General features: G+C 43.5%; 6 protein-coding genes across 15 annotated transcripts; 3 read left to right on the top strand and 3 right to left on the bottom strand.

Annotated features, from left to right (window-relative positions):
* Positions 1–4,788: 4,788 nt before the first annotated feature.
* On the bottom strand, positions 4,789–7,748 carry cbr1 (carbonyl reductase 1). The gene is made up of 5 exons (XM_020482670.2): positions 7,653–7,748; positions 6,753–6,867; positions 6,142–6,423; positions 5,931–6,038; positions 4,789–5,626 (listed from the first exon to the last, which is right to left on the bottom strand). Exons 3-5 carry the CDS (start codon positions 6,419–6,421, stop codon positions 5,190–5,192), a joined length of 825 nt encoding a protein of 274 aa, XP_020338259.1. The 5' UTR covers positions 6,422–6,423; positions 6,753–6,867; positions 7,653–7,748; the 3' UTR covers positions 4,789–5,189.
* On the top strand, positions 6,886–14,065 carry setd4 (SET domain containing 4). The gene is made up of 10 exons (XM_020482669.2): positions 6,886–7,591; positions 7,678–7,773; positions 7,890–7,927; positions 8,011–8,099; positions 8,452–8,881; positions 9,739–9,913; positions 10,186–10,270; positions 10,369–10,449; positions 11,737–11,860; positions 12,556–14,065. Exons 1-10 carry the CDS (start codon positions 7,429–7,431, stop codon positions 12,733–12,735), a joined length of 1,461 nt encoding a protein of 486 aa, XP_020338258.1. The 5' UTR covers positions 6,886–7,428; the 3' UTR covers positions 12,736–14,065.
* Positions 14,066–14,169: 104 nt separating this feature from the next.
* Positions 14,170–19,952, bottom strand: cryzl1 (crystallin, zeta (quinone reductase)-like 1). Of its 3 annotated transcripts, XM_020482672.2 has the most exons (13): positions 19,724–19,944; positions 19,577–19,635; positions 19,375–19,452; positions 19,085–19,157; positions 18,925–18,969; positions 18,657–18,725; positions 18,368–18,501; positions 18,085–18,196; positions 17,499–17,597; positions 17,188–17,300; positions 15,826–15,931; positions 15,596–15,641; positions 14,170–15,006 (listed from the first exon to the last, which is right to left on the bottom strand). In XM_020482672.2, exons 1-13 carry the CDS (start codon positions 19,809–19,811, stop codon positions 14,907–14,909), a joined length of 1,122 nt encoding a protein of 373 aa, XP_020338261.1. In that variant the 5' UTR covers positions 19,812–19,944; the 3' UTR covers positions 14,170–14,906. The 3 variants fall into 3 exon arrangements, 2 of the variants coding, with proteins under 2 accessions (XP_020338261.1, XP_020338262.1); XR_004209955.1 differs by having other exon boundaries at positions 18,364–18,501; positions 19,577–19,938; XM_020482673.2 differs by having other exon boundaries at positions 19,577–19,952.
* Positions 19,953–20,151: 199 nt separating this feature from the next.
* Positions 20,152–85,621, top strand: itsn1 (intersectin 1 (SH3 domain protein)). Of its 6 annotated transcripts, XM_031824533.1 has the most exons (41): positions 20,152–20,316; positions 35,973–36,168; positions 39,750–39,817; positions 40,424–40,519; positions 41,210–41,273; positions 41,577–41,743; positions 43,914–44,075; positions 44,260–44,335; positions 45,771–45,883; positions 45,980–46,043; positions 46,402–46,539; positions 46,890–47,002; positions 47,444–47,706; positions 48,077–48,226; positions 48,329–48,469; positions 50,938–51,025; positions 51,661–51,800; positions 54,356–54,442; positions 57,228–57,349; positions 57,506–57,708; positions 58,122–58,243; positions 59,862–59,876; positions 60,877–61,205; positions 61,527–61,701; positions 62,117–62,322; positions 70,717–70,799; positions 71,307–71,473; positions 71,847–72,014; positions 72,339–72,537; positions 73,201–73,395; positions 77,032–77,153; positions 77,392–77,498; positions 77,766–77,949; positions 78,362–78,460; positions 79,055–79,222; positions 79,468–79,680; positions 80,107–80,228; positions 80,331–80,413; positions 80,973–81,056; positions 82,610–82,783; positions 82,935–85,621. In XM_031824533.1, exons 3-41 carry the CDS (start codon positions 39,790–39,792, stop codon positions 83,081–83,083), a joined length of 5,379 nt encoding a protein of 1,792 aa, XP_031680393.1. In that variant the 5' UTR covers positions 20,152–20,316; positions 35,973–36,168; positions 39,750–39,789; the 3' UTR covers positions 83,084–85,621. The 6 variants fall into 6 exon arrangements, with proteins under 6 accessions (XP_031680393.1, XP_031680394.1, XP_031680395.1 ...); XM_031824534.1 differs by lacking the exon at positions 35,973–36,168; XM_031824535.1 differs by lacking the exon at positions 59,862–59,876 and having other exon boundaries at positions 20,153–20,316.
* Positions 85,622–92,823: 7,202 nt separating this feature from the next.
* On the top strand, positions 92,824–100,121 carry LOC109890691 (homeobox protein PKNOX1). 3 transcript variants are annotated; one of them, XM_020482676.2, is made up of 11 exons: positions 92,824–92,942; positions 93,877–93,996; positions 95,829–95,965; positions 96,183–96,354; positions 96,874–97,047; positions 97,231–97,378; positions 97,672–97,769; positions 97,861–97,995; positions 98,950–99,026; positions 99,125–99,297; positions 99,603–100,121. In XM_020482676.2, exons 2-11 carry the CDS (start codon positions 93,946–93,948, stop codon positions 99,782–99,784), a joined length of 1,347 nt encoding a protein of 448 aa, XP_020338265.1. In that variant the 5' UTR covers positions 92,824–92,942; positions 93,877–93,945; the 3' UTR covers positions 99,785–100,121. The 3 variants fall into 3 exon arrangements, with proteins under 3 accessions (XP_020338265.1, XP_020338267.1, XP_020338266.1); XM_020482678.2 differs by having other exon boundaries at positions 97,231–97,348; XM_020482677.2 differs by lacking the exon at positions 92,824–92,942 and adding an exon at positions 92,996–93,156.
* A 736-nt stretch (positions 100,122–100,857) lies between these two features.
* Positions 100,858–108,967, bottom strand: LOC109890446 (transmembrane protease serine 3-like). Its single transcript, XM_031823861.1, has 13 exons — positions 108,911–108,967; positions 108,389–108,662; positions 108,045–108,164; positions 107,349–107,465; positions 106,998–107,121; positions 105,291–105,419; positions 103,867–103,913; positions 103,596–103,761; positions 103,259–103,431; positions 101,978–102,073; positions 101,720–101,862; positions 101,246–101,398; positions 100,858–100,881 (listed from the first exon to the last, which is right to left on the bottom strand). Exons 1-13 carry the CDS (start codon positions 108,965–108,967, stop codon positions 100,858–100,860), a joined length of 1,623 nt encoding a protein of 540 aa, XP_031679721.1.
* Between the last annotated feature and the right edge of the window lie 8,524 nt (positions 108,968–117,491).

A 117,491-nucleotide genomic window follows, 5' to 3' on the forward strand; every position in this document is an offset into this window, starting at 1 on the left:
CGTCTTTCCAAAGATTGTCTGGACTTTTGGCTGGGCCACTCCAGGACTTTCACATTCTTGTTCTGAAGTCATTCCAGCGTTGCTTTGGCTGTTAGCTTGTCCTTTTGGAACATACATCTTCCCCAGTCTAAGGTTCATTGCACTATTTGGCTCCATTCATTGTTCCCTCTATCCTTACCAGTATCTCAGTCCCTGACTCTGAAAAGCATCTCCATATCACGATGTTACCACCACTGTGCTTCATGGTAGGGATGGTGATAGATGGGTGATGAGCTGTGCCAAGTTTTTCTCTAGACATGGCTCTTTTCATTCAGGACAAAGAATAACATTTTTGTATCATCAGACCACAATCTTTTGTATTATGCTCAGACTTTCTCGTGCCTTTTTGCAAACTCCAGGTCATGTGCCTTTTTCTCAGGAGTGGTTTCTGTCTGGCCACTCTCCCATAAAGCCCAGATTGTTGAAATGCTGTCGGGAACGGTTGTCCTTCTGGCAGGTTCTCTCATCCAAGCCAAGGAACTCTGTAGTTTTGTCAGAGTGGTCATTGGGTTGTTGATCACCTCCCTGACCAAGGTCCTTCTTGCCCGGTTGCTCAGCTTGGTCAGACGGCCAGCTCTAGGCAGAGTCTGGGTAGCTCCATATTTTTCTCAATTTCCAAATGATGGAGACCACTGCGCTCCACTGTGCAGTTGATAACCAAAGTAATAAATGCCACAAAGTCCACCTTCTTCACACGCAACATGTCAGGATCCCTCTGTTGACAAGGAACATCTGGTGTCTCATCTACTCCTACTACCATTACTTCTTCAACTTCACTCCTTTTCCTCCACTCTCACCGCCTCTGGATAGCAGTCCTTATTCTTGACACCTCTGTCTCCTTCAGATATTCGGGTCCATGTTCACCACAATTGCAGCTTTTAGATTCAGCCTGCTTATACTGTAATACTCCCCCTTTTGGGCATGAAGGCTCTCACAGGGAATCTCATATTACCCAAATACATGCCAGCTGATTCAAACAGAACATCTGCCATTTCCCCCACGGTGCCATGTCTTCCTGCTCTCACCCTGACATGCACTATCAACTGTGGGACCTTATATAGACAGGTGTCTTTCTTTCTAAATCATGTCCAAACAATTGAATTGGCCACATATCAAGGATGATCATAGGAAATTGGATGCATCTGAGCTCAATTTGGAGTGTCATAGCAAAGGGGTGTGAATACTTACAGTTGAAGTCGGAAGTTTACATACACCTTAGCCAAATACATTTAAACTCAGTTTTTCACAATTCCGACATTTAATCCTAGTAAAAAACAACCCCTGTCTTAGGCCGGTTAGGATCACCACTTTATTTTAAGAATGTGAAATGTCTGAATAACTGTTAATAAATAATAAATATAATTTATTTATTTCAGCTTTTATTTTTCTTTCATCACATTCCCAGTGGGTCAGAAGTTTACATACACTCAATTAGTATTTGGTAGCATTGCTTTAAATGGTTTAACTTGGGTCAAACGGTTTAGGGGAGCCTTCCACAAGCTTCCCACAATAAGTTGGGTGAATTTTGGCGCATTCCTCATGACAGAGCTGGTGTAACTGAGTCAGGTTTGTAGGCCTCCTTGCTCGCAAATGCTTTTTCAGTTCTGCCCACACATATTTTATAGGATTGAGGTCCTTTGTGATGGCCACTCCAATACCTTGACTTTGTTGTCCTTAAGCCATTTTGCCACAACTTTGGAAGTATGCTTGGGGTCATTGTCCATTTGGAAGACCCATTTGCGACCAAGCTTTAACTTCCTGGCTGATGTCTTGATGTTGCTTCAATATATCCACATCCTTTCCCTCCCTCATGATGCCATATATTTTGTGAGGTGCACCAGTCCCTCCTGCAGCAAAGCGCTGCCACCCCCATCCTTCACGGTTGGGATGGTGTTCTTCAGCTTGCTAGCATCCCTCTTTTTCCTCCAAACATAACGATGGTCATTATGGCCAAACAGTTCTATTTTTGTTTCATCAGACCAGAGGACATTTCTCCAAAAAGTATGATCTTCGTCCCCATGTGCAGTTGCCAACCGTGGTCTGCTGTTTTTATGGCGGTTTTGGAGCAGTGGCTTCTTCCTTGCTGAGCGGCCTTTCAGGTTATGTCGATATAGGACTCGTTTTACTGTGGATATAGATAGGTTTGTACCTGTTTCCTACAGCATCTTCACAAGGTCCTTTGCTGTTGTTCTGGGATTGATTTGCACTTTTCGCACTAAAGTACGTTCATCTCTAGGAGACAGAACATTTCTCCTTCCTGAGCAATATGATGGCTGCGTGGTCCCATGGTGTTTATACTTGCAAACTATTGTTTGTTCAGATGAATGTGGTACCTTCAGGCATTTGGAAATTGCTCCCAAAGGTGAACCAGACTTGTGGAGGTCTACAATTATTTTCTGAGGTCTTGGCTGATTTCTTTTGATATTCCTATGATGTCAAGCAAAGAGGCACTGAGTTTGAAGGTAGGCCATGAAATACAACCAGAGGTACACCTCCAATTGACTCAAATGATGTCAATTAGCCTGTCAGAAGCTTCTAAAGCCATGATGGAATTTTCCAAGCTGTTTAAAGGCACAGTCAACTTAGTGTATGTTAACTTCTGACCCACTGGAATTGTGATACAGTGAATTATAAGTGAAATAATCTGTCTGAAATTGTTGGAAAAATTACTTGTGTCATGCACAAAGTAGATGTCTTAACCGACTTGCCAAAACTATAGTTTGTTAACAAGAAATTTGTGGAGTGGTTGAAAATCAAGTTTTAATGACTCCAACCTAAGTGTATGTAAACCTCAAATTCAATAGATTTGCTGAAAGTTTTTCATTATGGGGTATTGTGTGTAGCTGGGTGAGAAAATACAAGATTAAATATATTTAGAATTCAAGCTGTAACACAATAAAATGTGGAAAAGTCAAGCGGTATGAATACTTTCTGAAGACACTGTACGTGCCCCATTCACTTACAGTGGGGCAAAAAAGTATTTAGTCAGCCACCAAGTGTGCAAGTTCTCCCACTTAAAAAGATGAGGCCTGTAATTTATCATAGGTACACTTCAACTATGACAGACAAAATGAGAGAGAAAAAAATCCAGAAAATCACTTTGTAGGATTTTCAATGAATTTATTTGCAAATTATGGTGGAAAATAAGTATTTGGTCACCTACAAACAAGCAAGATTTCTGGCTCTCACAGACCTGTAACTTCTTCTTTAAGAGGCTCCTCTGTCCTCTACTCATTACCTGTATTAATGGCACAAAATTGTAGACCTGCACCAGGCCGGGAAGACTGACTCTGCAATAGGTAAGCCGCTTGGTTTGAAGAAATCAACTGTGGGAGCAATTATTAGGAAATGGAAGACATACAAGACCACTGATAATCTCCCTCGATCTGGGGCTCCACGCAAGATCTCACCCCGTGGGGTCAAAATGATCACAAGAACGGTGAGCAAAAATCCCAGAACCACACGGGGTGACCTAGTGAATGACCTGCAGAGAGCTGGGACCAAAGTAACAAAGCCTACCATCAGCAAGGGCATTGAAGATGAAACATGGATGGGTCTTTCAGCATGACAATGATCCCAAACACACCGCCCAGGCAACGAAGGAGTGGCTTCGTAAAAAGCATTTCAAGGTCCTGGAGTGGCCTAGCCAGTCTCCAGATCTCAAGGGAGTTGAAAGTCCATGTTGCCCAGCAACAGCCCCAAAACATCACTGCTCTAGAGCAGAGCTGCATGGAGGAATGGGCCAAAATACCAGCAATAGTGTGTGAAAACCTTGTGAAGACTTACAGAAAACGTTTGACCTCTGTCATTGGGTATATAACAAAGTATTGAGAAACTTTTGACAAAATACTTATTTTCCAACATAATTTGCAAATAAATTCATTAAAAATCCTACAATGTGATTTTCTGGATTTTTTCCCCCCCTAATTTTGTCTGTCATAGTTGAAGTGTACCTATGATGAAAATTACAGGCCTCATCTTTTTAAGTGGGAGAACTTGCACAATTGGTGGCTGACTAAATACTTTTGTGCCCCACTGTATATTGATTGTTAGTTAGTGGTGACTAAAGTTAGCTGAAGTTGTAATGGTTGTTGTGACGACCATCTGTTCGAATTCTCTTTGCTCTTGTTTTCCTTAATAGGATGTCGGTGGGCGGAGCCGGGAGGGTCGTCAGCGAAATGGGACACACCTGGGCCCAGGTGAATTCTGGGATAAATACCTCTTCCTTTCATTGAGGAGGCTTTCTCCATTCAGACACATTGTTGATTGGATTGGTTGCTTGGGCACCTTTCAACACCACTCATTATCACATCTATGCATGCAAACACTCACTTACACTACTGGCTACATACACCATTGTATATAGGTTACTTCAGTTATTAAATATATTTTTGTTATTCCTTATGTTGTGTCCCTTTTGTTACGGGCTTCGAACCATTGTGACAATTTAAGAAAAACAAACCTTGGTATACAGTTTATCCTGGCCCAGACTACTTTAATGGTGCAGAACCATCTAACAGAGTTGTAAAATCCTGACCTACCTGTTTTGTTTGAGTCTTTTTACTTTGTTGTTTTACACCAGTTTCAACATTTATGACACTGAGCCAATCACGGTGCAACTAGAGAACATTACCAACCCCCTACGCTCCATATTGTCCGCTGCCTGCCCTAGCACCACAGAAAGCACTGAGCTAGGCTGAAACACCTGCATCCTGGAGCTGCCTTACGAAAGAAAGCAAAAAAAAGACAAAGTTTGTATGCAGCTTTATGAACTAAATTATGAAATTACATTGTTTGCAAACTGATATGTGACACATTAATGCCAAAACATGCAAAACATTTTTTTTTGCTAAACAGAGCCCACCTGATTGTGAAATTAAGTTGTTTGTAAAATGTTGAATACAATATCATATGTAGGTGCTAAAAACATGGTTAATTCCATTGACCTGAAAAACACTATTAGAGTGAGATTGGATAAACAACAAACACACACCTGGGTTTACACATGTGTTACCAAAAATCAACATTCCTGCATTTTCATGTGATGTTGTCCTTTCCAATATATACAGTGCATTTAACCCACATTCCCACAGATAAGAACCAGACTCTAAACCCCTCCAGAATACACACATTACTCGATAACCTAATCCTCACCACGGATGGACCTTCTTGTCCATCACAAACTGTCCCTGCGGCTCCCCAGCCCCCGCAGGAAGCAGGGCCAGGTAAACTGGGGTGATGGCGCCCTCGTCAGGTGACTTGGTGGCGGTGGGCCCAGCCATATCGGTCCTCACCCAGCCCGGGCAGCACGCATTCAGAAGGATCTGGTCAGCTGGTCTCTCATGCCTCAGCTTGCGGGCGTGGATCCTGGAGAGCACGGTGAGGCCTGTTTTGGACACCCCGTAGGCTGTGTCGGGCCAGCCCCCCTGGGAGTGCGCCCCTGCCTGGGCCTCCTGGACAAACCTCTCCATCAGCCCCACCAGCTCCTCCTCTGTGATGTCATTACTGCGGAACCGGGCCTGGAGTTCAGGGCTGCAGCGGTTCAGGGCGATGGAGCTCATAACACTAGACACGTTCACCACCCTCCCTGAGGACAGAGACACACAAACAACTGTTAGTAAAATAAACAGTTACGGTATCTACTGCCAATTGACACAGCAAAATAACCCTACGACTATGAGAGAGTGCGGGTAATGTGGTTGTGAGGTTCTGTGGCACAGGAAAAACACAGGGTCCTAGATTGTGTATGGTCATAGGACATCATTGTTCTGAAAGTGATTAAACACAATGTGTGATCATAAAAGGTCCCTCTGTTCCAGGGGATAGGCTCTAAAATCTACTGCTATGCATCAGTGTTCCAGCTGTCAGTTGGCTTGTTCTAACAGTATTACCTCCTGGTTTGATGATGGGAAGAAACTCATTGCACATGTCTCTTGTGGCAAAGAAGTTCGTTTTGAGAGTCACCTCAGCTTGGGTTCCAAAGGGTGTAGTATCAGCATCTGTAAAATAAACATCAGTCATCTCTCATATCAAAGGGGCATCATATAGTATCATTATGGCCAATCATAGTAGCTATTATATTTGATCAACTTATTTCCATACTTTTAAAGGCAATCCCAGCATTGTTAATGAGCACATCAAGGCCACCGTATTTCTCATTGAAGAAATCTCGGGCCGACCGCACACTTTCTGGGTTGTCGATGTCAAGCTGTTGGAAGAGGGGTTTCAGCCCTTCAGAATTCAGGCTCTCCACAGCCGCTGTGCCACGGCCAGCATCCCGGCCACTGAGGAAAACATCACCATTGAATTGCTTGCAAAGCGACCGCACAATTGCAAATCCAATCCCCTTATTGGAACCAGTCACCAGTGCAACTTGTGGCATACCTGAAACGCAAAGTTCGAGAGAATTAGATTATACCAGAAGTGTATTCATTAGCCAGATTCCGTTGAAAAACGTTATGAGGACCTGGATTTGTCCAATAGAAACTCTCGTTTGCGTTGCAAAACGTTTTTCGTTTGGCGGAATCCGACTAATGAATACACTCCAGGCAGAGAACCATTTTCTGACTGACAACTCTAGAGCGCTTTGCTGCTCAAACTAGCGATATGTTCTAATTTGCTAACGTTAGTTAGTTGTGTGCTAAATTGAAGTGACTACTCTAAAACAGAAGCAGTTAAGTTAGTCGATGGTACAGCAGTTTTGATGTACTTACTTTAGAGTGGGGGTACTCTTGACGTGTCGTACAGTACTGTCACAGAACTGGCTTCAAACCACTGAGGTTGACACGCATCAGTCTACTTCCTGGCTTTCGTAACAATAACAGCCTACTGCGCAGAACAGGAATAACAAACTAAAATGTAGATCCGGGTGAGCATGCGCTGAATTACAAAATCATTTTTTACACAATTATAATCTGTCTATGCTATTATAATTGTATTTTAACATACTTCAATAGACGGATAGAGAGAGCCCACAGAGATACTTGTGACGCCACTGGTTTTGACTAGATGGGATGCAGTTTGTATTAGAACTGACTTCTCATAGCAGGTTAGAATTTACGCTGCAGGTTAGGACAATTAGGTTAAGGTTAGGAAAACGGTTAGCTAAAATGCACTAAAAAAATAAGGGAAAAAAAAACACCTTTAGACCTAAGTTTGACAAACTGCATCTCCTCTAGCCATGCCCACATGCTGCTTGCTTGGTCAAACAGTTGGATAAACGCAAAAGTAGTTAGGTTAGCTAGCCGGTCGTGTATTTCTTGGACATATGATATACTAACGTTACATATTACTAATGTCAAAACGGGTTTAGCAACAGCATTAGCTAGCCACGAACATCAAACCTACATGTTTACAGTTAAACAACATAACCATGACAGTGAGGCATGAATGAGATTATTATCAACATTAGAACACGGGAGTTTGCCAGTTAAGACGAACGTCTATGGATCTGATTTCCCATCAAAGCCCATCAACATGACGAGGAAGCAACATGGGAGAAGGGCGAGAAAGAAGAGGCAACGGGAGTGCAGAGAAACAACTGTTCAGACTGGTGCAAATCATTAGTCACAACCTCATAATTCTCAAATTGGGTTCATGTTTCTTAGCCTTACCTTGTGCTATTTGTTACCTCTCCAGTGACACTATCTCATGAACCACAGTTTGTGGCTCTAAGAAGATGGCTGCAACAGAGAGGCTTCAGCTCCAAGCTTCTAGTACCTGCACACTTCTCAGGTAGAAATCCTTCAGAGCCAAGATGCATGTCAAAACGCCATACATTCTGGATACAGGGTTGTCTTCTATTCTTCATAAATTTCTGACCAGCAGCTTTGTCTTATTTTTCTTTACAGACACGGGACGTGGACTAATGACCTTACAGCCTATCAAGGTTATGAGAATACCTGTCTTCTTTACTTAAAATACCAATTTGGTTCCAGTACGCCTTCAAACTCTTGTTCTGATTGACTTTAGGCTGAGGATTTGGTGATCTCCTTACCAGAAAAATGCCTTTTAACTACCTCTACGGTTCTAAGGAGCTACATTGGTGAATACATAGAAAGGTAACATACAAACAGCATCACACACACCAGGGGTGTATTCATTAGTCACACACAGTAGAAACCGTTTACTCAATGCTCTGCAACTTGACGTAAAAACTGCTCTTAAATGGAAGTTGTAGTTAATAGGCATTTCTCTCTGCTACCCTGCTTCAAAATAATTAACTCCAACTTCCATTTCAGAACTAAACGGAACTCGACAGCTTTTACGTCACGCTGCAGAGTTTAGAGTTAACGGATTCCATTTAAAATGTTCTCTGCTGAGAACTTGATGTTCAAGTCCGGTTCAAATACAAAACTCTGGTTTAAATAAAAATTCTAGTTTGTTGATATCTTTAATTAAATCCTCTCCTAGATGGAAACCGCCTGTGTCTCCTCTCTTAGCCCTCTGTGCTTTCCTCATCTCTGAGAGACATTTTGGCCAACGTGCAGAATGGAAGCCCTACATCGACGTCCTGCCCCAAAAATACACGTGCCCTGCTTACTTCTCAGATGAGGTCATCGACCTGCTGCCGGGGAGTCTGAGTGGGAAGGCCCTGGAGCAGAGAGCCATGGTTCAGGAGCTGCACTCCTCTTCATTGGACTTCTTCAGCTCCCTCCAGCCTCTCTTCAGTCAGCCCGTGGAGAGTGTGTTCACGTATGATGCACTGCGCTGGGCATGGTGCAGTGTGAACACGCGCACTGTGTACATGGAGCACCAACACACCCCCTACATGTCCAGGGAGAGAAATGTGTATGCCTTAGCCCCCTACCTGGACCTGCTCAACCACTGCCCAGCCATACAGGTGAGAGCAGTGAGTGCACCTACAATGTAGGAACACACAACTTAGTCATTACTAACCTGGAATCCAAACTGAATTCTGCTCAGTGAAACAGCAGTGAAATGGAACAATATTCAGTTTAGATTCCAAAAAATATAAACGCAACATGTAAAGTGAAAGTCCATCCACCTGACAGGTGTGGCATATCAAGAAGCTGATTGAACAGCATGATCATTACACAGGTTCACCTTGTGCTGGGGACAATAAAAGGCCACTCTAAAATGTGCAGTTTTGTCACACTACACAATGCCAAAGATGTCTCAAGTTTTGAGGGAATGTGCCATTGGCATGCTGACTGCAGGAATGTCCACCAGAGCTGTTGTCAGAGAATTGAATGTTCATTTAGCAGCCTCTAACGTCGTTTTAGAGAATTTGGTAGTACGTCCAACCGGCCTCACAATCGCAAACCACGTGTATGGCGTCATGTGGGCAAGCAGTTTGCTAATGCCAACGTTGTAAACAGAATGCCCCTCAGTGGCGGTGGGGTTATGATATGGGCAAGCATAAGCTAGGGACAACAAACACAATTGCATTTTATTGATGGCAATTTCAATGCACAGAGATACCGTGACGAGATCCTGAGGCCCATTGTCTTGCCATTCATCCTCCGCCATCACCTCATATTTCAGCATGATAATGCATGACCCTATGACATCGCAAGGATATGTACACAATTGCTGAAAGATGAAAATGTCCCAGTTCTTCCATGGCCTGCATATTCATATATATATATATATATATATATGACATCTCATCTCTGTCTGGTGACAGTTCAAATTGAAGGTATCAGAGTGAAACATCAAAATGTACTATGTCCTCAGGTAAAGGCGAGCTTCAGCCATGTGAGCAGGTGCTATGAGATCCGTAGCATCCAAGGCTGCAAGAGATTCCAGCAGGTTTTTATCTGCTACGGTCCCCATGACAACCAACGTCTCCTGTTAGAGTATGGGTTTGTTGCTCCTGGAAACCCTCACAGTGTGGTGTATGTGGACCAAGGTAAGGAGGGCTACCTTAGTGGGATAACACAGTACACTGACCAGTTCTTTTCAGCAACGGTTATATGTTCATGGTCTCAATCCTAACTTGAGTTCTGCACTCCATTGACATAAATGCATGATGAACACAAAAGTCAGAGCTCGCACCTCAAGTTAGTTTGGCCTTATGTTTGCTGTAATATTTAGTATGCATTTATTACACTGTCCCTATCCCAATTTCCAAGCAATAGAGCCAAATGACTTGTTTTTTTGGGTTATTCGTGTGTTTTCCAGTTATCCTTCAACAGTGCGTCTGTATAAAAGACATAAATCAGCTGGCACAGAAGCTACTCTTCCTGAAGAAAAATGACTTTTTAGCGTAAGTGTTATCAGCATCACAACTTACTGCTGTCTCGTACAGATACCAGTATTTACAGTACCATGAGTTCACTTGCGCTCTCTCTCTCTCTAAAACAGAAACTTGACCCTTAGTTTGGATGGGCCCTCCTGGAGACTGATGACCGCCCTCAGGCTGCTGTCACTTAAGACAGAACAATAGTAAGAAATATAATCTTTCAGTTTTATAACACAGTCAACAGCAGCTGCAAAACATTCTTAAAGGAGCAATCTGCAGTTCAAATAATAACAAAGCGGTCACGCCCCCACCACTGCTTAGGGAAACAGCTGAGGGGTGGAGCTGGAGAAATCTAACAAATAGGATCCAAGAACGGACCATCCATGATATTAAAACCATGTTGAGGCTATAGTGTTTTACAATAACATTGTTTACAAACAGTGGAGTAAGAAAACAAGCTTATATTTAGTTCTGATGGGGTACAACCGTTGAATTAAGCTCATGAGGCATTTATAAAGAATCAATGGGTATACACAGCATGTGGACACATGCTCGTCGAACATCTCATTCCAAAATCATGGGCATTAATATGGAGTTGGTCCCCCTTTTGCGGCTATAAACAGCTTCTACTCTTCTGGGAAGGCTTTCCATTCGATGTTGAAACATTGCTGCGGGGACTGGCTTCCATTCAGCTGCGCGCATTAGTGAGGTCGGGCACTGATGTTGGGCGATTAGGCCTGGCTCGCAGTTAGTGTTCTTAAATCAGCCCAAAGGTGTTCGATGGGGTTGAGGTCAGGGCTCTGTGCAGGCCAGTCAAGTTCTTCCACAACGATCTCGACAAACCATTTCTGTATGGACCTCGCTTTGTCATGCTGAAACAGTAAAGGGCCTTCTCCAAAAACTGTTGACACAAAGTTGAAAGCACAGAATAGTCTAGAAGGTCATTGTTAAGATTAAGCTTTCCCTTTACTGTAACTATTGGGCCTAGCCCGAACCATGAAAAACAGCCCCAATTGGCACTATGCATTCAGGCAGGTAGCATTCTCCTGGCATCTCCCAAACCCAGATTCGTCTACCGAACTGCCAGATGGTGAAGTGTGATTCATCACTTCAGACAACTTGTTTCCACTGTCCAGAATCCAATGGCAGCGAGCGTCACAATAACAGCACTTAGTTACTGGGGCAGCTCTAACGGCAGAAATTTGACAAACTGACTTGTTGGAAAGGTGGCATCCTATGACAGTACCACGTGGAAAGTCACTGAGCCCTTCAGTATGAGCCATTCTACTGCCAATGTTTGTCTTTGGTGATTGCATTGCTGTGTGCTAAACTGTATACACTTGTCACCAACGGGTGTGGCTGAAATGGTCAAATCCACTCATTTGGCCATGTAGTGTATTTAAATATAAAAGTCCAAACGTGTGTACCAATCGCAGATCAAGAGTGCTTAAATTTGGAATGATTTTGAAGTGTGTGAATGTGTCTTTCAGCCCTTTCTGGAAGAGTGTCCTCTTGGGGGCGGGGGTGAGCCATGACAGAGAGGAGTGGAGTGTCGATGCAGCCCTTAGGCTTTGTCACTACCTGATGGTTGACAACACTAGAGCTCTGAACAAGGTACCGTAGGAAAAAGAGATCTGAAATTTAAATCCAAAATAGAAAAAGCCAAAAGCAAACCCATAGACACTCAAAACGTGTCATGAAAAAGTATGGGGGTGTGACTTAAGCCAAGAGATGTCAGTCCTAATGGCAGGAAAAATGGTCCTCAGGTGACAGGATTACCAAGAACTTTAGAGGTCCATATATAAGAAAGAATAGTTGTAAACTCTTTCACCCTTAACAAAAAGGCAGTATGTATAGTGCTGATCACTTGAAGCCTCTTGAGGTAGGATGAAGATTAGAGAAGGACAAAAACTCATGAAGAAGACCGACAGAGGTCGGATATAGGAAAGTCGGAGACAAAAACAGAATTCAGGAGCAGAGGACAAAAATGAATACAGACAAATCGAGAGCAGGAAAGAAATGCGGAGAACAGATACAGAAAAGCACAAAGAGCGAAGCAGAAAAGCTAAGAAAATCATGAAGACCCAGGTACCGTAGTTGTGAGTTGCACTTGATACCCATGGCTATATCCGTAACATTCAAGTTTAATTTGTTTCAGTTATTCTCCATTGGCCACTTTAACAGATACTTGCACCTACAGATGTAGAGTGGTGCAAACTTATTTAGGATTTTGCTGATGTGCTGATTCTAGGATCTGTCAAAGAGTTTGTTTTGAAATTGTGTTGAGGCTTTATCCTCTGTTTTTCCAGATATCCCAACTAACAGAGAGGGCAGACGCGTCTCTCAAGGAGCAGCTAGCTGTTGTGGAATGTCTACGACGAGAAGAGCAAGACATTTTAGGTCTTAACCAGGAAATGCTGCAGGGTCTTCAGAAACAATTGTTGCCAAGCAGACAGCATGCACAACTTAGAACAGCATGCACAACTTAGTATGACATTCCAGAACCGGTCACTTTATTTATCACTGGCTATGCTTCTGTTTCATTATCAGTGCAATGAAGTGTCCCTGCAAAAGGGCACTGTCACTAGCTATGTTTCCATGAACTTGTCCAGTGATTTATTTTGAACGTTTGCATAGAAAATAGATGCGACAATTGCCTGCTAGGGTGCATTTCCATTGAACTATTTTGTCGATTAAAAACAGCTGGACGTAATGACATCTCACCTAAAAAACATGTCTGCAGTAAAAGTTGTGCCCCTGGCAACAATTGACTAATATTTGCCATATTCTAATAATTCTCATGTGCCAACGTATAGCCTCGGATCTAGCGCCCTTGGGCAGGCAATATCGGCTGCCTAGGCTAGTCTGTGCAATGTTGAATCTTGCACTGAAATAATTCAGAAAAGCAAGGGAAAGTATTCTTAAGTCAGGACAATCCTTGTGCTATTTTTATAGATGGAAAATTGTTATTTTGTAATCAGTGGGCATTTAATATTAAATGTAGAGTGGATGATGACATCACGTACCCTAAAAGTATTCAGCAATCTTGTTCAAAAAACGGTTAATGTCAATTTGTCGAAAAGAAAGTTAGAAATGATTTTTTTTTGGTCCATCTTTAGAAAATGTCTCATATCTGCCGTTTCCATTACACGCCGCAATGATTTTGTTGAATAAACCTGGGTCAATGGAAACCTGTCTATCGATAGGTCAACAACCTCACATCAGGGGTACGTTAACGTTTGCTACATTGCAGAACGGTTTGTATTGAATGAAACATTTTCCCAAAATTTCTTGTGTATGTTCTTGAACAGACTTTTAAATACGTTTGCGCCAGTCGGTGGGTTTGCCAGGGTGTGGGTTAAAGCAATGAGTGACGTATTTAAGGATAGCTGTGCATTTTGAACCCACAACCAAACCCTGCCATGTTTTTTTTCAATTGGTCGTTCAGTACAGCACAATTTCTGTTCAATTGAACTTTCTATTACGTTATGTACTGAATGCAGCCCTGTTAACTCTGGCCAATCACAGTGAGGGTCACTTGACAACAGAGCGTTGACTGGAAGGACAAATTTGGAAGTGACCCGTCTCTCAACACTTCTGATATGCCCTCAGAGAGCGGTACAGATGGACAATGGTATCTCTCCAATCCCACAAAGCCTCCAGAAACAGGACATTGTTGTTTCCCCACCTTAGATTAAATCATTTAGCAAGAATTTCTCTGGTCACAAATGACACAAGAAAAGCAGTTGCAGTTCATGTAGAATTCAAGCTGGGTCATGTTCAGTAAGGCACCAAACGGAATAAAACTTCTAGATTCTACAGATGTTTTGTTTTCTGTTGCGAAATGATTTGCTACGGTGTGTCATACTAAACGCCACTGATGTATTGCTCTGTTGGAGGCTGTAAAGAATTACAATGCTTCATGCTTGAGGGTTAACCACAGGTTTTTAATAACAAGACAACCCTCAATGTGTTGAATGTAATTACATTATTAGATAACCATCTCATTTGATAGGTTTTTGATCAGCTCAGAAACGGACTCTTAGCACATATTTACATTGTACTGGAATGACTGGCAACCAGCGGTATAAAGTACTTCTTAAGTTGTTTTTTGGGTAACTTTTACTTCACTACATACCTATAGAAAATATTGTACTTTTTACTCCATACATTTTCCCTGCCAACCAAAAGTACTTGTTACATTTTGAACGCTTAGCAGGACAGGACAATTGTGAAATTCACACACTTAGAGAGAACACGTGGTCATCTTTACTCCCTATGGTCTGGCAGACTCACTAAACACATGCATCTTTTGAAAATAATGTCTGAGTTCTGGAGTGTGTCCCTGGCTATCTACATTTTAAAAACAAGAAAATGGTGCCGCATGCTTTGCTTAATATAAGGAATTTACTTTTGATACTTAAGTATATTTTAGCAATTACATTTACTTTTGATAATTCAGTACATTTAAAACCAAATACTTTTAGACTTTTACTCAAGTAGTATTTTACTGGGTGACTTTCACTTTCTATTAAAGGCATCTATACTATTACTCAAGTATGACAATTGGGTACTTTTTCCACCACTGCTGACCACAAATACATAGGAAATATGAGAGGCCTTTGACAAGGGGAATGCTGGACCAGAGTGTCTGTCCGCCTCAGAGTTGAATAACCAACCTCTTCCGGACTTGATTATTTTGCACCATCTCCATGGAAACTGTGGCATCATACAAAGGCACCGGGTCCTCTAGCTGGGGCCTGCATAAGACAGAGGGCAAAGTGAGCACTGTCCACCAGGATAAACACAAACTCATCAACATACCAAGAACAAATGTGCAGTATAACCATGCTTATTCAAACATATTTTTTTACTTTTCACCCCTCTCGTGATATCCAATTGGTAGGTACAGTCTTGTCCCATTGCTGCAACTCCCATACGGACGAAGGTCAAGAGCCATGTGTCCTCCGACACACGACCCTGACAAGCCGCACTGCTTCTTGACACACTGCTCGCTTAACCTGGAAGCCAGTCGCATCAACGTGTTGGAGGAAACACGTACAGCTGGCGACCGAAGTCAGCGTGCACGCGCCCGGCCCGCCACAAGGAGTCGATAGAGCACGACGGGACAAGGACATCCCGGCCAGCCAAACCCTCCCCCAACCCGGACGACGCTGGGCCAATTGTGTGCCGCCTCATGGGTCTCCCGGTCGCGGCCGGCTGCTACACAGGTCTGTAGTGACACCTCTAGCTCTGCGATGCAGTACCTTAGACCACTGTGCCACTCGGGAGGCCCTAGCTTATTCACACTTGCACTGCACATACACACTCATTATTGCAGTTCTGTACCTTAAGGTTCCAGTGGAAAGCTTCTCCACTATATCCTTCATGATGTCTGAAAAGGAGCATGTAAGGTTAACATGTAACATATTAGCAATTCTATTATCCATGCTCAACCCCTTATATCAGATTTTCATTTCAATATGTCTTTCATCTCAATGAATTATAGTTAGGAGATTTTAAAATTCCTGCCCCCTCCAGAGGCTGACCCAGAGGGGCTGGGGTAAGCTAAAGGATACGGAGGTACCTCCCCTGGCGGGCACTGGATGCCCCCCACACTTCCTCGTTGAGGAAAGACAGGGAGGCGGCCTTCAGGAAGAGGCTGCGGCTATCTGGAGGGTCCAGCTGAGAAAGAGAAGCGAGACGAGCTAAGATTAAACCCCAAACAAAGACGCTGTGTACAAACTTGAGCAAATCCACTTGAAGGTCAATGGGAAGACATAAATACACATTAATACAGGAAACACCATCTAACCCAGATCTCTTCACTACTCCCAACATAACATTGGCAGCGTTCATGGTCTGTTTTTTTGCAGTATGTTTAACTTCTCAGAAAGCACACATTAATAAGCTGTAACAAACAAACAATATTTCAATCACCCATGGTATGTATGAGTGTGACAAGTAGTGATGAATAAATCTTATATGATGAGTAGTGGAAATGAACTGCCAAATGGCTACTCTAATCCAACACGGATGGATAGAATACTTGACTTTATCGAAAACTTCAACAAGCATTTCTCAACGGCTGGCCATGCCTTCCTCCTGGCTACTCCAACCTTTGGCGATGTCATCTACAAAATAGCTTCCAATACTCTACTCAGCAAACTGGATGCAGTTTATCACAGTGCCATCAGTTGTTACTAAAGCACCTTATACCACCCACCACTGCGACCTGTATGCTCTAGTCGGCTGGCCCTCGCTACATATTCGTCACCAGACCCACTGGCTCCAGGTCATCTACAAGTCCATGCTAGGTAAAGCTCCGCCTTATCTCAGTTCACTGGTCACGATGGCAACACCCACCCGTAGCACGCGCTCCAGCAGGTGTATCTCACTGATCATCCCTAAAGCCAACACCTCATTTGGCTGCCTTTCCTTCCAGTTCTCTGCTGCCTGTGACTGGAACGAATTGCAAAAATCTCTGAAGTTGGATACTTTTATCTCCCTCACCAACTTCAAACATCTGCTATCTGAGCAGCTAACCGATCGCTGCAGCTGTACATAGTCTATCGGTAAATAGCCCACCCAATTTACCTACCTCATCCCCATACGGTTTATATACATTTACTTTTCTGCTCTTTTGCACACCAGTATCTCTACCTGTACATGACCATCTGATCATTTATCACTCCAGTGTTGTTCATCTGCAAAATTGTAATTATTCACCTACCTCCTCATGCCTTTTGCACACAATGTATATACTTTTTTTTCTCCTCTACTGTGTTATTGACTTGTTAATTGTTTACTCCATGTGTAACTCTGTGTTGTCTGTTCACACTGCTATGCTTTATCTTGGCCAGGTCGCAGTTGTAAATGAGAACTTGTTCTCAACTAGCCTACCTGGTTAAATAAAGGTGAAAATAAATACTGCCATCTACCTGCAGGTTTTGCTCAGTTGTAACCCAGTGACCTCCGACCCCAATCAGGGTGATGATGTCATGCTTGTAGGGCAGAAGACACCTGGCCTCTGGCTCCTCCTCATGCAATCTCACTTGAGAGACCACACACACAAAACATCAGGGCTCAACAGTGAATCCATTTTCCTTCTATTCCTGTTACAAACCTTTACTGTTTTGTGTTAAGATACAAAATCACAGAAGCACACACTCACAGCACTATGATTCATGTTAGATAAAGCTAGCGAGCATAATGGATAACAACAACCTACGGCCCTACATTGGCTTCTTACCTCCGGAGTCCATGACAATGTCCACCCCTAGACCGCCCGTCTCTTCCAAACAAGAATCCACCAGGTCTACCTTGGCATCCCACACACCTATCACCCTGGCTAGACACAGGACAGGGGAAACCCTTTTGAAGGCTACACGCCAAACAGTGTACCAACAATAAATAAGCATTTTTGGTACTCCATTTCCCTCCAAGAGGACACACACACAAGACCTACCTACAAGAGACTGTCGCACTCCTAGAATGCGTGATTTGAGTGGAAAAGTGACAGAGGAAATAGATAGCATAGACTAGGATTAAATACTACGGGCCAGTTTCCCAGTGAATTTCCATCTAGCACGCTTTTCAGTCTGGGACTATGCTCAACCTGTGTCTGAGAAACCGGGCCCTATGTGTTGCTGTCAGAACTTTACTACTGTATTTTTCATGATGAGAGTGGTTTAGGTAACAGATAATAACGCTGTCTCTTCGCATTCGTTATTACCAGGCTGCATCAATTTACAATCCTCAACTTCCAACACCTTCTCTACTGTGACACCGCTACTCTATTCACACAAACACACACACTCCCCCCTCCCTGTTCTCACCGACGCTGGGCCGAAGCTGCTCCAGGAACTTCTGGTCTTCGGAGGACAGGGCTGACGCCAGTACTTTAACTCCATGGTAGTGGGCCAGCTGGATGGCCAGAACTCCAAAGGGCTGAAAGGTATAAACACAGCCAAAATAGCAGTTAGTAGTCTTGTTCTCTTAAAGAGAAATGGTGTGCTACTATTAAGATTCTTTGCTGACATCTTCTTGTGATGTCAAACTATGGATTTATACCGTGCCATTGAATGCTCAGATGAGGGGCCACTATGGGGAAATACCTACACTGGCTCCGTCCAGCACCAGCAGAGTGTGCCCGGATGCCATACGGGCTAGAGTATGGAGGGCTGTATAGGCCCGCAGTCCATCCCGAATGGCCCCTGCCGCCTCCACCCAGCTCAACTTCTCTGGCTTCTGCACTGGTGAGCGAACACAAGTCACTCATTATTGCAGAAGAAACAATGACTTAATTTGTACCAACAAATCCCTGTATTACTTTGTTAATTTGTACCAACAAATACTAATAGATGCTATAGATGTACTCTTGCGTAACTTTTGGATGTGTGCAACATACCAAGATGATGCTCGTTGATGACAACGGCATCGCACAAACCAGACATTGCTGTATCCAAGGGCAGAATTCCTGTCATGTGGAAGAAGGGAAAAGCAAAGCCTAGATAAATACACAATGGTCATATCCCCAAAAATATAAAAAGGGTCTTTCAATAGGTTATCGGGAACATGGCCGTTGACAATATAAAAATCATCAAAATAAGGGGATGTTTTGAAGCTCTATGATTTATCCTTATGTAGCAGGTTCAGATCCCACCTGTAACATTTACCTACAACTTCATCATCAGGTTGGAAAAAGGTCACCTTAGGCCCAACTGAAAACAGGACAAAAACATTGCAAAAGATTAAAGGTTTGCTCCAAAAATATAGCACATTGTGTAATTAACATCAAAGTGATAAACAAGGTCAATTAGTGGATATTCTGTTTACCTTGGAGGACGATCCCAACAATCTCCCTCCCTACTGGCACCAGGTCCCTTTGGAACTTTAGATCCTCGTGGAGCTAACCAGAGGAGAGAGGGTAAGGAAATGTGACAAATAGCCCATACATGCTGTGTGGTCATATAAGGCAGGCCTATCCTATAGCAACACACATACTTTGGTCTAAAAAAAATATTTCAAGTAAGTCTTGTCCATTATGACTGAGACAGTAGGGCTATTGCTAGGTCTATATAGTCAACATTGACAACACAATGAGTATAACACACATCTACACTTACTTTTATATCCAGTGGACTAAGGGCACATGCCTTCACTTGCACTTTGACCTGGTTGCTACCAAGGGCACTGGGTACATTCTGTGACATGTTGAAAAGACAATCAGTGAGTGTCAGACATCAAACTAGCGTTATGAGCCCTCCTGCGAAAACTGTTGGCATGCTAGACTAAAGTGACAGCTACATTATTATGTTGGGCACTCACCGTCTCCCGGACGACAAATTTCGCATCTGCAGCTGTTTCACCCAGTTTACAGTAAAGCCCTTTCATGGTGGAAAAACGGTCAGCATGCAGGTGAAATTGACGCGCAATAAGAGCAACTAACGTTAGCTAGCAATGCTGTTTGTTTACCTGTGCATTGAAAGTAGAAACTTGTACTGCCAAAATTATTGTTAAACCATGTCAATGAGTATGCAGATATCTTACAAAACAAATACATGTAATTTTGGACATATTATATTAGTTAACGGTCTTCGGTTAAAAGAAAATGGGCAGAAAGTTAGCTAACTACATGCATCAACAAATATTTGTATGTTGTCCTTTAGTTCATCTGTAAACCCAAAAATGTTGATACCGCGAGATTGGCTTAAGCTGCCCATTGGTCTTTTGATTTATCGCGTTCACAAAATTCATTGTCAATCAACGATTATAGTCCAATAGGGCACTTCCATCACATTTTTGCTATTTGTGATTAGTACAATTTTACGTCGATCATATTATATCGTTCGCTGATTGGCTCGATTACTGCCGATAGTCAGAAATCTCAACATCTCGCGGTAGTACCCCATTTTCCAATTTGCTTAGCCTTACGGCGGGCCCATGGTGGAAGGGAATTTGGAATTAAAGGGAAAATATATCGCTAAATCGACCATTCGATTTGATCTTATAAGTACACACAGTACCTTAGCTTATCAATTATTTAAGAATGGAAAACGAATGATGAGGTAAGAAAAATATGTTAATCAATCAGTACAAATTTGGAAGAATTTCTGGCTAGCCTGGCTCGCGCTAACTGGTAACAGTAACGTTACCTGGTAGGGGGCAGACCAGACGGTCGGTAGGAAAGTGCAGTGCAGCGATTATCAACCCATTTCGTGTTATTAGCTAGCTAACCAGTCAGATGCCATTGTATGAATTTTAGTGTATGATGTTTCCAAGGTTCCTTACCCTGCTAACTAGTTAGCCAACCAAGTTAATTTGTGTTGAATGTGATAACGTTAGTTAGCAACCAGTCGGATTAATCAGACTGTAATGCACAATTAATTGGTTATATACGGGCTGAAACAGTTGTGCAAAATCGTGTAAATGTTCCTTACAAAACAGAATGTTGTATATTTGAACTTATTCTACCGGTTGCCTGTGTGGTTTGTCCTTCCCTTCAGCTGGTCTTAATATGAGACAAAATATCCACAGGAAAGTATTGTGTACCCGACTGTTTAGAGCGCAAGTTGGTAGCTACATATTATTATATGGTTGGGTTTGTCACTGAGGGAAAGGTATATATTTTATATATTTGATATTCGGTTCTCTCGTCAATAGATATGACCCAAGCATACCTACCTACTGCTAAAAAGTTGGGTAAATAATAAACTATTCTTTCCTGTGGATATTACCCTCAAATTTCAAGCAGCTGAAGGACAAACTGCACAACTGCACAGACAACCGGTAGAATAAGTTTGAATGTCAATTTTTTGCAACATTCTGGTTTGTAAGGAACATTTTACAAGATTTTTCACACGTGTCCGGCTGCATATACCAATTAATTATGTATTACAGCCTGACTACTCAGACCAGCTAACAATCAATCATATAAGCTAACCGGCTAGCAGACTGACTAGCTAGCTAACGAAGCTGCATTGACAGTTAGCTTGCTAGCTAGGTATGCTTTATTTTGTGCTGTGGGCTCTTAAGAATTTAAATATTATGCTTAGCTTCAATAGGAATGACATGGCCATAGCTTTGTATTTGCAATAGAAAAGAAGGCTCTAGACCTGGCCATATCTAACAAGAACTGTGCTTTGCCCTTGCCCTGACATCATTAGTCTTGCACAGGTTGGATTATGTTGTTTCTTTTGTTTAGCTAATGAAATGAATATCCCTCACAAACATGTCTATTTCTGTCTGACATCTCGCCATGTCACTACGCGTGCATTTGCGTGTGTATTTATCAGAGAGAGACCGGCAGAGAAAGAAAGAAAGGGCATGATTTTTAACAGCAATGTTTGGCATTGCCTCACACACCCTGTGGGCCAATCTAAACCTAGCCCCACTGTCTGATGCTGTCTAGAAGCCATGCCAGCTTAGCTGTCAAGAAAGATCATATAAATGATCAATGTGCATTGAACTTTGTTGTTGGCAGTGATACCCTACCCCAAATTATCTCTATTTGAGGGCCATGAAGGAAGTGACATGCTTTGATTTTGGTCACAGCATAGAATCCTTTTGCCACTGTAGTTTTGCTTTCCAGTGTTATAGCCTGCTGAGGTTTCTTTGACTTGTAGGAGACCCACTATACTGCTCTGGTGCCAATGATTAGTGTTAGTGTGCTAATTCAGTTATTTGGTTTTCTGCTTTGTCTTAACACATCTTAACAGCAAAGGCTGGTTGGAACTCTGCTTTGCTAGACTTGCATCTCCCTCTCAAATGGGGCTTTGTATTTTTCTTCATCAGCTTTATTCAATATCACAGAGTAGGGCTGGGCAGTATATACCAGTATTGATGCATGGACCATTATGGGTTTTTACTTTCTTACATCTGCAAACAACTAGTTTGTTTTTCCTTGGCATGTTTTAGCTAAATTGTGTTAGCCTCTAATGCTAATCGCTAGCTAGCTATTAAATGAGTCAAAGAAAACGTAGCTAGCTATACAGCCTGATACCAGTGATGGTGTAGGCCTAAATCAGCGTGTTGTTTGTGCAACAGTATCTTTTAAATCAAAGAGGAATAGGCAAAACATGAATATGTTGTCAACATGAAGAAACATTTAATGTAGCCAAAGATTATATGGTCTCCTATAAAACACTGACCAACACTTTGGTTCCTACCCTGTCACAATAACTCCTCCCTGACATTTTCATTCGTTGTCATATCAAACATGTTTATGACCATTCCATTTACTCCATTGCAGCCATTATTATGAGTCATTCTCCCTTCAGCAGCCTCCACTGTTATATTCTAAATATACAATTTGAATAAACATTCTATTTCCATGATTCCAACTGTTCACCCTAGTGTTTTGATGTAAAGCACAAGTCAAATTTCAATTGCAACATTTGGTTGCAAATGTCAAAAACACAAAATACTGTCATATCAAAAGAAAATAACCTGATATTATCATTTGGCCATATCACCCAGCCCTACCATAGTCAGGGCAAGAAAATACAGAAAATTGTGCTGTCTGATAGGAAATGTAATCCTGTTGACGGTAGGTAGATTTTCAATGCATATAGTATTGACTTGGCTTTTGAACTGGGGCTGTGCTGATGTAGGATCTGGGAATTTTCCTCTACGGGCTGAACATAGTGTGCTTATTGCAGAGAGAATTCCAGACTTATCAAGTTAATTGAATTGCCTCCGATGCCAACTAGTGCAGGGAAAATGGCCCACCAATCCTCCTAATCTTTTCTGCGATTTTACATGAACCTTTGACGATGTTGATCTGCATCGGGGCTTATGGGCTGACTGATAGGTAACAGGTGTGTGTGTGTGTGTGTGTGTGCGCATGCATGCATGCATGTATGCATGCATGCATGTGAAAGAGCTTTGGCTTCACTGTTGCTGATACTGCAGCGCTCCTATCGCCCCTGGGTTGCTCAGCTACAGGGCAACCTTGCCTTGACATTGGCTGGAGCATGGTATTTCAGGTCCTCAACAGAAAGTGTCACATTAAATCTACCCACCAGCAGTCCACACAGTCAACTGCAGTCCATTTTCAGCACAATTATACTGCCAATGCAACATGATGTAGGTTACAGCCAGATATGTTTCAAAGATGCAGGCAATGCCCTTGTCTTGGCGTGCACCATAGACGCTGTCGCTACCCCAGTGCCCCGTTTCCCACCTCAACCTTTTGATTATTGACCAGTGGACCAGTGCTGCCCTTTGGTCACCAGACTACCAATCGGTTGCACAGCATTCACTGCAGGATCTGTGGGCCCGAGATTGACAAGTTATATAGTCGTCTGTTTTTTTTTAAACACCAACTCCCTTATATCCAAGGTCATGTTAGTTTGATGAGCGATAGTTCTGATGTTGGTGCTGCAGTTTTGGAGTAGGATTCCCTCAAATACTCTGCATGCAGTTTGGACCTCTCTTGGGGATGGTGGAAAGAACTGTGTGTGCTGCACAGTTCTCAATTTGGTTGTACAGTGCATTAAGTATTCAGGCCCCTTGACTTTTTCCACACTTTGTTACGTTACAGCCTTATTCTAAAATGTATTAAATCGCCCCCCCCCCCCATCAATCTACACACAATATCTCATACTGACGAAGCAAGAAAACATTTTTTTGAAATGTTTGCTAATTTATGTATATTATTTTTACTGAAACATCACATTTACATAAGTATTCAGACCATTTACTCAGTACTTTGTTGAAGCACCTTTAGCAGCAATTACAGCCTCTACTCTCCTTGGGTATGACGCTACAAGCTTGGAACACTTGTATTTTGGGAGTTTTTCCCCATTCTTTTCTGCAGATCCTTTCAAGCTCTGTCAGTGTTGGATGGAGAGTGTTGCTGCACAGCTATTTTCAGGTCTCTCCAGAGATGTTTGATGGGGTTCAAGTCCGGGCTCTGGCTGGGCCACTCAAGGACATTCAGAGACTTGTCCCAAAGCCACTCCTTCATTGTCTTGGCCTTGTGCTTAGGGTCATTGTCCTGTTGGAAGATGAACCTTCGCCCCCAGTCTGTGGTCCTGAACACACTGGAGCAGGTTTTCATCAAGGATCTCTCTGTACTTTGCTCCGTTCATCTTTCCCTTGAGCCTGACTTGTCTCCCAGTCCTTGCCACTGAAAACCTCTCCACAACATGATGCTGCCACCACCATTCTTCACCGTAGGGATGGTGCCAGGTTTCCTCCAGACTGAATGCTTTGGCCTGAATGCCAAGCGCCACATCTTGTTTTCATCAGACCAGAGAATCTTGTTTCTCATGGTCTGAGAGTCCTTTAGGTGCCTTTTGGCAAACTCCAAGCCTTACATTGCACTCCACGAGGAGCCTGCATGGCAGACAGACTACCTGTTACGCGAGGGCAGCAAGAAGCCAAGGTAAGTTGCTAGCTTGCATTAAACTTATCTTACAATCAATCTTAACATAATCACTAGTTAACTACACATGGTTTGATGATACTACTAGTTTATCGGGACGGAAGCTATACTGTTACACTGGCAATACTAAAGTGCCTATAAGAACATCCAATAGTCAAAGTATATGAAATACAAATCGTACAGAGAAATAGTCCTATAATAACTACAACCTAAAACCTGGGAATATTGAAGACTCATGTTAAAAGGAACCACCAGCTTTCATATGTTCTCATGTTCTGAGCAAGGAACTTAAACGTTAGCTTTTTTACATGGCACACATTGCACTTTTACTTTCTTCTCCAACACTTTGTTTTTGCATTATTTAAACCAATTTGAACATGTTTCATTATTTATTTGAGGCTAAATTGATATTGTTGATGTATTATATTAAGTTAAAACAAGTGTTCATTCAGTATTGTTGTAATTGTCATTATTAGAAAGAAAGAAAAATTGGGCGATTTAAAATAGGTATAGTTTTTTGTGTCCTCCAATAATCGGTATCGGCGTTGAAAAATCATAATCGGTCAATCTCTAGTTTTGATAGCTTTTTCTCACAATGCTTTTTTTTGCCACTATTAGTATTCTACTGAGCACCTCAAGGACACCCACAATGCTTTTTTTTGCCACTATTAGTATTCTACTGAGCAACTCAAGGACACCTATATAAGTCACTTGATTACTTAAATAACCACCCCACATGTGCAGGGATTCTTCTGATGTAACCCTTGGACGTTTAAGTCTGTAAAAAAAAAAATTGAGTGCAGGAAAAATCAGACACTAGTTGAGTGTCTGGAGCATCAAATCAAATGTTATTTTTCACATACACATGGTTAGCAGATGTTAATGCGAGTGTACATCTGCATTAACATTTGTGGGTTCGATTACAGGCTCAAAATGGCCAGAAACAAATGACTTTCTTCTGAAACTCGTCAGTCTATTCTTGTTCTGAGAAATGAAGGCTATTCCATGTGAGAAATTGCCAAAAAACGGAATATTGGGTACAATGCTGTGTTCTACTCCCTTCACAGAACAGTGCAAACTGGTTCTAACCAGAATAGAAAGAGGAGTAGGAGGTCCCGGTTAAGTTTGAGCACAAGAACGCAGCATTAGCCATGGCATAATGCATACAATTGCAGGAGATTATCTTTAAAAACGGCAACATTTTCTCTCAGGTCCATGGCTAAATGTGTAGAATTGCAGGAAAATGTATGTTAAAACTGCAAAATTGTATCCTGGCTCCAAGGAAAAATTAACTGAACTGCAAGAAATTGTCTTAAATGCTAAAATTGCTAAAGAAAAGATGGGGGGCCTCTATCGTTTTCTCAATTTCAACCGTGCCGACAGCGCTCATAACTTTTTTTGCGTGTAAAATAATCTTTATGAAAGTATTTTTTTTCTTATTTCATAAATAATAGATATGATTACAAATGTGTTTTCACATCAATAAATGGGTTCATTATTATGCTACATGATTTACATATTTAATAGTGTCCATGGAAGGTTTTGTAGGTCAACTAGTTTTTTGGAGTCCAGCATTCAAATATAATTTTTTTCCCGTTTGATTCATTTAAAACAAAAATGTTTAAGTGGACAAAAAGTCATATTACATTTTGTCTTCCAAATCTTATTGTTCCCAATGCATAATATTGTCCACCATGTCTTTAGTATTGTCATCCATGTGAGTATCAAAAACACAGTGAGACTGTCTTGCAATTTATGCATACATCATTTACCATATTTCTTTAGATCTGTAGCTGTTCAATAAAAGGTGTTTTAAACTCTCTTCATCACTACGATTTGGCATTGCCGAATACAACAAGTGTAGACCTTAGAGTGAAATGCTTACTTACGAGCCCTTAACCAACAATGCAGAGTAAAGAAAAAAATTGAAACGTCCTAAATAAACGAAAGGAAAAATTGTAAAACAGTTCAAATAATAATCACGAGGCTATATAAAAGGGGTACTGGTACCGAGTCAATGTGCAGGGGTACGGGGTAATTGACGTAAAATGTACATGTAGGTAGAGGTAAAGTGACCATGCATAGATAATAAACAGTGAGTAGCAGCAGCGAATGGCAAGAAAAAGTATGTGAACCTTGGTGCTCCGGTCATCAAAGTTGATCTGATCTTCATCGAAGTCACAACAATAGACATAGTGTGCTTAAACTAATAACGCACAAATTATTGTATTTTTCTTGTCTATATTGAATACATAATTTAAAAATGCATAGTGTAGGTTGGAAAAAGTATGTGAACCCCTAGGCTAATGACTTCTCCAAAGCTAATTGGTGTCAGGAGTCAGCTGACCTGGAGTCCAATCAATGAGACAAGATTGGAGATGTTGGTTTGAGCTGCCTTGCCCGATTAAAAAAAACACCCACAAAATTTGAGTTTGCTATTCACACCAAGCATTGCTGATGTGAATCATGCCGTGAACTAAAGAGATCTCAGAAGACCTACGTTTAAGAATTGTTGACTTGCATAAAGCTTGAAATGTTTACAAAGTATCTCTAAAAGCCTTGTAAGACAAATTGTCTATAAATGGAGAAAGTTCAGCACTGTTGCTACTCCTTAGGAGTGGCCGTCCTGCAAAGATGACTGCAAGAGCACAATGCAGAATGCTCAGTGAGGTTAAGAAGAATCCTAGAGTGTCAGCTAAAGACTTACAGAAATCTCTGGAAACATGCTAACATCTCTGTTGACGAAGCTACGATAGGTAAAACAAGAATGGTGTTCATGGGAAGACACCACGGAAGAAGCCACTGCTGTCCAAAAAAACCCATTGCTGCACGTCTGAAGTTTGCAAAAGTGTACGTTGATGTTCCACAGCCTACTGGCAAAATATTATATGGACAGATGAAACTACAGTTGAGTTGTTTGGAAGGAACGCACAATACTATGTGTGGAGAGAAAAAAAGACAGCACCCCAACATCAAAACCAACCCAGCTGTAAACTATGGTAGAGGGAGCATCATGGTTTGGGCTGCTTTGCTGCCTCAGGGCCTGGACAGCTTGGCAAAATTAATTCCCAAGTTTATCAAGACATTTTGCAGGAGAATGTAAGGCTATCTGTCCGCCAATTGAAGCTCAACAGAAGTTGAGTGATTTAAAATAGGATAACGACCTAAAACACAGAAGTCAACAGAAGAAAATACCCCTTCTGGAATGGCCCAGTCAGTCCTGACCTCAACCCTATTTGAGATGCTGTGGCATGACCTCAAGAGAGCAGTTCACACCAGACATCCCAAGAATATTGCTGAACTGAAGCAGTTTGGTAAAGATGAATGGTCCAAAATTCCTCCTGACCATTGTGCAGGTCTGATCCGCAATTACAGAAAACATTTGGTTGAGGTTATTGCTGCCAAAGGATGGTCAACCAGTTATTAAATCCAAGGGTTCACGTACTTTTCCCACCCTACATGTTTACACTGCATGTTCAATAAAGACATGAAAATGTATAATTGTTTGTGCGTTATTAGTTTAAGCAGACTGTTTGTCTATTGTTCCGACCTAGATGAAGATCAGATCAAATTTTATGACAAATTTATGCAGAAATCCAGATTTTTCTAAAGGGTTCACATACCTTTTCTTGCCACTGTATGTGTGTGGAGTCAATATGCGTGTTTGTGTCCAGTGTAGTATATGTGGGAATGTGGTCAGTCCAGTGAGTGTACATGGATCCTGTGCAAGAGAGTCAGTGCAAAAACCTATAATAGATGAGAATAAAATAAGGTTGCCACTGCAAATAGTCCAGTTAGCCATTTGATTAACTTATGTCTTTTGGGGTAGAAGCTTTGTTCCAAGGCTTGGCGCTCCGGTACCGCTTGCCGTGCGGTCGCAGATAGAACAGTCTCTACCTTGGGTGGCTGGAGTCTTTGACCATTTTTAGGCCCTAGCCCTACTAGGATGACAGTCCCTCAACTTGTCATAGCCACTTTTGTCCTCCAGTGTGTCACTGCTTTGGACATCAACAATACAGGAATGTCATAACGGTAGTGGCACAGGACTTTCACACCGGAGTGGGTGTCTAGGCGTTGCTAGTGAGGGTGAAGTGGGGGGGCTATTATTACCCCTCACACTGTCCCATCACCCCATGCCCCAATTAAGACGGAGAGAGAACAAAAACACATCGACTTCCAGTTCCACACACATTTTGTTCATCATCGTAATTCCCTCATCCACTTAATGACGATGGAAGAATTAGCCCAAAGAGTAATGCCCAGGATTTATTATTGCTTTGTCTGGTTGGTTGTTGTGTATCAGGGATATATTCAACCTCCCCTGGAGTTAACATGGTCAGCTCAGACACAGAGAAAACAGCCATAAGCCTGACTTAGTGTACTCAGGGCTTAGTGGACACACATCTGCTATGGCGGGCTCAATGAGAGGGCCTTGGCCCCATATCACCCTAAAGCATTAGTTACTAATCATTTATGCACTTCCTTCAGGAAGTATTCACACCCCCTGACTTTTTCCACATTTTGTTGTGCTACCAAATTTTTGGGTCACTGGCCTACACACAATGTCAGTGGAATGATGTTTATTGAGATTTTTACAAATTAATTAGAAATGAAAAGCTGAAATGTCTCAAGTCAATAAGTATTCAACCCCTTTTATTTATGGCAATCCTAAATAAGTTCACGAGTAAAACTTCGCTCAACAAGTTTCATAAGTTGCATGGACTCACTCTGCAATAATACTGTTTACCTCATTTCTGTACCCTACACATACAATTATCTGTAAGTTCCACAAAGACCAAGGAGGTTTTCCAATAACTCACAAAGGGGACCTATTGGTAGATGGGTAAAAATACATTGAAAAAAGCAATTGTACACACAAGGTTGTGCAAAACTACTTTTTTTAGCAGGGATGTGCTGATCTACAGTGCTCTGCTCCACCTCGTACCTATGACTGCAGCACAGCCGTGCTAAAAAGGTAGTTTTGCACAACCTTCACTGTACAATGGCTTTTCTACAATGGGTTACAAATGAAATAAAAACATTATTTTTGATAAATGTGTTCATATGCTACCATTTCATCCATCAATGAAAATATAGGCCTAGTCCCAACACATCTGTTTCTAGCCAAGCCATCAGTTATGTTGCCAGACACAATCGTGAAGTATTTTTGTTCTATATCTATGGACACAACCCAGTCGTTTGTTCTAAAAGTTCCGTTTCCATGCTGGCTGGCAACACTCTTATCCCTTGCTTGCTAGCTAGCCAACTACGGCTAACACAGTCACGTCAAACTGCAGCAAGAACAACACAAAATGACTCGACCCAATAGAAACTGTGTTGAAATGATAGTGGATCTACATTCATACAGTTTCTTAACTGGGTCCAGCTCGCAAAAAACAATCTAAATGAAAGCTAGACAGTCAGGGAGCATTGACAATTTACAAACAAGACGGGTAGAGGACACTATTTCACACTCACTGTTCTCACCCTTTCCCTTTGGCCTCTATATTAGTTTGAGCAGTGGAAATGTGCAGAGGCAGTGTAACTGAGACAATCCATGTTGTCCTATGAGCAGGCAGAATGTTGTTCTGCACTGTTGTCCTGTCCTGCCCCCTGAGCTGTGAGTGACACTGCCGTGGTGTTGCACGGTAATATCACAGTACCAAAACATGATACCAACATTTTAGAATGCCTTGGCACTGTTTCGTTTGATACCACCAACTGTTTCAGCTCTATAAATCTAAAGAATCTAAAGCGTCTTTTTAAAATGTTTAAAGTCAGCTAAGTTTAAAGCCACTAGTCTTTTGTGTGCACAGGTCCAGTAATATCCACTTCACTTTCCTGCTATGATCACGTGACAGCTGTAATCAGCCAGCAGTGTCCCCTACCAACCCTCAATCACCTGCTTTTCTCCGCCCCGCTGTCAGTTTTCTTTTTTAAATTGAATTTAGCCGTGATGTCGAGCAGAGATGCAGATCCTGATGAGTCTTCTGTCATTAGATTTGTACATTTAGTTAAATTGGAGCAGTGCGTAAAGCGAGCAATGTTGATACGTTGTATAATTTCATCTGATATAACCAAGAGCACAGACCAGTCTGAGTAGACTTTGCAAGTTCTGTCATGTAGCCTCTGAGTGGCAGAGATGGAAAATGGAGCACCTGCTTTGTGACAGGCAAGCTTGAATCTTTACAGTAAAGAAAACGGCGTGTCTGTAGCCTAAATGGTCCCCAAAAAATTGACCCATATTACCGATACCTTTTTTTCCCCGTATTGTGATTCACACACTTTTTATATAATTTCACAAGTGGGCCATTCTAAACTAATCCCGAGTCACTAATTATTGGTTGTTCAGTCATGTTACCTTGATCGCTAACAAGCTGGTAACTTGACAGTAGGTTTATGCAAATTTGATAGGCACAGCAAGAAAGGAAATGTGTCTGCTACTCATGAGATGTGCTTCAATGGTAGCATTCATATAGGCCTAATGTAAGCCTAAACTATATATTTTTTAAAATCCTATTTCTTTCAGGTGCTCCGTAATAATTTGTTTGGTGTTTGTGGGAGAGGTGTGTGTGTGTGTGTGTGTGTGTGTGTAAGGGAGACAGAGTGAGGAAGGGAGGGAGAGTTTGTGTGTTAACTAAAGAGAGTTTCATGCAGTGTTTTTCCCTTTATTGGCACAATGATAATGCAGATCATTATGCACGTATATTCCTTCCTCCCATTCCTCCAGCCAAATCACAGGTAGGCCTTAGCAAATATGTGCAAATCAGCCATTCTATGCAGAATTCCATTGGACACTGAACAGTGAACTGAAATTCAATGTGTTCACATGTCAGTGACAGATTTTTGGAGAACGGTTAGAAAACGTGAACAAGTGTGCGTCCAGGACAAGGCAAACAGGATGCTTGGCGACAGAATTATTTTCCCCACCGTGGTATCGCGATACTAGGCCTGGTATCGTATCGTTTGTAAAATGTGGGTATCGTGACAACACTACACTGCAGTATACAGGGCCAAACAATACCCGCTTCCTGTGTTGGGCCTCTTAAAAAGAGGCAAGTGGTGCATGAAATAGCGGGACACTTCGAGTCCCACAGTGGGGCTGAGGGAGAGAAGTTTTATACTGCAGGCCATAAAACTACTGAGCGAGGAGAACACTGGAGAGGAGAGAGGAAGTTGGTGTCTGAGCCTTAGACTCTGAGGAGAAGTAGGACTCAGTCATGACCAAAGTAATGACTCACCACTTCTTCCATCAAATCAAATTTTATTGGTCACATACACATGGTTAGCAGATGTTATTGTGAGTGTAGCGAAATGCTTGTGCTTCTAATTCCGACAGTGCCGCAATGTCTAACAGGTAATCTAACAATTCGACAACAGCTACCTAATACACACATCTAAGTCAAGGAATAATATATACATATAAATATATTCATGAACAATGACGGAGCGGCATAGGCAAGATGCAATAGATGGTATAAAATACAGTATGTACAGTGGCTTGCGAAAGTATTTACCCCACTTGGCATTTTTCATATTTTAATGCCTTACAACCTGGAATTAAAATAGATTTTTTTTAGGGGGTTGTATCATTTGATTTACACAACATGCCTACCACTTTGAAGATGCAAAATGTTTTTTTATTGTGAAACAAACATGAAATAATACCAACCTGAACTTCAGTGTGCATAACTATTCCCCTCCCCCAAAGTCAATACTTTGTAGAGCCACCTTTTGCAGCAATTACAGCTGCAAGTCTCTTGGGGTATGTCTCTATAAGCTTGGCACATCTAGCCACTGGGATTTCTGCCCATCCTTCAAGGCAAAACTGCTCCAGCTCCTTCAAGTTGGATGGGTTCCGCTGGTGTACAGCAATCTTTATGTCATACATCAGATTCTCAATTTGATTGAGGCCTGGGCTTTGACAAGGCCATTCCAAGACATTTAAATGTTTCCACTTAAACCACTCAAGTTTTGCTTTAGCAGTATGCTTAGGGTCATTGTCCTGCTGGAAGGTGAACCTCCGTCCCAGTCTCAAATCTATGGAAGACTGAAACAAGTTTTCCTCAAGAATTTCCCTGTATTTAGCGCCCATCATCATTCCTTCAATTCTGACCAGTTTCACATTCCATGCCGATTAAAAACATCCCCACAGTATGATGCTTTCCCCACCCTGCTTCACTGTGGATGGTGTTCTCGGGGTGATGAGAGGTGTTGGGTTTGCGCAAGACATAGTTATTCTTTCTTGGTGGCCCGAAAAGCTCAATTTTAGTCTCATCTCACTCTTCCGTAAAGCCCAGCTCTGTGGAGTGTACGGCTTAAAGTTGTCCTATGGACAGATATTCCAGTCTCTGCTGTGGAGCTTTGCAGCTCTTTCAGGGTTATCTTTGGTCTCTTTGTTGCCTCTGATTAATGCCCTCATTGCCTGTTCCCTGAGTTTTGATGGGTGGCCCTCTCTTGGCAGGTTTGTTGTGGTGCCATATTTAAACAAAAAAAATTAACAATGGATTTAATGGTGCTCTGTGGGATATTCAAAGTTTAAGATATAGAGATGTATGCGTGTGTGTGTGTGTGTGTGTGTGTGTGGAATATATATTTACTGCTCAAAAAAATAAAGGGGACACTAAAATAAAACATCCTAGATCTGAATGAATGAAATATTCTTATTAAATACTTTTTTCTTTACATAGTTGAATGTGCTATGACAACAAAATCACACAAAAATTATCAATGGAAATCAAATTTATCAACCCATGGAGGTCTGGATTTAGAGTCACACTTAAAATTAAAGTGGAAAACCACACTACAGGCTGATCCAACTTTGATGTAATGTCCTTAAAACAAGTCAAAATGAGGCTCCCTAGTGTGTGTGGCCTCCACGTGCCTGTATGACCTCCCCACAACGCCTGGGCATGCTCTTAATGAGGTGGTGGATGGTCTCCTGAGGGATCTCCTCCTGGACTAAAGCATCCGCCAACTCCTGGACAGTCTAGTGCAACGTGGCGTTGGTGGATGGAGCGAGACATGATGTCCCAGATGTGCTCAATTGGATTCAGGTCTGGGGAACGGGCGGGCCAGTCCATAGCATTTAATGCCTTCCTCTTGCAGGAACTGCTGACACACTCCAGCCACATGAGGTCTAGCATTGTCTTGCATTAGGAGGAACCCAGGGCCAAACGCACCAGCATATGGTCTCACAAGGGGTCTGAGGATCTCATCTCGGTACCCAGTGGCAGTCAGGATACCTCTGGCGAGCACATGAAGAAATGCCACCCCACACCATGACTGGCCCACCGCCAAACCGGTCATGCTGGAGGATGTTGCAGGCAGCAGAACGTTTTCCACAACGTCTCCAGACTCTGTCACGTCTGTCACGTGCTCTGTGTGAACCTGCTTTCATCTGTGAAGAGCACAGGGCGCCAGTGGTGAATTTTCCAATCTTGGTGTTCTCTGGCAAATGCCAAACGTCCTGCACGGTGTTGGGCTGTAAGCTCAACTCCCACCTGTGGACGTCGGGCCCTCATACCACCCTCATGGAGTCTGTTTCTGACCGTTTCTGACTGTTTCACTCCTTTATTGGGGGTCTTGCTAATTGCCTATAATTTCCACCTGTTGTCTATTCCATTTGCACAAAAGCATGTGAAATTTATTGTCAATCAGTGTTGCTTCCTAAGTGGACAGTTTGATTTCACAGAAGTGTGATTGACTTGGAGTTACATTGTGTTGTTTAAGTGTTCCCTTTATTTTTTGGAGCAGTGTGTATATATATATATACTGAGATCATATGACAGATCATGTAACACTTCGATTGCACACAGGTGGACTTTATTTAACTAATTATGTGACTTCTGAAGGTAATTTGCTGTTTCCTGAAGTCCACAATCATCTCCTTTGTTTTGTTGATGTTGAGTGAGAGGGCCCCCACCTCCTCCCTATAGGCTGTCTCGTCTTTGTTGGTAATCAAGCCTACTACTGTTGTGTCATCTGCAAACTTGATGATTGAGTTGGAGGCGTGCATGATCATGTAGTCATGGGTGAACAGGAAGTACAGGAGGGGGCTGAGCATGCACCCGTGTGGGGCCCCAGTGTTGAGGATCAGTGAAGTGGAGATTTGTTTCCTACCTTCACCACCTGGGGGCGGCCCAACAGGAAGTCCAGGACCCAATTGCACAGGGCGAGTTTAAGACCCAGGGCCTCAAGCTTATTGATGAGCTTGGAGGGTACTATGGTGTTGAATGCTGACCTGTAGTCAATGAACATATAGGTATTCCTCTTGTCCAGGTGGGGTTGATGTAGGTGTCCGTGACGTGGCTGGTTTTTCTTTTGTAGTCTGTAATTGTCTGTAGACCCTGCCACGTACATCTCGTGTCTGAGCCTTTGAATTGCAACTTCACTTTGTCTCTATACTTACATTTCCCTTGTTTTATTACCTTGCTGCGGGAATAACTACACTGTTTGTATACGGCCATATTCCCAGTCAACTTTCCATAGTTAAATGCGGTGGTTCGCTCTCAGTTTTGCGCGAATGCCGCCATCTATCCACAGTTTCTGGTTAGGGTACGAATGAATAGTCACAGTAGGTACAACAGTAGGTACAACATCTCCTATGCATCTCCTATTACTTATAAACTCACTCACCGAATCAGTGCATAAATCAATATTATTCTCTGAGGCTACCCGGATTGGTCAGACCAGCGGTAAATATACCTTGTCACGGGTACATCCTGTTTGAGTTTCTGCCTATAGGAAGGGAGGAGCAAAATGGATTCGTGGTCAGATTTGCCAAAGGTAGGGCAGGGGTGATGTTTGCATCACGGAAGATAGAGTTGCAGTGATCCAGAGTTCTGCCAGGGCAAGTACTACAATAAATATGCTGATACAATTTAGGTAGCCTTGTTCTCAAATTTACTTTGTTAAAATCCCCATCTACAATAAATGCAGCCTCAGGATATATGGTTTCCAGTTTGCATAAAGTCCAATGAAGTTCTTTTGGAGGGGGATATACACGGCTGTGACAATAACCGACGAGAATTCTCTGGGGAGATAATACGGTCTGCATTTAATTGTGAGGAATTCTAGGTCAGGTGAACAAAAGGACTTGAGTTCCTGTATGTTGTTACAATTACACCATGAGTCGTTCATCATGAAACACACTCCCGCCCTTCTTCTTCCTGGAGAGATGTTTATTTCTGTAGGCACGAGCACAAAGGATCCCGGTGGCTGTACCGACATATCCCGGGAGTTCTATGTTTCCGTGAAACAGAGTATGTTACAATCCCTAAAGTCTCTCTGGAAAGCAAACCTTGCCCTAATTTCGTCTACCTTGTTGTCTAGACTGGACGTTAGCGAGTAATAAACTTGGAAGCGGTGGGTGGTGTGCGCACCTCCGAAGTCTGACCTGAAGGCTGCTCCGTCTACCTCTTCTGCAGCGACCTTGTTTTGGGTCATCCTCTGGAATCAGTTCAGATGCCCTGGGTGGTTCGGACAAAGGATCCGCTTCGGGAAAGTTGTATTCCTGGTCGTAGTGTTGGTAAGTTGACGTCACTCTGATATCCAATAGTTCTTCCCGGCTGTATGTGCTAACACTAGTTAGTGTTACTGCATTAATATCTGCCCTTGAAGGGTGGAACAGGGGTGTATGTAACATGAGTGTATGTAGTGATTGGCCTTCCAAAATCGTAAGCCTCCTTTTTTATGTAATTGTATTTCATCTGTTAAATAAAATACCAAATCCAACTCCATGTGATGTCCTTCAAAAATACATTATTTTGGCCTGGCCTTGTCTTCTGCGGAATAGGCTTCAAATCCAGTTGATTTAAGAACAATTCTCCCCTTCACCTGTGTGCCAGGTGTGTCTGTCAGTCTGTTTGCTCTCTGTCACTTCTGACCCTGCATTGGGCTATGCCCTCCCTCAGACTGCATACCTCTGCTATGACATCATGTGCGGTGGTGCACTAGCCCCAGCCCTAGGCGTCTAGCCTGTCTGTCTTATAAGGGGCGTTCCACCACAACAGGAGCTTGCCAAGTGACCAGATTATGTAGAAAAATCCACCTTGCAGCCTAGCCTATGTTTCTCTCTCTGAACTGTCCTGTTCAAGACCCTGGGTCACAGGGAAACACTCATCACCACCAAAGACAATCAGAAAAGTTTGAGGGAGAAACTAGGTCAGAGGGACAAAACAGCCTTGCCCCGCCCTAATTTGCTTGATATGTGTGAGGCGTGCGTGTCTGTGAGTCAGTAAGTGTGAGGCTAGCTCAGAATGTGTGACGAGGCTCTTGTGTGCCTCTCGAGGGCGACGTGAATGAAGTGTAGGATGATGAATCACTGTGGAATAGCATGGTAATCTGCTCTGCCTTTTCTCTGCTCTTTCTGCCTGGAGGACAGAGAGCGAAGCTGGTAGCAGCGTCAGTGCACTCCTGGCCTGGCTTTGCTCTTACGAAACAGAACCTCTCAAAGCTCCGGAAACAGTCACTACTCCCATAATTAACGCACACGAACAAGCTTCTTTTCTTTTTTTTTTACCAAACAGACACTGCCTAGTATGTACATGTCATGGGAAATTACTTATTTTTTTATGAACAGAGAGAAGAATACAGTACCTGTGTCTCCTTGTCATTGAAATGTTTCAGCCTGCTTGGGGCTCCCACTGTGAGGGCTGTACGGGAGGAGTGGTCTGGCTCTGATTAAAATACCTTGGGGGGGGGGGGTTGTGTCTGTGTGTGCTGCTCCCTTCCCCCATGTCTTTGTTTTACTGATACTCCGGCGATGCTGTCCTTTCTCACCATGACGTTTACACAGCTGGGAGATAACATTGCCTCTCTTCCGTTCCCTCTCCCGCTATCTTCCCCCCGTCATTGTAAATAAGAATTTGTTCTTAACTGACTTGCCTAGTTAAATAAATAAAATCTCATTCATCCACTTTCTAAAAACATGAAGAGGGCCCTTCTGTCCCCCTTCTTCCCCTCTTGTGACAGCCACCCCAGGATGTAGCTAGGCCATTTTAAGGCCAGAGTTCTGCCTAATCAAAATCAAATAAAGTGTTATTTGTCACGTGCTTCGTTAACAACAGGTGTACACTAACAGTGAAATGCTTCCATGCGGGCCCTTCCCAAAAATGTAGTGATTTTTTTTATTTTTTTAAATAATAGAAACATAGAAAAATAATAACACAAGTAATGATAACTTTGCTATATTGACGGGGTACCAGTACCGAGCCAATGTGCATGGGTACAAGGTAAATTAGGTGTAGATGTAGGGATAAAGTGACTAGGCAACAGGATAGATAATTAACAGTAACAGCAGCACTTGTGATGAGTCAAAAGAGTTACTGCAAAATGGGTCAATGCAGATATTCAGGGTAACTATTGGTTAACTGTTTTAACTATTTAGCAGTATTATGGCTCGGGGGTAGAAGCTGTTCAGGGTCCTATTGGTTCCAGACTTGAACCAAAAAGCTCCTTAACAGCTTCTACCCCCAAGCAATTAATCAAATGGCCACCCGGACTATTTACATTGACACCCGCCCCACCTTTGTTTTTACACTGCTGCTACTTGCTGTTTATTGTCTATGCATAGTCACTTTACAAATTACCCCCGCACATTGACTCGGTACCGGTACCGGTACCCCCTGTGTATAGCCTCGTTATTGGTATTTATTTATTTATTTTAAACTTTTGTTTTTGTAAATATTTTGAACTGCATTTTGGGTTAAGGGCTTGTAAGTAAGCATTTCACGGTAAGGTCTACACCTTAATTTGAGTTATTTAGCAGACACTCTTATCCAGAGTGACTTACAGGAGCAATTAGGTTTAAGTGCCTTGCTCAAGGGGCGGCAGGGTAGCCTAGTGGTTAGAGTGTTGGACTAGTAACCGAAAGGTTGCAAGTTCAAATCCCCGAGCTGACAAGGTACAAATCTGTCGTTCTGCCCCTGAACAGGCAGTTAACCCACTGTTCCTAGGCCGTCATTGAAAATAAGAATTTGTTCTTAACTGACTTGCCTAGTTAAATAAAGGTCAAATAAAATAAAGGGCACATCGACAGATTTTTCACCTTTTCGCTCTTAACAGCTCGGCTACCTGCTGCCATCGTCGTCGGTGATCATCGTTGTCGGTGATCTGGCCTACCACCGTGTCGTCAGCAAACTGACAGACGGGGGGTTCCAGGGTCCAGTGTCCAGATCAGAGGGAGGTGTTTAATCCCAGAGTCCATAGCTTCGTGATGAGCTTGGAGAGCTCTGTTGTTGAACGCGGAGCTGTAGACAATGAACAGCATTCTCATGTAGGTGTTCCTTTTGTCCAGATGGGAAATGGCAGTGTGGAATGCAATAGCAATTGCGTCATCTGTAGAGCTGTTGGGTGGTATGCAAATTAGTTGGTCCACGGTGTCTGGGTTGATGGTGTTGTGAGCTATGACCAGCCTTTCAAATAATTTCTTGGCTACAGATGTGACTGCTAAGGGGTGCAAGTCATTTAGACAGGTTACCTTTGCGTTCTTGGGTCTGCTTGAAACATTACAGACTGGGTCAGGTAGAGGTTGAAAATGCTCTGAGTATGCATCCTGGTAATCAGTCTGTCCCTTGTGAATGTTTACCTGTTTAAAGTCTTACTCACGTCGGCTACAGAGAGCGTGATCACATATTCGTCCAGAACAGCTGGTACGCTCATGCAGGGTTTAGTTTTGCTAACCTCGAATTCAGTGTTGTTAATCAGATGACAATCCACCCATACATAATGGTTGTCTCAAATGGCACCTTATTCCATTTATAATGCACCACCTTTGACCAGTAAGCAATGCACTATAAAGGGAATAGGGTGCCTTTTGGGATGCACCCCACGACAACCATTTGTCTGTCAGTGCAACACCACTGACCAACTAGCTGTACTTTACAGACAAGTGATGCATTTAGGCCTATCAACCTATTACCAAACAAGTCTCTATTGCAAAATGTTAACCTAGTCTGTTAACAACTTGCTGCCTGGCCTGCCCTCCCTCTGAGGAAAGGAATAGAAAAAAGGCATAGAACATGAAGCTGCTTTGGGAGATGGAGGAGAAGAGAGGATATAGACACAGTTGTGGACCTGTTGACTGTTCTGGACCTTCCTGTCTTTCAGGTGTTTGCAGCGAGGCTGCAGTTGACTGACCCACTGAACAATGGCTCAGTTTCCCACGCCCTTCGGAGGTGAGTGCCACCCAACCAGATTGACAACCGTCTGTGTGAGTCACAAGCGTGCATGCGTGTCAGAGAAATGTCTGTGCACGCAGCTGCGTGCCTGCGTGAAGGTGCGTGTGTCCTGATCTCCCTCTACACATGAGTTATTGAGAGTTATACTGTAACTTCAGCACGAAGGAAGGGCCACTATCAAGTTATTACTCCCAGGTGGTGGAAGCCTGCCTGCTGGACCGCAATGGCTGCATCCCTAATGCCACCCTTTCCCCTACATTCCTCAACATCAACTCTGAACCTCAAAGCCAGTTCCACTGCATTTTAGCACTGTTCCCCTTTAATCAGGGACTAATTTAGACAGACACCAGGTGGGTGCAATTGGTTATCAGGTTAGAACAGAAAAGCAGCAGGAGCCGTACCTCGTAGAGTAAGTTGTATACCTCTTCCCTACATAGCGCACTATATAGGGAATGGGGTAGCATTTAGGATACAGCCATGGTGTATGGTGGACTTAACCCCCCCTCTCTCACACACACACACACACACACACACACACACACACACACACACACACACACACACACACAGGCGAGAGCTTCAACTGATCTTTCTCTCTCTCAGGAGGTCTGGACGCCTGGGGGATCTCTTTGGACGAGCGAGCCAAACATGACCAGCAGTTTGTCAGCCTGGCCCCCTCACCAGCTGGCTACATCACAGGTTAGCTTTACTCACAGCAAGGGAGGGGATGGACAAACGAAGGGAAAGAGCGGTAGAGGACAGTCTTTGCAGTACATCATGTCAGGCAGAAGTTGCTTGAAGATAGCAGAAGGTCACTTCATAAGGGCTTTCTCTTATATTACACACAGAGTACCAGGTCAAATGTGAAGGGTTAGTGCTTCTATATCTGCATTGCTCGCTGTTTGGGGTTTTAGAATGGGTTTCTGTACAGCACTTTGACATCGGCTGATGTAAAAAGGATCTGATTGAATGAAGCCTGGTGGACTGAGTCTAGGGCAGGCCTTGAAGTGTTTCATTCCCTACAGCCCACACCGTAGCATTCACACCGTAGTCATTCTCCACTTTTCTCACTTTCAGAAAGGACATTTCAGTCACTCACTCATATTATCATCTGATATCATTGCCTTGGGTGTTTTGATGTTCAACATAACCTTGCAGAACCTCCTCAGACAATTTTCGAGAAGTGTTAGTGCTTGTTTCACTCTGCTACTTCAGCAACAAGTCTCAAAATTGCTGATTGTGTTCAAATTGAAATAATTTGCCCTATGATTCCTCTTGAAAGAGGAACCAACTGGCCTTTTCTCTCTGTGTTTGAATAGATATATTCATAATGGTGTACAACAGACTCGACAGTATTATAATGTCATTTTCCCTTCTCATTGTCCGTAGGTGACCAGGCCAGGAATTTCTTCCTGCAGTCAGGCCTGCCCCCTCCCATCCTGGCACAGATATGGTGAGTGTCTCCTCTCACTCCATCTCTCTAATTCTTAACTCAATCTGCTGCTAATGTCAACCACTGTTGTCTCTCTCTTTGCCCTTCTCCGGTTTTTGTCGTTCTCCTCCCTCTGTCTTCCACTCCAGTTTCACTCATTCCTTCTTTCTCTCCTTTTATCTTTCTCTCTCCCCTCCCTCGCTCTTCAATTGCTTTATTGACATGACATCCGCACGGACATATTGTGAACAACAATGATAATAATCAGTATAATGTAATCAAATCTTTACTTTCTCCCTCTCTTGCTCTCGCTCCCTCTCTCAGGGCCCTGGCCGATATGAACAATGATGGGAAGATGGACATGCACGAGTTCTCCATCGCCATGAAGCTGATCAAGCTCAAGCTGCAGGGTCACCCCCTGCCCCCCTCTCTGCCCCCCTCCATGAAGCAGCCGCCCCTCACCCTGCCCCCGCCACCCACCGCACCCTTTGGTAAGGGATTAGACAGGGGCAGGGTGCGTCTCAATAGTCTAAAGGGGCTTCCTTTTCTCCATCTGCACTGATCTGTACAGCAGGATAGGTAAAAGCAGTGTGGTGGATGCAACAAACAAAAAAAGTACATTTTTGCTTTGACCTGTCCACGTGTTCTTTCAGATCAATGCAGGTGATGTACAAGAGACTAGGAGTGTGTGCTACTAGGCTATGAGATACACCCATGTTACTGTCCCCATGGCCACCAATAACTAAATGGACTTTAGAGTGCTCAAAGCCAACTCTGCCATATCATCTGCACCATTTATGTTCATACAGTTGAAGTCGGAAGTTAACATACACCTTAGCCAACTACATTTAAACTCAGTTTTTCACAATTCCTGACATTTAATCCTAGTAAAAATTCCCCATCTTAGGTCAGTTAGCATCACCACTTTATTTTAAGAATGTGAAATGTCCGAATAATAGTAGAGAGAATGATTTATTTCAGCTTTTATTTCTTTGATCACATTCCCAGTGGGTCAGAAGTTTACATACACTCAATTCGTATTTTGTAGCATTGCCTTTAAATTGTTTAACTTGGGTCAAACTTTTTGGTGGCCTTCCGCAAGCTTCCCACAAGAAGTAGAGTGAATGTTGGCCCATTCGTCCTGACAGAGCTGCTTTAACGGAGTCAGGTTTGTAGGCCTCCTTGCTCGCATACACTTTCTCAGTTTTGCTTTTCTATAGGATTGAGGTCAGGGCTTTGAAGGCCACTCCAATACATTGACTTTGTTGTCCTTAAGCCATTTTGCCACAACTTTGGAAGTATGCTTGGGGTCATTGTCCATTTGGAAGACCCATTTGCGACCAAGCTTTAACTTCCTGACTGATGTCTTGAGATGTTGCTTCAATATATCCACATAATTTTCCCTCTTCATGGTGCCATCTATTTTGTGAGGTGTACCAGTCCCTCCTGCAGCAAAGCACCCCCACAACATGATGCTGCCACCCCCATGCTTCACGGTTGTGATGGTGTTCTTCGGCTTGCAAGCCTCCCCCTTTTTCCTCCAAACAACAATGGTCATCATGGCCAAACGGTGCAGTTGCAAATTGTAGTCTGGCTTTTTAATGGCAGTTTTGGAGCAGTGACTTCTTCCTTGCTGAAGCGTCTTTTCAGGTTATGTCGATACAGGACTTGTTTTACTGTGGATATAGATACTTTTGTACCCGTTTCCTCCAGCATCTTCACAAGGTCCTTTGCTGTTGTTCTGGGATTGATTTGCACTTTTTGCACCAAAGTACATTAATCTCTAGGAGACAGTACGCATCTCCTTCGTGAGCGGTATGACGGCTGCATGGTCCCATGGTGCTTATACTTGCGTACTATTGTTTGTACAGATGAACGTGGTACCTTCAGGCTTTTGGAAGTTGCTCCCAAGGAAGTTGCTCTCCTTTTGATTTTCCAATGATGTCAAGCAAAGAGGCACCGAGTTTGATGGTAGGCCTTGAAGTACATCCACAGGTACACCTCCAATTTACTCAAAGGATGTCAATTAGCCTCTAAAGCTTCTAAATCCATGATGGAATTTTCTGGAATTTTCCAAGCTGTTTAATAAAGGCACAGTCAATTTAGTGTATGTAAACTTCTGACCCACTGGAATTGTGATATAGTGAATTATTAGTGAAATAATCTGTCTGTAACCAATTGTTGGAAAAATTGCTTGTGTCATGCGCAAAGTAGATGTCCTAACCAACTTGCCAAAACTATAGTTTGTTAACGAGACATTTGTGGAGTGGTTGAAACACTTAGGTTGGAGTCATTAAAACTAGTTTATGTAAACTTCCGACTGTAACTGTAGCTAGATGTTTCACTGGGGCAATTTAAAACCTTTAACTTCCTATTATCTCAAAGCACAACCGTGTTGTTTCTGGTATTTGAACAGGCAACGCCCTAGGTCGATATTTGGTTGCTTCCCCTGACAACCAGGCCATTTTGCTGTGCACTGCCTGTTTATGACCAGGCTAATGTTGTTAATTTTCAAGTGAATCAGTCAGAACTCAGCACTTGTAGACTCATCGGCTTTGGGTGAGTGGGGAAAATAATAATAATAAACGGTGTTAAAATAATAGGCTTGTCAATAGAAAATGAATGGAGGTCTGACATACCTTACTTCATTCTACCCTGCAGGAATGCATGGTTTAGGGGTAATGCCAGGCCTCCCAGCAGTCCCTCCATTACCCATGCCCCCTATGCCAGGGGTGGGTATGTCCCCCCCTCTGGTGTCGTCGGTTCCCCCGTCTGTACCCCCCTTGGCCAACGGAGCGCCAATGACGGGCTTCTCCCACCCAGGTATGCCCCAATCAGCATCGCCGTAAGACATACCACTGATTATTCAAAGCGGAGTTCTAGTGAATAACAGTGAAGCCCTCTGGCAACGTTTCAGAGCATCTCACTTTGTTGATTTAATCCTTTCTTAACCTCTTTTTGTGACCCCATCTCTCTCGGTCTCTTTCTCTCCATCTCTGTCTCTCAGCCACCACACTCAACAAAAGCTCTTCTTCCAACCGCTCCGGTGCCAAGATGCAGGGCCAGTCTTTTGAGACTTCTAGGTGAGTCACGGCACCCACTTGGAAGAGCACCCACTTGGAAGAATGGCCCCTGCTCATTGAGCCCAAACTCAAAGGGACAAATGTAGCTGTGTTTGTGCTTAGACACCGAGCCTTTTTTTTTTAACACACAACAGGCTAGCTCATTAAAATGCCATCACATCACTTTTAGATGCACAGCCGACGTCCCATGTTGTCAGTTGGAGAAAAGCAATTATTCTGTCCAGACCGCTTTGCTTTCTAACGTTACACAAAAATAACTTAATGTTTCAAGCACATTTTTTTTCAGAAGTGAACCCTTTACACTTGTGGGAGTTGGTCTATATGGATCAATTGAAATGTTTCGTAAAGAAGAAATATGAAAATCATATACATAAGCATGGTAGCAATTGAAAGGGAACCGTTTGGAGATTATTGGAAAATGATTTGACCAAAGTTGAGGACACAAACAAGACTCAGTCCAAACGTTACACTGTTGATTTTATGTGCATTTTACATCTACTGTACTTTTCGCTGCATTTGTTGACAACTAAATGTGAAAATACTCTGGATACATACAGTAAGGTGATGATAATCTTGTTAAATGTGGGCTAGGTGCAACATAAGACAACACATTTAAGGGTTTGAGTGAGAAGACTAACTGGTGTGTTCAAGTGGCGCCACACACCTCTCCAAAGTGTGCACAGTTCCTAAGTTGTTTCAATGCACTTTTATGACTCAAAGAAGAGTCTTCAACTATAATGTGCTTCAACTACAATGTACAGTAGACATTCTGTTCAGAACAACCCGGATATAAAACCATGTCATCTTGTAACTGTACATTAAACATAGTGATCATAAACGTTGACACTATATGACGTGAGTTTTATGTTATGGAAATGTGAAGTGCACATTTGTACTCACAGGTGTTTTGGCTTGCTTGTATGACGGTATTTCTTATCCTCAACATCTCATCTTTCTAAATATATCAAGTCTTCTTCATTTCCAGCATTTCCCTCACTCAGACAACAAAACATTTGCAAAAGTTGCGGGAGGGATTAGTGGGAGGGATGTGGGGCAATTTCTTATCTTGTGCGGCGTAAGTTCAGAACATCTGTGAATCAAAACCCATACAGCGCTGTGAAGCGTAGAGCCTGAGCTCTAGCGTCATGTATAGCATGTTACTGTACAGCCACTGTGTTCCAATTTAGGCGCTTATCAGTGTCCAAACCCGTATACCGGTACGAGTGTAAAGGTTTATAAAGGCAATTTGTCTTCGTCTTAAAGGCAATTTCCAACTGGCTCCGACACAGACAGCAAAGCAAGAACACACAACTTAACACAACAGTACTATAAAAAACAACAACGAATAGATACAAGCAGATGTGAGGCATCATCAAAAAGTCTGTTTAAAAATACGCATTTAATAAGATATTGTCTCCCCCCCTCTCCATCTTAGCGCCCCTGTGCCCCCCCAGCCTCCCACTGACTGGGCTGTTCCCAGCTCGTCCCGGCTAAAGTACCGGCAGCTCTTCAACAGCCACGACAAGATGATGAGCGGCCACCTCACCGGTAAGACCTTGTCTGTCAACAATACACACTGCTGGTTTGTCCAGTCCACATCAGCGGTTTCTCAAAAAAGCTAATGTTTTTATCCTCGTCTTTCAGGACCCCAAGCAAGAACCATCCTGATGCAGTCCAGCTTGCCCCAGACCTCGCTGGCATCCATATGGTAAGAGATGGGAGCAGGGCCAATACTTAAGACACTTGGCCACTAATTCCTATATGTTCACACATTGCTGCTCTTTGTTCTCTGACTACTGCTTCTCTCTGCTGACTCTGGGTAGAAGTTACTTTTAGACGCAGATCTAGGATCAGCTTAACCAGCAGATGGCAAAACGAATCATATCAGTTGCTGTTTAGGAGGGTGAAACGCAAAAGTAGTCTCGGATCAGTGCCGTCGGGGTGCCCCTAAACGGCACTTGTTTTTACCTTCGTCCACTCTGCTAGTCACAGGACAGGAAGTGCATGGCTGGTGGTAACACGACACGTCTTTCTCTCTCTCTCCCCCTCTCCCTGTTTCTCTATAGGAACCTGTCGGACATCGACCAGGACGGCAAGCTGACGGCCGAGGAGTTCATCCTGGCCATGCACCTGATTGACATGGCCATGTCCGGCCTGCCCCTGCCCCCTATCCTGCCCCCAGACTTCATCCCCCCCACCTTTAGGTACAATCCACTGCCCCCTCTGCTGTCTGGCAATGCCCCTTAACTCTACCTCTGTCTGCAGAGCATTGATACCGGCACTTACCTTAGAGAGTCTTGTCTAAAGATGCATTATTGATCTTATTGCCCTTCACCACGGCCAGGGAATTTTTCCTTAACCCCGTGACCTGACCCGGAAAAACACTGGCTCCTATTGTTTTTAACTATCAATCAGGCTATATTGATTCCATTAGGAGTTTTTCCTGGTTAAGTCACACGGTCAGGAAAAACCCCTGGTCCTGCTCACCCATGCCCTATATGAGGTGCTGTAGGTTAGTGAGCTGCTCTGACTGTGGTCTGATGTCCGTCTCCAGGAGGGTACGTAGTGGTAGCGGGGTGTCTGTCACCAGCCTGCACTCCACTGACCAGCGGGTCCAAGAGGAGGCCGAAGAGGAGCAGGAGAGCGAGAAACAGAAGCTGGAGAAACGTAACCACTCTTAAATTCATAGACCGAGCTATGGGTGACTGACTGTCCATGGGCTCGAAGTGATAGATCTGAAGCTATGCAGTGTTTGTTTACAATTACGTTGTTAATGAACAATGGAGCAAAACGAGCTCACGTTTTGGGTGTGGTGCGTCAGTTGAACTAAACCAAAATGCTTGGGAGCTATGTTCTTCTCGAATCTAATGGCTATGTATCATCAATTTTAAAGTCCAAAAATGTATGTACCAATCCCTTTAAACACAGCAAAACGCTCCTTTTTAGATATAAACAGGTATATAAAAATGGCCCCAGTTTTCCAAGAAATGCCCCTGAAAATTTGGCAACAGGGCAAAATATGTTCCCCATTTCTCTCTCCATTTCTCTCTCTTTCTCTCTCTCTCTCTTTCTGACCCCTCCTATCTCTTTCTTTCTCTCTCCCCAAAGTGACTTTCGAGGACAGGAAGCGGGAGAACTTTGAGCGGGGCAACCTGGAGCTGGAGAAGCGTCGACAGGCCCTGCTTGAGCTGCAGCGCAAGGAGCAGGAGCGTCTGGCGGCGCTGGAGCGCGAGGAGCAGGAGAGGAAGGAGCGCGAGCGGCTCGAGCAGGAGCGGCGGCGGCAGCAGGAGCTGGAGAAGCAGCTGGAGAGGCAGAGGGAGATGGAGAGGCAGCGGGAGGAGGAAAGACGCAAGGAGATTGAGAGGAGAGAGGTGAGGAGAGGAGGTGGAAAAGGGGAGTAAGGAGGACAGCGAGGATAGATCAAGAGAGGGGGCTGGAGAGGTGGAGGGGGAGAGTGGGGAAAGTGAAGAACACAGGAACCAATGCAGTGTGTGTGTGTGTATTAACAATTCTATTACGTTGTCTTTTTAAGATTTGTAAATTCATTCTCCTTATTGTGTTGCTTTAATGACAGGGGGAGACGGGTGTAGAGAAAAAGGTGGAAACGCGGGTTGAACCCAGGTCTCCGGCAGGAAGTTGAATATGTGCGCAGACCTGGAAGTGTTACCACTCCACCACGGCTGGCTCTGCACTATTTCTGCGTATACAGTATAACATTCCCTCTGTGTTTCCTCGGGCTAGGCGGCAAAGCGGGAGATGGAGCGTCAGCGTCAGTTGGAGTGGGAGAGGAACCGCCGGCAGGAGCTGCTGACCCAGAGGAACCGAGAGCAGGAGAACATTGTCCTGCTCAAAGCCCGCAAGAAGACCCTGGAGTTAGAGCTGGAGGCACTGGTAAAGACAGACACACACACACACCATCATAACTGTCTTTACTTTGTTCTTTGGAAGAAAAGACAATAAGGTATGATAATTAGTTTCACCCTCCCTCCCCAGAACGACAAGAAGAGCCAGCTGGAGGGCAAGCTGCAGGACATCCGCTTCCGCCTGTCTGCCCAGCGGCATGAGATCGAGAGCACCAACAAGACCCGCGAGGTCCGCATCGCTGAGATCACCCACCTCCAACAGCAGCTGCAGGTACGTACACACCTTGTGTAACACATACAGTCCCCTCCATAATTATTGGGACAGTGAAGCATTGTTTCTTCTTTTGGCTCTATACTCCAAAGGTTAGGATTTGAAATCAAACGATGACTATGAGGTTAAAGTGCAGACTGTCAGCTTTCATTTTGGGGACACATTCACTGTATGTATATTAAAGTAGTCAAAGGTTAAGTAATTGGTCCCATATTCATAGCACGCAATGACTACATCAAGCTTGTGACTTCATATTTGTTCCATGCATTTTCTGGTTTTGGTTGCCTTTCAGATTATTTTGTGCCCAATAGAAATGAATTGTGAATAATGTTGTGTACATTCAGTAACTTTTATTGTAAATAAGAACAGAATATGTTTCTAAACACTTATACATTCATGTGGATGCTACCATGATTACAGATAATCGTGAATAATGATAAGTGAGAAAGTTACAGACGCACTAATATCATACCCCCAAGACATGCTAACCTCTCACCATTACAATAACAGGGGAGGTTAGTATTTTATATCATACCCCCAAGACATGCTAACCCTCACCATTACAATAACAGGGGAGGTTAGTATTTTATATCATACCCCCAAGACATGCTAACCCTCACCATTACAATAACAGGGGAGGTTAGCATTTTATATCATACCCCCAAGACATGCTAACCTCTCACCATTACAATAACAGGGGAGGTTAGCATTTTATGTCATACCCCAAGACATGCTAACCCTCACCATTACAATAATAGGGGAGGTTAGCATTTTTTTTGGGGGGGGGGATGATATTTAGGCATCTAACTTTTTCACTCATCATTATTCACGGTTCATTCAGGACTATCCGTAGTGTATGGTAGCATCCACATTCATGTAGAAGTGTTTAGAAACATATTATGTTTTTATTTACAATAAAAGGGACTCCAAAATGACACTATACATTATTCTAGAGCCAAAAGAAGAAGAAATGATTCACTGTCCCAGTAAGTGTGCAAAGCTGTAACGGTATAGGGTAGCTACTTTGAAGAATCTAAAATATATTTGGATTTCTTTAACACTTTTTTTGGTTAGTACATGATTCCATATATGTTATTTCATAGTTTTGATGTCTTCACTATTATTCTATGCTGTAGAAAATAGTACAAATAAAGAAAAACCTTTGAATGAGTAGGTGTGTCCAAACTTTTGACTGGTGCCTTGACTTTATCCACATTTTGTTACGTTACAGCCGTATTCTAAAATGGATTAAATAAATAAAAAATCTCAGCAATCTACCCACAATACCCCATAATGACAAAGTGAAAACAGGTCTTTAGAAATGTTAGCAAATCTTATTAAAAAAATCAAAAACAGAAATACCTTATTTACATAAGTATTCAGATCCTTTCTCATGAGACTCGAAATTGAGCTCAGGTGCATCCTGTTTCAATTGATCATCCTTGAGATGTTTCTACAACTTGGAGTTCACCTGTGGTAAATTCAATTGATTGGACATGATTTGGAAAGGCACACACCTATCTATATAAGGTCCCACAGTTGACAGTGCATGTCGGAGCAAAAACCAAGCCATGAGGTCGAAGGAATTGTCGGTAAAGCTCCGAGGCATGATTGTGTCGAGGCACAGATCTGGGTAAGCTATTCATCAGTAAAAGGCACATGACAACCTGCTCGGAGTCTGCCGAAAGGCACCTAAAGACTCTCAGACCACGAGAAACAAGATTCTCTGGCCTAATCAAACCAAAATTACTCTTTGGCCTGAATGCTAAGCGTCATGTCTAGAGGAAACCTGGCACCATCCCTAGGGTGAAGCATGGTGGTGGCAGCACCATGCTGTGGAGATGTTTTTCAGCAGCAGGGACTGGGAGACTATTCAGGATCGAGGCAAAGATGAACGGAGCAAACTACAAAGCGATCTGTGATGAATACCTGCTCCAGAGCGCTCTGGACCTCAGACTGGGGTGAAGGTTCACCTTCCAACCACACAACAACCCTAAGCACACAGCCAAGACAATGAAGGAGTGGCTTCGGGACAAGTCTCTGAATGTCCTTGAGTGGCCCAGCCAGAGCCTGGACTTTAACCCGATTGAGCATCTCTGGAGAGACATTATGGTGCATATCCTCCACCCAAACCCTCTACAGATTAGGGATGTGACAAATAAAGTTTGATCTGATCATTAGCAAACAGACAGAGCAGGCAGGCAGGCCAGCATGAGGGAGAGCGAGAGAGAGATGGAGAGGTGGGGCAGGCAGAAACGTGCTCGTATGTTTTTGTAATCTGCATCTCGCAATGTCTTACCTTGCAAATTCACCAAAGTAGCCTGACATTTGCCTCTTCCTCTCTGCCTTTATTTGAATTACACAATTTTCCCAGGCCTTTATAGCCTATGGACTATAACCCACAAAATAGTACTTTTTGTGATAACTGCACTGAGATTTGAATTAAGTGCTTTGTTTGTTTCCCCAAGGACTCTCAGCAGTGGCTCGGCAGGCTGATCCCTGACAAACAGTGTCTAAACGAACAACTCAAACAGGTTCAACAGAACAGCCTGCACAGTAAGTACTGTTCCTCACCTCCGCACATCTTTCTACAGAGACCGTCTCCCAGATCCCTGGTCAAAAGTAGTGCACTTTATAGTATAGGTGTGGAAGTGCCCCCCACCTAGCGCCGCATCAAATAATCTGGCCTATTAGTTTTAATTGACAAACTGTTGCCTTTGTAACCCACCTGCAAACAAAACTAAGGGAAATACTGACTGCCCTACTATACTTAAGCAATAAGACCAGAGGAGGTGTGGTATATGGCCAGTATACCACAGCTAAGTCCTTATGCACAACGCAGTGCGGAGTGCCTGGATACAGCCATTAGCCATGGTGTGTGTGTATATAGGCCACCGACCACAAACCCCCTAGGTGCCTTATTGCTATTATAAACTGGTTACCAACGGAATTAGAAAGGTCTGATATATCACGGCTTTCAGCCAATCAGCATTTAGGGCTCGAACCACCCGGTTTATAATAACCGATACGGCGCTTGCTCTCTGGGTCATATTCACTAGGCTCAAAATGAACGGGCCAAACGGGGAGGGGCTAGCCGAACTTGTCCAATAAGAAATGCTTGTTTTAGTTTTCTGCTGCAAACATTTTTTGCTACACTGGGCACTAATAAATACAACCCCGTCCTTGTCCAGGAGACTCCCTGTCGTCGCTGCAGAAGGCGTTGGAGGTCAAGGAGTCTAGTCGGCAGCAGCTGAGAGAACAGCTTGACACCGTGGAGAGAGAGACCCGCTCCAAGCTGCTGGAGATAGATGCCTTTAACACCCAGCTCAAGGTAGTACTACTCACTAACCACTCATCTTACTAGGTTACAGACCAGGGCTCCGGTTTTCAAGGCTAAGTTCATCGTTAGAACCTTCGTAGGAGGTTGTTTCTCAAAACCGTTGGCATTCAAGCGTCACTTTGTCACTCCGTGAACGCAGCTAACTTCAGAAGGATGTTGACTACAAAATAGAAAGTTGTCAACGGTTTGTCAATCGTTACAAACAAACGAAGGATAAAAATGAATTGAATGAACACCGAGATGACTGCATTAAAAGAAGATTAGTATAGGCTACTTAGGCCTATTGCCTATATTTCAATCAAGCTATTCAAATCAATTTCATGTTCAATCAAGGAGTTCTATTTTGTAATGCTAATGTCTATAATTTTTGTCTCAATTTATTTCATGCTGTGTGACATGTGCACAATGATGTACCAAATCTGTGATTTAGTGCATTATGATAGGGTTGGCATTAGAATAAACAACCTCAATATTTGCAGCCACATAGGGGATGATATCCTCTAGTGACTCCCCATCCCGGGTGCGGGAGCGTAATCATCGACTGACACTAATTAGCATAACGCAACGGACATAAATATTCCTATTCATGAAAATCACAAGTGAAATATATTGAGACACAGCTTAGCCTTTTGTTAATCACCCTGTCATCTCAGATCACATCTCAGTTTTTAACACGGAAATCAGAAAAGCAATCAAATTAAATTGTTTACCTTTGATGAGCTTCGGATGTTTTCACTCACGAGACTCCCAGTTAGATAGCCAATGTTCCTTTTTTCCAAAAATATTATTTTTGTAGGCGAAATAGCTCCGTTTGTTCTTCACGTTTGGCTGAGAAATCGCCCGGAAATTGCAGTCACGAAAACGCCGAAAAATATTCCAAATTAGCTCCATAATATCGACAGAAACATGGCAAACGTTGTTTATAATCAATCCTCAAGGTGTTTTTCAAATATCTATTTGATAATATATCCACCAGGACAATTGGTTTTTCAGTAGGACCGATTGGAATAATAGCTACCTCTGTATTTTACACGAGAATCACTCTGGGAGCCATCAGGTGACCAGTTGCGCAATGTAGCCGCTTACGGGTATTCTTCAACATAAATGCGTAAAACTACGTCACAATGCTGCAGACACCTTGGGGAATACGGAGAAAAAGTAATCTGGTTGATAGCCCATTCACTGCTCAATAGGGACGCATTGGAACGCAGAGCTTTCAAAAGATGAGTCACTGGATTTTTCTCAGGCTTTCGCCTGCAATATCAGTTCTGTTATACTCACAGACAATATTTTTACAGTTTTGGAAACGTTAGTGTTTTCTATCCTAAGCTGTCAATTATATGCATATTCTAGCATCTTGTCCTGACAAAATATCCCGTTTACTACGGGAACATTATTTTTTCAAAAATGAAAATACTGCCCCCTAGTCACAAAAGGATATCTCTCTAGGTGCAGATCTGTTGTCAGTATTGTGGAATAATTCTAATGCTAAAATGATCCGAGAGCAGCGCTGACTTTCTTTCGTCTCGATCAGTATCGACACATGCTCCAACGACGCGCTTATGGACATTCTCTGTACGTGGTGTTTTGGGAAAAGCATGTGACAATCTTCAGCCGTTTTATAGGAACGATGCCTCGTTAAAACATTATGGAAGCTTTAAGTTCCATCGGGATCCCCGGCCCTGGTCTCTCCAACCCTGTTCCTGGAGAGCTATCCTCCTGTAGGTTTTCACTCCAACCCCAGTTGTGACTAGCTTGATTCAGCTTATCAACCAGCTACTTATTAGAATCTGGTGCTCTAGATTAGAGTTAAAACCTACAGGATGGTAGCTCTCCAGGAACAGGGTTAGAGTGCCCTGTCTCATGTTCCCAGTGGATAGACCTATCCCACAGAGCACAGACAAGAAGTGACCAACAACTGGCTACAGTTCTTCTCATAGGGGCGAATCCTAACTACCACATAGGTCGAATTTTCACCATGCATTGATTTCAATAAGAGACCAAATGAAGATCTGACTTATAAAATGGAAGTTAGGATTTGCCCCATGTGCTCAGTTTAACAGTTGATAGTGGACCATTTTAAAACACTGACTTCCAGAACTTTCTTTCTGCCTAATGATACCTTTGCATCTCTTTTGTGTGTGTGTGTGTTGGGGAGCCAAGACTGTCAGAGGGCTTGATGATTTGTGTGTCTGATGATCCCCTTTTTTAATTTCAATGTGATCTCAGTACTTTAGTCCTTTCTTTTCAACCAAAACTTTGTTAATTGCTCCACATACCATATCAGGGCCCCAGCGTAGTGGAGTAGGGTTAAATTGCCTGTCGACTCTGATCTTGGGTCAGTTTTGGATTTGGGGAAGGGGAGCTGATCCTAGGTCTGTACCTAGGGGAAAACGTGGGGTTTTACACTGTTCTCTCACTGTATCTGACTGTTGCTCACTCTGTCACCCCGCCCGCCATCCACCCTGAAACCCCCGTCTGGTCTGTGTGGCTTGGCTGACCTTTTCCCCGTGCCCTCTGACCTCTGCCCTCGCCTGTCCTTCCAGTCTCTGGCTGTGTTCTATCAGGGCCACACTGCCCGGATAGAGGGCCTACGTCTGGAGCTGCTGCTGGAGGAGCAGAGGGGGCGACAGGTAGTCCACTCACCAGCACTGCTGCCCACCGCAGGACACTCTAGAATTGTGCACCCCTCTGGAGAATAATAACCAATCAGAATAACTCAGTGTGCTGTTACTAAGCAGATTTGAAACCCAATGATAAAGAAGGAAGCTGCCTTACTAACTGATGAAGAAAGTTAGACCCATGTCACACTACAGGGCCAACCGGAACTGTACTGGGCTGGCTCAATTTCACATTGCCCTTTCAAAACACTGTTCCAGCAACTATGGTGGATGTGTAACCAGGCCTAGTGCAGTACGGTTCTGCTCAGCTGGGCTCAGTAATGTGATGGGTATGTTAGGCTCACCCTGTGTCTGTACCTGTGGTAGGCTGTGCTGTTTCCGAGCAGCGTGGCCCTCTTCCCCACAACATCCTGTGGATTCAACCTGGGGAATCAAAGATGGTTAAGCTGTATGTGGGTTGCTATGGTTTGACGTCGGACACAGCCACATGGGGCTGTTGGGCCACCTAACTCAAGGCGCCAGGTCAGGGCTAGGGGTTGAGTCTAATCTGGATGTTTACCTGGGTCGTGTTCATTAAGGACAAAGCAATGGAAAACAAAAATGTGCTTTCCTTAATGGGCAGGTAGTCCCTCCCTTTTTCAGTCTGTTTCTTTCTGTTTGGTGCCTAATGAACACGACCTTGTTGTTGACCTCGGTGGCACTGCTGCTGTTCTATCTGACCCTTGACCTTGGGGTCCCTGTGTGTCTCTTTTCAGTCCGAGGGGGGCTCGGTGGACCAGATGCTGCTGGACTGTCTCTCGGCCCTCCTGGCCTGTTTGCAGCGTATAGACGTCTACCTGCAGGTGTCCCTACTGCCTCCCCTTCCTCCTCCTCTTCCTCCACGCCCTCCCCCCCGCGCTCCCCCACCCCAACCCCCTTACCACTCCTCTGCTTCCTTTGAAGGGCTGGTCAAAGCAAGCCATGCTGTCCTTCCGCTTGAGCGTCTTTAGCTTTAGCCTCGGTAGCCCTGCAGCGAGTTAATAAATGCCAGCCTCACATTGCCTCCTCAACCCTCTAGACTAGGGCCCAATAAAAACACTAGCATACTATTTAGTATGCGTTGCCAAGACCAGAGTCAATTGGGTCACACTAGGTAGTATGCAAGTGTATACTGGGACACAGCTCCGGTCGATGTTGTTAGCCACCATGTGCGTGAACCTGGTTGTTTGTCTATTTCATTTTATTAAATTGAATCAATGACAATTTTATATTTTTCAGCTCCTTGAGCACTTGAGCTTTAAGTTGTCAGGCTTTGTAGTTTTGGTTACGGTGAGAGGACAACATTTACCTATTTGGAATCCCCCCCAAAAAACATTAAGACATACGCTTGTTGCGTTAGTAAACATCTGTAGAAAGCACAAAAACACTTCTCAAAAGACTCGTAAGGCACTCTGTCTTATTGGAAAGAAATGAAATGCCTTTGTTTAATTACATGGCAGGAGGACAAGATTAAAAACAGCACACTCGACCGACGCTTTGCGGCTGTACAGTCCTTCTACTGGGTGAGTGACCACTAGTGTTAGTGATGTATTTATTTAATAGTGAACTGTGGTGTAGGGCCTACTATTTTGGGAGACCAAATCCATACAGACATAGGCTAATTGAAGACTTGGTACAGTAAAGAAATATAGAACAAGGTAGTGAACAGGGTAATGTCATTTATCAGTAGATTGAAGCGATATGAAAATGATCCTCAATTTGTTATTGTGAGACTATTTAAATAAATCTTCACAGTTTCTCAGTCAGTCGCGCATCTCTCACCATTTTAACCAAGTACTAAACAAATATTGCTTTCCTGAACGTACCTCACTCTCTCCAGCCCCATGTGTTGATGACACGCCAACTAAACATATGGGGGTGAAACCTTTGGTTGCATGGTGTTGCATCTAATACTGATTAATGATCTTGATAGTAATTCATTCAGGAAAATCAAGTCCTCAGAACTTAATTCCCTGCTCAGACTATATATTAAGACTTTATTAACCCTTGAGAGACGATGGGTTTGAATTACACCTACCTATGATCCTTGTGAATTTCCCATTCAACTCTTTTGACTGATCTCCATATCAGTCTGTGTGCTTTTGAGAATCATAGTTTGGCTCAGATTTCTCCCAGAGCCATGAATGTTCTCTGTGATTGTTTGGTACCACTTGGCTTTAACCAGTAGTGTTTCCATTTGGTGCTCAAACCAGAGCAGAGAGAATTTGCCCCTAGATGCTGATCATAGGTCAGTTTTGCATTTTCCCCTACTAGGTTAAGGTTAGGATTGGGGGAGATGAAGCTGATCCTAGATCTGTACCTAAGGGAAACTTCACCCCGGAGCGCTGAAACACTGCAATCTTCCAGTGGTGTCAGTGTTGCCGTAGTAACCCAGGGCTTGTTTAACCCTCCCTCAGTGGTTCATGTGCAGCACTCTCCAGACTCCGAGAGCTGTCCAACTCCCATGAACGCACTGTGGTGGCGGCCATGTTTTGTGCAAGTGTGTCTGCCCCAAAAATCCAACTGACACCTACATTTCAGTAGTAGTAGTAGCCCAGCATTAATTGGAGAAAACACCGAGATGAGATTAAATGGAAGGAAGCAGTAGACTAAACACAGACTTTACATCTGGTAACTGAGCCTGGCTGGGATCATAATGGCGCTTACAGGGCACAAAATGGCTGACGCCTCACTGTGATGTGAGTGTTGTGTTGAGTCCCGGCGACCCCGCCCACACTTTCCCCTCACCGGTCCTCCTCTATCCCACGCTGCCTTGCAGGAGCTCCGAGAGATCCACAGCAAGCAGCAGAGGCAAAAGCAGAAGGATCACCTGGAGGGAGAAATCAACATCCACGCCATCGCCCAGGAGAGGGCCAAGTCCGCCGAGCTCACAGACGGAAGGTGTGTGTGTGTGTGTGTTTGCGCACAGGACACCATATGTGTGAGCGAGCTGCTCCTATGTCCGCTCATTCTGTATGGGTTATGCGGATGCAGCCCCATCACTGTGATCCAGTCATTTTAGAGGTTACCTCTTAACACCCCCTTTCCTCTCCCCAGGTTGTCTGCCACTGACGAGGGCCTGGCGTGGCGAGATGAGGGCACGGTGGAGGCCCCCACCCCACCCCCCCAGCCCTGGATGAAGCGCTTGAGTGAGGAGGAGGGGCGCACTAAGAAGGACATGCAGGACAAACTCAACCAGCTCTTCATGCAGCAGCCTGAACCAGGGAAACTCATGAACCAGAGCCCATGGCCCACGGGCGGTACGTGTCAAAAATAAAATGTATAACAGAGAAGCCTTGAAAGAGCGTGCATACAGTAGAACCTCAGATTTACAAATCCTTTGATTTCTGGACTGACCAGGGGCAATGTCGAACTGGGACAATTAAAATCAGACAACCAAAATGTGTGCTGTATGTATCTGAATAAATTATTAGGAAATGCATGTAGATTTAATTCACACAATTCAAATTTTCTGTGAAGTTTAATGCAGTTTTTAAGTAGTCTCGAGTATTTCAGTGTTCCCGAATGACATCCATTCTAAACATTTTCAAATCTCAGAGGTCCTACTGTAGACGTTCTAAGAACGTTTGGATGTGCCTGGTTCTGTGGGGGAGAGAGAAAGATGTGACCCTGTCCTGTGTTCCTAACTCCCAACCTCGTCTCCTCCCTGCAGACAAGATTCCGGTGACTGGGTTCAACCAGGACAAGGTCAAGGTGGTCTTCTACCGGGCGCTGTACCCCTTTGATGCCCGCAGTCACGATGAGATCACCATCACCCCCGGAGACATTGTCATGGTGAGAGGCATGCTGTCAATCACTCCTGCCAAGCACCATTTGTGTGTATGTTATGGAGGTTTATGTAAAGTGATTAGTCTAAATGAACCAGGAAGTGTGTAGTTGAGTGTAGATTTTTGAACGCCGATAACGATTATTGGAGGATCAAAAAAAGCAGATACCGATTAATCGGCCAATTTTAAATATATTTGTAATAATGACAATTACAACAATACTGAATGAACAATGAACCCTTTTATTTTAACTTAATATAATACATAAATAAAATCAATTTAGTCTCAAATAAATAATGAAACATGTTCAATTAATGCAAAAACAAAGTGTTGGAGAAGAAAGTAAAAGTGCAATATGTGCCATGTAAAAAAAGCTAACGTTTAAGGTCCTTGCTCAGAACATGACAACATATGAAAGCTGGTGGTTCCTTTTAACATGAGTCTTCAATATTCCCAGTTAAGAAGTTTTAGGTTGTAGTTATTATAGGAATTATGACGCATCGACTATTTCTCTCTCTACCATTTGTATTTCATATACCTTTGGCTATTGGATGTTCTTATAGGCACTTTAGTATTGCCAGCCTAGGCTCAGGACTTGATGGGCTTGAAGTCATAAACAGTGCTGTGCCTCAAGCATTGCTAAGAACTGCTCGCAAACACAGTAAAGTGCTGTTTGAATGAATGCTTACGAGCCTGTTGCTGCCTACCACCGCACAGTCGGACTGCTCTATCGAATATCAAAACATAGACTTAATTATAATAAACACACAGAAATACGAGCCATTGGTCATTAATATGGTCAAATCCGGAAACGATTCTTTCAGTGAAATACGGAACCATTCCGTATTTTGTCGAACAGGTGGTAACCCGTAGTCTAAATATTGCTGTTACATTGTACAACCTTCAATGTTATGTCATAATTATGTAAAATTCTGGCAAATGAATTACTGTCTTTGTTAGGAAGAAAGAAACATCGATCGCAACGAGCCAGGTGGCCCAAACTGCTGCATATACCCTGACTCTGCTTGCACTGACCGCAAGAAAAGTGACACAATTTCCCTAGTTAATATTGCCTGCTAACATGCATTTATTTTAACTAAATATGTAGGTTTAAAAAAATATACTTCTGTGTATTGATTTTAAGAAAGGCATTGATGTTTATGGTTAGGTACAAAAGAATGTGCTTTTTTCGCGAATGCGCTTTTGTTAAATCATCACTCGTTTGGCGAAGTTGAATTAGGCTGTGATTCGATGATAAATTAACAGGCACCGCATTGATTATATGCATCAACCATGTGTAGTTAACTAGTGATTATGTGAAGATTGATTCGTTTTTTATAAGATATGTTTAATGCTAGCTAGCAACTTACCTTGGCAACATCCAATGCTGCACTCGCGTAACAGGTGGTCAGCTTGCCGCGCAGTTTCCTCGTGGATTGCAATGTAATAGGCGATAATCGGCCTCCAAAAAGGCAAATGACCAATTTGTTATATGAACTTGATATCGGCCCCAATTAATCGGCCATGCCGACCCCTAGTTGAGTGTGTGTCTGCCTGCATGCGTGCATGTGAGTATTAACTTTTGCCTCCTGACTCTCTCCCGACTTTGCTCACTCTACCTGAAGGTGAAAGGGGAGTGGGTAAGTGCAGGTCCACTGTCTAATCAGCTGCTCACTTGTGATCCCAACACCTGCTTTCATTGGTCCATCTCATGTGTCCATCTCAACTGCTGTCATCTCTTCATAAGCGCTTAAAGAATTTAACCGTTGGGTTGCATGTTTGTGGTTGTATATCCGTTATATGGTCAGTATACTCGGAGGATACACACTTGTTCTCAAAGGGCATATGATTATACATCTATACAAGCTTGCCTCTACGTTGGTTACTGGAAAGGGCATTTTGTAAGCTGCAGAGAATGAGACGATCATACAGACACATTTGATCCCATTTCACCAAGTACTCCTTCAACAAAGCAGTCCCAAAGCCATCCACTGTCATTCTTATTCTCTCAGCTTCTCTTCATGACCATCTGCATGCTTGGAAAGGAAGCGGTGATATTCAACTTGTCTTGTGAATCGCGAACATCCATTCCAAAAGTGGTCCAACCACTCTGTTGTATGTTTTAAATAAGGAATAACCACACATGGCTGGGCAACCCCAGTCCACAGGATTTATTGTAACCGCTCTTAATTTAATTTGTTTCTCCACAATTTATCAATCTAATCCTGTGTTGGCTCGTCAGTATCTTGGTCCAGACTACTCGCCTTTTCTGTCAGTCAGAGTTGGGGTCCATTCAATTTCAACTCAGTCAATTCAGGAATTTCCCCATTGCTTTTCAACAAAGCTTTTCAGTACATGTTCCTAATTTGAAATAGAATTGATCCTAACCCTGCTGTCAGCTATGAGCCTGTAGCTGGTTAAAGGAAAAGGTCCAATGGATAGTGTGATCCCTGAGAACTGGGGTTGTGGGTTGTTCTTGGCATAGAAATATAATTACTAGAAGGTACACTCAATATGGCCTACTCATCCCAGCATGACTTAAATGAGAATATCCGTTCTATTCATTTGAGTCATTTCTATAGTCTTCTTTGGCTCTGTAGTGCTATGATGGTGAGCTGATCTTTGACCTTCGCCCCCCAGGTGGACGAGTCCCAGACAGGTGAGCCAGGCTGGCTGGGCGGCGAGCTGAAGGGGAAGACGGGCTGGTTCCCTGCCAACTACGCAGAGAAGATCCCAGAAACCGAGGTTCCCATGAGCCTGCGGGCCAGTGCTGCCACCACGGGCGCTGCGCCCAAACTGGCCTCACGGCTCACACCCACCGCCGTCTCCACCACACCCACGCCACCCAGCCAGCCAATGGCAACCCCTCCCCCGGCAACAGCTCCCCCTGCCCCCGGTCCCTGCCCTGGTCCTGGTCCCGCCTCTTCCTCCTCCTCGGCATCTAGTAACTGGGCAGATTTCAGCACCACGTGAGTGACAGCTCCAACCCTTCCTCTCACACAGCACTCAATACATTAAAATGCAATACAAGTGTTTTTTTTTTTTTTAACCTTTATTTAACCAGGCAAGTCAGTTAAGAACAAATTCTTATTTTCAATGACGGCCTAGGAACAGTGGGTTAACTGCCTGTTCAGGGGCAGAACGACAGATTTGTACCTTGTCAGCTCGGGGGTTTGAACTTGCAACCTTCTGCCGCCCCATTTCAGTCATAGTCTTACCTACACCAGGTTATTAATTGAAGACAAATCAGAGTTTGAGTTGGTAAACTCTGTGTGCCTCTCTCCGCTCAGATGGCCGTCCACCAGCTCTGTAGAGAAGACTGAGACTGGGGAGGGCTGGGACGCTTGGCCCACCCAGCCGTCTCTCTCTGTGCCCAGTGCCGGGCCCGGGGGCCAGCTGCGCCAGCGCTCTGCCTTCACACCCGCCACCCTCACTGGCTCCTCTCCGTCTCCCGTCCTGGGACAGGTACAGTCGTTTTTTGTATTTATATTTTTTTACAATTTTATTTAAAAAGAGGGAGTCACATTGAGACCGAGGTCTCTTTTACAAATGAGCCCTGCAACATGCAAAAATTAAATTAAATACAAAGTACACACATCAGTCAAATAATAGTAATAATAATACATTGGATTGTAACACTCAGTTTAGATTACTCTGAGGAGCACAGGAACATATCACCTAGGCCTAGCAGGAGAATGATATTGACTCTACCTGAAGCATTGCGGTTGTACTGTCAGATGAATGAAGAGCAGGACTTAGAAACAGCACATAGAGGTTCTGTAGTACTTCCCTTCCTTCTCTCACACTCTTCCTCTCCCACTCCCCATTCCTTTCTCTCGCTCTCTGTTTCACCCCCCCTCTCTCTTCCTCCATTTCTCAGGGGGAGAAGGTGGAGGGCTTGCAGGCCCAGGCGCTGTACCCGTGGCGGGCCAAGAAGGACAACCACCTCAACTTCAACAAGAGCCACGTGATCACAGTGCTGGAGCAGCAGGACATGTGGTGGTTCGGCGAGGTGCAGGGCCAGCGGGGCTGGTTCCCCAAGTCCTACGTCAAGCTCATCTCTGGCCCCGTACGCAAGTCCATGAGGTGAGGAGAATGAGGATGAAGCTGTCCCACCCCATAGTCACATTTATTAATAATGTATGCATGTATGTTTGTGTGTGTATATATATGTGTGTGTGTGTGTGTGTGTGTGTAATAATATAAACTATTATTGGAGTATTATTATTAATCAAAACGATTATTTATATACAGTGGGGAGAACAAGTATTTGATACACTGCCGATTTTGCAGGTTTTCTTACTTACAAAGCATGTAGAGGTCTGTAATTTTATCATAGGTACACTTCAACTGTGAGAGACGGAATCTAAAACATAAATCCAGAAAATCACATTGTATGACTTTTAAGTAATTCATTAGCATTTTATTGCATGACATAAGTATTTGATACATCAGAAAAGCAGAATTTAATATTTGGTACAGAAACCTTTGTTTGCAATTACAGAGATCATATGTTTCCTGTAGTCCTTGACCAGGTTTGCACACACTGCAGCAGGGATTTTGGCCCACTCCTCCATACAGACCTTCTCCAGATCCTTCGGATTTCAGGGCTGTCGCTGGGCAATACAGACTTTCAGCTCCCTCCAAAGATTTTCTATTGGGTTCAGGTCTGGAGACTGGCTAGGCCACTCCAGGACCTTGAGATGCTTCTTACGGAGCCACTCCTTAGTTGCCCTGGCTGTGTGTTTCGGGTCGTTGTCATGCTGGAAGACCAAGCCACGACCCACCAGGGTAGCCTAGTGCGTTACTAGAGCGTTGGACTAGTAACCGGAAGGTTGCGAGTTCAAACCCCCGAGCTGACAAGGTACAAATCTGTCGTTCTGCCCCTGAACAGGCAGTTAACCCACTGTTCCCAGTCCGTCATTGAAAATGAGAATTTGTTCTTAACTGACTTGCCTGGTTAAATAAAGGTAAAATAAAATAAAAAAAAATGTCAATGCTCTTACTGAGGGAATGAGGTTGTTGGCCAAGATCTCGCGATACATGGCCCCATCCATCCTCCCCTCAATACGGTGCAGTCGTCCTGTCCCCTTGGGGAAAAGCATCCCCAAAGAATGATGTTTCCACCTCTGTGCTTCACAGTTGGGATGGTGTTCTTGGGGTTGTACTCATCCTTCTTCTTCCTCCAAACACGGCGAGTGGAGTATAGACCAAAAAGCTCTATTTTTTTCTCATCAGACCACATTACCTTCTCCCATTCCTCCTCTGGATCATCCAGATGGTCATTGGCAAACTTCAGTCGGGCCTGGACATGCGCTGGCTTGAGCAGGGGGACCTTGCGTGCGCTGCAGGATTTTAATCCATGACAGGTGTCTTTTATACAGGTAACGAGTTCAAACAGGTGCAGTTAATACAGGTAATGAGTGGAGAACAGGAGGGATTCTTAAAGAAAAACGAACAGGTCTGTGAGAGCCGGAATTCTTACTGGTTGGTAGGTGATCAAATACTTATGTCATGCAATAAAAATGCAAACGAATTACTTAAAAATCATACAATGTGATTTTCAGGATTTTTGTTTTAGATTCCGTCTCTCACAGTTGAAGTGTACCTATGATAAAAATGACAGACCTCTACATGCTTTGTAAGTAGGAAACACTGCCGATTTTACAGGTTATCAAATACTTGTTCTCCCCACTGTATGTATATATATTTATAGTTATAATTATAGTAATGTATTTTTATTTAACCCTTAGGGCAGACAAAATTGATTCACTGTTTAACAGATTTTCCCCCAGAAAAGTGAGGCGAGCGAGCAAAAAAAACGAAACATTCAGTGTATAAGGAATAACAGTACTTTACCACATTATATGGACATGAACAATAGGAGAAATTTTCAATTTCAGACTGATTTTCAGATGATTATTATTAATACATTAATGAACATTATTTTTGTAAGATGTAAAATAGAATGCACTCTTCTATCATATTGAGAGAAAAAGTAATGTATTATTAGTTATCATTATCATTAATCTACTTAAATCATCTACTTAATCTACTTAAATCAAATGTTATTGGTCACACATGTGACTAGCAGATGTTATTGCTGGTGTAGTGAAATGCTTGTGCTTCTAGCTCTGACAGTGCAGAAATATCTAACAAGTAATATCTAACAAATTACACAGCATATACCCAATACACACACACATCTAAGTAGGAATTAATTAAGTCTATATACATATGGACGAGCGATGTCAGAGCGGAACGGACTGTCAAATATTATAGAAAAACAGTATATACATATGAGATGAGTAATGCCAGATATGTAAACATTATTAAAGTGACTGGTGTTCCATTCCTTAAAGTGGCCAATGATTCCTAGTCTATGCCAATACGCAGCAGCCTCTAATGTGCTAGCGATGGCTGTTTAACAGTCTGATGGCCTTGAGATAGAAGCTGTTTTTCAGTCTCTCGGTCCCAGATTTGATGCACCTGTACTGACCTCACCTTCTGGATGGTAGTGGGGTGAACAGACAGTGGCTCGGGTGGTTGATGTCCTTGATGATCTTTATGGCCTTCCTATGACATCGGGTGCTGTAGGTGTCCTGGAGTGCGGGTAGTTTGCCCCTGGTAATGCATTAGGCAGACTGCACCACCCTCTTGAAAGCCTTGCGGTGGTGTAGTCTGCCTAATGCATTATCACAGTTGCCGTACCAAGCGGTGACACAGCCCCAACAGGATGCTTTAAATTGTGCATCTGTAAAGATTTGTGAGGGTTTTAGGTGATAAGCCAAATTTCTTTAGCTTCCTGAGTTTGAAGAGGTGTTGTTGCGCTGCCTTCACCACTATTTGTGTGGGTGGTCCATTTCAGTTTGTCAGTGATGTGTACACCAAGGAGCTTGAAGCTTTCCACCTCCCATCGATGTAGATCGGGGGTGCACCTCTGCTGTTTCCTGAAATTCACTATCATCTCCTTTTGTTTTGTTGATGTTGAGTGAGAGGTTGTTTTCCAGGCACCACACTCCCAGAGCTCTCACCTCCTCCCTGTAGGCTGTCTCATCGTTGTTGGTAATCAAGCCTACTACTATTGTGTTGTCTGCAAAATTGATGATTAATTTGGAGGTTTACTTGGCCACGCAGTCATGGGTGAACAGGGAGTATAGGAGGGGGCTGAGCACGCACCCTTGTGGGGCCCCAGTGTTGAGGATCAGCGGACTGGAGGTGATGTTCCCTACGTTCACCACCTGGGGGCGGCCCATCAGGCATTCCAGGACCCAGTTGCACAGGGTGGGGTTCAGACCCAGTTGCACAGGGCAGGGTTCAGACCCAGGGCCTCAAGCTTAATGATGAGCTTGGAGGGTACTATGGTGTTGAATGATGAGCTATAGTCAATAAACAGCATTCTTACATAGGTATTCCTGTTGTCCAGATAGGGCAGAGTGATGGCGATTGTATCATCTGTGGATCTATTGCGGCGGTAAGCAAATTGGGTGGCAGGTAAAGTAGAGGTGATATGATCCTTGACTAGTCTCTCAAAGCAGGTGAATGCTACAGGGCGATAGTCCATTTGGTTCAGTTTCCTTTGCCTTCTTGGGTACAGGAATAATGGTGGCCATCTTTTTTATTTTTTTTATTTCACCTTTATTTAACCAGGTAGGCTAGTTGAGAACAATTTCTCATTTGCAACTGCGAACTGGCCAAGATAAAGCATAGCAGTGTGAACAGTTAACACAGAGTTATAACATGGAGTAAACAATTAACAAGTCAATAACATAGTAGAAAAAAGAAAAAAAAGAGTCTATATACATTGTGTACAAAAGGCATGAGGAGGTAGGTGAATAATTACAATTTTACAGATTAACACTGGAGTGATAAATGATCAGATGGTCATGTACAGGTAGAGATATAGGTTTGCAAAAGAGCAGAAAAGTAAATAAATAATAACAGTATGGGGATGAGGTAGGTAAAAATGGGTGGGCTATTTACCGATAGACTATGTACAGCTGCAGCGATCGGTTAGCTGCTCAGAAAGCAGATGTTTGAAGTTGGTGAGGGAGATAAAAGTATCCAACTTCAGCGATTTTTGCAATTCGTTCCAGTCACAGGCAGCAGAGAGCTGGAACGAAAGGCGGCCAAATGAGGTGTTGGCTTTATCAGTGAGATACACCTGCTGGAGCGCGTGCTACGGGTGGGTGTTGCCATCGTGACCAGTGAACTGAGATAAGGCAGAGCTTTACCTAGCATGGACTTGTAGATGACCTGGAGCCAGTGGGTCTGGCGACGAATATGTAGCGAGGGCCAGCCGACTAGAGCATACAGGTCGCAGTGGTGGGTGGTATAAGGTGCTTTAGTAACAAAACGGATGGCACTGTGATAAACTGCATCTAGTTTGCTGAGTAGAGTATTGGAAGCTATTTTGTAGATCACATCGCCGAAGTCGAGGATCGGTAGGATAGTCAGTTTTACTAGGGTAAGTTTGGCGGGTGAGTGAAGGAGGCTTTGTTGCGGAATAGAAAGCCGACTCTAGATTTGATTTTCGATTGGAGATGTTTGATATGAGTCTGGAAGGAGAGTTTACAGTCTAGACAGACGCCTAGGTACTTATAGATGTCCACATATTCAAGGTCGGAACCATCCAGGGTGGTGATGCTAGTCGGGCGTGCGGGTGCAGGCAGCGAACGGTTGAAAAGCATACATTTGGTTTTACTAGCGTTTAAGAGCAGTTGGAGGCCACGGAAGGAGTGTTGTATTGCATTGAAGCCCGTTTGGAGGTTAGATAGCACAGTGTCCAAGGACGGGTCGGAAGTATACAGAATGGTGTCGTCTGCGTAGAGGTGGATCAGGGAATCGCCCGCAGCAAGAGCAACATCATTGATATATACAGAGAAAAGAGTCGGCCCGAGAATTGAACTCTGTGGCACCCCCATAGAGACTGCCAGAGGACCGGACAGCATGCCCTCCGATTTGACACACTGAACTCTGTCTGCAAAGTAGTTGGTGAACCAGGCAAGGTAGTCATCAGAAAAACCGGGGCTACTGAGTCTGCCGATAAGAATATGGTGATTGACAGAGTCGAAAGCCTTGGCCAGGTCGATGAAGAAGGCTGCACAGTACTGTCTTTTATCGATGGCGGTTATGATATCGTTTAGTACTTTGAGCGTGGCTGAGGTGCACCCGTGTCTGGCTCGGAAACCAGATTGCACAGCGGAGAAGGTACGGTGGGATTCGAGATGGTCAGTGACCCGTTTGTTGACTTGGCTTTCGAAAACCTTAGATAGGCAGGGCAGGATGGATATAGGTCTGTAACCGTTTGGGTCCAGGGTGTCTCCCCCTTTGAAGAGGGGGATGACTGCGGCAGCTTTCCAATCCTTGGGGATCTCAGACGATATGAAAGAGAGGTTGAACAGGCTGGTGATAGGGGTTGCGACAATGGCGGCGGATAGTTTCAGAAATAGAGGGTCCAGATTGTGAAGCCCAGCTGATTTGTACGGGTCCAGGTTTTGCAGCCCTTTCAGAACATGTGGGGACAGCAGACTGGGATAGGGAGAGATTGAATACTTAATTGTTTTGCCTAAACAAATTAAAGAATGATTGACAATAAATAATTGTAATCAAATTAAAATATTGATGCATAATAACGAGTTCATTACCTGAATGCATCTCTATAGCCTAGGCGTTAGGTCTAATCATATTTGTATGAATATTTTGCTATCATAGACTAGGCCTTGTAGAAAGAGGGTCGATCAAGTTAGGTCTGCCAAATTTAACGTAGCATTGGAAAAAATACGCACAAAACATAAATCCAGACAGAGTATAGCCTATCGTCAACAAAATAAATAGAAATGTTTAGAACTTGCACAATCTATATACAGTTGAAGTTGGAATACACCTTAGCCAAATACATTTTAAACTCAGTTTTTCACAATTCCTGGCATTTATTCTTAGTAAAAATGCCCTGTCTTAGGTCAGTAAGGATCACCTCTTTATTTTAATAATATGAAATGTCAGAATAATAGTAGTGAATGATTTATTTCAGCTTTTATTTCTTTCATCACATTCCCAGTGGGTCAGAAGTTTACATACACTCAATTAGTATTTTGTAGCATTGCCTTTAAATTGTTTAACTTGGGTCAAACTTTTTGGTGGCCTTCCGCAAGCTTCCCACAGTAAGTTGGGTGAATTTTTGGCCCATTCCTCCTGACAGAGCTGGTGTAACTGAGTCAGGTTTGTAGGCCTACTTGCTCGCACATGCTTTTTCAGTTCTGCCCATACATTTTCTATAGGATTGAGGTCAGGGCTTTGTGATGGCCACTCCAATACGTTGTCTTTAAGCCATTTTGCCACAACTTTGGAAGTATGCTTGGGGTCATTGTCCATTTGGAAGACCCATTTGCGACCAAGCTTTAACTTCCTGATTGATGTCTTGAGATGTTGCTTCAATATATCTACATTGTTTTCCTGCCTCATGATGCCATCTATTTTGTGAAGTGCATCAGTCCCTACTGCAGCAAAGCACCCCCACAACATGATGCTGCCACCCCCGTGCTTCACAGTTGGGATTGTGTTCTTCGGCTTGTAAGCCTCCCTTTTCCTCCAAACATAACAATGGTCATTATGGCCAAACAGTTATATTTTTGTTTCATCAGACCAGAGGACATTTCTCCAAAAAGTACGATCTTTGTTCCCATGTGCAGTTGCAAACCGTAGTCTGGCTTTTTATGGTGGCTTTGGAGGAGTGGCTTCTTCCTTGCTGAGCGGGCTTTCAGGTTATGTCGATATCGGACTCATTTTACTGTGGATATAGATTATTTTGTGCCTGTTTCCTTCAGCATCTTCACAAGGTCCTTTGCTCTTGTTCTGGGATTGATTTGCACTTTTTGCACCAAAGTACGTTCATCTCTAGGAGACAGAATGCGTCTCCTTCCTGAGCGGTATGACGGCTGCGTGGTCCAATGGTGTTTATACTTGCGTACTATTGTTTGTACAGATGAACGTGGTACCTTCAGGCGTTTGGAAATTGCTCCCAAGGATGAACCAGACTTGTGGAGGTCTACAATTTGTTTTCGGAAGTCTTGGATGGTTTCTTCTTTTTTTCTCCTCCATGATGTCAAGCAAAGAGGCACTGAATTTGAAGGTATGCCTTGAAATACATCAGGTACACCTCCAATTGACTCAAATGATGTCAGTTAGCCTATCAGAAGCTTCTAAAGCCATGACTGAATTTTCTGGAATTTTCCAAGCTGTTTAAAGGCACAGTCAACTTAGTGTATGTAAACTTCTGACCCACTGGAATTGTGATGCAGTGAATTATAAGTGAAATAATCTGTCTGTAAACAATTGTTGGAAAAACTACTTGTGTCATGCACAAAGTAGATGTCCTAACCGACTTGCCAAAACTATAGTTTGTTGACAAGAAATTTGTGGAGTGGTTTATAAACTAGTTTTAATGACTCACACCTAAGCGTATGTAAACTTCTGACTTCAACTGTAGATCAAGCGTGACTAAATTCAAGCCCAGTAACCTTGTTCACCACATCCTCCTTCTATTGTCTCGTCTGGCTGCCACGAAAAGCCTACACCTGCGGATCTGCACAAAGTGTGTGCGTGCCACTGGCGATGTACTTTGCTGGACACGCTAGCTGTTCTCGGCGGCGCATCATCACTTCAAACGCATTCCGTCGTGGTGTTATCGGTTGGCCTTACTACTACTGGTAGTACCAGTAAAATGTAAGTTATGAATCGCAAATCACCATACAGCTGACACACTTCGATTTCATCAATCATTTTGACTTCAATTTGGTTGTCCAAAATACTATCAGCTTGCGCTGCGTATTTTCTGATGAATGCCCTGATTTCTGGCCAGTCAATTGGTCAAATTACGTTGTTGTTTCGTCTATTACTCGCTTCTAATAGATCTGAAAATGATGCAATAACCATGAATTTAACCGACTGTTTGTTTATAGTGAGGGACGTCCCACGTTTAACCTGGACACATAAATTAGTAGGAATTTGTGCTGGCTTCAGCCATGACTGTATGAGAGAGAAATGAAACATCTGCAGTGCGTGTGTGTTTCACTGTCCAATCCGAGGCTTGAACATGATCTGAGCGTGTGATCTGAGGCTGTTTGGTCTGTTGGCATCAACTTGGGAAAGCCTCAAGGGAGAGCGGACAGCTCATTATAAACATATATTGGCCAAAATATAACACATCTGATTTAGATTTGTTTGTGGTGTGGAGAAAATTGAGGCGGGGCATCCGTTAAACAGTAATTCAACTTTGTCCGGCCTTTTCAACCAGGAAAGACGCTTGAGGTTTAAAAACCTATTTTGCGTGGGTGACCTGGTCAGCAGGACAGACTTCAGCCAACCTCAATGGCCAAGTTCTCTGTGTAAGGCTTTAGTCCCTCCCTCTTTTAGAATGTATTGTTATATTATCCACTGGCTTGGCTGTCTGAGTGATTGTTTGCTCTCTCTCTGGTGCAGCATTGAGTCTGGCTCGTCCGACAGCCCCCCGATCATGAAGAGACCCACCCCGTCCCCTACCAAGTCCATGGACCCAGGAGAAGGTGGGTGATGGCCCTAGACACACGCACACACACACAGCTCAGCATACGCTTGGAATCCCTTGAGGTGAAACTGCCACGTCCGTTTGCAATATTACAAATACAAATAAATGACTTCAAACAATGAACGCTGTTGTTTTTTTCTCTGACATCATTGTATTTCATTGCATGTGCGATAGAACAGCAGAGTATGTACTACGATTAGTTTTTTACCGTGACGCTGGACGCTCATGTCCTTTTGGATAAGCTCAACAAAACTATAACAAATACGCCTGGGGCAACCAGTGGCACCGTTTCACCCATCATCGGATCTAGGCTTTAAATGACTCTTTCTCTCAGACTATGTTCCACACCATATATACAATACAAAACAGAACAATTACACCAGAGTTTATCATGGAACACAGTATGTTCCTGTTACTCTACCCATTTAGATGAAATCCTGTGTAAAACACAACTAAAAAAAAGTCTATAAACAGACCCTGTTGCTCAGATGTTGTGTTTTCCCAGAATACATAGCCATGTACACCTACGAGAGCAATGAGCAAGGCGACCTGACCTTCCAGCAGGGCGACGTCATCGTGGTCACCAAGAAGGAGGGCGACTGGTGGACGGGCGTGGTCTCAGGCAAGACGGGGGTATTCCCTTCCAACTACGTCAAACCCAAGGACTCTGAGGTAACTTCTAGAAAACAGTCTTTGTGTGGCGATTCGTAAGCTCTGCGATGCAGTCCTCTTTGTCTGATCAGCTCTCCCAGTAAAACCAAAGTGCTCTCCTTTAAAAAATAAATACAAATATTTTAGTTTTCTTTTTAGGTTTCAGACAGATAAAACAACAGTAGGACAGTAAAATGATTTTGCCGTGTTAATACATACACGTAGAAAAATATACTTTATACGCGTTCCAAGGCGCTCTTCTAACATTAGCGAACGTTCACGGTGAACATAAAACAAATGGAGTATGTTAGTTGGCCAACGTTAGCTAACGTTTCACGAACTGTGTGCCTTGTTTAACTCCCAGTAAAACCAGAGCTCTCGGTCTTCCCTCTAGGGACTGGGACCCGCAGGGAAGACTGGAAGCCTGGGGAAGAAGCCCGAGATAGCCCAGGTCATCGCCCCGTACACGGCCACGGGGGCCGAGCAGCTCACCCTGGCACCCGGCCAGCTCATCCTCATCAGGAAGAAGAACCCGGGGGGCTGGTGGGAAGGGGAGCTGCAGGTTGGAGGACCATCTCTCAACACTACTCACCACAAACCAACAACACTTTCTTGAAATATCGTAGTAGATGTTTAAATACTAAGTTGTATTAATACGTGGACTTAGATGTGCTAATAATTGTCTTAATATATAGTACTAATATACAAGGTGATATGGTAATTTATACGTAGACAGTGATGTAGAAATTACAATACAGTAATGTAGATTCATTGTCATCCACACATTTGCTTTAAAAACAAGTAAAAGGGACTGTTTCTAATTGTTAAAATTCTTGCTCTGCCCCTGTGGCCTCTCTCATACTCACAAGTCCTCTCATTGGTCCAGGCCCGGGGAAAGAAGCGGCAGATTGGCTGGTTCCCGGCCAACTACGTAAAGCTCCTGAGCCCAAGCACCAGTAAGACCACGCCCACAGAACCCACACCCCCCAAGCTGCCAATGCCCAGTGCAGGTAGGGGCCAGGAGCAGGGATCTGACGTGGGCCCGCCAGGGCCTTGGGGCCCCTCCTTGACTCAACATATGACGGGTACTAGCACGGTGCAGACATTCTCTGTGTACTTTCATGTTATAGTAGCGTCCTTGATAATAACATTCTTTCCTGTCAAAATAACATTTTTTCAAGTTATAGTAACGTTCTTTACAAGAACATTCTTTCATGTTATTATAACATTCTTGACAATTAAACTATTTTGCGTTATAATAACATTCTTTACAAGAACATTCTGTCATATTATTAGTAACAGAGGACTGTGTTGTGCAGTGGGCCTAATAGTAGTGTTTTAATGTCCTGTCCAGGAGTAAACCCTACACCCCTAGTCTCCTGTGTGGATCTGAGGGGATTGGATAGGTATAATTCATTTGGTAGCAGCTCTACCTTGCCCTCTGATAAGCTATACGTAGAATTGTCTCCATAGTGGCCTATATTATACCCATTCCAATCCTCTCAGATCCTAAACAAGAGTTTTTGGGGTGGTTTGGTCGACATTGCCGACTGATTTGATCTACAAATCGCCTTTTTTGCTTCATTAATATCTAATAATTATTAGATCAATCAGTCGGTAACAATTTACCCACAAAGTATCACAGATTTGATCGAACACTACCTTTTGTCCCTTTTCTCGTGGACGGGGCCCAAGTCTCTTGTGTTGTATGACTAACCCTTCACTTGTATCTGTATGTGTGTCTCCAGCAGTGTGTCAGGTGATTGGCATGTACGACTACGTGGCGCAGAATGATGACGAGCTGCCCTTTGGGAAGGGCCAGATCATCAATGTGCTGAGCAGGGAAGACCCTGATTGGTGGAAAGGCGAGCTGAACGGTTCCGTGGGCCTCTTCCCCTCCAACTACGTCAAACTGACCACCGACACAGACCCCAGCCAACAATGTGAGTGCACACACTACTACTAAAGTCTACCTCTCTGTCACACCCAGCAGTTTGAGTACATACTGAACCCTTTCTCACACACACAGTCACATATACACACACACACACACACACAGTCACATACACACACTCACAACCCAGCACGGGTCATAACGAGTACTGTGACTACATTCCTTCCTCTCTCTTCCACACACTCACACACCAATACGGGTGATAACGAGTACTGTGACTACATTCCTTCCTCTCTCTTACACACACACACACACACACACACACACACACACACACACTGATGTGGACTCCTGCTTTGTATAGACGTGATCTTTCTTGTATCCTCTCACTCTCTTCGAAACCTAATTCATTTCAACTAAAACCCCTGGAAACCTCTGGAATCTAATCAAATGGGACAGTGTTTGACAAGGGTACAATCTGTAGTCAACTGATACCTATGGGCCCCCTCTTTGAAGACCTTTCAGATCATGTACCATCCTCAGTTGAATAGAGGTGTGTGTCTGTATGTACAGTCCCTCCTCACTAACATCTCCCTTAATGTCCTGTAGACGCCCCCCCCCCCCCCCCCAACATCCCTCATGCATATACTGTACCATGGTTAGACTCCACCTCATCTGTTATGCTGCACGCTGTGTGTCGTCTCGTGAACTCGTCCGCCACCGACGTCCATTTAGTTCTGCACGCTCGTGTATTTGCATATTTTTCTTTCTTTTGTTGTTGTCTTGTTGGTTTGTTTCCGTTTTTGGTTTGCGTTTTTTGCTTATGTGCTGTGTTCTCCTCCTCTTTCTAGGACTCATATGTTGCCCATTCCCACTCAGCCTTGAAAGTCCTCAAAGAGACCCACTATCCCCTAAACACTGCCCCCGCGGGATGATGGGAGATGCAGCCACCCCGATCATGTGACTGCCACATGATTACCACCTGGCCTTGTGGGCTAGAAGAGTCAAGCTGCAGAGAGCAGGCCACATATTCGAACTGTTAGACGCATTCGCCAAAATTGCCAAGCAGCTTCCTTATCCTACACCGTTTATTCTTTTAAACAATATACTTAAACAAATTAAACATTTATTATTAATCGAAACATTTCAATGTTTTTTTTAGGAAATTGAAAAAAATAACTACTTGGAAGTGATCATATGAATGGGAGACTGGATAGTGGGTCCTTTTGTGGCTTTCTGTGAACTCAGATTTTTTGGGGGGTAGATTTAGACATTCTGCTTTTATCATTCTGCTTTTTTTTATCAGCGCACCACGGATTTGGTCTATTTATTAAAAAAATTAATTACTAATGAGTCAAATGGCTTCCTTTTGATGTTAAACTTCTCCCTCCCCTCCCTTACTAACCCCTCCCCCATCCGACCCACAGCTCCACAGAAAGACCCACTATTCATGACACACAGCATCAGACGGGCCCCCCAAACAACCGGGGCCTGGCCCGAAAGACAACCCCAAGCCCCTTCCCCCTTCAGTTTGCAGATCTGAAGGAAACGGGATCGGTTGTAACCACATTGCTTACGTCTTACAGATCTGAACAAACACGAAGGGTTTATATGGGAATGGGTGGTGGGTTGGTTGTCCGACTGGGCCCGGGATTGGTTCATCATGAGCACCCTGTCTAATGGACTAGTCTAGGGGTTCAAAGGTCACCGAAACACACATGGGTCACGTTATAGGATGGAGGGAGAGCTTATTACATTTACTGTAGCTTACATCCAGACCACCCCTGCCCCAAAGCCAGCTCATACAGTGGACAGAGAAGCTGTCTGTCAAACCTATGGGCGGGACAGAACCTGTCCATTTATCCACTCGCATCTAGCTGTGTTTTTTTATATTCATACTAAACGTTCTTTGGATGAGTCTTGATGTTTGGAGGTGCTGGGGTGTTTACTTTGTGCTGTGGCGTTTTGTGAAACGGGGTTATGATCGACGCAAACCAAATAATGCACAGCCGCCACAAGTGGAGTGGGGATGGTACACACACAGTATGCACAGGCTTGTAATTGTGTCATTTGAATGGCACACACCAAGTAAGTAAGGATGTTATATCCTCAGCAAGTCAATTCTTGTCTCCTCAGAACTATGTATTATTCAGAGTATATGGGGTGTTTTGTATTCATGAGTTGGTTTACGTGTTTTCTCCTAGATTTATGTCTATTGAAGTGTAATTTCTACACAGGTTGGACAACTCTAAATCCCCAGTCACTATACCATGACAGTCTATTTTTTATAAATTAATGCAATTATAATGCATAGTGTTTTAAATATGTATGGTTATGTTGTATTGTATTTTTCCCCTTCCCTCCTGAAGTTATTTTTTACCGGTTTATGCAGTTGCCATTCGTAAAACTCAGAAGCAACATGTCCATTTAGTTTGACCTTTTCCGCAGTTATTTTGTCAAGAAAATCCTATTGAAAAGAACTGTGATTCAGCTGAATATGAACATACTAAATATGAAATGAATAGCCTCCCGATAATAGCTTTTTAACAATGTTTACATATGAAAACTAAGAAAAAACTAAGACTATGGTATTTTTTATTTGTAGTCCTTGTAACAGAGTGGAATGCCATGTTCTAGGGCTATATAGCTATGGCCTTAACATATTATTATTATTATTATTATTATTATTATCCTCAAACAAAAGGAAAAGGCATGGCATCATCCATTCAAAGCAATATATACATACAGTAGTATTGTACTGGTACCATATCAATCTTGTTTGCTTTTGTCACAACAGTATTGTCATTTTATTGTTCTTCTAAAACACAAAGATGGAATTCCTGTATGCCGCCTTTAAAAAATATATATAACCGTTTGGTTCCTATTGGTTCCACTATGTGACAGTATTGGTGTTTGCTGCTTTATGATTGGTTTGTTGGACTTTCCCAATGTGTCTTTTTGAGACTCATCAGTTTCAAGGGGGTTTGTACTCCGTTGCTGACTCGGGTTTGAGAAGCACAACAAAAATTCTAACTATTACGGTATATACACAATACTCTGACTATAAACTGAATTGCTTCTGGTATGTTATGGAATCAACAACCAAATCCAAAATGTAATCGTTACACTTGGTTCCTGAAGCATTTGATCAGAAATGAATGTACAAATTGAAAAATGTATACAAACAAGTCGGCTTTAATTTTTTTTTTAAGTGTCATGCCATCTTTAACATAGAAAATGACGTGTATAATGATTAAAAAGCTCAATGGCAACAGTGGACTTGTGTTTTTTTTAACGTATTTACTGATTTTAAAAATCAAAATGTTTGTTTACTTGAGCAAGAGACCTACCACCATTTATTTTTAATTCCTTTTATAGATAACTGGAAAAAATTTAATTACTAGGGTCTACTTTTTATTTTTTATGTATGATGTTTGGCTGGCTTTTGAGGGGAAGATCCTTTTACCCGACACCTTGTAAATACATTTTTGAAATACTTTTCCAGGGAAGTATTTTGTAGTGTATATTGTTTATTTCAGTGACTTGTTCAGGTGTCAGTCTACATGCCTAGAACTCTGAAGACAGAATGTCCAAAGGGCCAGCAATTGGCTTTCTGTGGAAGTTTGTTTGAGAGATGGGTCATTGAGATTGTGTTTCTGATCGAAGCTGTTGTCCTGTTCCACAGGGTGCGCGGACCTGCACCTGCTGGACATGCTGACCCCCGTTGAGAGGAAGAGACAGGGCTACACGCACGAGCTCATCGTCACCGAGGAGAACTATGTCAATGACCTGCAGCTCGTCACCGAGGTAGCCATATTTATATACTTATTTATTTGCACTTTAAAAAATATATATATATTTTTACCTTTGTTTAACTAGGCAAGTCAGTTATGAACAACTTCTTATTTACAATGACGGCCTATCGGGGAACAGTGGGTTAACTGCCTTGTTCAGGGGCAGAATGACAGATTTGAGCCCTATCTGCATTACATGCAAACGTTTCCGGAATGTTTGTGTTACCATTGCGTCAACGTTTCCTCGCCAGGTCTTTCAGAAGCCTCTGCTGGAGTCGGAGCTGCTGACTGAGAAAGAGGTGGCCATGATCTTCGTCAACTGGAAGGAGCTCATCATGTGTAACATCAAGCTGCTCAAGTACGCTCCCTAGCCACCTCTGGTCCTGTTGTCATTACTATAGTTTAACTAGCTATATGGTGGATAGCAGCTGATTTCCTGTGGGTCTTTATGACTCGTGGCTTAAAGGGGCAATCTGGGATTGGTACATCCATTTGTACACTTTCAAAGTAATGATATTTTGCCATTGATTCTTGTAAACAAACATTGTACAGCTTCAGAACTATAGCCAGACTCACCAATCGTTCCATTCTCTTCTGCCCCCTTCCTCCGGTCCCCCATCACCAGGGCTCTGAGGGTTAGGAAGAAGATGTCGGGCGAGCGGATGCCGGTGAAGATGATTGGAGACATCCTGACGGCTCAGCTGCCCCACATGCAGCCCTACATCCGCTTCTGCAGCTGCCAGCTCAACGGGGCCACGCTCATCCAGCAGAAGACCGACGAGGTGCCCGAGTTCAAGGACTTTGTCAAGGTAATGGAGAAAGGTCGCAAAGAACGCGTTGCCTGCGTCACCATCTGAAATGCCACCATATTCCCTATATAGTGCACAACTTTTGACCAGAGCTCTATGTTTGACTAATTTGTATCGATATTTTATTGGCCCCTAGTGTCTCGTGCACATTCGGTTTGTTCATGCCTCTTGTTTGGTTGACTGTGAATAGCCTCGACTCCAGCCGTTCTTGGTTTCTTCGCCTGATGTCTGACACCGCAAGACTAGACTGTGATATACTAGCGTCAGTGTACTTTCTTATTTGAGGGTAGCCGAGCCACAGCACTAGGTTGGGACTGATCCAACGTGATTCCTGTGTATATATATTCATATGTGAGTGTTATTAGGTTCTACGCTGATATCTGATACTGATAATATTTCCTCTCCCCTACAGAGACTGGCCATGGACCCAGGTTGTAAGGGAATGCCCCTCTCCAGCTTCCTCCTCAAACCCATGCAAAGGGTGACGCGCTACCCCCTCATCATCAAAAATGTATGTGCACACATGTTTTCTCACACCCGCTCTTCCCACCATCTGAATAAAGTGTATGTGATTTGAAAAGCCTGACCGCAGCCTCTGAAGCTAAGCAGGGTTGGTCCTGGTTGGTCCCTAGATGGGAGACCAGATGCTGCTGGAAGTGATGTTGGAGGGCCAGTAGGAGGCACTCTTTCCTCTGGTCTAAAAAAAAAAAAAATATCCCAATGCCCTGTGTAGGGTGCTGTCTTTCGGATGGGACATTAAACGGGTGTCCTGACTCTCTGGTCACTAAAGATCCCATGTCACTTATCATAAGAGTAGGGGTGTTAAACCCCGGTGTCCTAAATTCCCATGCTGTCCCTCATACCATCACGGTCACCTAATCATCCCCAACTTAGAATTGGCTCATTCATCCCCCTCCTCTCCCATGTAACTATTCCCCAGGTTGTTGCTGTAAGTGAGAATGTGTTTTCAGTAAACCTACCTGGTAAAATAAGGGTTAAATAAACATTTAACTGATACACACACACACACACACACACACACACACACACACACACACACACACACACACACTGGAATTGACTAACTATGTGTGATACGGCTCAGATCCTAGAGAATACTCCGGAGGCTCACCCGGACCATAGCCATCTGAAGCAGGCTCTGGAGAAGGCTGAGGAGCTGTGCTCCCAGGTCAACGAGGGTGTCAGGGAGAAGGAGAACTCTGACCGGCTGGAGTGGATCCAGGCCCACGTCCAGTGTGAGGGGCTGTCTGAGGTAATACACACAGAGACAGACACACAAACACACACACAAATCATTATTAATAAAATAAGGAAAAAAATCTTAATTGACTCGCCTGGTTAAATAAAGGTCAAATAAAACACAATGGAAAAACACAGGAACATGTACTTGTTTCCACACAAATACACACACAATTTACTCATTTCCACACCGTGAACACAGACTCAACTCCCAACTCAATCACCTGGCCTTTTTTCTTTTAACGACTTTCTTTTTAGCAACTCGTGTTCAACTCGGTGACCAACTGCCTGGGCCCGCGCAAGTTCCTGCACAGCGGCAAACTCTACAAGGCCAAGAGCAACAAGGAGCTGTACGGCTTCCTATTCAACGACTTCCTCCTGCTGACTCAGATCATCAAGCCCCTGGGCTTCTCGGGCTGCGACAAGGTGTTCAGTGCCAAGTCCCACCTGCAGTACCGCATGTACAAGACCGTAAGTACTCTCCTCTCCCCAACCTACACATTGTCCGCACCCTATAGGGCAGCAATTCTCAACTTGTGGGTCGTGACCCAAATTTGGATCGTATGAGGTTTTGAGTGGGTCATGGGTGTCTGATTTGCCGTACAAATACCCAAGTACAGTAGTATGGCTGTTTTTGTGGCATGTTCAAGACCAGGGCTACATCCCAATTAGCTCTCCTTCCTGTACATTTGTTCACTTCTCTTCACTGATTCGAAAGGAAATTACATGTATAAGAAATATTGTGGAAATCCCCTCGAGCCCAAACCTGCACCAATCCCGTGCTTTTAGAATTATGGGATGTAGTAAACAAGTGTGCACTTCAGGAACGAGACGAGATATTATTGCGATGCACCCCAGGAGTTCTGAACTTGTTGTGACCTTTAACCCTCGCCACAGCCCATCTTCCTGAACGAGGTGTTGGTGAAGCTGCCAACAGATCCCTCGGGAGATGAGCCCATCTTCCACATCTCCCACATCGACAGGGTCTACACCATCCGGGCAGAGAGCATCAACGAGAGGTACGCACACAGACGAATGCATGCAGTCACAGACACACAGACACAGACACACACACACATTGCCAAGGCTTTCTTTTGACCTTGTTGTGATGACTCATGCAGGACTGCTTGGGTGCAGAAGATCAAGGCAGCTTCGGAGCTCTTCATCGAGACAGAGAAGAAGAAGAGGGAGAAGGCTTACCTGGGTATAACAGTCTGTCTCTCTGCTCCTCTGTAGGTCCACTGTGTCTGGGAGGGACAGCTTTGTCACCTACCCTTCCAGACCATGGTCTCAAAAGCACTGTTGGTAACACTTTATATGAGTGTCTTTTTTTTAAGCATCTTTGGGTTTCATAAAAGTCCTATATAAGTACTTTGTATTATTACCCCCTTATAACTTTGTAACCTTGTATTTATGCTAGTAACATTTTATGAAAATGTTGCTACATAGTAGTGTGGGAATTGTGGAGTTGAGCGATTTCTGTGTTATACTTGAGGAATAGTGACTACTTATTCCACTTTTAACAAAAACGGCTTAATTTCACTAAGAAGCAAAGAACGAGCTAACAACGATTTTGGTTTTTAATGTATGTACAGTGTTAGTACACAGGTATAAGACCAACTTCATGTAAAGTGTTACCAAACTATCTCTCATGACCACTGAGTGTTTTCATTCTGGCTTTGTCTCCTCTGACTTTGCCGCGTGTTTGTCTCAGACCATTACGTTTAGGTCTGACCATTACGTTTGTGTCTGTCTCGATGCAGTTCGCTCACAGAGGGCCACGGGCATCGGCCGGCTGATGGTAAACATTGTGGAGGGCATCGAGCTGAAGCCCTGCCGCTCCCACGGTAAGTCCCTAGAGATGACCCCCTGCCACACTCAGACCGGAGGTTGATCTCAACACTTGATCTGTGTGTCTCTGACACGAGAGAGTGACACACACCACCTTTTAATACATGTGTCAATTTCTATTCAGTACACAGGAGAAGAATGATAGTGTTAACAGTACATGCAGGGGTTCAAATAGTATTTTGAGCCTGCCTGCAGTGCCAGATGGGTGGTGTTTGCCCTTTCGGGACTATTCCATTGGTTCCATTTCACCAAGCCAGCTTAATCGAGCACAAGTATGTGGAAGATCTAATCTCTCTAGGCCATCATCCAGTGAGATTGCAGAGCGCCAAATTCAAATACAGAAATACTCATTATAAAAATTCTGAAAACAAAACATATTTTACTTGGTTTAAAGATGAACTTCTTGTGAATCCAACCACGGTGTCAGATTTTTTTAAATGCTTTACGGCGAAAGCATACCTTTCGATTATTTGAGAACATACCCCAGCAGACAAATCATTACAAACAGTAACCAGCCAAGCAGAAGAGTTACACAAGTCAGAAATAGAGATGAAAATTAATTCCTTACCTTTGATGATCTTCATATGGTTGCACTCAGAAGGCATTCATTTACTCAATAAATGTTCCTTTTGTTTGATAAAGTCTCTTTATATCCAAAAACCTCAGTTTTGTTCGCATATTCTTCAGTAATCCACAGGCTCAAACGGAGTCAAAACAGGCAGACAAAAAAATCAAAATTGTATCCGTAAAGTTCATAGAAACATGTGAAACGATGTTTATATTCAATCCTCAGGTTGTTTTTAGCCTAAATAATTGATAATATTTCAAACGGACAATAACGTTGTCAATATAAAAGGTAAACAAGAAAGGCACTCTCTGTCGCGCGCATGAAAAAACTAACTCATTCAGACTGCTCTTACACCCTAATTTTTCAGAATACAAGCCTGAAACAATTTCTAAAGACTGTTGACATCTAGTGGAAGGCATAGGAACTGAAAATTGAGTCCTAAGTCAATGGATACTGTAATGGCATTGAATAGAAAACTACACACAAAAAAAGAAAACTACTTCCTGAGTGGGTTTTTCTCAGGTATTCGCCTGCCAAATCAGTTCTGTTATACTCACAGACACTATTTTAACACTTTTGGAAACTTTAGAGTGTTTTCTATCCAAATCTATCAGTTATATGCATATCATATCTTCTGGGCCCGAGTAGCAGGCCATTTAATTTGGGCATGCTTTTCATCCAAAATTCTGAATGCTGCCCCCTACCCTAGAGAAGTTAAAATACTATTTTGAGGAGGAATACCCATATTGGTCTATTCTAAACGTCTATACAACTGTGCCAATCTGTTATTGGGTTGTAAAATTCTGGTAACTTGACAAAGTTTTTTCCAGAAATCCCAGTTTGAGGGTTTAGGAATCAGGACGGAGTAAGCATGGAGGGAATCCTCCAACTTGGAATTCTTCAACCGGGATTTCTTTCAAACCAGTGGATCTGGGGAAAGTGAGTGGAATTTCCCAACCCTAAGGTGTGATCTCTTCTCAGGTAAGAGCAACCCGTACTGCGAGGTGACAATGGGTTCCCAGTGCCACATCACCAAGACCCTGCAGGACACGCTCAACCCCAAGTGGAACTCCAACTGTCAGTTCTTCATCAAGGACCTGGAGCAGGACGTGCTGTGTGTCACCGTGTTTGAGAGAGACCAATTCTCTCCTGACGGTGAGGCTGAGGGCACACACACACACACACACATAAACAGCTTTTTATTGACCCAGCCTTTTTGATTCAGTGTGCTGTCATGCGATATATTCTATCACAATATTTGGTGTGACAACCTTGTATTGAACCCTCATTACTTGTCTGTCTGTAGATTTCCTAGGCAGGACAGAGATCCGTCTGGCGGACATTAAGAAGGACCAGGGCTCCAAAGGGCCCATCACCAAGAGGCTGCTGCTCCACGAGGTGCCCACAGGAGAGATTGTCGTACGACTGGACCTGCAGCTCTTCGAGGAGCCCTAGCCCATCCCAGTTCATCCCAGCCCTGCTCAGCTCAGCCTAACCCAGCCTAGCCTAACACCCATATACACCCCCCCCCCCCCCCCCCCCCCAAACCCCGTTATCCCTGCCCGAAGACTCACCAAGCTCTAGTGACAATCCCCAACGGCCCAGCCCCACACTCGTGTGTGTGTGTGTGTGTGTGTGTGTGTGTGTGTGTGTGTGCGTGCGCGTGTGTGTGTGACTGTGAATGAATGTCTGCAGAAGGGTTTTAATTATGGTGTAGGTTTTTTTCTCCTCTTTATGATTTGTATCATTATGGTGTATATAAGATATCATGATTCCACTATTATTTGGTTGAACAAAATAATGACGCATTCCACAGCTAATCTAAAATCTCAAAGGCCGTCTTATAACGCAATGAACCTTTGAGACATGATATACTGTGGAGAAATGTTTGAACAACACATATGATCATTGCTTATGCACTGTATGTCTTAAAGAGCCCACCCTGTGGCATTAACACCTGGGGCGTGTTCATTAGTCAACAAGCGGAAGAAAACGGACAAACCGGGCGAGACTCCCTTGTCCAATAATAAACGTTCATTTTCTTTTCATGTTGCAAAACGTTTTAAAACGCCTTCCGTTGTGTGGCCAAATGAACACCACCCAGGTGACCACACTGTTGTTGTGCCATCCCTGTGACAACATACGGCAACCTCCCATATAACCTTTGACACTGTGTTCATGTTTATAAACATACGGCTATTATGTCATTGCAGGTCAGACAATTTCAAAAGCTTGTCTGAAGCCCATCTAATAATACCCCTGGTTGTTTTAGCTGGAACATCTTCCCTTGTATTTCTTTCATTGAAACGTGACCCAGGTTTCTAGTTATTTGTTCGTTTCTGTGTACGTCTGCTGGAGACCAGGGTACAAAAGCAGGTACAGTACATAAGTGAATGTGAGGAGGAGAGCTATACTTTGTGATATATCCTCAAAGGTTTGGTGAGACACTTTGGAAAAATGTGTTAGGGAATTAAAGAGCTGTTGTGTTAGTATACTACAGTATGCTGAGAATGAAAATGAAGCTATCAGTAAATCTTTACACTGTACCTTTATATGATCCACATATTGAGCGTTGTGTTTTAGATTGGAAATTCAAATGAAAGGCCAGACGAAATGTTTGGGTGTATTTGAAACATTACAGAAGTACTGTACGAAAGTACACGCTATCAAATTGGCTTAGCCCAAAATATATTGTTGTACGGTTTGAGGGAAATTGAAGAGCAGATTTCCTGTTTTCTAAATGATGTGTAAATGAGTGCCGATTTCTAGTTACATTTGCAGCGTAGGCCAAGATGATGGAGTACCAATGTACTACAAATCATTCGTTTTTTGATGGTTAGAAGAATCATACGGTGATGTCAGGAATGTTTTTGTACTTTTACTCCTGTTATTTTTAACGCATTCATATCTTCACCTTTTGTATGTATATTTTAGTTGTTTTTAATTACATTTTTTCGTACGGCAAAAAAGCACCATTTAAATAGAGTGCTATATTTATGTGTTGGAAAGCCATTTTGTAGTTGTTTTTGTTTTGGAGACTGCGGTCAGGCTTTGTTATGATGGACATATTCGGCCAATGCTGTAACGGTTTGTGAAGAGGAGGCATTTCAGGTTCATTCAATTTGGGTCTCAAATGAATATATTTCCTTTGCAAGAGAACAGGAATGATTTTTTTAGAGTTTTGTGTGGCACTGTGTTCAGTTGAACAACACTGTATTACATATTTATTGACGTTAAGAAAGACCATTCTGGCAAAAAGGGAAATATCAGCCTCCAGGTTGCTGCAATATGCAATCTACTCAGAGGTATGAGACCATTTGAATCTTTCATATGGTCTTATCTGTTATTTTGTTCTTTATCACGACCCTCCCATTATCTTGGGTTCCGCGTTCGAAAGGAGATGTACAAGGATATCCGAAGGCAGCAGAGACGACTGACTTCAGTCTAAGTCTGATAATGTTAGCATAGTTTGTCTAATGTTAGTTTAATGTATGTTGTTGTTGTTACCAGCTATGTGTAGATAATGTACAAATACTAGTGAAATTCCACTGCCGTGTTAGTGAGAGTGGTCAAGGAGAACAGCGTTTGCAGAGCCTGTGTTCCTTATGTGTATGTCTAGGAGGGAGTGAGTAACATTGACTTACTATTCTCGAGTGCTTTTGGGTTTGTGCTGGGTCTCTGTTCAAGTTGGAGGACTTAGATTATGACTAGTCATTTCCCTATAGCGTGAGACCTGTACCTCCACTCCTTCCCAGTTACCCCACAGTAGTGCCCTTTTAATGTTCACTCTAAAACCAGTGATGGTCTCTTCTTTTTAATGAGCAAAGTCTTAACTGATAAAGTACAGTATGTGAATATGTTGAAATATTTGAAAGGAGTATAAGTAATATATTACAACAACTACCGTAGAATAATGTTGATGACAATGTATTGTTATCAAGGTATGAGAAGTGTATTGTCTTAAATGTTGAAAATAAAATTCGATTGGACCAAGCTGTTTGATGTATGTTTGGTTTTTAGCCTTAATTTACAAACCTTGTAAGTACTTATTTCATACAAAATATACTTAAATGTTTGAGTTTACCGCCATATATTTATTTTCCATGAAATGTGTCTCATGGATAGCGTTCACTTCAGTCATTGCCTGAAAGGTTTGTACATTGAACGTATCATTCATGTTAAAGCAGTAACCTTGATGATTTGAAGGGGCTGGTGTTTCAGCAGGGCGCAATTTTGTTATGCAAGGAATGTTTGGGGCAACAGACCTTCGCTGGATTTGACGGAGTTTGACGTTGAAATCGCAATATGTATTGTTTTTGTTTCGAACTTGCATATACGTCACATTGAAACTGAGAATGTCTTGATGCGTGACATTTTGGTCATTTCGTTCTTTGAGGTAAGAGGGTGGAACTAAATTTGTTTTCACATTTGTTTCCGTTTAGATGGCATTCTGTGATTGCTCATTCAAGGTAGTAATGAAAACAAATATCAAATTCAATTGTATTTGTCACATACACATGGTTAGCAGATGTTAATGCGAGTGTAGCGAAATGCTTGTGCTTCTAGTTCCGACAATGCAGTAATAACCAACGATTAATCTAACCTAACAATTTCACAACAACTACCTTATACACACAAGTGTAAAGGGATGAAGAATATGTACATAAAAATAAATGAATGAGTGATGGTACAGAACGGCATAGGCAAGATGCAGTAGATGGTATCGAGTACAGTATATACAGTGCCTTGCGAAAGTATTCGGCCCCCTTGAACTTTGCGACCTTTTGCCACATTTCAGGCTTCAAACATAAAGATATAAAACTGTATTTTTTTGTGAAGAATCAACAACAAGTGGGACACAATCATGAAGTCGAACGACATTTATTGGATATTTCAAACTTTTTTAACAAATCAAAAACTGAAAAATTGGGCGTGCAAAATTATTCAGCCCCCTTAAGTTAATACTTTGTAGCGCCACCTTTTGCTGCGATTACAGCTGTAAGTCGATTGGGGTATGTCTCTATCAGTTTTGCACATCGAGAGACTGCAATTTTTTCCCATTCCTCCTTGCAAAACAGCTCGAGCTCAGTGAGGTTGGATGGAGAGCATTTGTGAACAGCAGTTTTCAGCTCTTTCCACAGATTCTCGATTGGATTCAGGTCTGGACTTTGACTTGGCCATTCTAACACCTGGATATGTTTATTTTTGAACCATTCCATTGTAGATTTTGCATTATGTTTTGGATCATTGTCTTGTTGGAAGACAAATCTCCGTCCCAGTCTCAGGTCTTTTGCAGACTCCATCAGGTTTTCTTCCAGAATAGTCCTGTATTTGGCTCCATCCATCTTCCCATCAATTTTAACCATCTTCCCTGTCCCTGCTGAAGAAAAGCAGGCCCAAACCATGATGCTGCCACCACCATGTTTGACAGTGGGGATGGTGTGTTCAGGGTGATGAGCTGTGTTGCTTTTATGCCAAACATAACGTTTTGCATTGTTGCCAAAAAGTTCAATTTTGGTTTCATCTGACCAGAGCACCTTCTTCCACATGTTTGGTGTGTCTCCCAGGTGGCTTGTGGCAAACTTTAAACGACACTTTTTATGGATATCTTTAAGAAATGGCTTTCTTCTTGCCACTCTTCCATAAAGGCCAGATTTGTGCAATATACGACTGATTGTTGTCCTATGGACAGAGTCTCCCACCTCAGCTGTAGATCTCTGCAGTTCATCCAGAGTGATCATGGGCCTCTTGGCTGCATCTCTGATCAGTCTTCTCCTTGTATGAGCTGAAAGTTTAGAGGGACGGCCAGGTCTTGGTAGATTTGAGGTGGTCTGATACTCCTTCCATTTCAATATTATCGCTTGCACAGTGCTCCTTGGGATGTTTAAAGCTTGGGAAATCTTTTTGTATCCAAATCCGTCTTTAAACTTCTTCACAACAGTATCTCGGACCTGCCTGGTGTGTTCCTTGTTCTTCATGATGCTCTCTGCGCTTTTAACGGACCTCTGAGACTATCACAGTGCAGGTGCATTTATACGGAGACTTGATTACACACAGGTGGATTGTATTTATCATCATTAGTCATTTAGGTCAACATTGGATCATTCAGAGATCCTCACTGAACTTCTGGAGAGAGTTTGCTGCACTGAAAGTAAAGGGGCTGAATAATTTTGCACACCCAATTTTTCAGTTTTTGATTTGTTAAAAAAGTTTGAAATATCCAATAAATGTCGTTCCACTTCATGATTGTGTCCAACTTGTTGTTGATTCTTCACAAAAAAATACAGTTTTATATCTTTATGTTTGAAGCCTGAAATGTGGCAAAAGGTCGCAAAGTTCAAGGGGCCGAATACTTTCGCAAGGCACTGTATCATGTCCAATCATTTGAATTTACCACATGTGGACTCCAAACAATTTGTATAAACATCTCAATGATGATAATGGAAACAGGATGCACCTGAGCTCAATTTTAGCAAAGGGTCTGAATACTTATATAAATAAGGTAAGGTATTTCTTTTATATTTAAAACATTTGCAAACATTTCTAAAAACCTGTTTTTGTTTTGTTATTATGGGGTATTGTGTGTAGATTGATGAGGATGTATTTACATGTATTTAATCAATTTTAGAATAAGGCTGTAACATAACATAATGGGGAAAAAGTCAAGGGGTCTGAATACTTTCCAAATGCACTGTAGTTGTCACATGCACACTTTGACCAGGCTTGGCTATAAAAGTGTGTAGCTCTTTCAAGTTGCTAATGGACTCGTGGTAGCCTCTCTGATCAGTCTCCTACTTCCTCTGTCATCCAGTTTGGCGGGACGGCCATTGGGGGGAAAAGTACCCAATTGTCATACTTGAGTAAAAGTAAAGATACCTTAATAGAAACTGATCTAAGCAGGGTCTTAGTGTTGCCATACAACTTCCACCTCTTAATAATCGTCTTGACCGTGCGCCAGGGGATATTAAACGCCTTTGAAATATGTTTATACCCATCCCTTGATCTGCGCCTTTCCACTACTTTGTCCCAGAGTTCTTTTGAATTCTCCTTCATGCTCATGGTTGAGTGTTTGCTTTGCAATTCACTGCCCAGCAGAGGGAACCCAAATGAACTGCAGAATGAGTCCTGAAATCATGTTAATCACTACAATAAAACAGATGGAGGCCAATTAACTTGGTGTGTGATTTTGAAGGTGATTGGTTACAACCTGAGCTAATTTAGGATTACTAGTACAAGGGGGTGGACACTTATCCAACCAAGCTATTTCCTTTTTTGTTCTTGTTGATATAAATAAATACAAATCTGAATATTTGTTTCACTTGGAAGTTGTGGGGTAGGATGTATAGATCAATGGAATAATAATCTATTCCCAGCCATTTTAATTCCAGGCTATAAGGCAACAAAAGGTGACAATTTTGAAAGAGGGTGTACATTTTCTACACCGTCTCTTTGATTCCTCATGTCTCACCATGTTTTCATCACTTCTTTCCATCTTCCAACCCCAACACTCCCTGATTTACCCAGCCTTGGAACGATGGCGCCAGAGCGTAGGGCTGCCGTCTTATCGGCTCTTAACCAACCATGCTATTTTGTTAGTTTTTTCGTGTTTGTTCGTAACTTGTTTAATCCATAATGTTGATGCTACCGTCTCTTAGGACCGAAAAGAGATTCTGGACATCAGAACTGCGATTGCTCACCTCAAACTGGACGAAGAGTTCTTCTTCAATGAGTCGGACGGGAGGGATATACTACAGACACCCGACCAGGCCCAGATCCCCATGATTCGCTGGAGAAGGAAACTGAGATTTAGTGGGAAAAGATCAGGGTGCCTTGCGAGGATCAGGCGACGAGTGGCTAATCTGCCCTTGCGATCCGTATTGCTAGCTAATGTTAAATCGCTGGACAATAAATGGGACGAGCTGAAAGCACGTATATCCTACCAACGGGACATTAAAAACTGTAATATCTTATGTTTCACCAAGTCATGGCTGAACAACGACATTAAGAACATACAGCTGGCGGGTTATACACTCCATCGGCAGGACAGAACAGTAACCTCTGGTAAGACATGGGGCGGGGGCCTATGCATATATGTGAACAACAGCTGGTGCATGATATCTAAGGAAGTCTTGAGGTTTTGCTAACCTGAGGTAGAGTATCTCATGATAAGCTGTAGACCACACTATCTACCGAGAGAGTTTTCAACTGTATTTTTCGTAGCTGTCTACATACCACCACAGACCGATGCTGGCACTAAAACCGCCCTCAATGAGCTGTATATGGCCATAAGCAAACAGGAAAACGCTCATCCAGAGACGGCACTCCTAGTGGCCAGAGACTTTAATGCAGGGAAACTTAAATCAGTTTTACCTCATTTCTATCAGCATGTTAAATGAGCAACCAGAGGAATAAAATTTATAGACCACCTTTACTCAACACACAGAGACGTGTACAAAGCTCTCCCTCACCCTCCATTTGGCAAATCTGACAATAATGATTCCTGCTTACAAGCACAAATGAAAGCAGGAAGCACCAGTGACTCGGTCTATAAAAAAGTGGTCAGACGAAGCAGATGCTAAACTACAGGACTGCTTTTCTAGCACAGACTGGAATATGGAAACATTCGCACTGAGCTAAAGGGTAGAGCTGCCGCTTCAAGGAGCGGGACTCTAACCCGGAAGCTTATAAGAAATCCCGCTATGCCCTCTGACGAACCATCAAACAGGTAAAGCATCAGTTCAGGACTAAGATCAAATGTTACTAGTCCGGCTCCGACGCTCGTCGGATGTGGCAGGGTTGGCAAACTATTACAGACTACAAAGGGAAGCACAGCCGAGAGCTGCCCAGTGACACGAGCCTACCAGATGAGCTAAATAACTTCTGTGCTCGCTTCGAGGCAAGTAACACTGAAACATGCATGTGAGCATCAGCTGTTCCGGACGACTGTGTGATCACGCTCTCTGCAGCCGATGTGAGTAAGACCTTCAAACAGGTTACCAGGATGAGTACTGCGAGCCTTGCGCTGACCAACTGGCAAGTGTCTTCACTATATATATTTACCAAAAATATATGGGGGATTGGAAATGATGCAGACAATTACATTGATGGAAGCAACAATTTATCCGCAATATTAAAGCTGATCCAGGAAAGAAAAAATCCAGGAAAAAAGGTGTCTTCACTGACATTTTCAACATCTCCCTGTCTGAGTCTGTAATACCAACATGTTTCAAGCAGACCACCATAGTCCCGAGTGCCCTCAAAGCTCATCACTGAGCTAAGGACCCTGGGACTAAACGCCTCCCTCTGCAACTGGATCCTGAACTTCCTGACGTGCCGCCCCCAGGTGGTAAGGGTAGGTATCAACACATCCACCACGCTGATCCTCAACACGGGGCCCCTTCAGGGGTGCGTGCTCAGCCCCCTTCTGTACTCCATGTTCACTCATGACTCCACGGCCAGGCACGACTCCAACACCCTCATTAGGTTTGCTGATGACACAACAGTGGTAGGCCTGATCACCGAAAACGATGAGACAGCCTATAGGGAGGAGGTCTAAGACCTGACCATGTGGTGCCAGGACAACAACCTCTCCCTCAACGTGATCAAGACAAAGGGGATGATTGTGGACTACAGGAAAAGGAGGACCGAGCAAGTGCTCCTTCTCATCGAAGGGGCTGTAGTGGAGCAGGTTGAGAGTTTCAAGTTCCTTGGCATCCACATCACCAACAAACTAACCTGGTCCAAGCACACCAAGACAGTCGCGAAGAGGGCATGACAAAACCTATTCCCCCTCAGGAGACTGAAATGATTTGGCATGGGTCCTCAGATCCTCAACAGGTTTTACAGCTGCACCATCGAGAACATCCTGACGGGTTGCATCACTGCCTGTTATGGCAACTGCATGGCCTCTGAGCACAAGGCACTACACAAGATAGTACGTACGGCCCAGTACATTACTGGGGTCAAGCTTCCTGCCATCCAGCACCTCTGTACCAGGCGGTGTCAGAGGAAGGCCCTAAAAATTGCCAAGACTCCAGCCACCCTAGTCATAGATGTCCTCTCTGCTATTGCACGGCAAGCGGTACCGGAGTGCCAAGTCTAGGTCCAAGAGGCTCCTAAATAGCTTCTACCCGCCGAACAATAAGACTCCTGAACAACTAATCAAATGGCTACCCAAACTATTTGCCTAGCCTCTCTGGAACATTGATGCTACTTTCTGTTATTATCTTTGCATAGTCACTTCAATAACTCTACCTTCATGTACATATTACCTATATTACCTCGACTAACCGGTGCCCCCGCACACTGACTCTGTATCGGTACCCCCTGTATATAGCCCCACTATTGTTATTTACTTCTGCTCTTTAATTATTTGTTATTCTTATCTCTTACTTTTTTTGTTTGTTATTTTCTTAAAACTGCATTGTTGGTTGAGGGCTTGTAAGTCAGCATTTCACTGTAATACCTGTTGTATTCGGCGCATGTGACAAATAACATTTTATTTGATATCAGAGCCTCTGGGGGCTTGGTGGATAAGTATGAGAAAGCACTGTCTGAGGAGATGGCCAAACGACAGCGGTTGTACAGTGGTGGTGACCTCACTGAGTTCCCCGATTTTTAGTTCCCTGGTGAGTCAATTGTGTGTTCAGAAGTATCCGTCTTGTAGTTTAAATGACATTTAAAAAGTCAGGTCAGGTCAGCATACGTTTTACTATCCTTTGATCATCTGTGATGCACTTTATATCCATAATCTACATCTTAATTTAGGAGCATAGATTTCACAGTGTACAGTGTCGCTTTTCTTTCTCTTTTCAGGCCCAAGTTAGATGATTGGTCTGCAAAATTATCTTCACTTTGTCTTTTGTCTTTTAATTAAATCTGACCAATAACCATCTTTAATTTGAAAAAAATGTTTTAGTATGGGTAGTCTCCTTCACATCTTTGTTTAAAAAGTTGTCATTGCATCAGAAATATAAAACTCATGTCAATTATTAGGGATAATTGTTCAATGATTCATGTTTTTGTCATTTGTAGGCCTAGTCCATTGCATACACTTTTAAGTGTGTATACATTTTATGTAATAGAAATGTATTTTTAATTCCTAATAATAATTTGTAATCATAATTTAAGCATAAGGGGAAGGGTATCGGCCTCTAGGGGCGGGACAAGGCATGTTCGGAATTGCTTCTCCTCCCACATGTTGAATATTAATGAGAGAAAATAGTCTGCGAGCCTATACGTAGTGACGACACACGAAAACTGCGGGCCCGGATTGCAGCAGCCCCTTGTCACTGTGACGAAGATTGGCACTAAGGTAAGCTGTCACTCAAATTCCTCTTTTTTTTCGTCGCCCATCAATCTAACAATCGACGCAACATGCTTGAATGCAGTGGCTCGCCATGGAATGAGCCAATGTGCACTTTGCAGAATGGACAGTGAGCCAAAAAGACTGATCACACATAAAGACAAGCTGTTGTGGCGAGAGAAAAAAAGATGTCCGCTTGTTTGGAAAAGGCGCATTGGAAATGGTGAATGAGAAGGCCAAGCGTGTGTTCACTCATCTACAGACTATTGGATATTCGAATGTTATTATGAGAGATACCTAGTGATGACCGCAATGTAGATGGGATGTGTGCTGTTGACAGTTTTATTTGTTCAACATTTGAAAGCACCAATATTATCTGCTACATGTAGCCTGAGCCGCTATACGATCTTTAGACAGCGACGGTATGATACACTGGTAATCAAATTGACACGAAATTGTATGCACTTTTTTGTTTGTTATGGAAACACATTAGATTTTTTCCCCCTTATTTATTTTTGCCAATGGATACGGCTTGCTAAGGAGAGATTCGTGGGCCTAGTGTCCCAGTTTAGGATGATGCTTGGTGAACATTACGAACTGTAGATGCACAACTACTGCGTTAAAAAAATGCTTTATTTAATCAAAATGTGTGCCCGGAAGTTAGGGCTACTGACTGTACAACATACCTCCCACCCTGCACGCGCGTGAATTGATAACTGCACTGTCTGAATTCCATTCTGATACACGCATACAGTGACCAAGCATTTACCACACTCCAAAAAATATGAATCCTCCTACCCCAGAATGAAATGCCCTGTGTTGACATAGTACCCTGACTCTACGTTCTTCATTGGCTATGTATGTATCATGCAATGGTTATATCTAATCTATCACAACAACGAAAACCTTATCTAAACCCCATGTCTGATGCATTTGTCTGTAGGACTGGTAGCCACACAGGTCTTAGGTCTTGGACTGGAATGCCCGTGTATTGGCATCATTGGCAGCGACCATGATGGAAGCCCAGTCGGCATCTCTAGATGAGTACCCGGAGGTAGATCAGGTAAGAGATTGAAGACGAGGAGGAGTGAAGTTTGAACATATGACAAAGTGGGTGGCCATATTCCAATGAATGAGCTGTGTGATGTTATATACCCCAAACTTAACCACAAATTCACTAGTAAATTAATAACTGTCTGATGAAATGTTCCTGTCCTGAATTCCCAATTTCAATGAGCTGCTGTGAAAGTTAATATTACACACATTAAAAGTCTATCAATCCTCTGTGGACTCCATGGCCTCCCAGCAAACATGGCAGAGATCGCGGGGGCTGAGTCTAACCACACATCTTCTAGCTCTCACATAAATGTGTATTTTAACACATTTGCCTTTCAATCAAAGTCATTGTTGCACCATCACATGGCAATCACAAGGGCAAGGACCATCAATATCCAGAGACCGTGAGTGGGGGAATGTTTTTCAAATACTGTAACAGCCACACATCTACGGTGTGCAAGTAGGAGAAAGGCAATATTCATCATCATACATGTCATTTTAATATAATATATGCCATTTTGCATATGCTTTTATCTATACAGAACAAAAATATAAACGCCACATGTAAAGTGTTGGTTTCATGAAATAAAAGATCCCAGATATTTTCCATACGCACAAAAAGCTTGTTTCTCTCATTGAGTGTACTCATTTGTTTACATCCCTGTTAGTGAGCATTTCTCTTTTGCCAAGATAATCCTTCCACCTGACAAGTGTGGCATTAAACAGCATGATCATTGCACAGGTGCACCTTGTGCTGGGGACAGTAAAAGGCCACTAAAATGTGCAGTCTTGTTACACAACACGTTGCCACGGATGCCTCAAGTTTTGAGGGAGTGTGCAATTGGCATGTTGACTGCAGGAATGTCCACCAGAGCTGTTGCCAGAGAATTGCATGTTTCATTTCTCTACCAACGTTGTTTTGGCAGTTCGTCCAACCGGCCTCACAACCGCAGACCACGGGTTAGCACGCCAGCCCAGGACCTCCACATCTGGCTTATTCACCTGCTGGATCGTCTGAGACCAGACAACTGGACAGCTGATGAAAGATAGACTGGTTTTCTGATCCACTCCCCTACCTTTTTTTTTTTTTAAGGTATCTGTGACCAACAGATGCATATCTGTAGTCCCATCCATGCGAAATCCATAGATTAGGGCCTAAGGAATTTATTTAAATTGACTGATTTCCTTATATGAACTGTAACTCAGTAAAACCTTTGAAATTGTTGCACGTTTTTATATTTTTGTTCAGTATAAAATTACTTGCAGTCATGAGTGCATACATTTTTCCCGTATGGGTGGTCCCATTAATCAAACCCACAATCCTGGCATTGCACGCACTGTGCTCTACCAACTGTGCTACAGAGGACCACTTTAAAAACCAATGAATCTCAGATCCAGTGAAGAATTAGGCACAGTTGGAATGAGCCTGACCTGAGGCAGTGTAGGACAGGGTCGTGTTCACTAGAAACCAAATGGGAAAAAAACGTTGAAACAGGGAAGGACTAGAATGGATCATGAGTAATTTATAACTGTATGTAGAAGTTACAGACAGTGTATTCATCGGGGTTCAATGTGAGTAGATAAATTGCTAAGGCGGTGTCTGTAAGCCGCTGAATTGAGACAGTGTTATGAGTGGAAAGAGTCAGACCAATATCTCTCTCCTCTCCCTGGGGTGTGTGTACTCACCCCATTACCACCCTGAGGGGGAGTCATCTACCAACCACTGACTAACTTTACTGGATTTCACTCCTATCCCATCCCTTCTCCTCCACTCTCCTATTTTATCTGCCTTGTTTCCCACTCTTCTCTTTACCATACTTGTCTCTTCCCTGGGTAAAGGTCTTGGTGCAGATGCGTGCGGATGCGGAGGGGGATCCGGAGCAGAGTCTGACCGAGGGAAGCGAGGGGGGAGCAGGCAGCCCCTCTGCCATGCAGCCCCAGATGCCCATGGACACAGACAAGCAGGCCATCTACAGGTAGGCGAGTCATGGTACTCCTCCACTCCATCCTCCTCATCAGATCTGTTTCCCTCTGTTTCCCCTCCCCCCTCCTTCATTTTCCTTCCCTTGTCCTGTTTATGACTGTGAGCTTGTGTGGATGTTGCGAGTGTCGGTGCATGACTGTGTGTTTGTGTACTTTCATTAACTGTGCCGACTGTGGCGTTAATCCTTTGCACTCGCCTGTGCATCGCAGGCACCCCCTGTTCCCTCTGCTGGCCCTGCTCTTTGAGAAGTGTGAGCAGTCGACTCAGAGCTCGGACTGCGTCAGCTCTGCCAGCTTCAACGTGGACATTGAGAACTTTGTCCGCAGCCAGAAGAAAGAGGGCAAGGGCTTCTTCTGTGACGACCCAGACGTGGACAACCTGGTGAGGAACTCTGCACTACCAGGGTCTTGTTCATTTGGGCATGCAACTGAAAACATTTGAAAATGTTGTGCAACTGGAGAAAAAAAATAGTTGTTTCTTATTGGATATGCCCAGTTGGTCCTTTCCTGTTTGTATGTTTTCTTCCTTTTGGTACCTAATGAACATGACCTAGCTATTACACGTCTGTCTTTGACGTTATAAGATAATATAACGACGTTCCACGGATGTTGTTCCCCTCAACAAACCACTCTTGAATTGCCTCTTTACATCGAGCAATTGAAAGAGTGTATGTGTGATGGTTAATGTTTTATCAAAAAGACTGAAATAAATGTTGTGACCCATGTCTTTATTGGGAAGAACTGAAGAGACATGACTGACCAGCAAACTTATGTTGAATGACCTAATTGGGAAGGGTTAAGCTTAACCCTTGGCTACGGTCAGGGTTAGAGTTATGGGTTGGCAGCATACCTATCCATGGACCGCTAATTACCTCACATGACCTTTGACCTCTGACCCCAGATGGTGAAGGCCATCCAGGTGCTGCGTATACACCTCCTGGAGCTGGAGAAAGTGAGCGACTTGTGTAAGGACTTCTGTAGCCGCTACATCGCCTGCCTGCGCACCAAGATGAACAGTGAGACCCTGCTGAGTGGAGGAGAAACTGACAGCCCCTGTTCCCCTGTCCAGATACAGGTATTCACACACAGGTTATATACACACATTTCCCCTTCATAGATTATTTGTATCTTTCCCAGAGGGAACTTTGGCTATTGTATTGGGATTAAATGATAAGCGCATAATAGTACAATTATACAAGATGAACACATGAATGTGAATGCAGTAAGGCTAATTCTGTGTGTTTCCCCCCTCCCCCAGACCTCCAGCCCACTCACAGGAACCCTCAGCCCTCAAGGCATTGTGATGTCAGCCTCGGCCCTGCAGCAGGGCAACGTTACCCTGACAACAGTCAATTCTGCTGGCCAAGTGTTAGCAGGTATGTCTCCGTGGCATACCACCTCTACAGGTACCCTCTCCTCTCCGGCCTTACTGTGTTCCTGTTAAGACAACTACTATCAATACTGGGTCATATTAATTATGGCACACCGTAGCAAAACCTTTTTCAACGGATAACGAAAACATTATTTTCTTAGCAGGTTCAGGTAGTCCCTCCCTGTTTTAGTCAGTTTTCTTGAATCCGTGAATGTTACCTCTTTTTTTTCAGAGTTGATTTCAAAGTTGATTATGGTGAGGTGCTGAGGGTCCTTGGATCAAGGTGTTACCAAAAATGCCCTAACTTTTATTTGTGTGTATGAGCAGGTGGTACAGTGTACCAGCCCATCACAGTAGTCACTCCTCAGGGACAGGTGGTGGGACAAGCTATCTCACCCCAGACAATACGCATCAACAACACACAGGTGAGGAATACACCACACACACAGACAGACACACGGTCACACAAACTTACAGCCGGTTCTGTGAATTGACTGTGTGTGTGTGTGTGTACAGCTCCAGTTGCAGCTCAATCAGGACCTAAGCAGTTTCTTCACCCAGGAGGATAGCTCATCCAAGAGCAACAAGAGGGGGGTCCTTCCCAAATCAGCCACCAACATCATGCGCACCTGGCTCTTCCAACACATAGGGGTGAGTGAAAAACACCTCGTCTCAACCGTTCCTAAGATTAGAATAACTTCAACTATAACTGAATGTATTGTAACCCAGAGTAAAGCTCTGTTAGGTTATTCCAAGGGTGTCTGAGCATGCTTGCGTGCATGTGAGTGTGCACGTGCATGCATTTGGCCCCCGTCACGATGGCTCGTCCCATGATGGCTCGGAGCGGTTGCGTTGACAGAGACGGATGTGTTAGGTCCTCATATGACTGGCCCATGGTCTGCTGGCTAAATGCTAATCAAAGGTTAATCAGTAGACAGCCCACAGGCCCAATGGTGGACCTAACCAGACTGGTAGCTAACAGAGACCCTTTGTTCCCTGTGTGTGTTCGTGCATGTGTGGGTGTCGGTGTGTGTTTGTTGTGTGCCTGCGCGTGTGTGTAAGAGACAGTTAACTAGCAGCCAGATGTTAGAACATCCTAGCCCTCACAAAGACACTTTGAGATGATGCGTCTTCACTACAGCTTGTTCCTCTCTGCTTGCTCCCGAGCGGCCAATCCTGGCCCTCAAGCCTTTGTACATCCTAAAGTTGAATCTAAATGCATCCTGGTTGGGGCGAAAGCCCAACCTCCCAGTACCTCATAATTTTCCCCCACATGGGCCCACTAGCAATTTATACCGGTGTTATTAATGGTCCCTGTGGTGCCCACAAACGTTGCATGGTAGCAGATCAAGTTACAGAGAAATTGGGTAAAAAGGTATCCGACTAGTGGCCAGGCTGCTCCGAACTCTTAATTCACATAGAAGCGACTTTACTTAATCAACATCCTGTGCCATTCCAATACAAATGGACCTTTAGTCTTACGTCATCCATCCACAGTCTCACAGTCATCTGTCATCTACTCAGCTTAATAGGGAGCTAATAGAACTCATTTGCTGTAAATGATTGTTTGTGTTCTTTACCCTTCTCTCTTTCTTTCTCTCTCAGCATCCCTATCCCACAGAGGACGAGAAGAAACAGCTCGCCATACAGACCAACCTGACCCTGCTGCAGGTCAACAACTGGTGAGGCAATCTTTCACACACACACACACCTTATACCCAAGCGTAGAAATGTGGCCTCGGATGATTGTCTTAGCCCCTGTCCGTCTCTCCCTCTCCAGGTTCATTAATGCTAGGAGGCGTATCCTCCAGCCCATGATGGACAGCAGTGCTTCAGACACGCCCAAGAGCAGGAAGAGGACTCCCCAGAGCCGGCCCACCCAGCGTTTCTGGCCCATGGCCAACAACATTGCCTCGGCCGGTGTAGGGCAAGAGGTGGCCATGGACGATGACGGTAAATGCCCAGAAAAATGAATAATATGAAAAGTCTGCTAACTCTGATATGCTCCTGTTGTGATTTATTAAACCGCAAGTGAGAAATCACAGTAGGAACATATCAGAGTTCCGGACAATCCCCAGTCCTTACTACAGGCTGGGAGGAATGCCATGCTGTGGTTTTCACACCTTGATATGACTTGATCTTGCCCTTAACATACCAGCCATCTCTATTACCACGATAACCCCGGTCAACTCTGACTATACGCTGTCCAATTCCGTACTCGTTCGTGGGTGTGGCTGAAGCTTGATCTTTTTCCTCAGTGACCATGGTGACGATGGGCATGAGTGTAGACGAGCTGCAGACACTGACCTCAGACGGTGCAACACTGGCCATGCAGCAGGTGATGATGGGAGGACACAGCGAGGAGGAGGAGGGCGAGAGCGAGGAGGAGGAAGAAGAGGAGGAGGAGGAGGAGGGGGGTGACATGGCCGGATTGGAGTGACATACCACTACTGCGGGATGTGATGTCACACCCTCATGCATGCCTATGTTTGACTATATTACTCAACACTCATCACAGTGTCCAAGACAACCCACACTAGGCCTTTAAGGCCCTTCTAGAAACAGAAAAAAAATGCTATTTTTATATGTAAAATGTTTGGAATGAAGGCTGTTTAATATTTTTCATTTGGCTTTTTTGCTTAGTGTTTTTATTTTGTTTAGTTTGTTTTTTAAAGAATATTTATGTATGAACATTGAATGTCCAATATGGCTGACCTGCTTTTCAAGGTCTGTTGGATTTCTCTAATAATAAAATGTTCAAGAAAGATTCTCCTCAACTTTGTTTTTTTATTTCGGAGTGTAGAAACAGTATTTCAGGGGAGGATATCGACAGGGTGAACTAGGATGTATTGATAAGAAATTCACACCCTTATGAGTGCAACATCAAAAATGAATCATTGGAAAAAAAGCATTTTTTTTGTAAAAATAAATACATATCTTTATGGCATTTAAAAATGATACAGGTTTTTCCTTGTGTTCTCTGTGCCATATTTCTCTACTAACACATCTGCTATATAACAGTGTACTATACACAGTACATGTTACAACTATTCAACTATGTTACAACTATTGCCTACATACACGGTTTGTGTGTAGGGATGGAAGGGGCTCACGGTGGAGATGCTGACCTTCTAATATGAGACCAAACTTAGGCCAGGATTCAATCGGATCACCCTTTTTGGCTATGCCCCACTTACAGGCGATGTTACCACGATCGTGGAGATCGCATTCAAAGTAAACGCTGCAGATGCCGGCTCAATCGGAATTGACCTTTTTACTGTCAACTTTGCTACAATGCGGATCCTCCGCAGTCGTATTGAATCCTGGCCCTAGTTCATCTCCCCAGTCCTCCATTTATTGTCCACCATTCCCCTCCATCTTGTTTCTCTGACTTTAAAATAGAGCTATTGCTCAGCCTCAGATGGTGTCCATTCATTGTGGTGCTTAAGAACAAATAATTAGTGTCTCTGAGCAAAGTCCTCTAAATATGTGAGCCACTGTATCCTTTGGGGATCAAGGACTCAGTGCCTCTTCTTTCTGGGGAAAGATATCACAGAATGAGTGTGTGTCATTTTGATGTTAAACAGACTAACAGATTTAACTGACTAGTCCTAAAGAATAAACTACTAAAGGTTTTCCATTGATTTCACTGGCTGTCTCAAACTTCAAGACTGCTTCACTCTTAAATGAACGGTTCATTCTGCAACTGGTGAAACTCTTAGTAAATCCAGGCCTAAATTAATTTTGAAAACATCTGACAGACTTTGATTTTGGGGTGGACTGTCCATTTAAACCATGTATCTCTCTCCTTTGCATAGCAGCCTTAACAGTATTGCAGTACTGTCTGCCACCAGCAGAGTTCATCAGTGCACCAGTATACAGTACCAACAGTAGAATTCACCTCCATCTGCTGGTGGATCCAGGTCAGAGCGTGTGAGATGAGAGTGTACATGGCAGGATTGTTCCTCCCAGCACAGCCATAGCCCCAGCTAGTGGCCCCCGCCAGCTTCCACACTGATGACTCCTCACAGGCCAGAGGGCCTCCGCTATCCCCCTGAGGAGCCAAACACACCAGGATTAGCAGCAGTGCATTTGACTCCAAATAGGTGAGCGTTATAACACAAAACACACTGTGCTAAGGAACGGTTAAAAGCAGCGGGTGACCATTCTTGCGCCTTTGAACAGGAAATTGGTTGACATTTTCTGTTAATTTCCTGGCGATTCTACTTGCTGAATCACCACCGTTTCGTGATGGCAAAAACACAGTGGCCACCCCCTGCTTTTAACCGTTTGTCTTCGCTGTGTGCTTTTTGTCTGCACTTTGTCCTTTAGACAAATGGGGCATGGAACTCTGAGGTCCACTTCTGAAAGATACCTGGCAAGAGTCTTTGCCCCCCTCTAGGTAGCCTGCACAGACCATCCAAGGGGAGATGGCACCCTGGTACACTCCCGGTCCACTGCAGTCCCTGCTGGAGAGCACAGGGACCTGGGCAGAGTGCATGGACACACTGGTCTCCCCTGGAAAGACACACACACACAGAGAGAGGAAGGGCAGGAAAGGTGTATCACAGTATGTGCGGGCATGTGGTGCATGCTTGCGCATCTAGTCAGGTGTTGAATTTGAGCCCATCACCTCCATCCACTGTGGCACCCCACCCAGAGATCCAGCACATCTTCCCCTCCTCAAATCTCTCCCCATAGTTCGGCAGGCAGATAGGCTCAACCAGACCTGGAGGAAAAGACTTAGCCAATGAACCTGATGTGCTCCTTCAGATTTGAGGTGAATAAGAGCAGTTACTCTAAGGGCTCTATTCAATCCGTATTGCGGAAGTTCAGCACTAAAGCCCAATTTAAATGTAAAGGCAATGTTCCTGCGTTGGCGGGGGACTGTGTTCACAGTAAACCTTGCATACTGTATGTCAGCATAATCAGAAATGACCTTTACATTTCTATCACGCAATCTCTAATGCTTCCGCGATACAGATTGAAGATTGAATACAGCCCTATATCACTATCACTCAGTAGGACAAGACAGACAGGAAGAATTGGGACACATGTTTTGGTTGTTTTGCCTTGGTACTCCATGATACAATGACTATGAGGTTAAAGTGCAGACTGACAGTTTAAATATGAGGGTATTTTCATCCATATCGGCTGAACCGTTTAGAAAAAAATGATATTTGTGACTTTTTCACTCATCATTATTCAAGGTTTATCCATAATCATGGTAGCGTCCACATTAACGTATAAGTGTTTATTTTTGTATTTTACCTTTATTTAACTAGGCAAGTCAGTTAAGAACAAATTCTTATTTTCAATGACAGCCTAGGAACAGTGGGTTAACTGCCTGTTCAGGGGCAGAACGACAGATTTGTACCTTGTCAGCTTGGGGGTTTGAATTTGCAACCTTCCGGTTACTAGTCCAACGCTCTAACCACTAGGCTACCCTGCCACCCCAACATGTTATATTCTTATTAACAATAAAAGTCACTGCAAAATGACACAATACATTATTTACCATTCATTTCTATTGGGCACAAAATAATCTGAAACACAAACAAATACAAACAGTAAATGAATCCAACACATGTGTAGAGTCACACGTGTGATGTAGTCATTGCGTGCTATGAATATGGAACCAAACACTTAACTTTTTACTACTTTAATACACATATGAGTTCATTTGTCCCAATACTTTTGGTCCCTTAAAATGGGGAGATTATGTACAGTGCTGTCCTTTTTTAACGGTTCACCCGATATGGATGAAAATGCCCTCAAATTAAACCCGACAGCCTGCACTTTAACCTCATAATCATTGTGTCATTTAAAATCCAAAGTGCTGGAGTACAGAGCCAAAACAACAACAAAATGTCGCTGTCCCAAGACTTTTGGGGCTCATTGTAGACCGTGGTACCATTAAAGGTAAGAGGCTCTGTTAGCTTCAATAGAGCGATGTCATAGTTTAAGCCCTTTGGTTGGTAGCGGGCATGGTAGACAATCTTCTCCAAAGAGCGAGACAGCACCCCATTGATGGGCTGATCTGTCAATCCCACTTGCACCGCCCACAGCATGGTTTTTGTTGCAAACCTTGAGAAGGGATGGACAGTCAACCAATGAGACATCATATCACTTTAAAAAATAATGCTGTGTTCATGTAAGGTCAGTACAGTATAAATGTTTGTGTGTGTACGTACTTGCATGCGTGCGTGTGTGTGCGCACATGTGCACCTGTGTTTGTGAGAGAGACTCACCCGTAGACACAGTGTGCTGCTGTCACTATCCAGCGTGGTGTGATGATGGAGCCCCCACAGAGGTGTCGGTTCTGATAGTGCAGGCTGGCCTGCCAGGGAAACTGGCCTGGTTTGGAGACGTTCCCTCCCACAATACGAGACCTGAACATGGGCCTGGAGCCACAATCTGCAGGGGGCAGCCAGGGGAAAACCATTGATATGATAATGTTGCTAGTATGCACTCAAAACGCACACACACACTTCCTAACTCCACTGTCACTCTTTCACTCACCTAGGCACTTGAGTACGATCACACTCTCAGAGCTGCACTGGGTCTTACTGGAAAAACAGAGAATGATGGCTTATTACTGCCAACATACACACAGCCAGTCTGTGGACCTGAGCAGAGAACCAATTGTATATAACATGCTGGAAATAACTTCAGAAAATGAAATTATACAGTAAACTGGTTCAAATTAGGTTCTTCTCTGTATAACACCAATGTGAAAGTTTGATGTGTACCATGTACAAACCCAGTCAAGCCCTGATGTAATTGAGAAACATGACATGGACTGAAATGAAACATGAGATCACAACTAGACTTATGAAGCAGAGCAGAGCAACATAAACAATCAACACACGCTTACGAAACATGCTTTAGTTACTGCCGCCGAGCAACATGCGTTTCTGAGGGAAATGCTTCACATGACAAATGTGAAGCATTGACAAATACTGTATCATGCGCCACTTTGGGGGTACCTCCAGACAGTTACAGTGCCTTGCAAAAGTTTTCACCCCCCTTGCCGTTTTTCCAAATACACAGAAATTCTTGAAGGAAACCTGTTTCAGTCTTCCAGAGATTTGAGACTGGGACGGGGGTTCACCTTCCAGCAGGACAATGACCCTAAGCATACTGCTAAAGCAACCCTCGAGTGGTTTAAGGGTAAACATGTAAATGTCTTGGAATGGCCTCGTCAAAGCCCAGACCTCGATCCAATTGAGAATCTATGGTATGACTTAAAGATTGATGTACACCAGCGGAACCCATCCAACTTGAAGGAGCTGGAGCAGTTTTGCCTTGAAGGATGGGCAGAAATCCCAGAGGCTAGACGTGCCAAGCTTATAGAGACATACCCAAAGAGACTTGCAGCTGTAATTGCTGCAAAAGGTGGTTCAACAAGGTATTGACTTTGGGGGGGGATAGTTATGTACGCTCAAGTTCTGTTTTTTTATCTTATTTCTTGTTTGTTTCACAAGAAAATATATTTGCATCTTCAAAGTGGTAGACATGTTGTGTAAATCAAATGATACAAACCCCCCCCCAAAAAAAATATTTTTTAATTCCAGTGCGTAAGGCAACAAAATAGGAAAAATGCCAAGAGGAGTGAATACTTTCGCAAGCCACTGTAGCTCAAAAGGCTTCAGTTCCGATAACAGGAACAGGGAGACATTCAACCATCACAGCCCTGTTGACAGCCTCACATCAGCATAGTATGTAGTCCTTGCGGTGGCCTACCGTAGCTTGATGGCACAATCAAGAATTTGTGTACTTAACGCAATAGTTCTTGGGAAAAGATCTTTGGTTGTAAGGGCATACGCCAGAAGAGGAAGAACCTGCGGCAGCAGCTGTACATTAGAACTTTAATAGAAAGACTGGCAGACTGGTAGCGAGCACAGTTGTATTTTCTGTCAGAAATGGATGGCCAAATGGTTCACCTGAGGAAGGTGGTGTTATGGATCTTGACAGTCTGCTGGCGATCTGGATGACTCAGGTTGACTGATACCAGGTTAGCCTGGAAGGCCGACTCGACAGAGGAGAGAGGCAGGGATCTGGAACTGATGTAGCTGAGCGAACAAGAAGGAACCACACAGACATTTACAGTTTATTGGGGCAAATAGTGTGAATCTTCATTTGTCGCTTATAAGGCAGTGGGTGGGTTTGGGATGCTATTATGTTGACGTTCTGTGACTAGATCCATTGACAGCACTACCCATTCATTTACAATACATTTATAAAAGTGGTCACAGGATCCTAATATACTTGGACCACAACGGAAATAAGTCTGTTGACTTTATTGTGTTTCATCCACAGTTATTTTGAATGTGTGTCTTTGATTTCATGTGCCTGTGTCACGCCCTGACCTTAGTATTCTTTGTTTTCTTTATTATTTTGATTAGGTCAGGGTGTGACATGGGTGATATATGTGTTTTTGTGCCTGTCTAGGGGTTTTGTATGTCTATGGGTGTTCACTAGTCTAGGTGTTATGTATGTCTATGGTTTCCTAGATTGGTTCTCAATTAGAGGCAGCTGTTTATCGTTGTCTCTGATTGGGAACCATATTTAGGCAGCCATATTCATTGGGTATTTCTTGGGTTATTGTCTATGTGTTAGTTGCCTGTGTCTGCACTTATCTTATATAGCGTCACGCTGTTTTTGTATAGTTCGTTCAGTGTTCTTTCTTCATTAAAGAAGATGTATTCAAATCATGCTGCGCCTTGGTCTCATCGCTATAACGAACGTGACAGGCTGAGTCAACTGTATTTGTATTTTATAAAAGCAGTTAATTATTAATCCAAACATACTCCTAACATTAACTAGGAAGGTCTTAAAGGGATACTTTGGGATTTTGGCACTACATCTTTAGTCTTTATCTACTTCCCGTGAATCAGATAAACTTGTGGATACTGTTTTTATGTCTCTGTGTCCAGTTTAAAGGAAGTTAGAGGTAGTTTTGTGAGCCTGGCGTTAGCACAATGACTGGAAGTCTATGGGTATCTACTATGCTAGCAGATACCCATAGACTTTCAGTCATTATGCTAATGATAGTTAGCAATTGCGCTAGTGCTAATTAGCAACTTCCTTCAAACTGCACGCAGAGACTTAAAAATTGTATCCACATGTTCGTCTGGGGAAGTAGATAAAGGGCTTCATTACCAAAATGATCCCCAAAATGGGAACGTGGCCAGATCCATTGTAACACTGCCAATGGTATAACTGACAATCTTGACCTACTTAGAGCGCTGGTTGTTTGGGCTGGTGATTTTTCACTTAATTTAATGCCAGGCTGATTTTAATGGGATTAGCAATGCAGTTAATGGGACCTTTGGGTACAGAAACCCATTAGAAAGCCCTCACTCAGAAAGCTGGGTAAATGTGGGTGTATTACAACGAGGAGGGAGAGCGTTTTATCACAAACTGCAGAGTCATGTCGATGTAATAGTCTCTATCTCCTCAGGCCCTGTGGGAGAATGGTTTCTATGGTGGAATGATCTGTATTCTCTGTGCGTCTCTTGACATTGCTCCACTCACCCTCACCCTAGTCATCCACCATGCCAGCCCCAGTGAACCTCTGACCCTTCACTTATCTTTTTACCCCTGTCACAGAGAACTAATTCAATTCCATTCAATTCCCAACCGGGTACCTGGAGTATCCCAGCTGTTTGCAGGCAGAATAACCCAGTGTGTGATCCCAGTTGGTGGAGCACACAGTCCCCCATACACCCCTACTGTTGATCTGCAGCACAGAGCTCCTCCCACTCAGACGCACTAAGGGACAGACAGACAGACAGACATTAGTGTGTGTACAGGTTACTCTGTGAAAAGTCTGGCCTATCTGACCTAGCCTGGGGACGAGGTTACACAGTGAATAATGTGGATGAATGGTGCGAGGGAAATTCAAGCCCTTTATCAGGGTTACAGGGGGGGGGGGGGGGGGGGGGGGGGGGGGGCGTTTTTAGTCGTGCATGCGTGTGGGAGAGAAGTGTGCCTCTCACCACATTGCAGTTCGTCCTCCCCATCTGCGCAGTCGCTGACTCCATCACACTGCGCAGATCTGGCAAAACACAAAGTGGATGTGCTACAGTGGAACTTCCCCGTGCAGCTGACTCCCACTTTGGAAACCAGGAGGACACACGCATGTACACACAGACACACATTGTTACACACACACACACACACACACACACACATTGTTACACACGGTGGTGGAATTGGAAAGAAGTAGTAGTAAATTCCTATGATTCTATGTAAAAAGCACGTCACAATGATAAGTAATGACATGTTGACCCACCCCCTGATTACACACACAACTTGTCGTGTCATTCAGGCCTCAAGAGTAACTTACTGCACCCTGTCTCCTGTTACACATATGACACACGACTCCTCTTACAATCACAATAAAACAGTACAGAACAACGATACTATTACAATAACATTATGAGCCACTCAGACGCTGTATACCCTAATCCTAGTACTTGACACTCTATCCTAACACACAACATTGCCTGTTGTAACAGATAGATAACACTTTATAATGCAGCCATATAGTGTCAAGTGCAAAATGTGTCCTTGATTTCAATCCAACGACACGTGGTTCAACATTACTGCTATAGAAAAACTTTCTGATTATCTGTAATAATATGCTTGATAATGACTTTGTAATAACAAGGCCACAAACTGTGTTCCCTTACCTCCAAGCCCAATGCCTAGGGCTAGACTCAGGGCCAGTAGACCACACGCAACAATCACCAGCAGCAGCCAGTGTGCCAGGAGCTGGCTGCATAGGGTCTTAGTCTCCACCAAGCCGTCATCTGAACCAGCAGAAATGAACCATGAGAGAAAATCTAAACAAGGGGGGACAGGGCAACACTGGCACTAGTAAGGCCACAAACCATGAAGAGCCATGGTTAGCCCCATTACGACATGTGAGGCACTCATAGACAGAGCAAGGGGGTTTTCCTGACTCTGTGTCCAGACCACGAAAAACTCTTGGCGCATAGATGGAGAGTCATTGTGTCCTCTGAGGCTTCCATACCGTGCATGAAGGGCCGGACCTTGATGAAGCGCATGGAAGGGAGGTAGCTGGTTGGGGTGAGCTGGCCCTGGCTCTTTGGGGTGGGGGCAGGGGGCTCCTGGAACGGAGCGGTGGGTACATGGGGGTCCTGGAGATCCTGAGAGAAGGAGCCGCTGGTCTGGCCACTGAGGGGGCTGACATTGAAGGTGGTGGGGATCTCCACGGTTGGCAGGTCCTCGTGACTCACAGACTCAACCTCAATACGGAACGGGTCCGTTCCCTCTGCCCCAGACACCTGTATGGAGTGTGTACGAGAGAGAAAGAGAGAGAGAGAGAGACAAATAGAGAGACAGAGAGAAATAGAGGGAAGGCGTGCGAGAGAGAAGATGGATGGCGTGAGAGAGGGAGGGGGAGAGGAAAAGGGAAAATGAGAACGAGATTGAAAAAGAGATGAGGATGAGTCTTCATGGTCAGTTGTTTGTTCATCTGAAAAGCATTGACGTTAAAACACGCAGACCTCGAGAGGTCAGTCTGGCTACACACCTCCCTCTCTTCGGCTAAACCATCAGCAGCAGTCTTGTCACTATCAGGCATGGCCATATCTCCTCACCCAGCTAATCATCTTGGCCCCATGGTAGTAAGATGACCACCACTGGAGGCTGGTTGGAGCGATGGGAGACAGACCAGACTCTCTCTCTCTCTCGCTCTCTCTACCTCTCTCTCTCTACCTCTCTCTCTCTCTCTCTACTTCTCTCTCTCTACCTCTCTCTCTCTCTCTCTCTACTTCTCTCTCTCTCCTTCTCTCCCTCCCTCCTCTGGCCACACCCTGATGGAGAGAATGGGACACCTGAGCAGGTGCAACACCAGTGTGCCGTGCCACATAAAGGGGGGATCAAGTAACGTCTGAAAGCTCCTCGACCTCGCGGGTAAGGTTACAGTGGAGTATTCTGGGAAGACACTCAGGTCACATTGCTGCTACAGGTGTTGGGGGAATTAGGGAGGGCGTGGTGGGTCTGTGGTTGTAAGGTGAAAGGTCATAAGCCTACTTACTGGCTGTTCCATATGATGTGGTCAGTCAGGTGTACAGGCTAATAGAGATGGATGTAAGGAGGCCATGCATCTGGGGAATGCTCAGTCATTTGAATTGTGCAGTGCGTGACTGATCATTGGTGCATACTGTATAGGAGGAAGGTTTCTCTATTGTCAACAGGCAAGATCTTCGATGCGTACTTATCTGAGTCTAAGTGTATGACTAAAATAAAATACTATACGTTAGTAATTGTATAGTGAGCAGAACCTCTAGTGATCTAACGCCACCAATAGCAGTACTGTGTCACCAAGGAGTGGAGGGACGATGAGTTCCATTATTGGAGAACCCTTTAGCGTTGGACCCTTTTCCTCTGCTTCCTGTGTCTTGTTTCCTTGGGTGGTGCTTCGGTGTCTTTACATGTGTGGGTGTATGGCCATGTGCTGTGGCGATTTTAGAAAATAAATCTTGCTGGCGCAACAAAAAAAACAACATGCCAGCAAAGCCACTACACAACACTAAACAATATATGAATTGCACTATACTGGTGATAAACGGTGCCCCCAAACTGTTAGGGCCTACATAAAGCTGTCCCAACAGCAGAGCTTTCTTTTCAGCACCATGGAGTGAATTCTAACCACTGCTACACCTTGGCTATCAGTGGAGCCTTGTCTGGCAGCGAACCAGTTCATTCAGCCTCATTTACTGCCTTTGTAAAAACAAAGCTGGTATGGCTGACTTGCTTAAACAAATAGTGGATTTTACTGACAATTGAGATGTACAAACTATGGCATAAGGGAACGATGAGCAGATAAGAGGCAAGCCGTAATTTCGAATAAGACATTAATGAGTGAGCTAAGACGGATGAGGTCAAAATAACTATTTGTTCAGCACTTTTGAATTGTACAGTGACAGAATTCAGAACATGGGCCGTTCTTACAGTATTCTCCCTGTACACCAAGTCAGAATCGTATGATAAATAAAGGGGGCATTTAAGCAGACAATGAAAGCTCTTACAATATTTGATGATGACATTTCTATAAAACAGGCTATAGGCTACATGTGCACCACCAAGTCAGAACAGTAGGTTAAGTTATGAGGGGGAAAGGGACCAAATGATTAGGGTGAGGCACATGGGCTACTAACAGCATACTAAACAACATACACTTATTATTACTTTCTTAGCTACAGTATGCATACTGTATGCATTCTGCATTCAGAAAGTATTCAGACCCCTTTACTTTTTTCACATTTTGTTACATTACAGCCTTATTCTAAAATTGATAAAAAATATATATACACTGGGGCAAAAAAAGTATTTAGTCAGCCACCAATTGTGCAAGTTCTCCCACTTAAAAAGATGAGAGAGGCCTGTAATTTTCATCACACTTCAACTATGACAGACAAAATGAGAAAAGAAATCCAGAAAATCACATTGTAGGATTTTTAATGAATTTATTTACAAATTATGGTGGAAAATAAGTATTTGGTCAATAACAAAAGTTTATCTCAATTCCTTTTTATATACCCTTTGTTGGCAATGCCAGAGGTCAAACGTTTTCTGTAAGTCTTCACAAGGTTTTCACACACTGTTGCTGGTATTTTGGCCCATTCCTCCATGCAGATCTCCTCTAGAGCAGTGCTGTTTTGGGGCTGTTGCTGGGCAACACAGACTTTCAACTCCCTCCAAAGATTTTCTATGGGGTTGAGATCTGGAGACTGGCTAGGCCACTCCAGGACCTTGAAATGCTTCTTACGAAGCCACTCCTTTGTTCCCCGGGCGGTGTGTTTGGGATCATTGTCATGCTGAAAGACCCAGCCACGTTTCATCTTCAATGCCCTTGCTGATGGAAGAAGGTTTTCACTCAAAATCCCACGATACATGGCCCCATTCATTCTTTCCTTTACACGGATCAGTCGTCCTGGTCCCTTTGCAGAAAAACAGCCCCATAGCATGATGTTACCACCCCCATGCTTCACAGTAGGTATGGTGTTCTTTGGATGCAACTCAGCATTCTTTGTCTTCCAAACACGACGAGTTGAGTTTTTATCAAAAAGTTCTATTTTGGTTTCATCTGACCATATGACATTCTCCCAATCTTCTTCTGGATCATCCAAATGCTCTCTAACAAACTTCAGACGGGCCTGGACATGTACTGGCTTAAGCAGGGGGACACGTCTGGCACTGCAGGATTTGAGTACCTGGCGGCGTAGTGTGTTACTGATGGTAGGCTTTGTTACTTTGGTCCCAGCTCTCTGCAGGTCATTCACTAGGTCCCCCCGTGTGGTTCTGGGATTTTTGCTCACCGTTCTTGTGATCATTTTGACCCCACGGGGTGAGATCTTGCGTGGAGCCCCAGATCGAGGGAGATTATCAGTGGTCTTGTATGTCTTCCATTTCCTAATAATTGCTCCCACAGTTGATTTCCTCAAACCAAGCTGCTTACCTATTGCAGATTCAGACTTCCCAGCCTAGTGCAGGTCTACAATTTTGTTTCTGGTGTCCTTTGACAGCTCTTTGGTCTTGGCCATAGTGGAGTTTGGAGTGTGACTGTTTGAGGTTGTGGACAGGTGTCTTTTATACTGATAACAAGTTCAAACAGGTGCCATTAATACAGGTAACGAGTGGAGGACAGAGGAGCCTCTTAAAGAAGAAGTTACAGGTCTGTGAGAGCCAGAAATCTTGCTTGTTTGTAGGTGACCAAATACTTATTTTCCACCATAATTTGCAAATAAATTCATTAAAAATCCTACAATGTGATTTTCTGGATTTCTTTTCTCATTTTGTCTGTCATAGTTGAAGTGTACCTATGATGAAAATTACAGGCCTCTCTCATCTTTTTAAGTGGGAGAACTTGCACAATTGGTGGCTGACTAAATACTTTTTGCCCCACTGTATATTATCATAAATCTACACACAATATCCCATAATGACAAAGTAAAAACAGGTTTTTAGACATTTTAGGGAGGTGACCAAGAACCCGATGGTCACTATGACAGAACTCCAGAGTTCTTCTGTGGAGATGGGAGAACCTTCCAGAAGGACAACCACCTCTGCCGCGACTCCTCAGTAAAAGGCACATGACAAGCCCGCTTGGAGTTTGCCGAAAGGCACTTAAAGGACTCTCAGACCATGAGAAACAAGATTCTTTGGTCTGATGAAACCAATATTGAATTATTTTAGCCTGATTGCCAAGCGTCACTTCTGGAGGAAACCTGGCACCATCCCTACGGTGAAGCACGGTGGTGGCAGCATCATGCCGTGGGGATGTTTTTCAGCGGCAGGTACTGGGAGACTAGTCAGGATTGAGGGAAAGATAAACAGACAAAGTACAGAGAGATCCTTGATGAAAACCTGCTCCAGAGCGCTCAGGACCTCAGTCTGGGTGAGGGTTGACCTTCCAAGAGGACAACGACGCAAAGCACACAGCCAAGACAACGCAGGAGTGGCTTCGGGACAGGTCTCTGAATGTCCTTGAGTGACAAGCCAGAGCCCGAACTTGAACCCCATCGAACATCTCTGGAGAGACCTGAAAATAGCTGTGCAGCGACTCTTCCCATCCGACCTTACAAAGCTTGAGAGGATCTGCAGAGAAGAATGGGAGAAACTCCCCAAATACGGGTATACCCAAGAAGATTCGGTAATCGATGCAAAAGGTGCTTCAACAAAGTACTGAGTAAAGGGTCTGAATACTTATGTAAATGTTTTTTATTTTTTTATAAATCTGCAAACATTTAATAAAATCCTGCTTTTGCTTTGTCATTATGGGGTATTGTGTGTAGATTGATGAGGGAAAAAAATATTGAATACATTTTAGAATAAGGCTGCAACGTAACAAAATGTGGAATAAGGGGTCTCAATACTTTCCGAATGCACTGTATCTCCTGGCATATTACATAATTTATGAAGCAGTATACAATACATTTTTGGACTCACCATTGTCCTGTGCTCACTTAAACAGGAAGGCACGGCAGTCCTTGTGTGCAAATTTGGTCATTCTCCGGATTTATGGTGCTTTCAAGACGACTGGTCGAATCATGACATAAGTGATCTTCAGGTCGGAGCTCTAGAAAGAGGCCCGAGTTCCCGAGTTGGATGACCGTTCAAAACCTATTTTCCCAGTCGGAGCTTGGTTCCCAGATGTCTTGAACTCACTGAAGTCTGAGATTTCCCAGTTCCGAGTTTCTAATTGTTTTGAATGAGGCAGAAGTCATGCTGGATTGACAGCATGGCCAATGTATTCAACCTTCTCTGGCCCATGGTGTTGCATGAATGTTTATCCTTTTCAGCTTGGAAAACAGACCCTTTCAGACAGATGTTTTAAGCCCTTAAACCCAGACTTGGACCACATACCCTCTCCACTGAATAGCAGGGGAAGCAAAATAGTGATTGCTTTGCAACGCTCGCAGTCAGTCACTGATTCCTTCCAAACCACTCATTGTTGAATTTGCGATTTCCAACTTGTTGTGTAACGTTTATGTCCAATGGCCATTGAGCACAGATACATTTTATCTACAGTATAATTTCTCTTCATATGACAAGGATTGAAAACAATTTGCCAGTAGATTGTCGATGTGATTCCTGATGATGACTGCATGTCTAGCTTGCTAGCTAAGATTTTGAAAGTATGATGTTGACATAATCAGTCCAATCAAAGCTACAGTAGATATAACGCGATTTGAAATCATTTTTATCTGTGGACAATGACCTTAAGCCTTCTTGGATGGGCACTTCAAATGTAAATCTATGGCAGCACCCAAGGGGGCTTGAACTTTCTTGCTCTCCCTGTAGGTTTTGCGGTGACGTAGTGTCCCCATGAGTGTCAGAACACTGAGCCAATCACAGCGCAACTAGAGAACATTACCAACCCCTACGCTCTGTATTTTCCACTGGCTACTTCTCCATTTTATTTTATTTTATTTATTTATTTTACCCTTCTTTTACCAGGTAAGTTGACTGAGAACCCATTCTCATGAACAACAATGACATGGGGAATAGTTACAGGGGAAAGGAGGGAGATGAATGAGCCAATTAATCACAGAAAGCACTGAGCTAGGCTGAAACAAATGCATTTTGGAGCTGCCTAACTCAAACAAGCAAAAAAGAGATCATGTTTGTGTACGGCTTTATCAACTCAATACATGTTTTAAAATATTGTTTTCAAACTGATATGTGACACGTTTTAATGCCAAAATAACCTATTCTGCCCCATCTGCCCTGAATGACGGGTCGCCACTGGCCATGTGTATGTGTGAACGGTCTTCCTCTTCCAACGACTCACCATACATGTATAGGAATAAGGAGAGGGCATTCATAAATGAGGACTAGGATGTTGTGGAAATATCTTACCAGCAGATGTCAGAACCTTGTTCTTTGTTTAACCCTACAGCTAAAGGGGTTCTCGATGGGATATACAGTATCTAAATGTGTCTTTCCAATGTGATTATTCGCATCCTATCTCCAAGCTTCCTTCTCAACTGCATTGATGGAGAAGGTCCACGACGAGGAGAGAGGCTGCGAGGAATCGAGGAAAGATGGATTGAGAAAGAGACCTGGACGTAGAATTGTCCACATAGCCTGTGACACAGCCAGGCTACAATTAAACTATGGGAACCATGCTCATACAGAGTAACCCAATCACCCATGAAGACAGCTAACTAAAAGCTAGGTAAAAGCTTAATCGTAGCTGAAGTGTTGGGTAGTTTGGTAGCGTTGATTCAATTTCACAGCTTTGGGTACAGTAATATCACGAAGCCAAAGTTAGGCTCCCCTTTTAATCCCCTCCTCTTCCTCCTCCTCTCAGCTCTCAGCTCTCAGTCACGACTGTGCAGATAAAGACTGTATGACTCAGCAGTCAGAACCAAACAGCACGCACAGTCAGAATGAATACCTCAAATAACCACATCCATCCGGCTTAGATGCATCCATTATAATGACATCTGTTATAATGGTGATTGGTTAGCGCAATAGTTGGGGTCGCTGTGGAGTCCGTTTGGGGGGTGAGTGTGTAGCAGATGGGGATTTGTGAAGCGCACTCCTTAGCTTGAAATGTAAAAAAGAGGTACGGTTAAGCAAGCAGCGTGACACCTGTTCACATCTTCTCACCTTGCCTCCTTCTCAAAACAAATTGGAAAATGTTCGCGAGACCTTGGACTTTGTCCTCCAATATGGTCGAGGAGGCGGCGAGGAGTTAGATCCGAGGAATGGCGAGTGACAAATTTAGAAAGAACCCTCGCCTTGACTTGGTCAACTTATTGACCTTCCTCTCTGTACATTGGGTTAGTGCTCTGAATAATTTGCTGCTCGATAATGATCCTCTATTTCTAGTCTAGTTGAGAAGAAATACTGTGAAATATTTTTTTCTTTTTTAGTATCATCACATTCCAGCCAGACAGTGTCTAGACTAGCCTACATGAAATCCTATCACACTGTGAAAAGAGTGCATCAGTCGAGTCTGGCTTGGCTTGATTCAGTGGCCTCTATTACGTGTGTGTATGTATGTATCTAAAGGCTGCTACAGGTCCCATTACCTCCCAGTGATGGGGTTATACTGTCCTGTTCCCAGTCAGTATCACATTCTCAAAATCCTACTGTACATTCATATCCATACATCTTCCATTGAATCCATCTAGTCTATGTTCACATCATTATATAGGCGTGACCATTCAGAGAGCCCATTCATTAGCACCATTCCCCATCTCCCCTACTATTTCTGATAGAGGATGTTCACAACGCGACAAAGATTACCTGGGGTCCAAGCTCTGCAGGCTGCAGTGGAGGGGGTGTCAGGGCCTCTATGATAAACCGACAAGGGACAAGGCCAAGCACACATCATAGAGGACCCCACGCACAATCCCAATGTTTTGAGCTGCTGCCCTCCATGAGGGCCCCAACTGTTCAGCAAGAACAGGAGCAAGGCAAGTTTCATACCATCAGCCATCGGGCTGCTGAACAGTGGGACATAGGATGATGCAGGCCCAGTACACGGTCAGACAATAGGCAGCAGAGACGTTGAACATGTGAAAATGTAGCCTAAATGTGTGACTTGTGTACTAACTTTCCAGTTTTCCATGCTGCGTGTAATATTTTGTGTTGTGTATTTGTAGGCTGACGTCACAAAAAGCCTTTCCATGTAATTGGCCAATCAAGTGTAGATCTGTACTATACAGAATTCTTGGGACGTCCCTCCCCCATTGAAGTTTAAATGTACAATGGTTATGGTAAGGGTTCTGGTTAAGGTTCAGGTTAGGATTAGGGTTTAGGGTAGGGCATAGCTGCGGTAAGTAGTTTGGAGGTGGGCGTGCTGCAAAAACAATTGGCCCGCACTACAGAAATCTATATCTGTCAGCTAACACAGGACTAGTAAAGACCCCGTGCACTACTTTTGTGATTTTTATTTTACTAAATGTATTTGTATCTGAGTGTTTACCAGAATTTGTAACTTGAGTCTCATAATTATCTGTACAAAACAGTTAATCTGATAATACTTGCCTGATATACATTTTCCAGTTTCTTGCAAATTCAACTTAGTGTCACCCTTGGTTCTCTATGGTGTTGTAGGTCAGGGCGTGACTAGGGGGGGTGTTCTAGTTTTCCTATTTCTATGTTGGTGTGCTTGGTATGGTTCCCAATTAGAGGCAGCGGATTATCGTTGTCTCTAATTGGGGATCATACTTAAGTTCTCCATTGTTCCCACCTGGGTTGTGTGAGTGTTATTGTGCACCATGACTTTCACTGTTCGTTTCGTGTGTTGTTGAAGTTTCATGGTTCATAAACATGTGGAACTCTATGCACGCTGCGCCTTGGGCAAGTCTTTAATCACGACCGTGACACTTATTTCTATGTGAAAACTGAAATGGTCTATTCATTTCTTTTACGAGATGCTTTAATCCAGACAAACTTACAGCAGTGAGTGCATGCATTTTCTTTCTGGTCCCCCTTGGTAATTGAATCCACAACCCTAGCATTGTAAGCACCATGCTCTACCAAATGAGCCAGCCACATCTCATCACATCATCATAAACCACTTAATATTTCAATGTACTCAGTTACTGTATTGTGCATTGCTTTTCTTTATGGTGATGGAAAGTCTACAG

Source organism: Oncorhynchus kisutch, linkage group LG5 (assembly GCF_002021735.2).
Source record: "Oncorhynchus kisutch isolate 150728-3 linkage group LG5, Okis_V2, whole genome shotgun sequence".
Classification (NCBI taxonomy): domain Eukaryota; kingdom Metazoa; phylum Chordata; class Actinopteri; order Salmoniformes; family Salmonidae; genus Oncorhynchus; species Oncorhynchus kisutch.

What these genes read in the sequence shown, in the direction of transcription:
- cbr1 (XM_020482670.2), bottom strand. Translation starts at nt 6,421, where the DNA reads ATGCCACAAGTTGCACTGGTGACTGGTTCCAATAAGGGGATTGGATTT. An exon ending in TGCTGGGATTGCCTTTAAAA is followed by an intron (nt 6,039 to 6,141) that starts GTATGGAAATAA and finishes TTTATTTTACAG; the next exon opens with ATGCTGATACTACACCCTTT. An exon ending in TCCCATCATCAAACCAGGAG is followed by an intron (nt 5,627 to 5,930) that starts GTAATACTGTTA and finishes CTCTGTCCTCAG; the next exon opens with GGAGGGTGGTGAACGTGTCT.
- setd4 (XM_020482669.2), top strand. Translation starts at nt 7,429, where the DNA reads ATGAGATTATTATCAACATTAGAACACGGGAGTTTGCCAGTTAAGACG. An exon ending in ACCACTGCCCAGCCATACAG is followed by an intron (nt 8,882 to 9,738) that starts GTGAGAGCAGTG and finishes CTATGTCCTCAG; the next exon opens with GTAAAGGCGAGCTTCAGCCA. An exon ending in AAGAAAAATGACTTTTTAGC is followed by an intron (nt 10,271 to 10,368) that starts GTAAGTGTTATC and finishes TCTCTAAAACAG; the next exon opens with AAACTTGACCCTTAGTTTGG.
- cryzl1 (XM_020482672.2), bottom strand. Translation starts at nt 19,811, where the DNA reads ATGTATTTGTTTTGTAAGATATCTGCATACTCATTGACATGGTTTAAC. An exon ending in AATTTGTCGTCCGGGAGACG is followed by an intron (nt 19,453 to 19,576) that starts GTGAGTGCCCAA and finishes AACATGTCACAG; the next exon opens with AATGTACCCAGTGCCCTTGG. An exon ending in CTTTCCACTGGAACCTTAAG is followed by an intron (nt 15,007 to 15,595) that starts GTACAGAACTGC and finishes TGTCTTATGCAG; the next exon opens with GCCCCAGCTAGAGGACCCGG.
- itsn1 (XM_031824533.1), top strand. Translation starts at nt 39,790, where the DNA reads ATGGCTCAGTTTCCCACGCCCTTCGGAG. An exon ending in GTCCATGGACCCAGGAGAAG is followed by an intron (nt 70,800 to 71,306) that starts GTGGGTGATGGC and finishes GTGTTTTCCCAG; the next exon opens with AATACATAGCCATGTACACC. An exon ending in AGTTCAAGGACTTTGTCAAG is followed by an intron (nt 77,950 to 78,361) that starts GTAATGGAGAAA and finishes TCTCCCCTACAG; the next exon opens with AGACTGGCCATGGACCCAGG.
- LOC109890691 (XM_020482676.2), top strand. Translation starts at nt 93,946, where the DNA reads ATGATGGAAGCCCAGTCGGCATCTCTAGATGAGTACCCGGAGGTAGAT. An exon ending in GTTCCCCTGTCCAGATACAG is followed by an intron (nt 97,048 to 97,230) that starts GTATTCACACAC and finishes CCCCTCCCCCAG; the next exon opens with ACCTCCAGCCCACTCACAGG. An exon ending in GTGGCATACCACCTCTACAG is followed by an intron (nt 97,379 to 97,671) that starts GTACCCTCTCCT and finishes GTGTATGAGCAG; the next exon opens with GTGGTACAGTGTACCAGCCC.
- LOC109890446 (XM_031823861.1), bottom strand. Translation starts at nt 108,967, where the DNA reads ATGGCCATGCCTGATAGTGACAAGACTGCTGCTGATGGTTTAGCCGAA. An exon ending in AAACAGCTGGGATACTCCAG is followed by an intron (nt 105,420 to 106,997) that starts GTACCCGGTTGG and finishes TTGTTCGCTCAG; the next exon opens with CTACATCAGTTCCAGATCCC. An exon ending in GGGGCAAAGACTCTTGCCAG is followed by an intron (nt 101,399 to 101,719) that starts GTATCTTTCAGA and finishes TTGGCTCCTCAG; the next exon opens with GGGGATAGCGGAGGCCCTCT.